Source organism: Crotalus tigris, unplaced genomic scaffold (assembly GCF_016545835.1).
Source record: "Crotalus tigris isolate CLP2741 ecotype Arizona unplaced genomic scaffold, ASM1654583v1 scf7180000018544.1747854, whole genome shotgun sequence".
Classification (NCBI taxonomy): Eukaryota; Metazoa; Chordata; class Lepidosauria; order Squamata; family Viperidae; genus Crotalus; species Crotalus tigris.
Genome location: NW_024097068.1, coordinates 1,440,293 through 1,573,540, shown reverse-complemented (window position 1 = coordinate 1,573,540; position 133,248 = coordinate 1,440,293). Strand labels below are relative to the sequence as shown.

General features: G+C 40.0%; 1 protein-coding gene, 1 long non-coding RNA gene and 1 pseudogene across 4 annotated transcripts; 1 reads left to right on the top strand and 2 right to left on the bottom strand.

Moving 5' to 3' along the window:
• Positions 1-4,047: 4,047 nt before the first annotated feature.
• On the top strand, positions 4,048-5,520 carry LOC120312815 (annotated as a pseudogene).
• A 6,186-nt stretch (positions 5,521-11,706) lies between these two features.
• LOC120312816 lies at positions 11,707-26,279 on the bottom strand. The gene is made up of 4 exons (XR_005557972.1): positions 26,075-26,279; positions 18,929-19,061; positions 13,057-13,134; positions 11,707-11,844 (listed from the first exon to the last, which is right to left on the bottom strand). It is a non-coding gene; the product is annotated as an uncharacterized LOC120312816 (long non-coding RNA).
• Positions 26,280-36,059: 9,780 nt separating this feature from the next.
• Positions 36,060-116,512, bottom strand: LOC120312811 (junction plakoglobin). Of its 3 annotated transcripts, none has more exons than XM_039354012.1 (15): positions 116,373-116,512; positions 60,310-60,533; positions 56,900-57,153; positions 55,655-55,893; positions 50,860-51,061; positions 50,368-50,512; positions 49,584-49,687; positions 48,902-49,240; positions 47,841-47,996; positions 47,256-47,375; positions 46,377-46,527; positions 45,335-45,456; positions 43,639-43,678; positions 43,149-43,327; positions 36,060-40,863 (listed from the first exon to the last, which is right to left on the bottom strand). In XM_039354012.1, exons 1-14 carry the CDS (start codon positions 116,492-116,494, stop codon positions 43,182-43,184), a joined length of 2,364 nt encoding a protein of 787 aa, XP_039209946.1. In that variant the 5' UTR covers positions 116,495-116,512; the 3' UTR covers positions 36,060-40,863; positions 43,149-43,181. The 3 variants fall into 3 exon arrangements, with proteins under 3 accessions (XP_039209946.1, XP_039209948.1, XP_039209947.1); XM_039354014.1 differs by lacking the exon at positions 36,060-40,863 and adding an exon at positions 41,123-42,129; XM_039354013.1 differs by lacking the exon at positions 36,060-40,863 and adding an exon at positions 41,123-42,126.
• Positions 116,513-133,248: the final 16,736 nt, after the last annotated feature.

Here is a 133,248-nt window from a genome sequence, read left to right as displayed (position 1 = left end):
GCCAATAGAATAGACTCTCTTTTAATTCTATTGGCTTTCAAAAGCCAATAGGAATTGTCCAGGCTGTCTCTGCCCTGCTGAGCCCGCCAAAAGTCCCATTCTGCAAACGGTGCTGCATCAGTTGAGTAGTCCTCGTCTTACGACCGGTTGAGTAGTCCTCGACTTACGACCGGTTGGGGGGTCGCGGCATTAAAAAGGTTGAGAACCACTGATCTAGAGGAACTTTTTTGTGAAAGAGAATGGTCCATGTTGACTTGTCATATAAATCTTATTAGAACTTAATTTTTGGAATACCTTTGGGTGAACTCCATGCCTTTAGACCAACTTGACCCCTCTTTTTTTTCAGAAAATTCTTTATTATTTGCCAGTGAGAGGCAGAAATGTGACAGACTGCTATAGATAGTAATAGATTGTAGATTACTGAGTTTCTCTATAGAGGGTGTACAATCTATGAAATTTATGCTTTAGGGGAGCTAGTTGAGATGTTAACAACTACTATGCCCACACAAAAACACAAACCACTTTGTAGGAGAATGAAATTATAAAGTTGCTAGGACACTGTGTAAGTTATCAGGAATCAACTCCTGTTTGTTGGCACCTAAGTAACAATGAAATAAAAAAGAATATTCAAGGAAAAGGAGATGATTTTGCATTTGACAGCCTTTTTTTTGGGTTGCCTGAGCCTAGCTATATTTATAGTAATAATAATAAAGAATTTTATAGCATCCTAAATACAACTTCATAAGCATAAGCTTTTACAGATTACAATTCATAAAAGCCCAGAGATTGTTGTCCAGAAAATTTTGCCAATAAATAATTGCCACAAGATTCTGTATGGCTTTAATTTATTTTCACCTACTAATTTACTGGTTAGTAAGCTGTAATTATTGCCTTCCATGCTTTTAGACTTCAAGTCAGATTGTATCCACAAAGAGAAGGTACTCAACCACGCACAGAAATGCCAGAAGTTTAATTTAGGATTCTTTGGTTTTTAGCAATCCCACAAGCATTGCCCAAACTTGTAAATTGGTTCCTCTTCCAAATGGACTAAACATTTCCTCTACTTACCCAACATGAGCAAAACAAATAGCAAGATTCTCATAAATTGTGTATTACCCTCAAGAAAATGTCTGTGCACTATGTAGCTATCCCTAAACTGTTCCTATTATATATTGCAGAACTAGCAGTGATTAATACATTTTGAAATTCCACCCATTATCTTTTCCCAAAGACCATTAAAAACCAATAGTGTGGATGAACCAAATTTACAGTGCATCAATTAATTAATTACTTTATTGATTAGCCCATGGGCCATATCAAAGTGCAGAGTTCCAAACACACTTTATTATTAAAATGTGATAAAAACAATTTAAAATGGAATTGGTTAAAATGCAATTTAAAATGAAAAAGGAATAAAATACAATTTAAAATGGAATAGGAATAAAATATAGTAACTTAATATGTAGATAAATAAAACATGATAAAATTATATTTCACTATCACCTCTACAATCTACCCCACTCAGTCTCACATATGCCAATCTCAACCAAACCTTTTTGCTCAGGTACTATGCTGTATTAAATGTGATTTTCAAATTCTGGCCACACATAAAATAAGTTATTTTGATAGGGAGATCCCAATGGATCATTCGTTTAGTGCAGCGGTTCTCAACCTGTGGGTCGCAACCCCATTTGGGGTCGAACGACCATTTCACGGGGGTCACCAAACAATGCAGTCCGCCATTTTTTCTCCCTTTTCCTTAGCTGTGCTACTCCCTTTTATTCTATTGGCTTTTGAAAGCCAATAGAATAGACTCTCTTGAATAGAGTCTATTCTATTGGCTTTCAAAAGCCAATAGGAATTGTCCAGGCTGTCTCTGCCCTGCTGAGCCCGCCAAAAGTCCCATTCTACAAACGGTGCTGCAAGTTGTCTGCAGCGAAGGTGAGCTGTCTGGAAGTTTCCACCCTCCCTGCTGAGCAACTACTAAAAATGTAAGTAAAAGAGGGCCAGGGGTGGGAGGTGAGAGGCCGGTGGGTGCAGGGAGGGTTGCTAGCGCGCATGGGGCCCGGTGGGTGCCTTACCTCCCTTGGGCTGGGCCAGCTGGTGGCCCAGCTGTTGGTCGGCCTGCTCTGTCTCTGCCGCTTGCCAGCTACACCTCGGCCGGTGCAGGGGGCGGCGCCATGCATGCGCGGTGCTCCCGGGCAGGGAAAGTCCTTGACTTACGACTGGTTGGGTAGTCCCCGACTTACGATTGGTTGGGTAGTCCTCGACTTACGACTGGTTGGGTAGTCCTCGACTTATGACCGGTTGGGGTTGCGGCATTAAAAAGGTTGAGAACCACTGGTTTAGTGTATAGGCCAAGGTACCTGTCTCTCACCCTCTCATACAGGAAGCAATCAAATAGGATGTGAGCCAGGTCTTCGATCTCTGCTGCTCCACAGTTGCAGTCGTCTTTTATAGCAGGGGTCCCCAACCCCTGGTCCATGGATTAGTACTGGGCCGCAGATGCCAGCAGTCGGTCCGCACAAACAAGCAAAGCCCCATCTGTGGGATGCAGGCAGCACACAAAACCATGCACCCTTCAGTCCGCGGAAAAACCTTTCTCCACGGAACCGGTTCCTGGTGCCCAAAAGATTTGGGACCTCTGTTTTATAGGGTATAGAGTGGGATCTCCCATATCTGTCAAGCTGTTCAAATCTCACCCGCGTAAATATCTCCCTAAGATGTTTTGGCAGGTGTTAACTTCAAATAGCTATCTGCTTGAAAAGTACATTTGTATTTGCTCAGACATTTCAAGTTGCCCACCTTACTAAGGATAGCTATGTCATTTTGTGCTTCTATATCCTTAATTTTTTGGGCAGCTCTTTTTTTAGATCGTTCCCCTGTTACGCAAGAGACAGGAAAGCCACAACTTCTTACAAAATTCATCAGATTAGTGAACCAGGAGGTTTGTGATTGTCATTTTACCTACAATCATTTATTTGAATATGACACATATTAAGTTTGAGTCCACGAGAAAAAGAATCTAGGCTAAAGATGGCAGAGAGTTAGACAGAAAAGTTCTATAGTATGTTATAAAACAATATACTATTTCATTTCCTTATTAGTAGTTAACTCAGTATCCTCAAAGAATGATGTAACATAAAAGCTAAATAAACTCTGAACCAGGAAATGCCTGATCAAGACTGCAGTTCTGACACAAACTTTATACAAATTATCCTTATCTCTGACCCTAATATTCAAGATAAATACAGCAGGTCTTGTCTGTCTTGATAAGTGTTAATATACATTGCTGAGGTACTAAAAGGAAATATATGTTTTAAAAGGACTTCTGCCATTGGTTTGGCACCAAATTGTTCTTCCTTCTTCCAAGCTCCCTCCCCCACCCTTTTTTTAACCTTTCAGCCGCTCAGGGATCCTTGGCTTATAAGCATGCTTCAAAATATAGCCTTGACCTCTAGTAATCCAGGGACTTTGGCAATTGGTGATGTAGGAGTAGCATAAATCAGCCAAATGTCTTATTTACAGTCAAAGATTCCGCAATAGAAATAACCACATAACATCAAAAAAATTGAATGAATTGAATGATTATGAAGTTACATTTGATGTTAATCATTGCTTATTTTAGCTGCTACAAAAATAACTGGCTACTATATACAATTATTCCTCAATTTATGACGACAATTGACCCCAAAATTTCTGCTCTAAGTGACACAGTTAAGTGAACTTTGCTTTGCTGTTAAGTGAGTCACTGCAGTTGTTAAGTCAGTAACACAGTTGTTAAGTGAATTTGGCTTCCCCACTGACTTTGCTTGCTAGAAGGTTGCAAAAGGGGATCACATGTCCCTCGGGAACATTGGCAACCATCATGAATACATGCCAGTTGCCAAATGTCTGAATTTTGATCAAGTGATCATGGGGATCCTGTAAGGCAGCGGTTCTCAACCTGTGGGTCGCGACCCCATTTGGGGTCAAACGACCATTTCACGGGGGTCGTCAAACAACGCAGTCCGCCATTTTTTCCCCTTTTCCTTAGCTGTGCTATTCCCTCTTATTGGCTTTCGAAAGTGCCACAGATGGCACGCAGAGCCATTCCTGCCTCCCTCCTCTTTGCACATGCGCAGCTTTTTTCTATATAAACTAAGGAAGTTTCGGAGCACGTGGCAGAAAGCGAGAGAGAACAAGCGGCAGAAAGCAAGAGAGGCCTCCTCCTCCATCACCACTTCTGTTTCTCCCGCTTGGCTCGGCTGACGGAGGGAAGGCGAGGTGGTCGAAGGATCAGCTGGATGCTAGAACCGCGCTTGCTGCTCAGAGATTGAGGCAGCAGCATCACCAGCTTTAGACGTCTTCCGGAGCTGCCCGAGGATGCCCCGGGGCTTTTTGGTGAAGAGGAGTAGCAGACCTACGCCCATCTCTTACCGGATGCGTTGCTCCTGCTACCCGGCCGCTGGGCTGGAAGGAGGCGATCTGGTGCAGCTCTTGATTCCTCCACCTTTTCCCGCCCCTCACTTCCTCAGTGCGGCTTCTGTCTCGGAATCCGCTGAAGCGGCGCTTCTGCCTGCGCCTGTGGTGCCACAGTTTGGGATGCCGGAGGGCCCCTCTTCGCCAGCGCTGCTGCACAGTCCAGCGTGAGAAGTGAGCGAGGAACGTAGCCTCCACCTGGCCTCGCCCGTCTCGGCCGAGTCCTTCCCGGTGCCGGAACCATTACTCTTGGGCCCTGGAGGAGACCTCAAGCTTTGGGCAGTTGCCACCGCCGCCATCGCTTCTGGCCCGCTGCTTGCCCCTCAGCGCAGCCATGGGTGGAGCACCGAAGCAATCTCAGGGCAGAAAGGCCAAGGCAGCCCGCAAGTTTCACTTTGAGGATGAGGTGAGTACGTCGCCAGTGCGCCAACCAAGGCCAAGCCTGTTCCGGAGGAGACTGCCAAGGGAGGGGGTGGCGGCGGCGGCAACAGTAGTAGCAGCAGCGAGCGGGATACGCCGAGTCCCGGGAATGGTGGGGACGGCAGCAGAGGAGAACCGGAGGCCGCCGGAGCCGAGGAATTCACCTGCCCACGTTGTGCCAAGCGCTTCCGATGCCAGAGCGCCCTGCGTAAGCACCTGCCGCTCCACCACAAGCCCCTTGACGGCTTGTCCCAGGCTCGCCCGCTTCCTGAGGCCTGTCTGGAAGAGGCAGCATCGGACGGCCACAGCCCACTGAGCTTGTCCGGGGAGTGCCACCTCTGCCCAGTGTGCGGGGAGACCTTCCCCAGTAAGAGCGGTCAGGAACGTCACCTGCGCGTGCTCCATGCCGCCCAGGCCTTCCCCTGCAAATACTGCCTGACGACATTTTACAGCTCGCCAGGCCTCACTTGCCACATCAACAAATGCCACCCCTCGGAGAACCGGCAGGTCATCTTGCTCCAGGTCCCCGTACGGGTGTGAGAGGGCAGCCAGCAATTCCGAGGTGCGCGGATCCTCCGCGCAGCTTCTGAGGCCCCGGATGTGCCACTGCTTGGCTCTCCGCCAGAGCCTCCCCCCCCTCCCCGGGCAATTGTGCGGAGGTGCTTGTGCGTCCTTGGCAGCGCCTCCCCCCTTCAATCTCTCTCTCTCTCTCCTTCCTTCCTTCCTTCCTTCCTTCCTTCCTTCCTTCCTTCCTTCCTTCCTTCCTTCCCCCTTCAATCTCCTTCCTTCTCCATCTCCTTCCTTCCCCCTTCAATCTCCTTCCTTCTCCATCTCCTTCCTTTCCCCTTCAATCTTCCTTCCTTCCTTCCATCTCCATCTCCATCCCTTCCCCTTCATTCTCTTTCTCCTTCCTTCCTTCCTTCCTTCCTTCCTTCCTTCCTTCCTTCCTTCCTTCCTTCCTTCCTTCCTTCCTTCCTTCCTTCCTTCCTTCCTTCCATCTCCATCCCTTCCCCTTCAATCTCTCTCTCCTTCCTTCCTTCTTTCCCCTTCAATCTCCTTCCTTCTCCATCTCCTTCCTTTCCCCTTCAATCTTCCTTCCTTCCTTCCTTCCTTCCTTCCTTCCTTCCTTCCTTCCTTCCATCTCCATCTCCATCCTTCCCCTTCAATCTCTCTCTCTCCTTCCTTCCTTCCTTCCTTCCCCCTTCAATCCTTCCTTTCCCCTTCAATCATCCTTCCTTCCTTCCTTCCTTCCTTCCTTCCATCTCCATCCCTTCCCCTTCAATCTCTCTCTCCTTCCTTCCTTCCTTCCTTCCCCCTTCAATCTCCTTCCTTCTCCATCTCCTTCCTTTCCCCTTCAATCTTCCTTCCTTTCTTCCTTCCTTCCATCTCCATCTCCATCCCTTCCCCTTCATAAACTGCTTATAAACTGCTTTGATTCTTCCATTTATTGTTTAAAGTGGTTTAATACTTCCATTTATTTCCTTTTATTCCCTTAAAACTAGTTTGAATCTTCCATTTGTTGCCATTTATTCTCTTAAAACTGATTTAATTGTTTTGTTTGTTTACGAAACCTATAACCTCCATGCCATTTCTCACTCTTCTTATTCCTTTCTGCTTTGCTTTTTATTCCCTCTCTTTCATATACTTTCTTTTATCTTCACTGAAAGAAAATCCCTCCAGGTCCCCACTATAATCTATAGTTCAAATGAAAGCAGCCTGTTCTTATTTATTATTTACTAACTTTCTGTAAATTTTGGTCCCACATTTAAAGGCAGGGTAAACATGCATTAAAATACATGCAGCGGTGGCATAGCATTAATGGTGGCCGGGGCTGTCTTTCTTGCCACGCCCACTTGGTGGCCACACCCACTCAGCCACGCCCCTGGCACCCGGCAATGTATAAGTGGCTGGGGGTCACCACAACATGGGAAACTGTATTATGGGGTCGCGGCATTAAAAAGGTTGAGAACCACTGCTGTAAGGGTTGCAAGTGTGAAAAACCATCATAAGTCAATTTTTTCAATGCCATTGTGTAACTATGAATGACCACTAAATCAATGGGTATAAGTTGAGGATATTACCTGTAGCAAAAGAAAACCTTTAAAACTTGGCTTGTGTCACTGGCTTCTAGGACGTTTTTCTTCTTCTACAGGCCAACTTGAGCTACATAAAATATTTTGTCCAGTGTTTTACCTTCAAAAACCCTTAATGCTGGAGAGGTAGTAGTTCACCTCTTTTGAAGTAAAAAAAAAAAAAAACCTTTTGATAGGCTGCCATTTGCTTCATCTATACATTATAAGATTTCTAGGATCATGAAAAATTACTTTTAAATATTTAAAGGGATGTACCTGTTCTGGTCAATTACTTATATTTGTTAATTTGGCTTTTTGCAAAAACCACACAATAAGTTTTCTGGCAATGTATTTCCAGCCTGTTTTGAATATGGTAATGTGTAATACAGATAGTCCTTGACTAATGATCCCAATTGAGCCCAAGCAAGGCAGTTGTTAAGCGAGCCATGCCCCCATTTTATGATTGTTTGCCATGGTTTTTAAGCACATTACTACAGTTGTTAAGTGAATCATGTGGTCATTAAGCAAATCTGGCTTTCCCCATTGTCTTTGCTTGTCAGAAGCTCCCTAGGAAAGTTGCAGATAACAATCCTAGGATGCTGCAACGATCATAAAGTCACGCCAATTGCAAGCACCCAAAGTCTGATTAAATCACTGTGGGGATGCTGCTATGGACATAAGTGTGAGGACTGGTCATAAGTTACTTTTTTCAGTGCTGTTGTAACTTTGAATGGTTACTAAACAAATGATTGTAAGTCAAGGATTATCTGTAGTTTCGTTGCACCTTTAAGGCCAAGAAGTATACAAGAAATAAATGCAGCATGGTCTGCATAAAACAATATGGGGACTTTGCAATCTTCAATGTTAGGCACATGAAAACCTGGGGTGACCAGGAGTTCAAGCATTGTTTCACAAAAGGGGAGTGAAGTGAGGGACAAAATGCACCCCTCTCACACACAATTCTTATTAACAGTATCCCCACCAGGTCACTGTCCTGTTTAGCTCCTGAAGGATGTTCTTTCACTCTCTGGATAATTGAATTTCATTTTCACTACTGAACTCTTATTAGCAAAAAAAAATGCTTCCTAATGTTCAGTTAGATTAGAATCTACCTTCTTGTGATTTGAAACCATCAACGAATTTGCTTCGTTCTGAACCGCCCCATTTTCTCACAGAGGGAGAATCCAGTTTCCCCAAAGTCGCCCTTTGAATAAGAAGTTTATTAGTGGCAGCGGCTTGAGTTTCTTGGCTCCATCTGAGTGGAGGAAAGCAGAGGCGCAGCAGCAGGATTGTTCTCAATAAGGCTGTTATGCCTCCACTTTCCTCCACTCAGGCAGAGCGGAGAAACCCAAGCTCCTGCTGCTGCTTGAGTGAAGAGGACAAGGAGGAGGAGAATGGGGGGGGGGGATTTGTCCAGCCGGCCAGCCAGGTGAGGACTAGGTCGGACTGACTGGCTGCAGAGGGGGATCATGGCCGTTCAGGTGGTTGCCATAGGTACCAGCTTGGATGCGGGTGCAAAATACCTGGCCCCGCAATGCCTCCCCACTCATTTGAAGGCTTTGTTCCTGCTCTCAAACTAAGTCCGGCGCATGTAAGTGAGCCACTCAGCCGGGCCATGGACAGTATTGGTTTCTGCACCCGGCCAACTCCAGTTCCACGCTTTGCCCCATAGACATGCAAATGAAGCAAACATTCCCCCCCCCCAGAGAATAGAAGCTTCTGGGGACTATGATCTCTTTTGCAAAAAATGGGTGTTTGAACTCGTGCAATATTATGGTACTCAGGAGTTTCCATTGTCAGCACGAAAAGCATTTGCAAGCTTTTCTCCTCTCCCTCAAAGGGAAAGAAACCGCGGTGGAGAGGAGACAGATTTTGCAAGGTAAGTGACTCTGGCATGGCAGGAAGGGAAAGGGAAGCAGTTGTGAGGAGTGGGGAGGGGAATAGGGTGAATACTACAGAGTCTCTGCGGTCGCTTGTAAGGGCGAATGACTGCCGTGGTGCTGCAACAGTCATAATTTTGGGACTTGCTCGTAAATACTAGGAGGTGCTGATCACATAACTTTGAACGAGTGTTAAGTGAAAGCTCGTAACTTGGGGACTACCTGTATAAAAAAGATGTTGAGACACTGGAAAGAGTGCAGAGAAGAGTAGCAAGAATGATTAGAGGGCTGGAGGCTAAACTTTATGAAGAACCGTTACAGGAATTGGGTGTGTCTAGTCTAGTTGAAAAGAAGGACTAGGGAAGACATGATAGCAATAGATTCCAATATTTGAGGAGCTACTGCAAAGATGAGGGGGATAATTTTTTTTCAAAGCACCAGAAGGCAAGACAAAAAATAATAGATGGAAACTAATCCATGGGAGAAGCAACTAAGCAACTAAAGAGACATCTCCTAATGATGAGAACAATGAACCAGTGGAATGCCTTGTCTTCAGAAGTCATGGGTACCCCATTGCTGAAGGTTTTTAAGAAGAAATTGGATAACCACTTGTTTGAAATGGTATAGGGCAGAAATCCTCAACCTTTTGGGCACCAGGGACCCAAAAGAATTAACCCTGCATGATTTTGTGTGCTGCCTGCATCCCACGGATGGGGCTTTGCTTGTTTGTGCAGCCCAGTTGCTGGCATGCTGCAGCCCGATGCTGATCCATGGACCTGGGGTTGGGGAACCCTGGTATAGGGTGTCCTGCTCCAACAAGAGGCTGGATCTCTAAGATCCCTTCCAACTAATATTGCTATCACCAGCAGTCTTCAGGCTAGTTGGGGCTCTTAGGAATTGTTCTGCAACATATGATGATACAGATTATTCATGTTTAGGGCACTTCTACATACCACAACTTGATACTGACCTTGCAGGGTTAATTCCCCAGTGCAGTGGTTCTCAACCTTCCTAATGCCGCAACCCTTTAATACAGTTCCTCATGTTATGGTGACCCCAACCCCCCCATCCAGCTGGCCGGGGGGTATCAAAAACTTGACCAAAAAAAAAAAAGGAAAAATGGGAAAGTATAGGTAGTCCTCAACTTACAACAATTCACTTAGTGACTGTTTGAAGTTACAATAGCACTGAAAAAGCGAATTATGATCATTTTTCACACTTATGATTGTTGCAGCATCCCCAGGGTCATGTGATTTACATTTGGATGCTTGACAACTGATTCATACTTATGACGTTCACAGTGTCCCAGGGTCACATGATCAATGGCCAGGGGGCATGGCCAGCTGATCACTCAGGTTGCAGAGTGCCTGTGGGAGGGAATCTGGGAGTCTCTGGGATGGGACTGTGTGCTGTCACTTGCTAAGTTAACAGAAGCCCCAGGATCAGTGCCGGGCTACAGCTGATTCGCACTTCTGCTAAATTAGCAAGCGGCATGTTTTCTAGCAAAGCTCGAGCAAGTTTGCTGGGCAGGAGCCAAGGAGAGCTGCTACAGCTGACCTGCTTCTTGGCTGCTCTGCAAAAGCGCGGATCAGCTATAGAGATTTGCCCCAATCCTGGACAAGAGGGAAGGAAGGAGGGACGGAAGGCACAAGGGGAAAGAGGGAGGGAAGAAGAGACAAAGAGGGAGGTGAAGGAAAGGAAGGAAGGGAGGGAGGGAGGGAGGGACAAGGGTAGAGAGGGAGGGAAGGAGGGGCAAAGAGGGAGGTGAAGGAAAGGAAGGAAGGAAGGAAGGGACAATGGGAGAGGGAGGGAAGGAGGAAGAGACCAAGAGGGAGGGAAGGAAAGGAAGTTCCAGTCAGCAGAGGCTTGGCAGCCCAGCTGCTGAGGAACAGAAGAGCGCAAAGCCAAGGAGAAGAAGGTGGCGGTTTCCTCCCAAAGGGGGCTCCTTTTCTCCACCCCTTCCCTGGGTTTGTGGGGAATTTCTTGTCACCAACGCTGACAGGTGCTCCTTCGAGCCCGCCGTGAGCTTTCTTGCCCCCTTTGCTTTTCCCTCCCCTGCTTTTGTGAGGATTGTGGTGCCCTTGGGAAACCAATCGTGCTTTGAAGCTTAGGAGAGGAGGAGGAGTCCCTTCCTCCTTCCCTCCCCCTCTCCCTGTCAAGCCCCGGCGGGCTCGACATGAACGGGCGGAGGAGACGAGGACAGGCCGGGTAGCAAAGGAGACCGGTGGCCGTCGCCAGACCTCCCGGCTGACAAGCGCAAGTTCAGGGGTCGCAGCTGACAGGTGCAGGAGTTGGGTGCTGCGGCGGCCTCCCCTTTGCTGACCTGCATGCATGAGAAGAAGTCAATCCGGTTGCTGCATAATGAGTCTCTGGGGAGGGCGGGGCCTTACTCTGTGCCTGCGCTCTTCATGCACCCCCTGCAGGGCACATTTGGTAGAATTCGTGCAGACTGCCGCCAAGCAGCATATTTTCCACAAACAAGTGAGGTGGAGCGGAGGGGGGAGGGAGAGAAGGCGGCTGACAAGCCCTGCCTAAGACCATCAGAAATATGTGTTTTCTGATGGTCTTAGGCGACCCCTGTGAAAAGCTCGTGTGACCCCCAAAAGGGTCGCGACCCACAGGTTGAGAATCACTGCCCTAGAGCTTTTTCTTGGGAAGAAGAATCTCGGAAATTCTTGGGAGTTTAATGAAAGTCACATTTGCTGGATTACAGCTCCCAGTGTTTCCTAAGAAGAAGAAATCACTACCAAACTCCATTGTCCTACGATGCAGACAGGTATTCATTATTCAGGAGATTAACTGAACTTAGTCTTCAGGTAGTAGAATAATACTCACCGGTGAGAGTGGAGGCATCATGCTGATTCTGGAACTGGCTGGAGGTTGAGTTAGATGTAGCTGGTTCTTTACTGAGAAGAAGTGGAGGACGGCTGCTATTAGAAAGGCCCCCGCCTTCTTCAGCCTCTTCTGACCCAGCTGCATCCAGTTTGGCAGGTGTCACACGGACAATGCAGCTATTGTGCAGAAAAATATAGCACTGCAATATCTTGAATGAAACAGGACTCAAAACTATCAGAAGGCAGAATAAGAACTGAAGAATTCTACTTTAAACAACAAAGCCTCGAAACTTAAAAGAGTTGAGTTCTGGTTGGTTCTCTGCTGCTCACCCTACTTCATAAGCAAAACCGGCCCTGCCACGAGCATTTCACACAGAATGAAGTAGCTGTCTGAGATCCCAGATCTTAAATGAAAAAGTAGTGAGGAATTATTTGATATTGGCACATTTTTCATGCTGGAGATGGAGAAAAAAAAACCTTGTGGGATTGTCTTTACAAATGCCAAGGTAACTCACTGGTTTTATTCAGGCAGTCCTCAACTTACAACCACAACTGAGCCCAAAATTTCTGTTGTTAAGCGAGATAGTTGTTACATGAAGTTTGCCCCATTTTACCATCTTTCTTGTCATAGTTGTTATGTGAATCATTGCACTTGTGAAGGGAATCTGGCTTCCCCATTGACTTTGCTTGCCAGAAGGTCACAAAAGGTGATCACATGGCCCCAAGACACTGCGACTGTCATAAATGCAAGTCACTTGGCATCTGAATTTTGATCAGATGACCATGGGGATACTTGAATGGTCACAAATGTGAAAAACTGTCATAAATCACTTTTTTCAGTGCTATTGTAACTTCAAACAGTTGCTAAATGACCAGTTGTAAACTGAAGATTACTTGTACTATATTCTTTCACATGGTATGAAATCATAAAGAGATTTTAATGAAAAATCATACTACTATTTTGCTTATATCCCAAGTTAGACAAAAAAAAAAAAATATCAGAAGAGTTCTTACAAAAGCAATTAAGGTTCATGACCACAGACTTTAATAGGACAAATTGGCTGATGCCTTCTGGGACAACAAATTCATTTAATAAATAGAAATAATAACAATAAATTTTGATGGGGGCTGGACAGAATTTGCTGTTCGGTGCCAGACAAACAAAATGTCTTGGGCAGGTAGTACCTCTCAAACCCCATTTCCTAATCCACAGCTGGATCCAGATGTTCTAAACATCAAATCCCTCTCTCACCTTTTATTTGGAGCTCATTCTCTCAACTCTCATGTCACTTATATCATTTGAAACATGAAACTGAAAGTGGAGACTTCTCACTATATTATCACATGCAATAAAGATTGATTCAATGTCTAAAACATCTACCAACTTACTTGCACCAGCTGGCCACGCAGAAAGTAGATGAACTTTGTTCCCTTGGTCACCAGGTTTCAAGGGTGTGGTGTCATAATCTGAATCAAAAGACAGAAAATGTTGTCTTTGAACCACTGCAGCCTTATTCAGCCTGGTACTCTCTATGAAAATGGCCTCCCCACGTTTGACTCCATCAGTTCTGTGCAAATGTTTGGTTGCACAGCTTACCTTAAGTGGTATCGGATCCATTCAGCAGATTTTTGAGCCAGCTGAATGCAGCTACCAAAGGAGAGCTGATTGGAATTAGGGATCAATAAGTGAGAAAAAAAGTTCTAACCCATTTCTCCCTGCCACAAATGGCCATTTTTCTCCCTCTCTTAAAACTTAGCAACTGCTGTTGCAATGCTGATGCCAATGTAAAACACCCTTCTGTGCCTTTCTAACAGTTGGTTATTGAAAGAGCTGGGAATCTAGTGTAAAACCAGAATGCCTATATCCCTTCAAGTATTTATTAGTTTCAGCAACATCTGATGGAAGCAGTAATCTCCAGCTAGTGAGTAAGCTTAAGCATGGTAGGGCTGTGGGTGTTTTGGTATGTTATATGTTCTAGCTGCCTCAACTTTTCAGGAACATTTTTTCCTATCTATGGTAAACCAGTGCCCTTCTTTTGGTCTTTTGAAGAGGTATCAGGGATGCCAACTCCTATGGCCAAACAATAGAATGTCTACTAAGAAAGTGGAATCCCTCCCTTGTGTAGTTTAGACAGTTCTTTCATCTTGCTTCTAAAGCACTTAGTGAAGAGTCCCTTAATCAAGGAATTTTGCAGAAGAAGCATGGCTAGTGCAGAACCATCAATTCCTGGCTTCTCTGGTTAAATCAAGCATGGACAACCTTTGAACCCCCCCCCCCATCCCACACTTTGTTTTGTCTTGCGACCCTTTCCCAGGAATGCCAATATCATCACCACATTCCCTTCTAGCCCTTGAAGACCAAATTTTGTTTTTAAAAGAAATGTGTTCTCCAGGATGCAGAAGACACTGGCTGATCCTGGGCTAAATAATCAGTAGAAGGAAATGGAGGGAACAAAGGGCTGGGTTTTGGAGAAGCCCTGCCAGTCAAAGCAGATGACACTTGGTTAAAGGGCAAATAACCCTAACCAGCTTGCCTTTATCCAAACCAAGTCAGAATTTATGCTTGCATTTCTAATGTGCTGCTGGTAATATCTGTTCTTCAGCTCAGTGTTAAGAGGCCAATCCACCCCCAAAATCCAAGGGATTCTTCACATACAAGTAGTCCTCAACTTATGACCACAATTGAGCCCAAAATTGTTAAGCAAGATAGTTGCTAAGTGAATTTTGCCCCATTTTTCAACCTTTCCTGCCACAATTGTTAAGTGAATCACCACAGCTGTTAATATGGTTTTTAAGTGAATCTGGCTCCCCCATTGACTTGGCTTGTCAGAAGTCGCAAAAGTTGATCACCTGAACCCAAAACACTGCAATTGTCATAAATGAGTCCATTGCCAAGCATCTGGATTTTGGTCATATGATCATGGGGATGCTGCAATGGTCGTAAGTGTGAAAAAGGTGATAAGTCACTTTTTTTCAGTGCTGTTATAACTTCAAGTGAACTGTAGTCTACCTCTACTGCTAAAGCAGGAGCATCTCTTGCATATTATGGTTACCAAAAAGAGTTTTGTGAAAGTGCTTTAGGCTTCAGGCATTAAGAAAAACCTAACATGGAATTCTGATGAAGTACTACATACCTGCCATCATCTTGTCTAAGGTTCCACAGTTGAGATCTTGAAATACCTCAATGCTCTATAAAAGGAGACCATCAGCCTGATCTTTGCTGCTGTGGGACTGCTATCTTTTTCTTTCACTTATATAATTATTATTCCCTTCATTCCCAATGTTCAGCCTTACAGAGCTCTGGATCTACAGATCCACTAGCCCGCTAACGACTTCTTTTTGGACCTAAAAAGCAAAAACCTCTACCAAAATGTATAATGGGTTCCTTTCTGAACTATGGTGTACTTCCTTCCATGCAGGTATGAGTTTATATCTGAAAAAGTGCAATAAAATTTTCTATTCATATCTTGGAAAGTGCAAATGGGTAACTCCCTGGCAGATACTTTCTATTTTGGCAGAAGCACATGATAGAGAAGTGTACACATATGAGGTATGCCATTTATTTATTTATGCAGCCCTGTTGCTTTCTCTGCAATTTATATTAACCTCCATCCTATTTTCCTGCTTCCTGACTCATTATGTATAGTATGTGGTATTATCTAAGCACGAAGGAGCACTATCTCCCACTTGAGTTTCTGGTGGTTTCCACATTCAGATAGTCGACTTACGACCAAAATTGAGCCCAAAATTTCTGTTGCTAAGTGAAGACATTTGTTAAGTGAGTTTTGCCCTATTTTACAACCTTGCCACAATTGTTAAGGGAATCACTGCAGTTGATAAGTTAGAAACTCAGTTGTTAAGTGAACCTGGCTTCCTCATTGACTTTTCTTGTCAGAAGTTCGCAAAAGGGGATCCCATAATCTTGAGGCGCAGCAACAGTCATAAATATGAAACAGTTATCAAGCATCTGAATTTTGATCATGTGACTGTGAAAAACAGTCATAAGTTGCATTTTTCAGGGCCATTGTAACTTTGAATGGTCACTAAGCGAACTGTTGTAGGTTTAGGAATACCTGTATTTTTTCTTTTTGCTCATCCTTGCAGAGTCTGACTTTCTGTTATGTAAATTACAGCATTTGGATGCTATTAAACCCACAGTTCCCAAAGGAGCTTCTAGGAGACAAGCTCTTAAGGTCATTTAATAATGGCTCTTCCCCTGCAAGTAGAATTGCAATTAAGTTCCCACACACTTTAGAAGGCATTGTGCTTTTTCTATACATAAACCTGCTTTGCTCCATCACACGTTAGCAGGTTTAATAGGAAAAATGTAATTTGTCTTTACAGCCACATAAAAATCCAAATCAATTATTTTTACTTTATTTTTAATTTATCTGTACCCTCACTTTATTATTTTTATAAATAAGTTAAAGTGATGAACATACTAATACTCTTTTCTCCGCCTGTCTTTCTACAACAAACCTGTGAAGTAAGTTGTGCTGAAGGAGGGGGTATCTGGCCCAAAATCACCCAGCTGGCTTTCCTATCTAAGACAAAACTAGAACTCACCAAATTAGAGCAAAATTTCTACCAAGGATCTAATTAAATTAATTAAAAATACATTATATTTACACTAATTTACACTATAGCACTTGTTTAAAAATATATTTCCCTCCCTCCCCCCCGCCTAATGTGTAATATTCATTTTGATTCAGAAGTATAGAAGGGTATAATTAAAACAAACATAAGCCTAGTAACTTAATTACTAAAATTGTAGGGACTAGAAAAGTTACTCAGCTTTTCTATTTATGTTTCAATCAACTATTGAATATTGTTTCATCTATAAGACCATCCAAGGTATACATTTATTCAGAAGTAAATCTCATTGGTTTCATAAGGACTTGCTTTACAGGTTAAATGGATGCCTTATAGAAATGAATCAACAAGTGGTTGCAATTCCACACCAAATGCCTAGTATGGATACAACTGTAATTGAGCCCCAAAGTTGTAAAGCGAATACAGTGGTGGTAAAGTGAATGCCATGGTCATTAAGTGAACACAACAGCCATTAAGTGAGTCTATTGTACACAGTGGGCAATTTTTGCTGGAAACTGGAAGTAAATACTGGTTTCAAGCAAAAAAAAAATGTTGCAAATCGGGGTCAGGTGCAATGGGATATAGCAAAGAGCCCTAAATGCAGGGTGGGATGCTGAGCACCCAAAATATGATCACATGACTGCAGGGGAGGGAAAGCCATTGGAACCCTGAACCTGGGTCATATGTAGCACTGGGGAGGTCCCTCATAATTTCAAATGGGGTTTAAGCCCTATGTAAATCAAGGACTATCTATGTACTTTTCTGTACTTCACTAAAGTCAGTAGAACAAATTTGCAAAGAAGCATGAAGACAAATAGCATGCATCAGAGATGGGGGGGGGAGAACAGAATTAAAATAATGCATGACAGTAGGTAGAGAGGTTTTCATATTCTCCACCTCAAAATGGCCATAACTATGCTGCTATTTCCAGAAATCATGCTAGAATTTGGTAGCATAGTCATTTGGAATTTTGAAGTCTTCAAAAGGGGATTGCCTGCTTTAAACCAATGTCTTAACCCATTTTTTTTTTAAGTCTTGGCAATTTTAAGGTATGTGGACTGGTTGGGGAATTCTCAGAGTTAAAGTTTACGTATCTTAAAATTGCCAAGATTGAGAAGCACAGTTTTAACCAAACGAACAAGCCACAGGCAAGTAGAATATTTGACAAGAGAAGGTAAATCTTATGTACTACACATTCATAACATTTGAGAACTAGACCAGAGAAGTAAAAGAAAGTGAATCGCCCATGCTGGTCCTTATTTTCCAATAACACTTTTTTTTTCCCCAAGCCAGACAGGTTTCTAAGGTTGGAATCCACCTAGAATAACGTGAAATGAAATTCGAATGAGATGACTTCTGCAAGAATCATCGCCGGGACCAGAGATCAAGTCTTCTGAGCTTTCAGACTCGTGCCGGGGCCCCCATCCTCAGGGAACCCCTCTCTCTCTCTAGCAGAGTGTTTCTGCTAGACTAGAGAGAGACATTCTGGTGAGAGAGAAGTTCTCTGAGGATGGGGGCCCCAACACGAGTCCGAAAGCTCGGAAGACTCAGTCTCTGGTCCTGGTGACTCACCCAGATTGGATCTTGCAACATTATCCTGAGACACTGTCATTCATGGGATGAATTCTGGAAAGTAAGAAGATTTTGCTCTTTAAGCTCTTCTCGCTGCCTTTCCAACAATTGGGACAGATGCCCAGATAAATCCAATACTCTTGTCATTTTCACATCATGGTTATGATTCAACCAAGAGGTTGCCCTTCAGCCATATTGCAGGACATCATGTAACAATGTCAATCGAGATTCTCAATCATCCAAGTCATGATTGTCCCAAAGATACTTTTTCCAAAAGACAACTGAACGTTATTTTTTTTTTCTTTGAAAAGAACCAAAGAAACTTCTTGGATGAGAAGCAAAATATTTTCAAAGGGAAAAAAAATCAAGAACGTTCAGTTGCTTTTGGAAAAAGCATCTTTGGGGCATCATGTAACCACATCAGCAATCCTCTCACTCCTCATTGCCATCATTAACCAAATTCCACCAGTCATTAACTGGATCCACCCTAATCCAACCTATTCTGATGTTGATCCCTTCCAGCCCTGAGTTTCAGCTCTGGGGGTGCAAGAAGCCCCGGAGTTGCAGTGCAACTTGAAGCTCTTCACATCACAAAGCCCAACCCCAGCATGGCCCAGCAGCACAGCACAAAACCACAGCTCTGCCAGGGAGCCACAGCTATCACAGTCTCAGCTGCAGTCACCCTTGCCAGCCTGCACTCTGAGACCTCTACTGCCTTGTATTCCACCATACCAGTGACCTTTCCCATCTCCTTATTTCTGCTGCTGATAAGAAAGGCCTGCCCTGGCCCTTTGTGAGGAGCCTTCTGGCCATGTGATGCCTCCTTCCCTAAATCTCATGAGGAAAAAAACACATGCTTGACCTCGTGAACCAGCAGCTGCCTCATGAAGGGCCAGGTAGGGCATGCTTGGTCAGTAACAAAACCAAGAAGTTGGCAAAGGTCAGCTAGGGTAGCAGGAGCATGGACAGCAGGAGGGACTAAATGCCAAAGGAGTGGAGTGGAGTGCCAAAGGGAATAAATGGGGGGAAGGAGTCAGGCGGCTGTGAGGAGTTGAAGCAATCCTGTGGTCATAAGTGTGGGCAGGTTGCCAAGTACCTGGATTCTGATCATGGGGGTGATACAAAGCCAGAACTTCAAGGACTGGTCATAAGGCCCTTCGATCAGTGTCGCTGTATCTTCCAATGGTCACTCAATGAATGGCTGTAAGTTGAGGATTACCTGTAACCTACTGAAACATGTAAGGAAAATAGAAACAAAAGCAAAATAAAAAATAGGCATTGCACAAATACATACAAACACACACACACACACATTGCAAACATGGGAAAACTGTATATGGAATGCTTTACCAGGCACACTGTCACTCCTTAGGAGTGCTGTATTTAACATCAAACTAGAATTGTTAATAGTATTGAAAGTGAAAGAAAAATGGATAAACAAAGGAGAATCATGGAAAATATGGAATAAACAAAAACATACAAAGTTCAGAAACTCTTGACCCAACTAAACACACATTCAAACCATTAAGGAGAAGTCCCAGCTCTGCATTGCAACTGCATACCCATACTTAGAGGGGAAGGCACAGAAAACACTTAAAATACCAATTTTCTATCAGATAACATCTTAACACTTCATCTAGCTCAAGAATGCTTCATTGCAAAGAACAATGTTCACTGTTACAAAAACATTACTATAATAAAAAAATTGTATAATGAATGATGACGACTAGCAATGCTTTTCATTTCTGAATTTCCTTTAAACTATTTAAAAGACTGACACAAAACCTGTGTGTGTGTTCTCACAATTGACTTGCCCATGGGACTGCACAAGGGATAGTAAGAAAAAACTGAAATGAGTGGAAATAGGTCTTTTAATCACCCCAGGATGGTATTTGGTAGATTTATTTGCAATAAATCACAATGACAGTGATGTGGGTGCTGCAAAGTAACAAAACATACCTCTGTGCAAGCCCAGACAGAAAGCTTATATACCAGTGATGGCGAAACTTTTAGAGATAGAGTATCCAAACTGCAACCCAAAACCAACATGCATCGTCGGGTACCGAGTGGGTGTTGGCCCATAGGCTGGGTATGGCCCATTGGGTGGACATGGCTGTGGTGGTAACGGCAGACTGGGTGGGACTAAAAAGTTCAATCAATTCCAACTTTGCAAGAACTTTTTTTTCTCGTGAGAAGTTGAAATTGACTGATTGAATCTTTTTTTTTTTTTTTGCACACGGCAGCGGAGGCCTAAAGCGAAAAGGTTTTATAAAACCCAACTGAAGGCCTAGGACTGGGGCGACGGTGCGCATGCCCACAGAGAGGGCTCTGAGTGCCACGTCTGGCACCATGCCATAGGTTCGCCACCACTGTTATATACAGATGCAGGCATTCTCTACCTCAGTGGTTCTCAACCTGTGGGTCGGGACCCCATTTGGGGTCGAACGACCATTTCATGGGGGTCGCCAAACAAAGCAGTCCACCATTTTTTCCTCCTTTTCCTTAGCTGTGCTACTCCCTTTTATTCTATTGGCTTTTGAAAGCCAATAGAATAGACTCTTTTGAATAGAGTCTAATTTTATTGGCTTTCAAAAGCCAATAGGAATTGTCCAGATTGTCTCTGCCCTGCTGAGCCCGCCAAAAGTCCCATTCTGCAAACGATGCTGCACCAGTTGAGTAGTCCTCGACTTACGACTGGTTGAGTAGTCCTCGACTTACGACCGGTTGGGGGTTATGGCATTAAAAAGGTTGGGAACCACTGCTCTACCTGCATATGACATGCTCATTGTTAGGCTGGGAAACACATGACTCTCCAACCCCTGTTGTCTCTAATCTGCTCTGGATGATGGAAGAGGAAACTCAGCAACATCGGCGAGACCACAAGGCCTCTGCTTCTGCAGCCTATGAGTGCACATACTCTAAGCTTCTATTTCAGTCCTTGAAAGAATATACCAGCCATAGCTTTCCAAGGGCTAGAAGCCTCCAAGAAGAGATTGGAAAGGTAATACAAGAAGCCAGCAATCCAGATGGATCTCCAAATCTATGCTGGCTGCTGGCAATTCATATCGTAATTCTTTGCCTGGATGGTAGTTATCTGCTAGTTTGGCTGCTATCCAAAACTGGAGGAGCAGTGGGCTTTCACTCTCCACACCTTGACTGCTTCTGTAATTCCTATACAGCCATCCCAATCCGTAGTAATTATTATTTGTTTCATATATTTATCACCATGCATCTCCAACCCCATTCCCTAATCACAGGAAGAGATATATCCTGTGGCTTCTTCCCAAGGAACTAGTAGCTTCAATAAGTTAATTCTCAAAGCTCAATGATTGGTGCTGTGTAGCTTCGCAGCTTTTCTTGATCTGGCCTCATGGCATAGTAGCTGTCTGGGAAAAGGGCCAACCCTATCATAAGCCCAGACAAGGCAAGGTAGCCAATATTTAGCAGGGTTAAGGCAAGTGAAAGCAGGAAAAAAAATCCATTAAGATCTACGTCTACTCTATAGCTTAGCTGGAAAGCCTTTTTTGTACAGATCTTACTGAAGTGGAGTCTTCTTTTACGGTTATTAACTATCACAACATTGCTTGTGCAAAACTTTCTACCCTTTATATATCCCTGTTATCTAGCAGGTGGTTTTAAAAGCCAAAAAAAAAAAAAAAAAAAGACCTTGGCCAGACCATTTTTCATTGATAGTGGAAACGGAGAATAGCTTCAACCAGCGATTATTATTTTTTTGAATAGTTCAAAAGAATTATCAGCTTCATCTCCATTATCTTGCTAGTACCTCAAAAAATAGAGAAAGAAAGAAAAAGAAATGCTATCAGAGCTTATTTCAACAGCCATTTGCTTTGAACAAATTTGTTAAAATTGATTATTTCAACCACCTTCTCTCCCAGCTTAGGAGTCACAATCTTGAGTGGTCCCACCATCACAGGGACCACTTTGGCCTTTAGTTTCCATATCCTCTCTAGCTCCTCCTTCAGACCCTGCTATTTCTTTAGCAGTTGCTCATACTCCTTCCTGATTTCCCTTGACACTTTCTATCACTACCACTGCCACTGTCTTGGTCTTTGATTGACCATTAACTGTCTGTTTATTTGGGTCTGATAATCCCATAGGATCCCAGCCCTGCTATTCCCCAGGACCTAGCTCTAGCTCATACACTGTGCAGATATTCCTGTATACATTACCAGCTATTTGGTTATGCCATTCACTGCATGCTATTCACACCTTGACACTGTGTTGGACTGTCTCTGAGGCTTCACTGCAAAATCTGCACCTCGGGTCCTGTCTAATGTGGTAGACCCCTGCTTCTGTGGATCTGGTGCTTAGTGCCTGTTCTTGTGATGCTATGTTTAGCGCCTCCGTGATGTTTTAGTCCAGCTCTTCCAACCACTGGTAGGATTTCCCAATGGATAGCCACCCCTGCTATCCATTGATGATACATCCCATTCAGGGTCCTGTCCTGCCATGGCACTTCTGCTTGATTTTCCTCCTCCCATGTTTGCTGCTGTCTCTCATATCTACCCACAAGTGCTTTTGCAAAAGACAACTGACTTTATTGCTTTTTCTTTGAAAACATTTTGCTTCTCATCCAAGAAGCTTCTTCAATGCTTCAGAAATGTTTTCAAAGACAAAAAACCCCAAGAAAGTCCAATTGCTTTTTGGAAAAGCACCTTTGGAACAAGCATGATCTGGATGATTTCACAGAATCTCCATAAACACATATCCACCCACCCTCTTTCCAACTGCTATACCAGGGGTGTCAAACTGCCGGCCAATGGGCTGAAATTGTACCCACCCCATTGCCGGCAATGAAAAAAAAGTCGTGATATGTCACAACACATCACATGACATTGTGAGTTTGATACACCGGTGCTATACTGTCTCTGGGTGTTGGACTTGGGATGGAAACCTCCATTTTGAGGAGCTTCTAGGTTTTCACATCAGCACCCTCTACATCAGCACCCTCTACATAATGGTATGTATTATATATGTTACATATATATGGACCTGTAGTTAGCTGACCAACTGTACTCAGCGAGTGGTCCTCAATGGAACCCCATTTACATGGAGGGAAGTGTGTAGTGGGGTGCCCCAGAGCTCTGATCTGGGCCCAGTACTCTTCAACATCTTCATCAACGATTTGGAGGAGGGGATAGATGGGGAACTCATCACATTTGCAGACGACACCAAACTGGCAGGAATAGGCAACACTCCAGAAGACAGGCTTAAGATACAGAAGGATCTGGACAGACTTGAACACTGGGCACTATTTAACAAAATGAAATTCAGTGGTGAAAAAAGCAAGGTATCTACGTTTAGGCAAGAAAAACTAAATGCACAGGTATAGTATAGGTGGCACCATGCTCAATAGTAGTAACTGTGAGAGGGACCTCGGAGTCCTAGTGGACAATCACCTAAATATGAGCCAGCAGTGTGCTGCAGCTGCCAAAAAGGCCAACACAGTGCTAGGCTGCATTAACAGAGGGATAGAATCAAGATCATGTGAAAATACCACTTTATAATGCCTTAGTAAGGCCACACTTGGAATACTGCATCCAGTTTTGGTCATGACAGTGTAAAAAAGATCTTGAGACTCTAGAAAGAGTGCAGAGAAAAGCAACAAAGATGATTAGGGGACTGGAGTCTAAAGCATATAAGGAACGGCTGCTGGAATTGGGTATGTTTAGTTTAATGAAGAGAAGGATGAGGGGAGATATGATAGCAGTGTTCCAATATCTCAGGGGCTGCCACAAAGAAGAGGGAGTCAAGCTATTTTCCAAAGCGTCTGAAAGCAGGTTAAGAAGCAACGGGTGGAAACTAATCAAGGAGAGAAGCAACCTAGAACTAAGGAGAAACTTCCTGACAGTGAACAATTAACCAGTGAAACAACCTGCCTCCAGAAGCGGTGAATGCTCCAACACTGGAAGTTTTTAAGAAGAGACTGTACAGCTATTTGTCCGAAATGGTATAGGGTTTCCTGCCTGAGCAGGGGATTGGACTAGATGACCTCCAAGGTCCCTTCCAAGTTTACCATTATTATTATTTTGGATCATTGCACAGTCAGCCAGATGTTCAGACTGGATTTGGCATTTTGTCTACCTATCGAGTCCTTACCCAGGATCTATTATTATTATTATTATTATACATGTTTCATGTCACATAACATTTAATACACATATTAGCAGACTTGGGGATCCAATGAAAATAGGAAGCCTGTCAAATGGCTGCTATATTCCATACAATAGCTTAAAGACACTCTTCTGTGGTTTTAATTACATTTATATATTTAACTATTTAATAGATCTTAAAGTTTTTTTCTCCATTCACTGGTCACTCTAAACACAAAAAGATAGCAGAATTGTGAAGGAATTTTTAACCAATCAGTACTCCATACTCTGAAGGAGATGCTAATATAAGATTTCAGACTATCATTCATTTGAACCAAGTGAAATAGCTGTTATGGCTTTTCAACTCTTGCAGACTTGCAGGCATATATTTTGGACTCCAATTTCTACAGTCCATTCCCATTAGCCATGAACACCTGGGACTGAAAGGAGTTGAGGATTCAACCCCATGGAGAAACCCAGATTGCTGACTTCTCTTCTACAATCAAAATGTAGCTTTTGCTGAAGAAGGTACTAAGCCCAAAGAGGCCTCAATAAGTGCCTGGCTTGTTGATCTTAACCAAATTTACAGTTTCTCAGTGCCAATTTCAGTAATCCATTGCTCATTAGCTGACCACAAATGTTTACAATATTTGATTTAATGCACATTGAAAACTGATTCCAGGTTGTGATTAATGCAATCCAAAATCCACCTAATGCAAGGATAGCACATGTGCAACTAACTAGCTGCACAGGTGCAGTTGAGATTTTAAATATTGCTAATCTTTCTGCTTGCAAAGTGGAGAACAGGAATATTTTATCAGAGGAGAACAATACATGCTTAAAAAAGACTTATTACATTAGAACAAAAAATTAATGTAATAGAATTATATGAACCTGGTCCAAGCCATGCTAAAACAGACTGGGAAGTTGGAATATTTGAATCTGTGGAATTTTTTTTTTACATTTTGCTTTTTATAACCACTTTCTTATTTTTGTTAATCATACTTTTACATTATAGCTTTTTTTATCCTTTAGTGTAAAAGTCTACTAAACTACATATAAAAACGTATGTTTAAAAATTTTCATTCCCTATTTCTGTTAAATTGGAAACAATTTTCCATTGAAATATCACTTTGAATATAGCAGTACAAATTCAAATTATATGACCATTTTGTGGCTTCATTAAATGCTACTCTATATATGTTTTTCCAGTCTCAGTGACTCAAATAGCACAGATTCAAGTAGTGGGAAACAGTTATGCCTGGCTATTGCAGAGAGACCATCAAAATCCTCCCAGTGTTAACTTACCCTTCTTGTACCACCATTGGAGAAACATCTTTTGGCATGTGAGCCTGCCTATATTTCTGAGGATTTGACTATGAATGTTACTAATGAACCATGAAAAGCTATTAACTATGCCCTGGCTAATTTAACTTTTAGCTAACCGTGAATGCAAAGCACGGCTAGTACTTACTTGAACTTCTTTCAAAAGTAGAATCAGACAAATGAAAACCAAAGCAGTATTTTAGTTTGTAGGGGGACCCATCCATTCTCGGGTTTTTTGGCGCCCATTTCTCCGTGGGACAAGAGGGAGAAGTACATAGGTTAATCCGAGGCGCTGGGAGACCGGGAAGAGAATAAATCTCATCTTTAGGCTTGGTAGCCAAACCACTGCTGAACCTTTCAAGTTTTATATATTCCGTTTCCCACCCAGCCTTCTCTTCTTCTGCGAGGAAAAATTGGTGAAGTTGAAGGAATATCCATTCCCGAGTCATAAAGCCACACTAATAAAAAGAAGCTGCCACACTTCCCCCCCCCCTCGAAAATAATTTCCCGTGTCTTTGGCAGCCCTAAAAGCAGAAATCTTATGGTTTGCGATGGAGTTCTAATAATAAAAAAAAAAGCTTACACCATTTCTGTCCCCCTTGCAAGTTCCCCAAGGGAGACAGTCATACTTAAAATGCAAAAAACGATATAAAAGGGACTCCACATGGCACGAATTCCACAAAATGTGCAATGGGCTCTCTTCCCCGCTTTTGAAAAGCATCCTTCCCCGACTCCCCCCGCCCCAGCAGAATTCTCAAGTTACTTGTTCTGCCATTTATACAACAGCAGCCAAATCTGTTTACCTGAACTTTTCTTGTTCTCAGTTTTTTTCGTCCTTCTAAGACCGACCGGCACATACAGCCCAGAAGGAACATTGAGAAACTTTTCCTCCTCTTTTCTTCCTTTTTATGTTTCCTTAGACAAAGCCTCTCCTCCAGCAGGTGCGAAGGCGGAGAGGGCTGGCCGCACTGCCAGCTGGGAACTGTAGTCCAATTTCCCTCCAGCTTTTTCGTTGGTATTTTCTCACCATTCCCCCCCCTCTCCCCCAAATCTCTTTTATGACTTTTCTGAATCAGGACAAATACATTTAGCCCTGCAAAGTTCCCGACGCTTTGTAACTCTTCTTTTGTAGTATTTTACTCTTACATTTTCTACTGTGCTTCCCCCCCCCCCCGCCCCAATTCCATTATAAGTCAGCATGCAGCTTTATTCATTATAGCATGAGTTCATCAGAAATTAGAAGGCAAAGTAAGCTATGCTAGATATTCTGGGCCTAGTTCAGCAAACTCAAAAGCTTAAATACCAAGTGGTATTAATCTTAATCTTGCATGGATTATTCTGAAATATTCTTCCATGTCTCTTTATTTAAATATGATTTCCACCATTCTGAACCAATATTGCCATTCCAAGCTATATCTTAACTGAAGAGTTTTCCCATTTAAGATTACATACACTGGTATTTTTTAGCAACGCTAGATTTATTGAAGATTAGCAAACTCTTAAAACATTTTCCAGATATTTGTCATAATAGTCAATGGTTGCAGATGGATTGAGAGATACACTTTTAGAAATCTTTATGATTCTTGCAGAGCATTCAGAAGCTAGGAGCTGGTGCAGAGTGCAGTAGTACGGGCAATTTTTGGGGCCCCAAGGATGGCCCATGTGACACCCCTGCCCTGGCAACCAGTTTGCTTCTAAATGCAATTCAAGGTGTTGGTAATCATCTTTAAAGTCCTTCGTGGCTTGGGTCCAAGCTATTTGAGAGACCATCTCATCCCACTGGGATTGGCCTGCCTGAGCTGTGCCAGCAGAGAAGGCATGCTAGTGGGGTCCAGGAGAAGAAATTCAGGCTAGTGGGGTCCAGGAGAAGTAATTTCTCTGCAGTTGTTGTGTCCTTTGGAACATCTTACCCCAAATGAAGCCAGAGCCAACCCTCCTTACTTTCCATAAGAGCTTAAAGACCTGGCTCAGCCAGTTGACTTGCAGATCCAGTGTAGAGGTTTTCAATTCGATCGTGGTTGATAGATTAACAGATCCCATTACCTCCCCTTCTCATCATACTCCCCCCTCCCCATCATTTTATCTAATTTGATTTTTTATAGTTCTGCATTTATATCATTAGATTTTGCCCAGTTTTATCTTTTAATATTGTAAGCCTCCCAAAGTTACAATGTGGTAAGATAGGCAGTTAATAAATATTATAAATAGATAAATAAAATTCTACTGCAAATGTCCAGGCAAATAGAAATGGTCTGGCTTTCCAAGTCAGGCTTTATCATATATTTGAAAACTGCATTGATTTATATGTGAAGGTATATGACTTTGATATTATACTATGTGTATCTGTTCAGCACACAATAATTACAAACAAGAAGGAGCAGAAAAAACAAATAAGTGAACATAAAATAGAAAGAGACTCAAAGATGGAACTTAACAAAGCAAGAAAACATAATTTAATCCTAGTGGGGAAAAATTTACAAGAAATGGAAAAAAACAACTCATCCCTTAAGACTACAAAATAAATCTGAGGACAAAAAAACAGATTGGATAAAATGGAATGAAGAGATGTTGAAAACAGTGAGAAAGGAAGTGATAAGAGAAGCAAAGAAGGAGAAAAAGATTTTCAAGAAACATGGAAAGGCAAACGTCTCACATAAAGACACTTTATTCAATTTACTTCTTATACTTACAACAACAGTCATAAATATATGGAAAAACGTTTTGATTCAGCAAAACACATTGATCAAGATACTGGACAAAGAAAAAAGATCAAAGTGAAAATTAAGAAAATAGATGATGGGATTTACCAGAGAGAATATTTAAAAAAGAAACATTTGTTTGAATATGGTTAAAGAAATAGAAAAGATTCTGAATACATAGGTCATTCTAAGAGAGAGGAACTTCTTAAATAATACTGTATGCTTCCCCCCCTTTTTTATTTTATTTCTTGATATAAGTAATATAATACTGCTGAAATGGCCTAGATGAAGGAAATGTTTTAGATAATTAAATGTGTCTGAATTTAGGGAAATTATAATGTATAAAAAAGAAAAAAATGTTTTGAATATGAGTTAAAGGATAGATGACTAGACACATTAAATGGAATATTTAAAGATTAAATATATTTTTAATCATGGTTAAAAAGAATAAGAAATTTTGGGAATGAATATATATTAGCTTAGGAGGAATATATATTTTAAGTAGTATTTTACTTTTTATGCTTCTTTACCTCTTGCTCTTTTTTCCTTTTCTTTACTGTTTTTACCTATTCTTTAAGAAATGTAAAAGTGTTAAGATGATTTATATGGAAAAATGGATTTAAATCTTTAAGTAATTATCTGTTGAGAAAATCTTAATCAGCAAGAATACTTTGAACTTTATGGGAGAAACAAATATAAATTAGGACTGTAACAGGATATAAGATGAGGCAACCAGAATGATTAGATAGAAAAGAAATATTATATTGATGTGATCATTATTTCTAGGAATATTGGGAAAATCATATATGTAACTATTATTTATCAAAATAATAAGAACTGTATTATTTCAAGGTTTACAAAGAAGACATTTTGGAGAAAAGGGAAAATCAACTAAATGTACTATGTGGATTATGGACTATAGAAACCATTTGTTAATGATTTTTCTTTACAAATGTAAACCCAGCAAACACACAGTTTAGCAACTATTAAGTGATTTATGTTTTTAAAAATCAATAAAATATATGGAGAAGAATAATTACAAACAAATTACGGTATAATATTGAGAAGAATCTCTTTTGTGTTTATAAGATTTATCAATCTTAGAAACTAATCCTGAAGGGTTTTGGCCAAAACGCACAGACAGTAACAAAGTGATATAAGACCAGTGGTGGGATTCAAATATGTGAACAACTGGTTCTCTGTGTGGATGCCGCTTCCGGAAGTCCATTCTGGGCCTATCAGTTCTGCCGAACTGGTGCAAATTGGATGAATCCCACCACTGTATAAGACATACAGTTATGATACAAAATAACCATGGAACCCTATCATTTTAGTGTTGATTATTGCATGTAGCAACCTCCAGAGAAACATTTTAAGAGACCCAGGTTTCACTTTTCTTTGAAAGGACTTAAAATAGGGCTACTTTTGTTTCTTGGTGGGAAACTGTTTCGAAGGAGAGGAATCTTCACAGAATGTATTCTCTGGTCACTCAACTTAGGCAGATAATGTTCCAAGCACCAAGTTATATAGGGCTTTATAGGTATTGACAAGCATCAAGTATTCCATCAAAAAACAAACAAACAAACAAAAAAATACCAGTAGCCAGCACACTTCTCATAGCAATCATCTAATGTTTATTTATTGCTTTTAAAATAACAAAAAGAAAAAAGTTATAATTATAATGAAGATACATAGATTCTGAAAAAAGATACTACATAAAAAGCACTTCTAAAAAGTGAAAAAGAAAAATACAAACAGAAAAAACAAAGTATATAATTGCAGTATAAGAGTTACAATTCTATTGATACTTATCTAATGTAAATACAGATGCACATATATTGATTTCCAATACATTTATATAACTATCATTCATCTTTAATCTATTCCATTTTGTAAAACTGAGTTCCATCTTTCATTATACTTGTCTATGCAAAGTTCTACATCTACAGACAAACTACTCATAGATGGCAAATTTAACCAGGTCTTCAATCCATTGAATAAATGGGATCGATTACATTTATCTTTCCAATGCTGCTATATCAGTGTTTTGGCCATAGGAAGAGCACAAAGAATACATTTATATTCTAATGTCCATGTTGTAGGCATGTAAAAGAATATCCTCTGAAAATTTAAGGAGGGATATAACATGATAGTGGTGAGACAGTCCATCAAACACATAGGCTGTTGCAGATTAAGTTTTAATGATGTTAAGTGCAGCTGAAATTTGAAAGAATCAGAACAATCCTATTGCAAAATAACAAAGGGGAATAATGGGGGCATAAAACAAGTCCAGTCAGTGACAATGCTGAATCAGCATAATTATTGTAGAAAAAGAGCCTTGTTGACTTCTAGAGCATTTTAATTTGGGTCTATATTGTTTTCTGTAATAAATGCCTTAGCCCCAGACATAAGGGGAAGTCTGAAATTAGATTCTACCTATTACTAAGTTTGGAATTTACTGGGTACTCAGATCTGCTTGTTTTTCTTTTCTAACTCTTCATTTCGGTTTTGAATCAGTAACAAATTTGGTTTTGTTCTGTTTTTAATTTGGTGTTTAAGTTTGCTAAGTAGTTCAAGCAGAAGCACAACCACTTCTGTGAATCACAGAATCACTTCTGTGAACCACATCAATATAATTTTGCTCCTTTAAGATTTTCTTTTTTTTCTCTTTTTCTTTCTTTTCTTTTTTTGCAAAACATTGACACAATATTTTGTATGTAAGAATTTCATGTGGCCCTCAATGAACATTGAATTTTTCTCAAGAAAAATGGGGAGGTCCTTTTATTTTTAAAAAAAGCAATAGATTTATCTCTTAGAAATATAGTCTATCTAAATTGCAATCCTTATCTCCTCTGAACAAACTGAATCTTGCCTCAAAAGGTAGAGACTTAAGCAGTCAATTTTTCTCCCCTAATTTTAGAAAAAGGAACCCTGAAGATTGAAAAAATTCATTAGCTATCATCACCAAAGGAGCTGGCTTCCCTAGTTTCCATACTCAAACCATTTTTTAACCAGCTGCCCTGAGAGAAGAATTCTAGATATCTGTTAAAGTAATGTTTATTGTACTTTTACTTACAATTACTCATATAGCTTTAAGTGACTTTGTGTAGGCCATTAACTTTGAAAGGTGGTACACAGCCTGCAATTAGTTAAAATTTAGAGAAGGTGAACAACCTTTAAGTGGCTGGCCACAACATTTGGTTTTCTGTGTGGTGAATGTTGCAGTGGGTAAGACCAATATAGGTGGGTTGAAAGAAAAAATAGCACAACCTATCCCAAACTGAGGGGGAACCCCAAAATAAATATTAAATCAAGAATTAGAACATTTAAAGAATGGTTTTATCACACTGCCAAGTTTTTGCAGCCAGTTCTGCAGAGTCAGTGTGGTTTCTTGGCACTCTTAGAAAAGGAAAAAAAAAACATTCAATCCTTTGAATATCTACAAAGAATTAAACCAAAATCAAACTGGCAATGGCATAATTGAAGCACAACCTCTTTTTTGCATGATTTGTATGTTGGGAATTATTTGTTTATAGCACAGGTTTATTTTAAATAATTCAAGGTGGTGAACAAAAAGTGATCAGGAATAGCTACAAGCTATAATGAAAAATGTCAAGATGGCAAGTCATGATGCAAACAGATCTCTTATTTTTATGTCCATCACATATATGAAATGGATAGAGCTTCAATTTCACCATTCTGGCTACCAGCTTACCCTTTTTTCAAATTATAACTTAACACTACTTGTGATACAGATGTAAGACGGTAGCTTATTGAATAAGTCTACAGACCATTTCAGATAGATTGTAGGTAATTAACAGCTGGCAGAAATGTGGATATTATTTCCCATTCCCCTAAATATGCAATTTGTATCACAGCAAGGCCATTTGAAGTTGAAGATTAAACAGATGGAAGAGAAGCCCTCTGGATCTAGTAATAGTCCTCCTGCCTCTATTCTCTTGACCCCAAGCTCAGATGTCCCCCCCCCTCAAATGAAATAGTAAAGCTAACATGGTAACGGGTTAAATTATATGATTAAAAAATATCAGTTTCAGGTGATTCAAAGAGGCTAGTCAGGTATCTACTTAGTAAAATCAGGAACATCTGGCTGACCCAGAGGGTGACCTTGAATTATATTCAGAAGCTATTCCTTTACAGGGAAGCAAGTGAGAATTAAACAGAAACATAAATATTGGCCTTTACTTGGTTTTATACTGTTTTTTATCCATCAGGGTTATTTTGGTAAAAATAAAAGCAAGGACAGTTGAAATGCATTTTCGTCACATAAAGCCATTAAGGTTGAGTTTCAATTTCTGTCAGCTGCAATCAAATTTCATATATACCATCTTCTGAGCAGGAATCATCAATTAAACTGCCAGGGCATTTGACATATTTACTTGTAGTTCAGCCACTTTACACATGACTGGGAAAAAGGAAAAAAGGAAAGTGCAAATTTGCAGGGAAAAATCAACCCACTTTAAATTTCTATATGCAAATTTACAATAATGATGCTTGTTGTCACTAGAAAATGATGTTCTGCATTGATAGGCAGGCCCAAAATCTCTGCCTTCTCTCTTCATTTTTTTTCATCTTTATAATTAGCTAGGCAGCTTTTAAGTAGACAATTATTAAGAAGGGCTCATGCATCCTATCTATCCTACCCTCCTATTCCTTTTTAAACTGGAAGAAAGTTTCATTGATAACAGAATTTGTTTGTCAATTTCTAAATGGAGACATTGATGCTATTTCAATTTGCCTTGATATTTGAATTAGATGCATTTTTTTGTGAAGGGTAATTAGAAATGCATTCTAAATATGGCAGCACTAATTATAATTGCTCATTTTTCAGAAGACCAAAAAAACAATAAACAGGAGCTCCATTTTTTGTTTAGAAAAACACAATGTCTATTCTTATAACATTCAGTGCCAAAATAATTCTAACTTTAGAAAATTCCATAGGAGCTAATATTTTAACACAGAACTAGATATAGAACATAGAATAATAGAGTTAAAAAGGACCTTGGAGTCTTCTAGTCAAACCTCCTGCTTCTTGACCATTCTAGACAAATTTCTGTCTAGCCTCTATCTGAAAACCTCCAGTGATGGAATACCCATGATATCTTGAGGTAACTGATTCCACTGATTAATTGTCCTCCTTAGTTCTAGATTGGATCTCTCTTTAATGATTTTCTGCCTTTTCCTGCTGTAGGTGCTTTGGAGAATAGGTTGAGCCCTTCATCTGGGTCAGCCCCACAAGTATTGGAAGACTAGTTTCATTTCATCTTAGTCCACTCTGTTAGACTACGCATACCTAGTTTCCTCAATCATTCATCATATGGTTTAGCCCAGGGCTAGGCAACCTTGGTTCTTTTATGACTCATGGACTTCCAACTCCCAGAATTCCTGAGTCAGCTATGCTGACTTAGGAATTCTGGGAGTTGAAGTCCATGAGTCATAAAAGAGCCGAGGTTGCCTAGCCCTGGTTTAGCCTCTAGATCATTTTTCTGTTTTTCTCTGCACTCTTTTTAGTTTCTCAACATCTTTTCATATCGTGGTGACCAGAATTGGATTCAGTGTTCCAAGTGTGGTCTTATCAGTGCAGTATAAAGTGCTGCTATCACTTCATATGATCCTGAAACTATTCCTCTATGCAACCTAGATTGCATTAGCTTTTGGGCAGCTACAACAGATTGCTGGCTCATACCTATTTAAGTTTCTGTCTAACTAGCACCCAAGTTAAAACATAAAGTGTTGCTGAATCAGAACCAGAATAGAAAATTAGTAAAGAAAGATAAGTATTGCTGAGTATTCAACTGAATCTCATGATTCCGTTTTAATAGGGATCAAATTTCAGACTTCTTGCTTATTGCTGTTCATAGTTAGTGTATTTATTATAAAAAACAATATAGGCCAAAATTAAAATGGGTTGGAAACCAATTTAGGGCCTTCTATTCATATATTTCTGCTAATCCAACACTTGTTACTGAACTGCTGCACTCTCACATTGTTCCCCCTTGGCATTTAAGGTTTCTTTTGGTTCAATAATAGCACAGCTTTTGGCACTGACAAGCCATATTTTTAAATCTGTGATGCTGCTGGATTCTGCAGTGATATGCACTATTTTTCCATCTTGCTTACCAGATCTTCCATGGAGTTCTTCAGTAGGTTTTATACGCAGCTTAGCAACAAATTCAATCTTATTCTTGTAGCAAATTTCACAATTTGTTAAGAAAGTGGCCTGATTTTCCTTGCTTCTATAAGCAGTCTATGCAAAATTTTGCTTCATCTCGTCTCCCGGCCTTTGGACTTAAACAAATCATTTTTCTCTCTGCGTCTTTCCAAGCACAAATAATGTTGGTGTGTTGAAGCTGTTGAAAAAGTTTCCAGTTGCAATGCTGCAGTGTCCTGCCATCATTGCTTTCAATGAGAATTTATTGTCAAGTGTGAAGTCTTGGTGGCCAGGGAGCTCATAAATTTGCAAAGTGAATGCCACATTTACCAGAAACAAAAAGAAAGTTATTTTTATCGGCAATAATTGTTTTCCAGAAGCTGCTAAGACATAGGCAGAGGGCAGTAACTGAATCCCAGTTTCTGTCTTCTCTAACAGCTGAATGAGTTTATGGTACTCTCTGCTTCTTCTTAACTTCCATAGCTCATCAGGAAAGACAACAATTGATTGATCATCATCACTGCTGATTTGAAAACCCTTTGGAGAGATTGGTTATGGGAAGACCTTTGTGTAGAAGGATTCTTACTCATAGATTACATTTTTTTGTGATTTAAGTCACTTAGATCCCAAATGGGTCCAAATAAGCTACGCTCCTATATATTATTCTCCAACTTAACTTACAATGGCTGAGTGGGCTGGAACTCAGTTGCTCAGCTGAGGTGATGCTGCTTAGATCCTTTTCAAAATCTTCTAAGCTCAGACTCCAGAATTTGATATATTTTACTGTTGTGTTTCAAACCAGCCACTATGTGGCAACAGCATACTATGACTGAACTAATATTTCAGAGAAAATGTGTCCTATTTTTTGCTTTTCTGGAAGAATTGGTCATGAGCATCCATTACAAGATTATATCTTGAAAACCAATTTACAGATAGTCCTCAACTTACAACCATAATTAGGATTGGAACTTCTGTTGCTAAGCCATGTTAAATGAGTCACAATCAATTTTACAACCTTTTTGCTGTGATAATTATGCAAATCTGACTGACTCTGCTTTTCAGAAGTCACAAAAGGTGATCACATGATCTTGGGACACTATATCTGTCCTAAGTGCATGTGGATTGCTAAGCACCCAAATCTGATCATGTGACCATGGGGATTCTGCAACAGATGTATGCAAGGACAATGTAGGTCACTTTTTTCATTGTAACTTCAAATTGTCATTAAATGGTTATAACTTGAGGACTGCCTGTATCTGTATACTATCAGTGTCAACTAGTGGTGAATCCAATATTAAGACTTCCCAAATAAAAATAACCCAAAACAATAATTTCACGTGTCAGGACTTACAGAAGCCTTCCCATCTTGGTACTCACCAGAGGGGTTGGACTGCAACTCCCATCATTCCCAAACACCAAGGATGGGGCTTGTGTTAATGATTATGAGATTTGAGATCCCACATATACCAAGGGCACCAGGTTGAGAAAGGCTCACCTACCAGATAGTAAAAATATCATCATACTTATTGGAACAAATCTCAGAGCAAATGAGTACATTGAATCAAATATCTACTCTGTTAGTAAAGCAAACGTAACTGCAAAAGAACATTATTAAAACAATAAACTGCAGCGTAAGTAAGAAGTTATCTGTATATCTATCAGAATTCAAACCATAATGAGATAAAATTCTGAAATAATGGAGCTGTTTCAACTGGCTCCTAATCCAGAGATGGAAATGGCGATTCAGGCTCCCTTCTTGAGGTGACTGTATTACCTACCACAAGTTTGAACAATGCTTTGAAAAATGATGGATAACTATGCATCACATGCCAAATTTTACGTAATAGCTGAATCTAGCTTAAATATACAGTGACCAATCCTGTTTTACAGACCAATCATTGTTAATAAAAATAGAAAAACTAAGGTAAAATGGAATATATATTTCAGTTTCACCTAAGGAGGAAAAATAATGCAAATAGTTAGGTTATAGGTAGCATTTGCAAACAGAGAGATTCATACATTGTAGGAGCAACACACCTGATTAAGTGGAAAATGAATACATAGTTCAAAGAGTTCTTCCAGCAATATTTAATTTCCAGTCTGTCCATAGGAACAGGAATAGAAATAGCAAGAAGGCTGAACCATATCCAGGAATGTTAGAACTGCCCTTTTCAACATATTTTGCCCAGAAGCTGAAAGCATCTTGATTTAGCCAAGGTAACATATTGCTGATGGCATCAAAAATAATTCTTTCTCTTGCTGCCACCTGATTAAATGGAACTGACAAGACCTGTTGCTCAGATGAGAACATGAAGTTAATAACTGGCAGGTCAAGTTAGAACAAGAAGCAGAGAAACATATTGATGCATATACAGGACAGTTCTGGATAAAGCTATAAATTACTGCTGTCAGAAGCAGTGGGAAAGTCAACAAATAGGTCTGTGCATTCTTGTTGATCTGTCATGTTTATGAAATACATTATGTCACAGGAATATTACAATTTGTAAAAAATATGTTATCTCTCATGCAGCTACTGATGAAATCAGGACTAACCTGAGGCTTATGGGGGAACTTGGCATAATACCCTCTTGCTCAACACAACCCCTTGGTTTCAGCTGGAGAAATCTCAAGAATCAAATTATAAACAGCCAATTAAAGCTATGCCACACTGGGGACTTCAGAGAATGGCGAAGAATTAATAGATGAGGCCTTATCTTCACCACGGGGACTAGGATGCACAGGGTAGGTTATCAGCTCCAATGAACGACAGTGGCAGTTTCTCAACCTTGGCCTCTCCATTGTAAGTGGACTTCGATTCCCAGAATTCAACAGTCAGCACACTGGCTGAGGAATTCCGGGAGTTGAAGTCCACATATTTTAAAGTGACCAAGGCTGAGAAACTCTTTAAAGTACTGGGAAACATGGTTTTCCCCAGAATAACTGATGAATGAGACAAACCTTTTTAACTTTAGCAAAATAGCTATAGCACGTTCCTTCACAAATTATAGTGCTAGCGCACAATTCATTTGCATTTGCACCTTCTTCAGTTGATGGCAATGATGCATGATTATGAATTTCATTCATAGATGCTTCATCAAGAGATGGTCACAATAAACAAAACTTTCCACACAATGCTGTTCAGTAGTCAGTTCACATATTCAACCTGGGTTATTGATCAAGATCATGCATGTAGGAACTGTTTTTGTCTGCATTTGTTCAACAAAACTGTACAGACAAAATATTTCCTTTAAAATGTAAGAAATCTCTTGATTTAATGAACAAAAGCTTTCACTTGTACTAGCTTTAATAACTTCTAGCCAGCTAACCCAAAGGCTTTGGGACAACTTATACCAGCTAGCCATATCTAAAATTTCTCATATTACCTCTTGTTATTGGTGTGGAAGAGGAAGATCTTTTTTGTTTTTTACGTGCAGATATTGGGATATAAAACATCAGTAATAACAAAACAGTTGCAGAAACAAAAGCACACCCTAACATAAGCTGAAATCTACATTGAAGATAATTTCAGGTGAATACAAACACTTTCAGGTCTTATCATTTGAAGCAATAAGGAGTTCACCTTGGCAGATAAAATTCTGCTAGCTAAAGAAAAAAGCCACTAAAAACAAACAAAACTCTAAACCCCTGCTACACTGAGAGAGCACCAACTTGTTGACATAGTCACAATTTTGAGATCTGTCACTTTTGACAGTGTTGGTTATAAGCAAGCAAATTGTAAATAAATGAAATTTCCCATCTGCCATCAAATATCTCAACGGTGGGTTTTCAGTAGTTAAGCTAGTCATAAGCCAGTTACAGCAAGCTAACTTGAATGTAAGAATACTGTCATATAATTGAGATTTAGAGTTAGTATTTTGTAACCCTCTCTGTGTATAATCACTGGGTGGATTTTATATATCCAAAGAGAAGCCAAGAATAACACAAAAGTATTTCCCTCCAAAATCTTATCTAATAATCTGACAATTTTATCATTCACACATTTATCTTTCCAAGCAGTCATAAAAGTAGAAGCCAACTGTTACCTCAAAACTAAAAGTGGTTTTAATAATTCTGTCAGCATGATTCTTGGTAGATAAAAGAACTGAGGAAAATATTATTGCTTTCAAGTCTACTATGTTGCTTCTTTTCTTGTTTTTGTTAAAATTTCAACTTGTGGAGCATGACAGATAGAAATTAAGAAAAGACCACAGTCAGCATTATGATTTCTTTTAAGCAGCTTTTCCGTAGTGGAAAGGAAAACCCTGAAGTTCTTCTAATCTTCCTTTTACTCTGTTATCCATCTTGCCATTCTCCTTCTACTCTTTGATTATACCATGTCTAATTCTGGAAAATCAAATTTAATTCATACCAGTAAGCTGGCAGGAGAGAGTAAATGGCTTGACATTGGATGGCAATGATTATACAGAAGCAACTTTGCTTCCTAGATCCCTTTGATCCTGACTCCTTTCATTTGTCATTCTAGAAAGATTAATGGCTTACGGGATGGTATTAAAAATACATTTTGCTCCAGTAGACCCAAAGGATGAATCTTAGGAGTGGGGGTGGGGAATAAAAACCTGGGGAAAAGCATAAAGGTCTACTTCCCTACACTTTATTGTAAGAGAACCAGGTCATTTAGAAGTATAGTATCAATACTGCAACTCTGCTTATGTTAATGTTTGATACTTTCTCTTCCTCAGGAAACAATTACAGACCCTTATGGCTGATGTAACACTGGCAGTTGAGCTAAATATAGAGAAAGGCAAAGAATCAGGAGGGGAAAAAAAGAGATTGCTATCCTATCCCATTGTATCAGAGAAAACTACAAATATCATTAGGTGAAAATAGCTGTTTCATCATAGTAATTTCTTAATTACTATGAAAAAAAATCAGAATTTTCAGCCACCATATTTGACAATGCAAGTTATAAATTTTAATCCAATATCTGGAAGGTACCATGTTGGAAAAGTTTGTTTTAAATAACCACATGTGCTGTAGGAAACTGATATTGCAGAGTGTTTCTGCAAATACAATTAACCCAGGAGAAAATTGTTCTTAAATACTGTGACTCCTATCCAAATCTTATTCACTGGGATTTTTAAGGTGCAAGTTTAGTACTTCCTTGTGCTTGCTAACATTTTTTCCACTCTCAATAATGTTTTCATTGTCATTGGGAGACAGACGTCTGCTCAACAGGGAATGTTTAGAATAACTTGCTTAGTGTCAGGAACCAAAGTAGAAGTCCTGATACAGATTTTAGGAGTATAGGGCATGACAGATTATTGTTTATGGAGAAGAGATAAATTGCAAAGAATGTTATAGAAAAGAACTTCATCCAAATAGTTTCATTTTCATCTTTGATAGATATTTTGTAGCATTCACAGGTAAGTGGCACAACACCTGAATCAATGCAGACTTCTAGGGTATAGGTAATATAGATTAAGTCACATGCTCCTGCAGCATAGAAGAGGCAGAAACCATTTGATAACCAGGGTGTCTCTTAAATTTGGGGGGGATGGCAATAAGAGTTACAAAATGGCTAGGCAGGGACTATGACATGACATTAGACTAGGCTTTGGGTTAAGTTGTATCTGTAATGTATCTCTCTTCTACTGCAGTTTCCATTTCCCACCTCAGAATAACAGGGAATTGTGCTGTTGGTTCTGAGCATTTATGATCAGGATGCTATGAGGACTGCAAAAAGAATACACGTGGCCTTGGAGCTATAGCTACCCTCCCACTACTTTACGATTAAGACAGTGGAAAATGTGGGGCACATCCCATATGAGTGCTCTGCAGTCATTTTGGACTATACACGTAGTCCTTGATTTATGACTGCAATTGGGACAGGATTTATAGTTATAACTCGTTATAGTCATAAGTCAAGGTACTTATGAGATCAGACCTGATTTTATGACATTTTTGCAGTGGTAGTGAAGTGAATCACTATGGTTGTTGAATCTGCAGCCATTACGCAAACAGTGCAATTTTAAGTGCAAACCCATTTTTCCCAAAGAGTATTTTTTGCCCATTGTAAAGGCGAATGAATTGCCAAGCACCTGAAATGCAGTCACATAACCCTGAGAGATGAAGGGAAGGAAGACATTTTATGATGGCCAGAAGTGCTTTACAAGCCATAAAACACCAGTTGTGGGCTTGTCCAAGTTCAAATAGTTAAGCAACCTGACAAAAGTCAAGGTTTGTCTTTTTCCATTGGTCATGCTCATGGTACTTATTGATGGGAATTGAAGTTGAAAGGATTGTGATAGTGTAAAGCTAGCCATCTCCTGCTATAGGATTAGCTAAGCACATGGCAGCTTTCACACCTGACTTCAAGGGCAAATATGTGATTTCATATGTTGGCAACACATCAGTATACCAGTTAATGTTCAACAAACATTAACTGCTACACAACATACAGCTGGGTATAGCCTTTCTATCATGCGGATGTATATCCGCATGAAGGAAGGATTTCAAGCTCCTGAACTTTGTCTTTAGTACAAAAGGTTCAGTCAAATACGTGCTGGAGGCTTTCAATGCATTGTTGAAAGCTGCTTAGTACCACAACTTCAATAAAAGCTGTTTTTGAAAGATCAAAGTATAGAATTCAAAGAAATCTGAATAGTGTGACATAGAAATGTATGCTTTCTTTTTTATTCTCTTCCTTCTCCCGTCTGCAGTCCACATCAGCCTTAGGAAATTGTGTACTCTCACTTTTCAGCCTCTGTAATTAAAATTGAACACACCAATTCAAACACTTAACACTTTGGTCTTAAACATCGCAAACACACACATTGTTCTCTCTCAAGGCCCACTACTTTCATGAAAACTGGGTCAAGGAAAAAAATTGCCCCTTTTCCCTCAGTTTAAATATGTATAACTTAATTTGAACATACATTTTTTATTTCATTCCCTCTACGCATTTCCTGTTCCCCCCCCTCATTCAATAGAATTTTACTACGTAAACACAAGAAAGTAGTTCATTTGCATTGCAAGTTTAGGTTTAAAATTTTATTTGTTTTTGTTGGGTTTTTTTAGCTTTGGTCTATACAAAAAAAATCCCTTAGAGAAATAATAATAAAATATTCTAAAGTACAATTGCAGCTACATTGATCCCTTTTCCAGTGGAAGCCTCAAGCCATCACATTGAGAGCTGCTTTTAAAAATGCATTAGAAGGAGCAAGGAAATAGGAGGAAGAGAACACACCAATCACCAGGAAGATTGAGAGAAAGGGAGGGACCAAAAGTAGGGATTGGATTAAAAATATGAAAAAAGTGGTCTGGTGAGCAGAAAGTTTACCTAATTTTTTTTAGTTATTCCGGTTTATACGGCAATTTAAAAAGCCGATTGGGTTGAGGTCCCAAATCTACAGATGTACCTGTTGGGCTAAAAAATGGAAGAAACTGGACAAACGGAAAGCTGTTTATTTCTTGGTGCATTTACACCCAGTGGCTCCTTCTGTTTTATTTTTAAAAGTTAAATATTTAAAAAGTGAGAGGAGTAGAATAGAAATATTTTCATTTTGTCTTCTTTTGATTTAATTCTCATTTATGTTAAAAATGCAAAGAGGCAAATAAAATCCTATCGAATGGAAAACTCTGCACCAAATACAAATCTATGTATGCATTTATGCTCTTATCAGTGTGTTAGTTTTAGTGTATAGATTTAAAAGTACTTTATTAGGATCCCATGGCAGTTTAAGGATAGTGCTCCAATTTGCAAGAAAAATATATACTGAATGTTAACAAAGAATATTGCGGGAAAGCGCAGAAAGAGTAGCTGACTGCTAATAGTACAATGTTGTTAGATGAAGCACAGATTATGGACTGGGAATCTTTCCCATAGGCCCACAGGAGGGAAACATGAAAATGAAACCGCCTCAAAGGGAAAAGAAGAATTTTGTCATCATCTTTCTCAGGCACTTCTGTCTCCTGAACGCCCAGAACTTGAGCACTGGGGCTGCCCTCTTCTGTGTTAAGGAAACATCTGCTGATTAAGAAAAACAAAGGAAGGGAAAATTAGATTTACACCATATACAGGAAAGCAAGATTTCCCTTTAGGATGGCGGAAGCTGCTCTGAATGCATCAGGTCAGGCCACTGTCCATCTAACAAGCTCTGTCTACTTTTATGGTCCCAATTTGGGGGGGGGGGCTGTCTGGTCCCTGCGAAGAAAACAGTCACTTTTGACTTCTCCAGTCTCAGATCCCCAAAATATGATGGGCCATATTTGTTATGTTGGCAGAGACTGATGAGAGTTTGTGATCATATATTATGTAAAAGACTGGCTGGCAATGCTCCAATCTTCACTTTTTCCTGTGAACAGAAATTATATATTTATTTTAGCATGAGCTTAATTAACAGTGCAGCCAGTCTGTGTGCTCAGTAATATACAGTACCCCCTATTCCTTTTTCTTAAGCGTTGGCTAGTTTCTACACTTTATGCATTGTTGTATAAGTTTTCTTTTCTCTTTCTACCCAAAAGTGGAAAACAGCCACAAGGACCTCACAGCTATTAGAAACAACTTATTAATAAAAAAAAAGAGAGAAGTAATATTTAGCTGAACACACAAGGGACATTTATAGCATTGAAAATTGAGGTTCCATTTCAAAATCTTTTTTTCATCAATTTTACCAGGTGGTTTCAAAACCATGGGCAATGTGATTGGAGACTGTCAGATGCAGAAAGCTGGAAAGGAGGCAAATTTGGCTTAACCAAACACAATAATCGAGTTCTGTCGGTGATAAACCTGCATGACTTTTATTTTGCTTGGTCTAAAGTTGCCCTTTATTTACTGAATAATCATTATCGACATTTAATTTTTTACTAAAGAAAGGCAAGACAGAAATCTATTTTCTTCTGGAATGGGAAGCATGGATATGTTCTACAGGTCAATGAAAATTGAAATATGTTTGGTTATAAAGAACAAAAACACCCATTTTATTTTCTTTTAGGTTTTATTTCCATTAACTGGTCAATTCCCAAATGTACTAAACTAGATGCTTTTACCTTGAGTCCTGCCCAACATGTCCAAGGGACATATTAGGCGAGCATGTGGTCTGGGTAAGGTGCTCGCACACCATCGCTGTATGTATCCATGGGGTAGTCTCCATCCATGTCCAAGTGCATGTCCATGGGATCCATAGGAATTTCCGCAGAGTACATGCCACGATATCCTGCATCCAATTCTATTGAAGCGTAAAAAGAAGAAAGGGATATATCATTCATATTTGGCAAGACAAGCAGTAAGCTGTAAAATAAAATGGTTTTCTAAAGCAGAATTTTCCAAAATGAGCCTTTTCAATGTGTTCAGACTTTTAATTTAACTATCATACATGTTCCCAGAAACAGCCTGTTTAACTATCATACATGTTTCCATGAGCAGCTTCCAAGAATAAACAATAGCTAAGCCAGTAAGAATAAGAAATTTTAGCAAAGCAGCCTGGTTATACATCATTATTCTCCCTCTCATCTGAAATGACAAGCCCTCTATACTCACCATCTGCATATGGTTCATGAATCGGTATCATACTCTGAGCCTGTGGAAAGAAACCCAACAGTTGTCAGAACAATGATAGAAACTTGCAATGGCTGCAAATTAAACCAAGCCTACCATAAGAGGTCACTACTGAAGGATGCTACCTATGCATCTGAGCTTTGGTTTCCCATGGCAATGTAATTATCTAATTAACTTTGATTGACTATAAGCAGGATAGCAAAAATTTCAGAACTCAGGCAAGCAATCCTAAATGTTTGACCCAGAGAGCTTAGAGACATCCAGTCTGCTAATTTCTGGAAGGATCCATCCATAGGGAATGATTAAACCTACCCTAAGAGCCAATAGTTTAGATACTAAGCTTACTTAGGCTGGGATACACAACAGAAGGCTTAAGTCTTCTTTTATGCATAATTAGTTTATCCCAATAGGCTACTCCTTTGCTGTCTTTCCCAGGAGTGATACTGGCACAGGAATGAATAAATGAGGGAAGGGCACTTTTTCTCAAGTTCTTTCTTAGTTATCCATTGATAAAATTTGTGTAGATGTTACAACATTTACCACTGCTACTAGCAGTAGTACTACATTTAATGTAAAACAGATGTTGGATTGTAATCTCCATATGATATGTATTTGTTTCCATACATGAAATAAAAGACCTATAATGGTTTTCCTCAGCACCTTACTAAAGAATCACTACTTTAATCAAAGTGGAATATCAATTAACAATGATTCAGGTGGACTTTAAGAAAAATTTGAAATCAGGTCCACAAATTCTGTTTCATTTTGGCAGATTTCCAGATGACTTCAAGTATACCAAGACTGCAATTTTCTCTCAGGAAATTATTTTAGACAGAATTCCAGATATCTGCAGCTCTCCTAATGACACACAAGTCCCCCTTCCAATTATGGCCAGTTCCCTTATAACAGTGGTTCTCAACCTGTGGGTCGGGACCCCATTTGGGGTCGAATGACCATTTCATGGGGGTCACCAAACCATGCTGTCCGCCATTTTTTTCCCTTTTCCCTAGCTGTCCTACTCCCTCTTATTGGTGGCCACACCCACTTGGGGGTCACCGCAACATGGGGAACTGTATTATGGGGTCACGGCATTAGAAAGGTTGAGAATCACTGCCTTATAATCAAGGAGTAAACTGCTTTGACAGAGGACTGAGGAACTGGGGAGAAAAATTTCAATAATTAGAAACATTCTTTCTACCTTTTTAGTAGCAAAAAGATCTAGACATGAGGATGGTAACAGACAAAATCAGAAAAGTACTATTCTCAGAACTGAAAAGAATTCTCCTAGGCATATTTGAAGTCATCTTGAAATGTCTGACTTCCTTAATATTTCCAAAGTTCTGCCTTTGAAGTGAAATGAATGGTGAAGGGAGCAAGGGGTTGGATTTCCAGGAGGGAGAGACTGCATTCCAGAGGAGTAAGAGGCAAGCTCAGCCCAGATATCATGTGGGAGAGAAAGAGGATGAAGACAGCCTCTCCCTAAAAATTCACAGAATATACTGTAGATGCAGATAGTAGAGTCCTCAGCCTGGCAGTCTATAGCTGTGAAAAAATAAAAAAACCTCAAGCTTGGAAGAATTGCCATGCTCGGTCTTGGTTTGGGGACGTACATGGTTAAATTCAGAGACTTAGAGCATGTCAACTAAACCCATACCATCTAAATAACAGAAAAACTCACAGCTTCCCAAGCAGCAGGGTCATGTTTAAAGAGTGAGTTGGTGAGTTCCACGGAGACGCGTTTCCGATAGTCTGGGTTCTTGTCTTCAGAGATGCGGAACAGCACAGCAGCTGCATATGTAGCTGGAGAAGTAAAAAGGGGATCATAAGCTGCTAGCTAAAAAAAGCTGCCCCTTGATCAGTTGTTGCATTGACTACTTTGAGAAGTACGTGAATGGCATTGATTCCCCAGTTTTCTTTCCCATACTGTAACAAAATCCACTAGTTTCTGATAATAAAGCTTTTCATTTTTGCAAGCATTTTAGGGACCAGTTTTACAATACAATTACTTTTGGTCTATATCACATTCTAGATTTTAAGAGAAGAGCTGCATGTTAGAATACTCTTGTATTGGAGGAGTTATCTGGTAATTGAAACTATCCAGAGCTTTAATATTATTATGATCATGAGCTTTTGGAGTCAATTCTTATATAATTAACTCCTTTGCTGTAATAAAAATCATTGTCTCTGGGCTCCAGTATTAACAAAAGAATATATAAAGGAGGACTACATTTGATTTCTAAATTAAAAAAGACTAAAACTAAGTTACAATCTTACTCCTAGATCAGACATGTCAAACTCGCGACGTCACGTGACGTTGCGCAATGTATCAGGACGGTTTTGCCATTGCCGGCAATGGGGTGGGCGCGGCTTCCAGATGACACGTCCGGCCTGCAGGCCGGCAGTTTGACACCCCTGTCCTAGATGGTGATATTCTGTTACTACCAAATGGTTCAACTACAATATACGCAATCTGTTTCCTTTAAATAGTAAGTTTAATAACCAGACACTATATTATTCCTCTACCTCACCTTTCACCTAATTTCACTCTTTCAACATTTGCTCCAAGACTTTTCTCAAACCTGAAAATGTATGAAAATATAAGAGGTTTCACTGGGGTACTGGTGGAAAAGTACATATTGTAAACCCAATGGTTAAATTAAGTTATGGTGATACTATGGTGATAAAACAGGTATACATGGACATGTATCTATAATCCTTACCTGTGCCCTCATTCCTAGAATGCAGAAGCTCCATCAATGGTGCTGAGGCACCTTCTGCATCAATGGCATCAGCTGCCTCTTTATCCTGAGCCAACTCACACAGTACACCAGCTGCCACACGCTGGATGTTTTCCACTGGAGAATATAGGAGCTGTTCCCCCAAATAAACAGGAAGAATAAGTATAAGCAAGGGATTAGTTCCCTCTTGGTAAATTACCTATGCTCAAGTCCACAAAAATTGCCTTCAATAGCAGTACCTGTCTCCTTCAGGAGGTCAGTATTAATCATAATATACCGAAATTATTAAGAACTAATGCAGATTGAGAGGAGGGTAAGCAATACCTTGATAATTTTAACAAAGCTATTTTAAGGAATAAGCTTGCCAATCATGATTACATTTATTACATGGGTATTGCAATTTTTCTATATTTTATCATCACATATGACAAATGTTGGGTCATTATGCAAGGAATATTTACTCACTGCATTATCATGGGTATCAACCTAAACCAGTATATCTGAATTCTCATCAAATAAGAAATCAAAAATGGGTAATTTTTTTCATGAACACAATATATATAGACATTAAGCCTTGGTACCTTAAACATTCAGAAAAGCAAATAAATGAAATTTACTCTTTGGGAATTATCCATCTACTTAGGTATTATAATTCTGAGACTCACATGGAACCCATGGGCTTCCCAACTCTGTCACAAGCCTTGGTTTACAAAAAATAATGATTGAATTCTCATGTTCTGCTTAGCACTGTTTATTCCTATTCATTATTTTATTTTTGCAGAAATCAAACTCTCTGTTCCTACCCACATTTAACCTTGAATGCTCTTCCCTTACAACTTCCATCTAATCAGAAATTCTGACCTGCACAAAGAGAGGAATGGTGTTTAGACGGAAGATTTCCATTCTGTTCATAGGGTCTCGGGCTAAAATGTGTAGTGCACCTGTGCAGCCTTCCACAATTTCTTCCATCTTTACCCCATCCTGAAGAAATAAGGCAACCATTAAAGAATGGAAAAACAGTACTGCTCATTCCTAGGCTAGCATACTATACCCAAGAAGGCATCATTCCTTTTTATAATGATTTTAATAAAAGAATTAAATATTAAAATAGATAATAAAACTAACATAATTTAAGAAAAATATAAAACATAACAAGGGGAAAAAAAGAAAAATATGAAAAAAAATAGAAAATAAAAATATAAAGAAAAAGGAGGAGATATATAAAAAATAGCTTTCCCCTTCATCAAGACAAATATAAACAATTTCGGTAACTTGTCATCTTTTCTAACATTTCAACCAAAGATCTCCTCTTCAGACAGAGAAGGCATCAAGTTCAAATTATAGTTGGGTACCTAACCCTCCAGAAATCCTAAATAACTTCCAAAGCCAATTAAGATCATAAATAGAAGTTGCTTTTATCCAGCTGACATGATCGAGCTCTCTTACCGTGTATGGTTGCTGTGTGCCTGCAGCTGCATGACGCTGAGCATCTTGGTGAGCCTTCACCAGTAGCTGAACAAGGCGAGGGATGACAGCGGCTTCTTGTAGGGGGGCATGATTGGCCGGACATAAAGCGAGGTTACGGATGAGGCCAATTGTAGCCTGTGAGCAGAAAAGAGAAGGCATGTCTTCAAAACAGATTGAAAAGCTAGACAAGCTTTCAGATAGTTTAATCAGTTATGGTGTGTGATTTTTGTCATTTGGGTCTACCAAGGAAAGACAGTGTTCAATTCAATCCAGGATATTTTACACTAAATTAATCCTAAAATACAAAAACATCACTGTAAAATTCCATCTCTGACTAGCACACATAATTATCCTCCCCTACCTTCCATCCAGGCTTATTCACACGCTGGCTTTGTCTTTTCCTCCACAAAAGAGGCTTGATTCTCAAACTTCTATCAGCCTCTTGGATACTATTCTCATTAATAGTATCTCCTAAACACTTATGGGGGAAAATGCAATTATATGCTTAGAGTACTTTATATAAATTATGTAAGCAATTTTTATTGCATGCATGCCATCGTGGCTGGTATTATCATAAAACCATATTAAAGATAAATGTCTGGGTGAAAGCAAAAGGAAGTTTGCTGAAGGCTACCTAATCTACACCTCTGAACTGTGATCTGAAATTGTAAACTGCAAGCTATTGTAGCTTGCAGTTTAAAGACTTAGTCACCATATCTCACAATTATTCAATCTGGTAAGAAGTTTTAGTACTAGTAAGATTCTTTTCTCATAGAGAAGTCTATGAGGAAAAAAATGACCATAATTGTTGTCCCATGATCTGGAGTTTTATCAGAGGAGTTTCACTATGATCATCACTTCCCCAATAAACATTCTGATAGGTATAGATTCCAAAATTATGATATACTTTCCTGAACATAGTGATCATCTCTGAAATGTGCTCAAGTCAGAAATATGAGCCTGTTGTGGTAAAAAAAAAAAAAATAGAAATGCTTATGTCTGCCCATAAATATTTAGCTATTATCTCCCTATGGCTGTACCTTGATCAGTGGCCATTGGTTGGGCTGATTAAGCAGCTTAACAATGGCAGGAATTCCATAGTTAAGCCTCACAGAGTTCTGTGCCATTTCAGCCTCTGGATGTCGACTGGTGAGGTGCCTTAGAGCACACACAGCTGGTTCGGTGATGTCTTCTTTGTCTCCAGCTCGGAGAATAGTGTGTATGAGGGCTTCAACTCCATTCGATTGAGTCACCAGGGTTTTGTTCTTGCTATTGTTGCAAGTCAAATTGGAGAGGGTTCCAGTGGCACAGGTCAGCACATTAATATCATCTGAACTTAACTGGTTGACCAGAATCTTCAGGACCCCGTCAAGACCCTCCTTTAAAGACAATAAATAGCATATAGAATTACTACCTCAAACAGAAGCTAGGTCAACATAAAGAAGTCATCAGACAGACCCTCTAAGATAGTACCACTACAGAGTTATTGGAGCAAACAATCCTTAATTTTAGTTCAATAATTTTAACACAGTCAGGGAAGGCTCAATAGCAGTATTTGCCAGAACATATTTGGTGAATAAATCCTTTTACAACCCTTCCTTAATTATGTCTCCAAGAAAAGAGTTATTGAATAGAAATCTTAAGTAACTAGATAAAAAAGGCTAGTTGAGGCTGAAGAATTATTTTAAATAAAGGAGACTGTGGGAAAAAAGCACTGTTCACCTGCTTTGTGGCCACATCTGAAAGGTTTCTTAGAGTCCACAAACAGTTCTGAACAAGTCTTGGACTGGAGCTAGTCAGGTGCTTTCCTAGAGCTTGCATACCACCTTTTGGAAAAGAGGACAAAAAGTTAACTATAGCTGAACAAAAACAAAAGAAAGAAAATGGGAAAGATGGAATTTAAATGGTATGAAAAATGTCTTCAGAGTATTATAACCTCTTTATAATAACCTACATGTAAGTTGTGTTTTTAAGGGCAAGGCAAAGTATGACTAGTGATATGTTCTGTAATCAGCAAGACTTATATGACTAATCATTGGTCTGCTTCTATAATAGCTAAAGAAGTAGAAAAACATTTATATATTTTTAAGAAACAACATAATGTAACAAATTATCTTTTTATTGTAATGAAAGTTAATCCTTTTTAAAAATGTACACTTTATGCATTTTTTTCTATTTATTTATTCAATGCTCAGTTTTATTGTGTGGCAGATTAATATATTTAAATAAATACATAACTAATGTAATGTTGGGGAACATATACTTTACATATATTACTGAAAGAATATTTAGCACCTAATATTGATAAATTATTGTACATGATACCTTAAAGCAGCAGAATTTTAATTTCCCCCTACCTAGTTATTTGCTAGACCTGAACTCCCAGAATTGTCATAAAGAACTCTATTGCTTAGGCAATTGGCCTACAGAAAATTACATAATAAGCTAGTCATACATGTCCTCATCAGATTGCATTTCCAATTCTGTCTCAACTGTCACCACTCACCGGCTTCCACAATGGCTGGCTTGTTGCTGGGGCAGACAGACAGGACTTTGAGGACACGGCTGGTAGTCCACAGAAGTTTCTCATAGGTGTAACTTCGCATAATTTGAACAAGAGCTTGGGGACCTCCATTGGCTAAAATTATAAGCTGCAGACACAAACACAGAGAATAGAATTCTTTCATTTCTCTGGGCAAAGGCAAGATAATTGCAATTCATTGTCTTAATTATGTACTTTCCCTTACTCCTGTCTTCAGCTGATGTCTCCCAAAATAAAGCTCTTCCTTGGGAGAACAAGGAAACTGACTCCTCAGAAATATGTACACACATGTGCCTAAACTAACACATAAGCTGTGATGTGTCTCACAGGGGTGATTGCCTATACTGGGATGGTTGCCTGTATTCTATGAACAAGGGCAAATTTAAGTTACTAAACTGGATTTGTCCCCACCCCCCAGCCCCAGAAGTATTTTGTGGATAGAATATAAGTCCATACTTTGCTTTCTTGGTTTCCATAGGCAAGCAGCTGCAAACAGTCAGTGGTGATAGCCAAGAATTTAGGATTATTTTTTGTCAGCAAGGGGACCATCTTCTGAAGACCATCAGCAAGGCGAACAGCCATCTTGGCACCTTCCTGGTACAGCAGTAGGTTGTGAAGAGTAGTGATGGCATAAAACAAGACTGACTCCACTGGAGAGCTATGGGTGAAGAGGCGGGAGGATAACAAAGAAGATTTTTATTATTAAAGACAGATAACAAATGGTATGCATGTATGTGTTGCAGCCAAAATGAGTTAGAAATGAAGTTAGCTGACATCATAGAGTTTAAGATAAAATTATTTTCGTTGCTTATGCACCCTAATGCAAATTACCCCTGGTAAAGAGGCTAAAGAAAATGGCATTTTGTACAGATAAAACAACAAGGAGAAGACGGATAGAATATGTTCAGAAGAAATATGGAACCACAAAATTTCATTTATTTTATGAGTAATGGATTTGTTTATAAAATTATGATGTTAAAGTTTGAAGAGAGTTAAGGGTTAGTATGATTTTGGTTATTGTATAATTAGTAAACTTAAGTAGATTATGTTTAATATGTTTGTATAACCCCGTACTTGGCTCTGGGAAGCTGGGAGAGGAGGGGGGAGGGGGGAGGATGGGTTGGAGGTTAAATAGGTCAGATAAGTAGAAATAGTTGTTGTTGTTTTGTATATAATATTGATGTTTTAACTTGGAGAGAGGAATTGCTCGGGAATTTCCCCTGGACCGCATCCGTGAGAAGATAAGAGGAAGGGGAGAAGTAAGTAGAAAGGTTGAGGAGAAGGAGGAGAGGGGGAGAGTGAGGAAGAAGAGGGAAAGAGGGAAGTGAGAGAAGAGGTTAGAGGGTAGATGTGGTTTGGGGGGAAATGGGTGAGCAATTCCGAAAGTTGTCTGTATAAATTTACTTTATTCTTTATCTGAAGCATTCTTTATGAATGTAATGAAAAATTGAAAATAAAAAATCTTAAAAAAACAACAACAAAAAAGAATAGTCCTCAACTTAAAAGGCGGTCACTTAAAAGCATTCAAAGTTACAGAAGACTCAATACAACTTGCCTACCATCAAAGTTATGACTCAATACTATCCCTGATATGATCATATTTTGGGTATGTAGCAATTGGCTTGCATTTGTAACCTGTGCAGGGTTCTGTGATCTCATAATTGTGTTTTACAATCTTTTTTGCCATCTTTTAGCAAAATAACGACCCATTGAATAAACTGGATTTGGGCTTACAACATTATTTGCTTAATAACCATGTAGTTTATTCAACAACTGCAGTGAATCACTGTAAAACTGTAATAAAATTGAGTCTGGTCACATGGCGATTCAACTTACAACTGCAATGACTTATGATCAAAATTCCAGGCTCAGTTGTGTTTGTAAACTGAGGACTACCTCTAATTCTTTTAATCTAATAATTACTATATCAGAAAGCAAAATGGTATGCCCACAAAAAAAGCCCAGCCAATATGTTTAAGGATTACGGAAATTATTTTCTAAAATTAATTATTCTAATTTATACTGAAATTAGGGACCCGATAATGCTTTTTTTTTTTTTGCCATCAATGAAATCTGGGACTTAGTATGTTTGGAAATGTTGTTTCATTAAATTGTGAAAAAGTTGTCTCCAAACTGAATGAAAATGTTGTTTCATTAAATTGTGAAAAAGTTGTCTCCAAACTGAGTGTTCGTACTGTAGAAGAGTATGGAGCTAACTGTTCTTGAATTCCTTCATCAAGATTAAGAGAAAGAAAATGAAAATTTAGTAATGGAAAAGGAGAAGGCATGAGAAAGAACCCAAAGTAACTGCACTTTGAATCTGTTTGGTATAAGAAGGGACAGAAAGATTCTCTAGTAGGCTTTCAAGATTTTATTATTATATTCTAAACGAGTCAAGTTCTGAAAACTTTGCTGTTTCTCTTCCATAATAATACTTCTCCTAAATTTCCCACAGAAATTTTTCTTGAGTCTGAAGCAGCATAGGAAGCCACTAAGCAAGAGATGAAATGAATAAAATTTTTTGCAATCAGAACACTTCTAGATATTTAATTATGAATTCCCTCACCTCTAATATATTTTCATTCTATTTGTCAAGGTAAACTGAGGCTGAAATCAAGTGATAGGGTACTATGAAAGTGTTAATCCAATTATGAGTCAACCACTAAGAATTTATTTTTATTTTCTGGGGGTTCCAATATGGTGGTGTCAGAAATACTACTATGGAATTTGTAAGACCTTTTCTACTGCAAGGAAAAAGCAAGAGTGAGTATGACTCAGCCATAGCTTGCTAAGACTTGTGTTTCCACAACAAAGCCAACTCCTCCATGTGAAAGCAGCTGCTCATCAGCTCCATTTTGTGCCAACTGGGTGTGGACTTGCAGCAAGATCTGCCTGGCAAAGGAACAGGAGAGACAGAAGAATTGTGGGAACAGCTGGCAGAAATATTGCACAGATTAATTTCCTGTTGGACCTGCGCTGAATAGCTAGTGTCAGCATATCTTAACCAACTGCCCTTTGTGTATATTAAATATTAAATTTGGCCAGTACTCCTAAAGAGATGTTCTTCACACATAATAGCAGTAAAGCAAGTTCTGAAATAGTTACCACTAGGTACACTTCAAAGTGTTGTTTTTGAATTCCTGAACCCTATTTAGTTTGCCACTTGCAATATTCTCTATATTAGGTATAACATAACCATCCAACTTGTAAAAAATGCTAAGTATTCCCTAGCCCTGTGATAATGAGTATGAGATATAAAGGAGAGTTAGAAACTGTCTCTTTCATTTTGGTACCAACTCTCTGGAAGAGATTTCCTCCAGAAAGCTGTATGGTACCCATCTTCTGATATTCAGTTGACGATGTTAAAATCATGGTCACTGGGATGTCATATTATAAGCATAACAGCAAGAATAAGGATTTTAATGATTTGAATAATTCTACTATCATCTTTTATTTATTATATTGTTTACTCAGTGCATTTGTGCTGTTTTTAGCTGCAAACTATGGGTTCTCCATAAATATGGCACTATAGAAATGTAACAAATAAATGCTAAAGTGCCACAGTTGAAATTATGTTAATTATTTTCCTCCGTTTTTTGGTCTCAAAGTTCCAAGATGAAAAGGCTTTGAAAAACCCTACATTAAACACAAAATAAACATATCAGATGATAGTTCTCAATGAAAGCTAGGAGAAAGGGTTAAATAAAATAGTAATAGAAGCAGTTACAGTGTTTCAGGAAAATCAGACAAGTGAATATAGCAAATCAAAGCGCAGTTTTAAAAAATTGATTTTAAGGGATACATTTTAAATATTGTAATCAATGAAGAAGTAGTGTGTTACTTATTATTCATAGTGTTCTGAATAGACTTTAAGATAGACAGCAGCTCTTTGTAGTGTTGAAACAAAGAATAGTTGTAGACGACTGAACATAATGCATTTTTAAAATAGGGATATTTTCTTTGTTATTTATTTCAAAGCAGTAGACACATGCAAAGACAAGCTTGGGACAATGCAAAACAATCTTAAGACTTTGGTACATCATCATCTAAAAAAGATGGAAGGGACCTTGGAGGTCATCTAGTCCAACCCTCTGCTCAGGCAGGAAACCTTATACCATTTCAGACAAATGGCTATCCAGTCTCTTCTTAAAAACTTCCACTGTTGGAGCATTCACAACTTCTGGAGGCAGGTTGTTCCCCTGATTAATTGTTCTAGCTGTCAGAAAATTTCTCCTTAGTTGCTTCTCTTTTTGGTTAGTTTCCATCCATTGCTTCTTGTCCTGCCTTCAGGTGCTTTGAAGAATAGCTTGACTCCCTCTTCTTTGTGGCAGCCCCTGAGGTATTGGAACACTGCTATCATGTCACCCCTGATCCTTCTCTTCATTAAACTAGACATACCCAATCCCAGAAACCATTCTTTATATGTTTTAGCCTCCAGCCCCCTGATCATTTTGTTGTTCTTTTCTGTACACTTTTTAGAGTCTCAACATCTTTTTTACATGGTGGTGACCAAAACTGGATGCAGCATTCCAAGTGTGGCCTTACCAAGGCATTGTAAAATGGTATTAACACTTCATGTAATCTTGATTCTATCCCTCTGTTAATGCAGCCTAGCACTGTGTTGGCTTTTTAGGCAGCTACAGCACACTGCTGGCTCATATTTAAGTGATTATTCACTAGGACTCCAAGATCTCTCTCACAGTTGCTACTATTTAGCAAGGTACCACCTATACTATACCTGTATATTTGGTTTTTCTTACTTAGTCCAAATCTCTAGGAAGGAGGGATGGAGCTTACGAAAATGGCAAAGCTGACCAGTTTGATCACAAAAAAAAATAATCCCTTTTTTAAAAAAAAACGAAAGACTTTTGTGGGTTTTTACTGAAAGAAGCAAAGAATGATGACTTATTGATTTAGGCATTAAAAAGGATCAAAGAGGAAGAGGAAAAATACTGAATAGAAAGAAGCACAGAAATAATTCTACATTTTCTGTTTTCTTTTATTCTTTTCTGTATTTTTCCTTTAATCTTCCATTAACTCTGTATGATTTTACTGTATTGAAAAATTCTAATAAACAGAGCTCAGAAAGATAAACCTAAAAGAGAAAGTCAAATTACACCAAGCCGCATATGAACTAGAATAAAATGGATAGGAGGAGTGCTTAGACAAAGCTATTGCAATACTTCCAGTGACAAAACAGTTCTTAAAAACCTTGTATCTTCTTTTCATGGCGCAACCTCCGGGACATTACCTAAGCATGCGCACGAGAGCTGGGATACCCCCAGATTTAAAGATGGACAGCAACCCTTCACGATGGTGAGACAGGTTGTGGAGAATGCTGGTAGTGCAGCGGGCTGTTTCCAGGTCACTGGTGTTTTGCATGGTGCGCACCACAGCAGCAACAATTTGAGCAGACTGCATAAGAGCCCGGCGTGAGGCTTCTTTCTTAGACAGCTGGTTCACAATCATGGCTGCTTTGCTGACTACCACCTGGAGGCAGAAGAATGGAAGTTGTAGAATGGAACAATTATTACAGCACTCTTCAGAGCACCAAGTTCTCCTGAACTCCAGATTCCACGTTTCAGTGCTATTTATATTAATTTACTACTTCAGAGCCAAGGAATTCTACTTGGTGTACAAGATGGTTAGTATTATTATCATAATAAAACAGTAACACATTTTTGATATCAATGATTCCACACTCTCTCTGAAACTTTCACAAAGAGCTGAGATTTTACTAGCCTTTGGAAGGTCACGAAAGTCACCTTTATCTTGGGGAGGAGGGAGATGTGCCAGAAAAAGAAAGCCTCTACAGGGATGGCAGCTGTCAAGCTCTTTCCCATCACATCTAACTTCAGAAGGCATTCCCTTTTGCAGCATGCAGAATCTCTCCAGAAAAGGTGTTCTGTTAGACACCCATGCCAGGAGCCATGTAGGATTTAATAGGGAAAGATCATCATTTTGAACTTGCGAATTCAAATGTACTATAACAAACTAATGCAGAAGCACTTTTGGGAGTATTCTGCATTAAAAAGCCCATGCTATTGTAGCAGCCAAATTCTGAGTCCTGAATGAAATGATAATTAATGTTCATGTATCAAGTCTCCTATTCTGAATAGTGGAACAGTTTTTGTGAGCTGGATAACATTTTTTGAGTCCTATGGAAGAAATTACAAGTTTCAAAAATATTCAAAATGACAATCTTACTCATTAGAAGCAAAAACTGTTTAAGCTCCTCCAAACCATACCTCTAAAAAATAACAACCAGAGCTTTCATTTGAGTGTACATGATAAATACGAAGATCAAAGTTGTTCTGGGCTGATAACAATGCATTCTGCAGCTTCTTTGCATTTTCAAGGAAAGTATCATTTAATGTATATTATAAGATTACTGAAACATTAGCAATGCTTAAAATCATAGCAAATCAAGCAATTAGCTCTATTAAGTCCCCCAGAAACCTTTTGAGATACCAAGGATCTAACTGCACTGCCATACCGGATCTTCATCATTCAGCAGTTTGGTGAGTTCAGGGATAGCACGAGTGGCTAGTTCAGCATCATCTTGGTAGTTGATGAGGTGCACAATGGCTGACTTGAGCATTTGAGAGGGCTCAGCCAATCGCTGTACATTTGTCTGCTGTCCCTCAACTTGGGTAGTCAGTAGAAGAGTGTGGTCTTCAGCTGTCTCTGGATACATGGCTGCCCGAATACGCTGGGCACGGGTCATTGCAAGCTGGGACTCCAATTCCGCTGCAAGAATGATTGACAAGATAGGATTGAAGATAAAGCTCTAATCAGAATTTTTGACAGTCATATTAGGAAGTTCCTGGAGCTGCTTCAATTCTATGAGGTATAGGTAACTTCACATCTGAGCAAAGAGATAAGGCTGGTGTTAATTAACCAGCATGATTAGGCAGCTGTAATACAAAGCTGCTTAATTAAAAACATGAAAGTGAGATGGGAAATGGGAACCAGAATGCATAAGGACCTGAAAAAAATTATGTGTGCAGGCATGCACACATAAAGACACTTACATACAAAGAAAGGGAAGGAGGGAGGGAGTGACTAGGGTGAAAAATCTTGTTTTTGCAGCAACCTAAATTTCTTTGCAGTTCTGAGAGACATTATAAAGAAGATGGTACCTGCGCTTGCCTATTCTTGGTGCGTGGATTTTTTTTTACTGTTTCTCATTAAATGTTTTCTCTGCTATATTCCCTAGCCTTTCAATATATAATATGAAATGTTTGTAAATTTTACTCATCTCTGTGCTATCTGCGGTCCTTGGCATTAGAGATTCCTTACAGTGAACCATTTTAATGATAACTCAGCTTTCGTCTATCTTCCAAAATATGGTTGCACATGACCATATCATTTTATTCAATCACAAAAACATAATCCTTTTTTTTTTCAACAGGCAAGATATTCTGCTTACACCTGAAGGTATTGATTCCCACGAAAGCAAGAAGCAGTAGTAAAAAAAAATCCTAAATTTCTCTGGATTACTTCTGTAATGCTTAGAAGACTTTTATGTTTCTATACTTTATTTTGAAATAATCTGTTTGTGTGGGCTTTTTTCACTTTACAGAGAGTGAGCTAAGTCTTAGGAAAAGTGTCATGACCACATTTGAACTTAAGTCCAGAATAGATCTCCCAGTTCATAAAATAGAGGATCATTTCTAAAAGTTGGCTGACATTGATAAATGACAAAAAGAGACAGATTCTAAGCTAATAGCTGTATTGTAACCACTCACATCAGTGGCTTCTAGCATATATGATGTGGTTCTAAGTCAGGAGTGTCAAACTGCCGGCCTGTGGGCCAGATGCATCATGGCGAAACTGCGCCCACTCCATTGCTAGCAATGGAAAAAAAGCCGCGATACGTCGCAAAATGTCACGTGACGTCACGAGTTTAACACTCCTGTTCTAAATCTTTTCCTTAAAATTAAAAACTGACCAAAGCAAACTGTTAACTTCAAAGGATGTGCTGGTAATTTCAAAGACACTGGTTTAACAAGCTCTACACAGCCAGGATTCAGGAATTATTAGGACAATTATCTTTACTCATCTGTCTAAAAATTACTATTACTTTATAGCCAACAGTTCAATAATGGGTCATAACAATTTAACATTGTAGTCAGAGTCTATGTTAAAAAAAAAGTAGTAGATATAAGCCTGTAAAACAAAAATAAGCAAAAGGTAGGCCTGCGTACCAGATCGCTTTCAGTCTATAATATTTGTTTTAATGCAGATTAAGTACTGTTTCTTACATTCACACTTGAATATAATGTAAAATTGTTATCTCACATAACTTTAAGTTAACAGAATTAAATATGAACTAAACTAAATGACACAGAATTTGCGGGTAGCAATATTACTATGGCCTACTGTGATTTGATCAAAGACTACATTACTTTAAGATGGATATTTTCCCAGACTAATAATTTTGCGATAGAGGAGTGCATGATCTAGGAAGCTGGGAATTCTGGACTTTCTATTTCCATTGCATTAGAACAGGGCTTTTCAACCGGTGGTACACGTACCGCTTGTGGTACATTAACAAGTGGCAGGTGGTACACAGCCATATACAGCACAGGCAAGGACTTAGAGAGAGACCTCTGGAACTGCAGAGTGGCTGGGGCAAGGCAAAGGCCCCAGGCTCACTTCTGGCTCACCCTCCCCCATGAGAAAGGAGGAGGAGGGGGTAGAGACAAGAGAGGCTATAAAAGGAGGCAGTTTGGGCAGGAGAGAGGAAAAAAAGCAGCCTTGGGAAGGAGGTGGAGTCAGCTCTAGCTGCATCGAAGGGGAAGGAGGAGGGTGGGGGGGGAGGAGAGATTAAGCAGGCCAAGCAGGCCGGCCATGAGCCGATCTACAACTTCTGTGGCAGCTACCTGTGCTGGCAGCAACAAACAGGCAAGAAATGGAGCAGGGGAGGGGTCACCCTCCAAGAGGGATGAAAAAAGGCAGCAATGGCTGGAGATGAGGCAAGGGGGAGGATTCTTTTGTGCTTTTGTGACTTTGAAATTCTGGGATTTGTGCAATGAGGGCTTTGTGTTCTTAAGGAGTGTTTGGCAATTTCTATTTGGCTGATGTCTCCTGCTAGCTTCTATTGCTCTGCTATTGTTAGCTGTAAGTTTTACTGCAAGGGATTTTGAAGTATTTTTGTTCTGAATGGATTTTGCTGGTAGCATTCCTTTACTTATGAATGGAGCCATTTGGGGAGGCTGCCTTAGCCGGCAGCCAATACTTACTACATTCTTTTTCTTAAGTGCTGGCAGCGCTCAGTAACTTTCCTTTCTAGCCAGTAGCTAATTTTTAAAGGAGAATGTGCCTTTTTAAGCTAGTTCACTTAGCAGCTTGTCTTTTCTGTCTCTGGAGGCTTTTCCTTGTATGATGAATATATGGAAGAGAGAAAATATGGGGGGTCAAATTCTTCCTTCAGAAGGAGGTGGGCATGAGAAAGAGAGAGGCAGGGAAGGAAGGAGGGAGGGAAGTCCCACCTTAGCATTTGGCCACCAGCAGTCCTGCCATTGACTTTGCTTGTCAAAAGGTTGCAAAAGGGGATCACATGACCCTGGGATACTGACCATCATAAATATGAATCAGTTGCCAAACATCCAAATACAAATCACATGACCCTGGGCATACTGCAATGGTCATAAGTGTAAAAAATGGTCATAAGTCATTTCAGTGCAATTGCAACTTAACAGGTTTTTTTTTTGGTCATCAAGTTTTTCACACCTTGCTAGATGTTACTCGAATATTGCCATATGCTAAAAATGGTACAGTCGGTGAAAAGGTTGAAAAGCCCTGCATTAGAAAATACAAGGTCAAGCATAGACATTGTTTTTAGTTTCTTTATGGAATAACGGCAAATTGTGTGCTTAATCAAATAAAAGCAAATATTACCTTGAGTCTGGGCCTGCCCTGAACCAGGTTGGCTGTAAGTAGTAGTTTTCTTAATGGTGTACTGCTTGCCATAGAGGTCATCTTCATCCATCAAGCCCTTGCTGCTCACTGATGGCACCTGGGTGTTCATTCCAGAATGGATTCCCGAGTCATAGGTGTATGTTTGCTGCCATTCTGTCACCTTGATAGGTTGATCTATTATGTTCATCACCTCCATGGCTATTCTGAAAAAACACCCATTGGATTAGACTCTCAAACATAATGCATGCCATTAAGAGTTAATCTTCCCCAATGTCCAATTCTCAATAAATTTGCATTTGCTCTAGGAAACTTTTCAAAATGCAGTTTGCTAATAAAGTCTGCTGCTTCCTACCATTTGCTTCTAATAGTTTGGACATCAAATTCCCTACATCAAAACTAAAGCTGTTCAGCTTATATGTTTTTCTTGTCTCACACACAGGGACTCTCACCAAGCTATAAGTTAATAGTCTTTATAAAGCACAAAGGCTGCTATTGCTCTACAGTTAAGACTGTTTCCTGATTTAGTCCAATGAAATGATTGTGGTACAACAGTTTCAGCTCCCAAAAGGTCCGAAAAATGTATGATCCTCACTCACACTGTTATCATCCTCATAATACACAGTGCCCCCAATAAACCAATAATGCTCCCTTCAGCTGACTAATAATTGAATGTAACATTCAGTATCCAATTTGCACCCAGCAAGAGAAAAAAAAACAACTTGGTCGCTTACTTAAAAGCATAATGGAATCAAAGCAAGACATTGTCCCACTTTGCATTCAGCACATTAAAACTGGATGTTAAGCTAAACCACACCAGAACTGCAACAGTGTGAGAACATGGTCATGAAACAACAGATGTTCTTCCTTCCCTGCTCCTCTTCCTTTTGCTACTTTTCCACTTATAGCCACACTTTGAGAGAACAGTCAGTGGCCCCAGCAGCAGAAGTTCACCACTGCACCTAATCCAAGCACGTATCTTTCCAAGGGTTGTGATTAGCTATGGCTGCTCATTGGAGATGCAGTAGTATTCTCTCACAAGTACAGATATGGGGAAGGGATAGCAAAGGTGAGAGGAACAGGGGAGGCAAAGGATTTGTGCTTCATTGGAGGTGGGATGTGGAGAAGACAGGCAGGTTGGGGAAGAATGAGGGAATGGTTGTCACTGATTTGTCTCAAGTTCTTCCTCCATGCATCATAGAACATTTACGGAGAGAGAAGGGCTTCTACCTTTGGAATGAATTATCTTTCTGCCAAACTGCTTCAGCAGCATGCTGGCCCTGATATAAAGACTCCAATACGAAGATATATCCTCAGTGATTGTTAGCAAGCTTCCTTATTACACAGTGGTTGAGTTCAGAGCCTTGGTCCGTCTTCTATTTTAAATCCCAGGATTTAAATGATATACTGTATACTCAAACATATTTTTCTCTTGTCAAATTTATTTCATATGTATATGGAAAACAGGTGTTTTTTTTCTTTTCTCTGTCAGGGGAGCAAGATAAATATATCTGCTTGTTTAGAACAGCTATTTTACAAAACAGGAAGAGAACAGCTACCAATACTGGAAAATAATCTTTAGTATCATTAAGGTAAAAAACAGTGGCAGCTAAGGAAGGAATTGCTAGTATTTAAAAGACAGGACAACAAATAATTTTTTTTAAAGGCTTAATTTTTCTAAGGCATTCTCAAGAAACCTAAAAGAAATGCTACCAGTTGTAGTCCCCAGCATGAAATGTGCTTTTAGTATTTTATTTGCTTTGGAAAGTGAATGAAGAGATAGAAGAAAGAAAGAGTGCCTACTGAGATGGCATCAATGGTTCCTAAATAAAGGGTAGAAATGGAAATCTAGCATAAGAGTTGCTTGGTAGCAGCCTTCTGTCCCAGATAAATTTGCTAGCTTGTTTTCCGATGGGTAGAGACTAATAACAGGCACCAATTAAGTGCTGCTCCTTCCCTAAAAACATGTTGCCCTTGTACTCTAAGCAATCCATTGCCTTCTATTAAATCTGCAGAGTATAACTTGGGAAGAAGAAAGTACGTCTGATACCATCAAGATAATCAACTTACAGGGTGTGTATGTGCACAGAAGGTAGGGAAAGCTTAACGGCAGCAGTTTCAACAGCTGCCATTAACTATATATGTTTGAAAAACAGTTTTTTCCAACTAGAATAAGTTGTTGAAAATGCTACTGTAGTCAAATTAGAGATTTATTCCTTCACCTCATCCCATCTGGGGACCTCACGGAATCCTTACTCATAAAACCTTGACCAGCTGTCTGCAGTCAAGCAGCTAAATAATGTGTAGCACTAAATAGCAGCTGACTAAACTAACATGTTGAAAAGCTATGCTTTATTCTATAAGCTATTTGATTATCTTTTTTGCAGTTGTTTCTACAGAACAACCTTCCCCCAACTTGACTTTCTCTAGATATTTTGTAGGTACTACTCCCAGATTTCTCAAAATTTACAGGTTTATGTGGTACAAATATTTATTTTTTATTTTTTAAAGCATTAGTAGCAAAGAGAGGAATATAGTTATTGGCACATCAGAATTCATTTTATTTTGGAATATTATAACAGGGGAAGAGAACTTAATTTACCACGTCTTCTCATAGAATAGAAGTAACCATATATCATCAATCCCAGTTTTTCCTGTCTAGTTTTTTTTTCTGACATTGAAACCAAATCAATTTTCATCACAACATTTGTGTGGCTGTCTTCCTTCAAGGCATTTAGTGCAATATATCCAGGCTTATCCTAGTTTATAATCACCACAACCTTGTGATTTTGACAAGGTAGCTTAAGTCATAGGTCAGGTATGCTTTAATTTAATTTTGTATGACTGCTTAAAGTCATACAAAATCTTCAAAACAACACTTTAAGATGGATAAAAGTCAGCTTATACAATTAGCAGAACACAGTGGAAAAGTTTTGATGGAAGTACATCTGGTTCTTATATTTTAGTTCTTACGTGAAGTTAAAAATAGTTTTCTTAAATATGATTTGTTATCAATAAATCACAAAAATGAGTTATTAGCATTTGTTAAGGTTAGCACAAAGTTAAAAGCCAAATCACAGAGAATAGAATAATCCTATTCAAATGAAGAAGAAAAGTCAGTTATGACTAGTTCTCATTCAGCATTACTAAGTTTGGAGGAGAATTCTAGGCAAATTATGAATATTATACATATTTAAATATTCTTCTACAAAAACTACTTTAACTTTTGAAAATTAGCATGCTTGCCCATATATTTTTATATTCAATGTTTTATATACTATTTGTTTTCTATATAGTATAATATAGAAAAATAACCGAAAAATGTATAATTTAAAAAGAAATCCTGAGTATATAAAGTGACTTAAATAAAAGTATATTATTAATTTATGGTATTGGAAGTTCCTGAGCCAAATGTATCATTACCCTGAAAAATCCTTATCGCCTTCTGCTTTATCCCCAAACACCTTGGATATTTCTAGTTTTGCAATGGTGTTATGAGCGTAAAAATCATAAACTACAACTTTTTTCTGTCTCATCTATCCAGATGCTACCTTTTCAACTTAGGTTGCAAACATAACTCATTGACTGAGAACTGTAATTTCTATAAACTAGATGGTATCACATTCAGAAAGATTGTACCTAGCTTCATAGTGTTGGCCTGTCCAGACAGTAGTGACTGAGAGATACACCCAGTCAAATACTAAGCAGATTACACTGGGAACACTGTAGGGCTGGTGTTAAAGCAAAGTGGTTCTCTAATGTCAGGAGAAGGGGAACTGGGCCAAGCACTAACAAAGGATGCATCAACTATGTTTGTGATTAGGAAGAGAATCCCTCAAGCAAAATAACTGCCACACCCAAGGCAGGAATGGCAGTTAAGTTGCTTCTCATTTCTATTTCCAAGGGAAGACAGTAAGACAGGTTCTTCTGCCAGATGGAAATGAATTGAAACTTGTGAAGGAAGATATATTCCTCCAGAAAATGGCTTCTTAGCTTGGCATTCCAACTGCTAGTATATCAGGCAAACCAATCCAAAGTAATTATCAATGTATTTGCTTTATATAAATAACTGGCCAGCATAGATTTAAATATTTGCTTGAACCAGATGGTCTCTTGCCATGTATTTCTGGACTGCTTCAAGAAATACTGCTGAACTTTTTAAATGAGTTTATAGCTATCACACTTTCCTCCTAATTCTACACATAAACAGTCTGAGAAATTGTACTTTGAAATATTCTATCAAATGTGGATGGAAGACGTAAGATTTCTAAATCCATTTAGAAGATAGGAGAAAATTAGGTTACCAATCTCCTCCAACAAAAAATATCTGGTAAGCTGAGTAAGAGAACATGGAAAAAAGAGAGAAAGGTAAGCATAAAGAAGTGCTGCTTTCTGAATGTCTGAGTGTTTAGAATATTTCAATCAATCCTAAAGTAGACTCTGATTTCCAGATGACAACGGCCACTGTGCTCAAAGTGGATACATATTACATCCTGAAAATCTAGAACAGCAAAATCTATAATGATTGTATTGTTGATTTGTTGATATTGTCAACTAGTTGGGTATCAGCACTTGGTTACTTTTGGGTGATCTCAAAAAGGTAAGCAAGGTCATACTTTAATACTGGAATGTGAAACCATCAAGGTTTGACTGGGAAAATGAAAATCATCCTGGAAGAAGGCAGTGATAACCCCAGTTCTGTACTACCACCCGCATATGTAAGAAGATGGACAGGAATGTGTCTATAAAATCACTAGGAATTGAATTTAGTTTATTTTTACATTAGAAACTAGTTTGAAAGTCCAGTGCCCCAACGTTTCCGTTCCCACTCAAAAACGGGAGGGACAAACCCTGTCTTTTTCTAAGAGATGAAATGATACTCATTAAAAGAGGGGGAGGGAAAACAATCTTTTTAATTCTCTTTCTTTTAGGGCTCCAAAGGACCATTCTGTGGCAGAGCTGTTGCTTCCAGAATGAATGTCCCAAAATATATTGTGAGTTGGAAGCATACATGAATTGCTGCACAGTGGCAGGGCAGGAAATTCATTTAATTCTTTTTCAATCAATTGTGCTGACACATTTAAAATCACTACATACACATAGGTCTTTCCTGTACTGTTAAGCATGATGGTTGCAGTAGTTAGCATAACACAAAAGTAACAAGAAAATTGAGCCAAATGCTGTTAATTAAGTCAGCCAAGCTCTCCGGTTTACAGTTTAATAAAACTAGAACTGCATAAAGAGTTATAGTCTCTTACTGCAGGTTAATTCTTTACTTGCTGTGCAATGAAACCATATGGCTCCTAGTTAACCAACTGGATCTCCTGCATAATAAGTGAACTTCAGCAAAGAAATCTGTAAAAATCATTCATTTTGGGTTTTCTTCAAAATGTATACTGAGTGTAAGAAGGTTTTCGGGTACTTCAATTTTCCATAAAAAATATTTTTAAAACCTGCATAGTTCACAAAGGAAAAGAAAGTAAAATTAACTATGGTTAAAGTCTTAAAAATCAATGGATCATATGAATTTCAAACCAACCTGTTTCAAGCAGCAGGGAAAGTTTAATGTTTTTTTTCTTTTAAAACATTTAGAGAATATTGCATGGAATTTGTATTTTTCTTCTAGCCTTGCCTTTCAAATAATGTTTCAGATATAACAATTTACTGTCTTAGGTTGACAGATTCTGATATTTCTACTCCTTTGTATCATATTTATATGTAATTATTTTCAATATTTTAAATTTTAACCAGTATATAAAACATAATATGAGAATCAAAAACACAGGACAAGCAATGCTGAAATACAGTGTAAAGTATTTTGAGAAGAGAAAAGCATTCAATAATTCCCATTTGGTTCTCTCCAGGGAGCATTTTTGAAGCACTCACATTTCAAATATTTTTATGGATCCCCATGCTACTTTAAATTTAAGTTTTTTATTAATTGCATTTTAAGTTTCAAATACTATATGTACTCTTATGAGATTCTTGAAAGTATTAAGTAGTCTTTTAATAAATTTACAAAAATAGCTTACAAATTACTTAAAGGCCTTGTCTTCCATCTATAGCTTCTCTGACCATTTGTGGGACATTACAGAACCATTTTCTTGTCTGTCAGATAGTTCAGAATAAATTCTAATTGGTCATTGGGCTATTAGTTATTGTGACTTTTTCCTGAGTATAGTTTAGAATATAAAAGCTATTATTTACTATTAGAAGCAAAGATGATCTTTCATAATCACATCAACAATTTAAAAAATTCCAAGGCAGCAAGTCCCAAATAGATTTTTAAAGAAGTTAATTAAATCAAGAATATCAAGGCAGAAATATTAGAATGGATTAATTTTGCTCTGATTCAAAAGAATGCAGTAGTCCTAACAATTAAATACTGAAAATGGGCACATAGTGGTACAGGATTGCCTGAAATATCTCTGAGTGATCTGCAGGATTACCAATTTTTAATTGTCTTAGCAATATGATCTTTGCAGATGCCTAATTTATGTGAAAATGAAGAAAGTATCTAAAAATATTCTGAATTCAGACTTGTTTGTCAAATTAAAAAAGAAAGAGGTGGAGATATCCAGAGATTCAACTTTAAATGTACAACTAGATTCACACATTTAGTTGAAGCTGAAAATATATATAAACCACAGCATCATTATTAATAAAAATGTCATCATTATTTTTGCACCTAAATTTAATTGGTGTGAATAAGACAATATATAAAACAAAAAGTAGATCTGGCCAACCCTGGCCTAGATCAGCTCAAGCAGAGCAGGAATGTGCTTTGAATTACATTAGGCTTCATTCTCCACTGTATTGCTGCATCAAGTAAGTACAAGTTTGCCTAAGTTTGCTGATTCTGCGATCTTCTTCAAGCAACTATAGCTGAGGGAAAAGGCTTGTTTCTAATCCAAGTCTGAGCTATAAAATAATGAGATTCCTTTTGGCGGTTAGGGTGGGTAGTGCAAGGAGATCACAGTTTCAGAAACCCCCCCCCCCAGGAATTTGCGTTCTGTCTCTCTGAATTCCACTGGGGGTCCTGATTAACCAGTTCAATGATGGGAGCTGGCATCTGTGAAAGGTGAGAAAAGGAAACTCCCACAACTGAATAAAGCCAGAGAGTTTCCTTTTATGGACACAGCGAGACAGCTGAACACATAATTTGCTCCTATTTAATAGAAAGAAGCACATTCCAGCTGCCTTCCTTCTTCCTCCTCCCACTCATTTCTAACAAAGGAGGCTAAATCAGAAATCCAAAACTTGCAGATAAAAAATATTAAGAGGTGACAATATTTACTTCCAGACAGATATGGATATCTTAAATCCTTACTCCCACAGATTACTAAACTAACTAGAATTTCTACAATAGCTAGGTTATGGATTCAAGGTTCATACCCAATATAATCCAATTTAAAGGACTACCAATGATTCTTAATCCTATTTCCTTAGTGAAGGGGAATTTACAAATCTAAATCTACTGCCAACCCGGCCCAATAATTATTTTCTTCCCCTCATAATTATGCTGCAAAAGTTAAAATGGCTACTCTTCTTCAAAATATAGTTGATTATAATGTAATTAATTTACAGTCCTCTATACAACATTTGACTTTTATTTAAAATGAGAGCAGATGTCTACCCTTATGATAAATTATGCAAAAATGCACCACACAACAAATAAAAAAATAGCAACATCAAGTACTTTGCAAAATGAGTTATTCAGAGTTATGTTCATTCTTTGTGAACATAAAACTAAAGTATGCCATATAAAACAGTGGAATTATTAATGAAAAAGTATAACAACTTACAAATAAAAAGCCAACTAAGCAATATGTAGATTTTATATAGGTACAGATAAAACTAATGTGCTCCATTTAGCTTGGTATTCAACTCGGATCAGTTTCAACCTGGGTGAACGATGGCAAGGGAATGTGATGGTGATGGGGAATAGTCCAAAGGAGAACACAAAATTGCCTACTTCTAATTTACAACATTATTAATATCAAGTTTTTTTCTGCTTCAGAGTTGTGAACTGAATGCAATTCTGCACATAAGCTCATCTAATAACTAGCCCATTTTTCTCCATTTGCATTTGCATTCCTTCTACTATATTATTACTGACTAAAATAGTCCAACCCTATTCCTAACATTTCAAGAACTGCTATTACCTATCTGTAATATTTGCTTCCTTTCAATCTATTGGCCTTAGTGAGGCCTGGAGTTTCCGCTGATAATTCTGAAATATGTACAGGGAGGTGTTTTTTTTTTAAAGCAGTAAATGGGGACATTTAAAAAAAAAATGGTACATGGGGAAAATCCTGGATACCTGATCAGACAGCCATAAGGTTAAATGTCTACATTAAAAATATATAGAACTTTCCCTTCCTTATTCATGCACAGAGATAATGATTAAAATACTAATGTTAATATTTACAGGAAGAAATTGAGTCCATATTAACAAGATGGCAAATAGGCTGATATATACATGTCAAAAGAAGGCAGCAGCTATAAGTATGTCAGTAAATATTTTTAAAAGGTTCAAGTTTTTTGACACCTAGTGCCTGCACAAATGCTGGCTAGACATGCAGGAGGAAGCATCTGCTGACAGTAGATACCGTAAATGCCGGCGTATAAGAAGACTTCCGCGAGCGCTGAAATCGGCGCCAAAGACGGGGGTCGTCTTATACGCCGAGTCGTCTTATACGCCGGAAATACTGGTAGTTTCCGGCGTATAAGACGACGTTCTAGGAATGCGGCCCGGCTATAAAGACGGGGGTCGTCTTATACGCCGGGTCGCCTAATACGGCGGCATATACGGTACTACCAAAGAAATTGAGGGAGGGTTTTATTTACATCTGACTGGAATAATTTATCCATTGAGTAAAGCAATCAGTTTAAAGAAAACAAAAAGATTATTGTAGAGAAGATCTGTAGAATAACTTCATTCTCCCAGACATTAAAAATGGATCAATAATACATCCTGTTAGCATTCTAAAATTAAAAATAAAGGTAATCTTTCCTTCCAATTGGTGATGACCGCATAGACACATCCATGCAAGTGACATATTGTTTTGAAACAATAAAGAAATAATTTTCCATTGACCTTATCCAAGATATTTTTACTTCCTAGTTTAGCCTACAGTTCCCAGTAATCCCCTGCCCAAATATTAAACAGTTCCAACCAGGTTCAGGTTTTAAAACCAGTGAAGATATATACAATGTAATATTTATGAATATTAGACAATATTTACAGAATATCTACAAATGGCTTGTGTAGACATATAATCTCAGATATAAAACATTTGTAACTAAAAAGTTTGTAGCTAAAAATTATGCATTATGAAGGAAGAAAGAATAACAATTAAAGTCTCTTTTGAGTTGAGTTTGATACATCCATGCAGTTTTCTTGGCCAACTCAAAGTCTAGTCTAGCAAGTGTTAGGTTTTCATATTCTACCTCTGGAAGAAACATTGCAAGTTGAAAGAACAATGACTTATTTGACTGGGAAAGGGCTGCATAGATCAGAACACTAATCCATTTTTCTATTATCTGTTTTTCACTTTAAGCATGTTTCATCTGCTGAGAAGTTATTCAATGAGACATCAGCTTACAATATGCAACAAAGCACCTACACTTATCCTATTTGTTAGAAAAGGTAAGGGCTAGAAATTGAAGGGAGTGGAGCAAAATATATAGTTTTGTATGAACAATAAAGTCATAGTAATAGCTAAAAAGAATTAAAAGCCTGCAGGGCTTCTTTATTCCCTTTTTTCAGGTACCATATTGAGATACGTATTAATATGTTGATTGAGAAGTGCAGGCTTCCAGTTCCAGATCGCGGCGCCTCTAGCTGTACGAAGAGACTTGTCTCCTCATCAGCTAGCTTCCCTCCACCGATAGACCCTTATGCAGGTCGAAAGTCGCCCTGGAGGGTGCGACTTCTGTCGAGAAGGCTTTGCTCGGCTGCGATTTATGGACAGTTATAAGGATTAAGATTCAGAGTTAGAAGTAAGAAAAAAGGTTGATTATTAGAACAGATGTTTTAATTAGATTAAGAATGTAATTTTTGGAATAATAGGTTTATGTTCATGAAATTTATTATGTATTGGAATGGAAAAATGCTGGCTTTTGGACTGTTTTAATAATTAATTGTTTTAAATTAGAAAGATGATGTTTCTGTATGATAATATAGATATGATTAGGCATGATAATCAATTGGATGAAATTTGAATTTTGTTTAATGAATTGAAATGAGTTAAGACTTATACTATTTTGTGATTTTAAAGAGATTGATCGATTGATGGATTATATATGTATAAGGTAGATTAATATTTTATCCTAATTAGGATATGTATTATGTAGTGGAAGAAGAAATAAATGAGACTTGTGATAAAATGAGGGATATAAGAGATTAAGAATTAGAATATAGCTGGAAGGGATACCTGAATTGATAACGTTGACTTAAAGTTAAATTTGATTATGGTAATTGTAAATTTACAAAGTTTTAAAACAGGTTTAGCAGTTACAGAAATTTAAATTAGAAATGGAATATTTTAAATGTATTATGCTAGTTGAGGGAAATAGAGAGGGGACATTGAATGTATTGAGTTGAGTTATTTATATATGGTTCTATTGTTGAATGTTTGATTACCCAAACACCACGGTGTGTCCTGAGCACCTTTTTTTAAAATTTAAAAAAAACAATAAAATGTGTTTCAAAAAAAAAAAGAAGTGCAAGTAAACTATTGTTCTTTCTCATGTATTGTACACACACACACACACACAAACACACATTCATGATAAATATTTCAAACCAAAGTAGCACAAAATGCAGCTCTGTGGAAACATATCAGCATTTCCATCATCTTTTTGACTAAAGCATAAACTGAGGGGATGCATATGCATAATCATAACACAAAACTTGGAATAACAGGGGGAAATACTTCTTCAGCAGAATTCCGCAAACTGCATTTCATATATAAGTGGAGACGTATTTAGCCCTCATATACTGTATTGTAGCAAATTACTTTGACTTGTCAACAATGAGTCAGGCTATTTACGTATTGATGGTATTGCCTTGGAGGATGTTCCCACTCACTGTACTGGGCTTTGTCTTATTTTTATCTTTTCTTTCTCCACGTCCTTTCTGGTTCTGGTTCACTATTTAATTCTTGCCAAACAAACATCTGATTGGCATCTATTCCTTTCCTAACTGCACATCTAGGTTTCCAATATTATTTTCCTAAATTGATTTGGATAAGGCATAAATTTCTTTTCAAATTCTCTACCATGAAAGGACTATCATATGATTCTTTTAATGATAGATTTAAATCTAATCTGTAGGTCTTAATTATAAAGGAACAAAGAGTCCTATGAAGCACAAAGATATATATTTAACAAAAATAGTCTCCTTTATTTGTTTGGATGTTTGTTTACGAAATTTATATGCTACCTTTCTCACTATCCCAAACAACTCTTTGTAGCTTTTGATCCAAATCCCGCAGTTCAGAGTTTAGGGGTTCTTGGTGCTCTTTAAGCTTGCTTATTTTCTTGCAGATGTTTCATTATCCAAACTAGGTAACATCATCAGTGCTAGTAAAATGTGCAATTTTCTGTCAGTTTATATTCTAATGGCTTGCCTGTCAGTGTTCAGTGGTCTTAGAGATTCTTTAGTTGGTTTGTTTGCTATTGGCTTGATTGGCAGTTTCTTGATTGGGGTGTTGTTTACTTGATTTTTGGTCTGATATTAACCTTGGTATTAATCTATGCTGATCTGGGTGCTGATTGCTGGTGGAGAAGTGCTTGGGTCTTTTTGTTCAATTTTGGGCTGGACGATAGTCCCTTTTGCATAGTCTAGATGTTAATGCCTACAAGTCTATGGATGGCTGATTTATCAGAGTGCCAGGCTTCTAGAAATTTCCTGGTGTTTTTTTGACTTGGCTTGGTCTAGGATGGTCACATTTTCCCAATTGAAACTATGGTTAAATTTGTCTATATGTTGTGAAATTAAAGAATTTTTATTATGTCTTCTGACTGCAAGTTGGTGTTCATGGACGCGTTCCGCCAGTCTTCTGCCTGCTTGTCTTACTATATATAGTGGTTGTTGCAGTTCTTACATTGTATGTTGTACATGACTCCTGTTTTTTCTTCTGGGGTTGCTGGGTCTTTTGCTATGCTTAGGATGTTCTGAAGGGCTTCAGTTGGCTTGTGTGCTATGCTAATGTTATCTAGTTTGGGTAATGAAATATCTGCAAGAAAACAAGCAAGCTCAGAGAACACCAAGGATCTCTCACATCAAACCTGAGCTACAAATATTCTATTTTATTAATTCAGACTCAGTTAAAAATCCATTTATTTGTTTTTAAATAAAATCCATTTATTTGTTTTTAAATAAAATTCAAATAGGTTAGTAGTTTATGTATGGTATTAATTTATCAGTTCAGATGGAAGATATGCAATTTCAACATCCCTGATAAATAAGTTCAAGAAATAGTGGTTCTCTACATGTCCGTCTTCAATGTACATTCTATTTCTTCTGTAGAAAATAGCTCTTTGAGTGAATCATAGAATCACAAGGCTGGAAGATACCTTGGAGATCTTCTAGTTCAGGCCCCTGCCCAAGGCAGGAGTCCTTATACCATCCCAGAAAAATTGTTGTCCAAAGTTTTATCAGAAACCTCCAGTGATGAAGTACCCACTACTCCAGGGAGCAAGCCATTCCCCTGATTAATCATTCTCACTATCAGGAAATTTCTCCTTATTTGCAGATTGGAAATCTGATGAGCTTCTGCCATTGTTTCTTTTCCTGCCTTCAGGTGCTATGGAGAATAAATGAATATCCTTTTTCCCTGTGACAGCCCTTCAAGTATTGGAAGGCCAATATCACAATGCACTTTTCCTCATTTGACAAATCCTGTCAAATTTAGAGCTAATAATCTGAAAAAGAGACAGCTCCTAACACAAAGTCTTGCAGGTCAAAAGGGATCATTTACAATTCTCAGGACAAAAAATGGGGACATACAAAAATAGTTTTTCAAAACACCAAGCCATGAATTATAAAATATAATAATATAATAATAATATAACCAGTTCCTATATACCACCTTATATCATTTTATAGAAAGAGCAGTTCAAAAGAAAAAAAATCAGGCTCTCAGAAAGGCAGTCTGAAGTTCACAAATGAACTATGTATACAGATCCATGTTCTTTATATACTGAAAAAAAAATGATAGGCTTTAAAAAGACCATTTCAATACAGAAATTGTGCTTAGAAATGAATTCCAAAATGAATATTTATAACTTATGTTCTTGATAACACAAACCCATTGTTAACAGTTTTATTTGCTCAATACATTTTTAAGAAAGCATTTACAATTTTGGGATGTATAAAAATATCATATTCCATCAGGTTGGTTGAGCTTCTCTACACTGCCAGGGTTATCTCCACTCTGTTGGAATCCCTCATTCAGTCTGTCCCTTTTCCATTAGATTAATCATATGTATGCATATTGACATTTATATTGGATTAAAATATTTTTCTTCTTTGTACAATGATCGTATTATTCACAGGATTCCATCCTCAAAGCTAGAGTTTTTCAAACTGCCTTGGGATGCAGAACCTATTAATTTGAAAAAATAACTTCCAGGACTTCTGATCGAAAGACAAAACTCCAGTGATAGAAAACTGAATAGTTTATCTGCTCTCCTCTTTCCTCCCAGTTTCTCACAGTTTGAAAAATCCTGCTCTAAGAAACACTGTTGACAAAGGCATGTGTCCATTGTAAAAACTGGACCTGAAAATGTCTGTCTAGTGCCATGAATGGGGTGTTGTCTTACCTGAACGCCTTTACTCAGCACGGAGATGGAGAATCCCCCAATGGGTTACCTCTGCCTTCCTGCCCATTAGACCAAGTCAGCCAAACTGGCCCCGCCCCGCCCTTGGGTAGCCACTCCCAGTCTTGATGAAGGCGAAGCAGTTGACAATAGCCCGACATGTTGGCTCCTGGCCCCCTAATATGGCCTAATTGCCTTTAAGGGTGGGAGTGGATTCTCCATCTCTGTGCTGAGAAAAGACATTCAGATAAGACAACGCCCTTTCTCCAGCACTGGAGATGGAGAATCCACCAATGGAACATACCAAAGCCTCACTATCCCAATGGGGGGGAAACAGAAGAACCTGCAGCTACGTCCCCAATAGCTACCTGTTGAAGGACCCTCCTTCCAAAGGAGGCATCCGCGGATGCAAAGCGGTCTATCTTGTAGTGTCTTACAAATGGGGAAGGCGAAGACCATGTCACCGCTCTGCAAATCTCGACAGAGGCCTGAGTGGCCCATGCCGCGAAGGTTGCAGCACTGCGAGTGGAATGTGCCATAACTTGCCCTGGTGCTGGCAAGGAAAGTGATTGGTACGCTTCTGCAATGCAATCCTTGATCCACCTGCCTATGGTTGAGGCAGACACCTTCTGTCCACTAGAGGCGTGGTGAAATGAGACGAAGAGGGCTTCCAACTTGTGGAAGGGTGCCGTTCGCTTGATATAGTAGTGTAACGCCCTGCGAACGTCCAGTGTATGCCACTGTCGTTCCAAGGCATGGGACGGATTGGGACAAAAGTCCGGTAAGACAATTTCTTGGGCCCTATGAAAAAGGGTGTTGACCTTAGGGATGAAGGTTGGGTCCAATCAGAGGACCACTCGGTTTTGGTGAAAGGTGCAGAGGTCCTCCCTGACTGACAGTGCCGCAAGTTCAGAAATGCGCCTGGCTGATGTAATAGTGACCAGGAAGGTGACCTTGAGGGACAAGGCCCTCAGAGTACAAAACCTGATAGGTTCAAACGGTGCTTTCGTAAGGGCCCATAGGACCCTTGGCAATTCCCAGGAAGGGTACCTATGTACCACAGGTGGTTTTGTATTGGTGGCACCCTTAAGAAAAGAGTGAATCCTGGGGTGCTGGGCCAAGGAAACGGAATTGATGTAGGTAAGTAGGGTGGATAGGGCCGCAACATGCCTGCGGATGGTACTGGGTGCTAGGCCTGTCGAGGCCTTCGAGCAAGTATTCTAGGATGTTTGGGATTGTCAAATCCAAAACATCAAGTAGCCGCCTCTCGCATCAATTGCAGAAATTCCTCCATGTGGAGTTATAGATACGATTTGTTGCTGGTCGGCGGGAGGCCTGAATCATGGAAATTACCCTTGCTGAGTATGATTCCCCACTCAAGATCCGGCATTCAAGTGCCAGGCGGCTAACTGTAGCCATTGGGGTTCTGGGTGTTGTAGAACTCTCTGACTGAGACACGTGACCCGGGGGGATTATCCATGGGGAAGATCTGGAGAGATTCACCAGGTCGGCGAACTATGGCCTTCGTGGCCAATACGGGGCAAGTATGACCTCCACCCGTTCCTGCAGCAACTTGCGAATGGTCGCTAGGATCAGGGGAAGGGGGGAACGCGTAAAGCAGGCCCTCCGGCCATGGGCAACGGAGGGCATCCACTCCCTCCACCCCCAGCGATGGGAACTGGGAGAAGAACCTTGAGAGTTGGGTGTTCGTCAGAGAAGCGAACAAGTCTACGACTGGTTATCCGAACCTCTGCACTATTTCCGCAAAGAGGTCCGGATGCAGTCGCTATTCAGAGTGATCCACGATTGATCTGCTTAGGAAGTCCGTTTGCCTGTTCGTCTCCCCCAAGATGTGTTCGGCTCTGATGGAGGCAAGGTTGGTCTTTGCCCAGGACCCCAAGGCCTGGGCCTTGGTCACGAGGGACCTGGATTGGGTACCCCCCTGCCGGTTCACGTGGGCCTTCACTGTCACGTTGTCGGTGAGGACTAGTATGTGTTGCCTCACCACCCTGTTGTGGAAGTGGCAGAGGGCCAAATGTATGGCTCTGAGCTCTAACCAATTGATATTGTGTTTCAGGTCCACCTGAGACTATTGTTCCTGGGCCCATTGAGACTGCAGGTGCGCTCCCCAGCCAAACAGACTGGTGTCCGTCGTAAGCGTGAGCCGGTCGGGTTCCTTGAAGTGTAACCCTCTGGCTACTGCTGGCGAGGACCACCATTTGAGAGACCATAAGGTTTGGGGGGGAACCCTCACCCGATTGTTGGAGGAACTGGTGCCCTGCCTCTGGAATGGGAGGAGGAACCATTAAAGGTCCCTGGAATGTAGTCTGGCCTAAGAGACTATTGTAATGCATGATACCATCTTCCCCAGGAGCTGGGAGAACAGAACCAGTGGAACTACTTGTTCCCTGCGAACCGTGAGGACAAGGGTCCGGATGCTGTCCCAACACTCCTGTGACAGGTAGACCTGACAACTGAGTGTGTCTATGATGGCGCCCAGGTGTAGGAGTCGGGTGGAGGGGATGGTCTCACTTTTCTTTTTTTTATACACATTTTATTGTTTTTTTTTATTTTTTACATCAAAATGCTCAGGAAAACACCGTGGTGAAAGGGTAATCAATCATAGTAAAACAAGTCATATGTACAGCTAAAATTAATACTTAAAAAATTTCCCCCTCTATTTCCCTCACATAATATAACAAATTTAGTTTAATTTAGGCCGTGACGGATGGTTTGGCGAACCCAGGAATCTGTGGTGGTGGCTTCTCACTGGCGAGCGAAGAGCGCCAGTCTGCCACCTATGGGGTGGGCAGCTCGAGGGTCACTTGGACCTTCTATAGGGACGACCCCCACCTCGAAAGGGCCATTTGCTCTGGAATTGATGCTTGTGTCTGGGGCCAGTCCTGGCTGGCTGGAGGTCCTGTCTAGCCATAAAGGGGTCAAAGGACTGAGGGAGACTCGTGCCCGTTCCTGAACTAAAGGACTGTCTGCAGATGTACGGATTTGGGCGCCTGTCAGCCCTTCTGCTGGAGTGGACCAACATCTTTCACTTATCCTTATTTTTGGTCAAGTAAGGAGTCAGGGCCTCTCTGAACAGCTGACCCCCCTGATAAGGGGTCGTAGTTAGACGCCACTTGGCCTTTGGGTTAGTTTGCCAGTGTCTGAGCCATAGCATCCTGTGTGCTGAGACTTTGGATGCTATGGCTTTAGATGAGAACCTGGCCGGATGTAGCGTGGCATCCAATATGTATTCTGATGGTGCAACAAGCTTGCTCAGGTCTTGTTGGGTATGTACCTCCTCCTGGGGAAGTCTGGCTTGTAGTTGGGGAAGCCAGAGTAAGGAGGTTCTGGCAAGAAAAGATGCACAGGTGGCAGCTCTTACCGCCCACGCTACCTGTTGAGTCCTGCGGCATGTAAGTTCCCATCTCCTGTCATCGGACTTTAACACCTCTGCCATATCCCCTGACACTGTAGATGAGGAGAAACCAAAGGGTTCATCCACCATTGGCACCTCGAGATCCTCTGCCTGGCCTGGCGCTGTGCTGAACAATTTCCTGTCCATTCCCCCTGGGGGGGAAGGTGCCCAGTGATGTCCATTGTTTCCTGATGGCATTCCGAAAGAGTGCCGGATAAGGGACATGGTGCTGAGTCACAACAGGCTCGAAGAACACCGGATTTGACTCTGAGCTGGGCGGTGGGTCTGTCTGTGGGATCTGAACCGGGCCTACTGTATGTTGGCCGTGGAACTGACTCTGCAGAGCAGAGGCAGGGAGAAGGCCGTGTTGAATAGCCCTCCAAATGGGGGAGAGTCTGGAGGAGGGTCTTCCTCCTCCCACCAGGAGAGGAGGCCCTGCTGTGAAAGGACCGGGACAGAGAGGAGGGGTCCTGGTACTCAGGTCCCCCAGCTGAAAGAAGGGTGGAGGTATGGAAGTCACTGATTCAGGTCTCGGCCCGTGGCAGCCATCGCCCTGTCAACCGCCTGAGCGATTGGGGTTTGGAGGCGATCCTCTGAAAGGAAGCTCTCAGGCTCAACCCCCGAGCCCTGCCGCTGTGGGAGTGAAGGTGGCCACTGGGATTGAGTGTGCGACCCACGGCGACAATGATGGTTGATGGATTGTTTGAGCTTGATCCATCTCAAGAACCTGGGGATTCCCCTCCAGGAACCATATCCTTGGGTAGAGGGTCCCAAGGGGAGATTGAAGGGCGCATCTTCTGTTTGCTCTGCCTTTGCCCTGGCCTGCTTTTGCGCTTTGGAGAATTCCTTCTCCAAAACCTGGTGCCTTCTGCTAGCCTGTTTCTCAGCCAACTTGAAAGGTTTCCTTCCAGAAATGGTCTTGGCCTTGGCTTTGATCCTGCCTGTCACCTCCTGCTTGGAGGATTTTTGTCTTTTGCAGTTGGTGGGAGGGAAGGCGGTGTTCTTGGGTTGAGACACTGTGGACTCCTCCATCCTGATGTGAGCTATCTCAGCGATACCGAAAGGGAACTCTGGCAAGGGATCAGTTGGTGAGCTAGGTTGAGCAGGTAAAGCAGGGAATTAGTCGTCCTGCTCTCCTGACCACCCGACCGGTAAAAGGAAAAGGGTCACTTGTCCTCCCCCTTCGGGGGTCCAGTATTGTCTACAGTCATGGCAAGCCTGCTCGCTCGTAGAACAGCTGATAATGCTTCAATATGGTCAAGGCAATGAATTGCACCAGATTCATTGAGCAGGCACTTCTAAGGATTGTGTAATAAATCTGTATAGTGAATTGAGTCAAATTTTAATGGATAAATTATTTATTTATTTATTCCTGAATTGTGTTGCGCATGGGCCAAAAGTTAGTGGCCAGTGCAATAGTTTTTCCAATGAATGGGAGGGAGGGAAGGGGGGCTGAGAAGAAACGCTGGCAATCGGCTTCGTCGCCGTACGGCTCTCCCCTACTTCAGGGGAAGACAGAGGGACCGATCCTTGTGTTTTCCTGCTTGGGAAGGCTCAAAAACTCCATCAGGAATTAGACGACTAATTAGCTGGATCGGCTGCCGCATTTGTTCCGGTAGCCAAAATGGTGACCGGAACAGTTCCTCATAAAGAAGTGGTGGTCACTTGCAGCGGGAAAACTGAAAATGGAAGAAGAAGGAGTTGCCTCCTGTAGCTGTGGCATGTTCCGGTGTCCCAAATGGTGGTCGGAACAAACAAGTGCGGTGACGAAGCGATCGCTCAGATTAGGCCAGCGATCGCTTGAAGGAGCACGCAAGAGCAGTAAACCTCTGTGCATCAACTAAGCACCCCCACCCAAGGAGATGAGGGGTGCAGCATCGGCTCGAAGCAGCAGAGGGAGACGCAAGAAAGGATCGAAGAAATCCGAAGAAATCATAGCTGCCGATCCGACGGATTTCCACGTGCAATGGTGAGCTGGAGGGAATTTCCCCCTCCCCCGAGGACCCGATGGGCTGGCTACCGTGCTGATCCCAGCACTGAAGAGTTGACCAGGGCTTTTCCCTTTGGAAGAGCTGGAGCCTCAGTAGAAGCTTCAGATCTGGAAGAGGGAGAACCCACCCCCTGACCTTCTGCAGCCTATTTCATCCAGCGCTGATCCCAGTGCTACTGAAGAGGCTTTGAGTGAGAAGAAACAGAATCCACCAATCTATTATTTTCTACTACTTGCCTTAGAACGGGAGCCAGATTTGTCATGTCAATCTGGGCTGAAGACCAAGTCAAGACTGGGAATGGCTACCCAAGGGTGGGGCGTGGCAAGTTTGGCTGACTTGGTCTAATGGGCAGGAAGGCAGAGCTAACCCATTGGTGGATTCTCCATCTCCGGTGCTGGAGAAATTATAATAATATTTCACATAATTACATAATTAAATAGCAGTGTTTCTCAACCTCAGCAACATTAAAATGTATGGACTTCATCTCCCAAAGAACTCCACCCAGCATGCTGAGGAATTCTAGGTGTTAAGGTTGAGAAGCTGATTTATAAGATTTTTTTTTATTTGAAACATGCAGAAAGACACAAAATCCAAACATGCACAATAAGAATTACTATTAAAAGGAGATATGTAAAATAAGAATCAAGATGTTTCAAGTTTGATAAATGAATAGATTAAGAGGTTGCAAACTGAAAAGATAATTAAAAGGATTTTTGAACAGCCCTTCCCTCAGTAATTAAATTATGTATCACTAGATTTTTTTTTAGAAAAGTTGATAATAGCATAATGACGTTTTAATCCATATCCTATTTTGAAATCCATCCAAACAAAAAGCAGGTAAAGTTTTTTACTTGTTTGCCTGATGTTTGATGTTATGTTACTGAAATAGTTCTAGCAAACAGGCTCTTAAATACTAGGAGATAAAAATATTTACTCAGTAGACCAGTGGTTCTCAACCTTTTTAATGCCGTGACCCCCAACCGGTCCTAAGTCGAGGACTAAACCCGTCATAAGTCAAGGACTAAACCCATCGTAAGTTGAGGACTACCCAACCGGTCGTAAGTCAAGGACTTTCCCTGCCCAGGAGCACCGTGCATGCGTGGTGCCGCCCCCTGTGCCAGCCGAGGCGTAGCTGGCAAGTGGCAGAGATGGAGCAGGCCGACCACTGGCTGGGCCACCAGCTGGCCCAGCCCAAGGGAGGTAAGGCACCCGATGGAAAAGGGGAAAAAAATGACGGACAGCCTTGCTTGGCGACCCCCGTGAAATGGTCGATCGACCCCAAATGGGGTCGCAACCCATAGGTTGAGAACCGCTGCAGTAGACTGAAGTGATTTTCAGACAAAAAGATTTAGATATACATATCAAATGAGTAGGGATAATGAATACAAAATAGATATCTACAATTAAATCCATTTATTTATGTTTTTGTCTTAAACCGGTAGGGCTTAATTATATTTGTTAAGAATAGTAATAACAATCAAACATATTTGGATATTACATTCTAAGCTGTAGTTCTGTCCTATCCCAAGATATATAGGTAAGATTCAGAGAAATGAATCTATGATCTTCATAAAAGCTTATTCTCTTACCAACTTCTGATATTTTAGGGTTGGTGTGGTCTTAGTAGGCCAGGTTAGAGGCAAGGCAAATAGCCCAAAAAAATCCAAGGAATTTCTTTGGCAAGTAAGAAAAGTAAATAAGTAACAAGCAGTAATGAAACAATGCAGTTTAAGGTTTCTAAGAGTACTGTATTACATACATATTTTAAATCAATATTTATATTCATCCCTTTAAAGATGAGCTGGTAATGCTATTATCCTTCTGTAGATGGGAGGACAGGTAAGGTTACAAAACAATAGCATGTCTAATGCTATTCTGCAAATCAATAGCAAAAATGGTTTAGAGTAATTTAAAAGCCACTGTAATGCAACTACTGCACAGTATTATGAAAGACTTGCAATGCGGGACTTGGGGTGAGATAAGTTAACCTAATGTCATGAAAGGGTGAGGTTCAGCCTTGAAATGATTCTGTTAATTTGATTTAAAATGAGTAATGGACCTATGAGATCCAGCCCCCATCTAGATCTAAAGCCATTCTACACCAGGGGTCCCCAACCCCCAGTCTGTGGACCAGCATTGGTCCACGGCATGCCAGAAACTGGTCCATGCAAACAAGCAAAGTACCATCCGCAGAATGCAGGCAGCACGCAAAACCACACACACACCCCCAGTCTGCAAAAAACCTCTCCTCACAGAACTGGTCCCTGGTATTCAAAAGGTTGGGGATCTCTGTTCTACGCCACTTATTCCATTGTTAAGTTACTATTATTGTACAAGCTGCTCTTGTTGTTTAATCAAAAATACATCCTTCTATGCAAGCAAAATGTTAAGCTCATTACATTTTTTTTCAACGTCTGAGATCAGAAGAAAAGCTTCCTAATGTCTGTCCCAACATAAGCCTTGATATAATCTCAAAAATTATTTAATTCTACATGGTGCCTAAATATTGTGAAATAATTATTATACAGTAAAGTAATTTTTTACTTTACTTTTACTTTATTATACAGTAATTTTTTACTTTTTTAGCAAGCAAGGAATTAAACTTATTAACGAGGTTCATTAGGTATCAAGACCTTTCAGAATTCACAGATAACCAAGTATATCCATAAAACTTATTGATATGCAAGACTAAAATCAGACCCGAAGACTAACTTTTCCAATCTATTAAAAACTTTGTCCCCTTTCCACCCAGAAGACATGACTCTTCTAACAGAAGTCTGCTTTGCTCAATTTACAGCTCTCTCAAGAGCGTATCAATGAAATTCTGAACACAAACAGAGTCTCTGCATTAACTTCATTAAGTATTTCCTCTATTCAGAGCTGGACTATTCTGGTTTACTGAATAATTTATTTTGTTCTTTTCACTGCCATTCTCCTTTCTACCACAGACATGCCAAAGTGCTTTCTTGAAGCTTTATCCTAAGAGTTATTATGCAGAAAACTTGGGGATGGGGCAAGACACAATTCAGAGTAGGGGGAAAAAGAAACGTGGAATTAGTTTGTATAGGATTTCAATCAAATCAATTCAGAATCAGAAATTTATAAAGCCCCAAACTTTCTTCCCACTCAAAAGCCAAGGAAGTCCTGTCAAGCCAGCATCTCTGATAGAAGAAAGAAACATGCCTTTTTTCCCTTACTAGGAAAACTCAAAAGTACTCTGTGTTAATTTCATAATTAACAACCATATTCTTTTAAAAAGTCAAAGAAAGTAAGCACTAACATCCAATTTTATAGATGTTCTTTATGTGCCAAGTGCTCACATAAGTTCAGTCTGTTTGATACTTCAGTCACCAGTGGCATAGGAATACCACCAGTGCCACTAACCATTTCTTCACTACTAATCGTTTAGAACAGTGGTTCTCAACCTTTTTAATGCCGCGACCCCCCAACCGGTCATAAGTCGAGGACTACCCAACCGGTCGTTAAGTCGAGGACTACCCAACCGATTGTAAGTCGAGGACTTTCCCTGCCCGGGAGCGTCGCGCATGCGTGGGTGCCACCCCCTGCGCCAGCCGAGGCGTAGCTGGCAAGCGGCAGAGACGGCGTAGGCTGACCACCGGCTGGGCCACCATCTGGCTCAGCCCAAGGGAGGTAAGGCACCCACCGGGGCCCACGCACGCCAGCAACCCTCCCTGTGCCTGCCGGCTTCCCACCTCCCACCCCTGGCCCTCTTTTATTTACATTTTTAGTAGTTGCTCAGCAGGGAGGGGTGGAAACTTCCAGACAGCTCGCCTTCGCTGCAGACAACTTGCAGCACCGTTTGCAGAATGGGACTTTTGGCAGGCTCAGCAGGGCAGAGACAGCCTGGACAATTCCTATTGGCTTTTGAAAGCCAATAGAATTAGACTCTATTCAAGAGAGTCTATTCTATTGGCTTTCAAAAGCCAATAGAATAAAAGGGAGTAGCACAGCTAAGGAAAAGGGAAAAAAATGGCGGACTGCGTTGTTTGGCTACCCCCATGAAATGGTCGTTCGACCCCAAATGGGGTTGCGACCCACAGATTGAGAACCGCTGGTTTAGAAAAACAAACCCATGGAAAATATTTGGCACTAAATAACAAGATGTTATTAAAAGAGGACACTTAATTTATTTCTATGATGTAATTAAATTACTAAGCATTTTAATAATGAAATAACACTGTTGAGTAATTATTGCACAGACTGGGACATGTTTTGCTGCTCATTTTTAAAAGGCAGTTGCCTACTTCTGTGGACATAAATGGCATTATTCTTTTCATCATTTCTGGATTGATGACAGTGGGTAGGTGCAATAGGATTCTTTCCTTATCATTGAATTCTATTACACTGAGCATCTGTGGCTTTTCAGCTTCCTACCTTTGCAAGACTTTCTAACTGTTCTCTGCAACTCAGAATTTCCCCTCCCCCTTGCTTCAGCTTTTTGGAATATATAGATTTTCAAGCAGTACAATGTACTAGCAAGAACTGGAAAGGTTCGTATTTTCCTCTTCTTTGCAGTCAGCAATGTCTAAAGCAGTGGTTCTCAACCTTTTTTAATGCCGTGACCCCAACCGGTCGTAAGTCGAGGACTACTCAACCAGTCGTAAGTCGAGGACTACTCAACTGGGGCAGCACCGTTTGCAGAATGGGACTTTTGGCGGGTTCAGCAGGGCAGAGACAGCCTGGACAATTCCTATTGGCTTTTGAAAGCCAATAGAATTAGACTCTATTCAAGAGAGTCTATTCTATTGGCTTTCAAAAGCCAATAGAATAAAAGGGAGTAGCACAGCTAAGGAAAAGGGGGGGAAAATGGCGGACTGCGTTGTTTGGCGACCCCCGTGAAATGGTCGTTCGACCCCAAATGGGGTCCCGACCCACAGGTTGAGAACCACTGGTCTAAAGAAATATATTAAAATTAAAAAGTAAAATGTTTATGGCACGACAGCACACTGTTCAGGTATGAAAGATGCATTATCATCTATAACTTTCCATTATTGTAAATGTTAAAAATACATTTCTATTCTGATGCTGATATTTTTTAAAGCCAGGTATAGAACCGGAGTAGGAAAAAGAAATGTTGGTGGATTTTCCTATTGTTTACAAAGATTTCCCTTTCCTCCTCCAATTTTATACATGACTCCAGATAATATCAGATAGAGTAAAAATACAAGAATAGAGAAAACTATTAAGAAAGTGTCCTGTTTCTTCAATAATAAAGGGACAAGCACTCAGGAAATACACTGCAGAGTAGTGCTTGTAGACAGCCATGAACTCCAACTTTCATTTCCATAAAGTGTCACAGGTTGTCTATTGTCTGCACTATTCTGATGCATCTGTGGAAGTAAAAATTGGATGCTGAAGAAGCAGGATAAGAAGAATATTAACATTTTAAAATTTTGGGCAGAGTACAGATTTACTGTCATGGAGACAATCTTTCTATGTAATTGTTAAGAATTGATACCAACTTGACGGCACATAATCAGTCAGGCAATCAATTAATCAAATAATTATTTTTTCCTTATTTCTCTATTATGTCACAAAATTTCCCAACACTACCTAAAGATCTCCATTATACATTCATAAACATATCTATCCAAAAATAGCAGAATACTGGAAAAGCTTCATCAGTTGAGTCTGCTATTGCACAGAATATTGTTTGTTACGTGAAATGCTTCCAAATATGTAACGGTAAGTAATAGCCTCTAATCTTTAATCCAATATCATTTTTGTAAACATTTTTTGGCAGGGATCTGAGGGATTGGGTATTTAGTAAATTCAGTTCAGATATAAAATTATGGAGGTAAATATGCCTAGAGCAGGGGTAGACAACCTTGACTCTTTTATGACTCGTGGACTTCAACTCCCAGAATTCCTGAGCCAGCATGGCTCAGCTTGGAAACCTCTCCATTTCTCCTCAGCATGGCTCAGGAATTCTGGGAGTTGAAGTCCATGAGTCATAAAAGAGCCAAGGTTGCCTACCCCTGGCCTAGAGTATCTGCCTAGCTTTTGATTTGGTTTCTTTTATTATAGAGTCAGAGTTTATGAGGAAAATAATAATAATGATGATGATGATGATGATGATGATAATAGTAGTAGTAGTAGTAATAATAATAATAATAATAATAATAATAATAATAATAATAATGTTGGAAGGGACCTTGGAGGTCATCGAGTCCAACCCCCTGCTCAGGCAAGAAACCCTATACCATTTCAGACAAATGGCTGTCTAGTCTCTTCTTAAAAACTTCCAGTGGTAGAGCATTCAAAACTTCTGTTCCATTGATTAATTGTTCTAACAGTCAGGAAATTTCTTTTTAGTTCTAGGTTGCTTCTCTCCTTGATCAGTTTCCATCCGTTGCTTCTTGTCCTGCCTTCAGGCGCTTTGGCAAACAGCTTGATTCCACATAAGTGGCTGTTACACTTACATAAGTGTAACAGCCACTTATGTAGCTATAACCTGGCAGGGGCCTCTTTGATATCCCTGTCCAGTTTGCTGAAAAGAATGTACACAGTTATCTTCCTCTCTTAAGGAAAACAATTGTGCATTTATCTAAATATAATCTGGAGAACTGGATTATATTTCAGGCAAAATGTTTATTACTATTATTTCCTGCACACCTTATTAGAGAATTAATAGGGATTTCTTGTGATATTGCACAATAATAGAGAATTGGGTTTTAGATTTTTGACTTGCTAGATACTCCTAACATAAGACTTACTTGTACCTCAAGCCAAAATCAGAAAATGAATTTCATTTGCAAAAACAAGACTAGCTCTGACAGGATGTACAATATTAAGAGAGCTTGCTGTGTGGAAAAAATAAAACAAAACCTACATGTTTTGGAAATGTGTGCATCATTTCCACACTTTCCTATCAGTATCCTGCTATTCATAAATGTTTGCAACAGTGGCAAATATCTTTAGCTCGAGTGTAGGATGTAGCAGGCTAGGTAACAAAACTTTCAAAAACCAATCCACAAGCTCGGAGAATGAACCCTCACTCTCATTCATAAATGTCTCAAAAACTGTAAAAAGATTACATTTTAAGCTTCAAAGTTGGAGCAAATATTTCAATACCTTTTGCATACTATCTACACACTCAAGTCTTCTGCAATGTTCTTCTGATGTGCCGTCTGCAGTACACCTACATTAGCACTCAACCCAGCCATTGGCCACTATCTCACAAGTCCCAGGTTGTCTTTTATATGGTCATCTTTTCCAATATTGAAGTTCACCCCAACTCACCTTTATTAACTTCTGAAACTGAGAAAACTATGTAGATTAAAACAGTTTAGTTCAAATTATATTCAAACTTAAGCTTTGAGAGACACCCTGACAAAGAATGGGCTCATTCTAGCATAGCATAGCAACCATACAACTTTCATTTATGTCAAACTATAGGGACGTATTAGAAATATTTTTTAAAGTGTACATTCAAGGCACAAAACACATATTTTTTACTGGACTAATTTTGCAAATGAAAGGAGATTTTATCTTATTACCCTGTAAAAAAAAGTCAGATATAACACAGAACTAATCAACCCTATTCTTTTTATACTAAGCCATGAGTGCCCAATCTTTTGGCTTGCCAGGGCTGCATTGAGTGAAGAGGAACTGTCTTAGGTTGCATATAAAATATATAATACAGTTAATGTGTGTAAATAACACATAATAGTGTTAAAGGTTTACAGTCATGTGGAGCCTTATTACTAGTTATCCGGGACCTCATACAGACCAGGACTGTGGATCAGACATACCAATATTAAGGTGTCCCCAATAATTAAACCACTACCTGTGAACAAGTTAGGAAAAGCATTTAAGGAGGTTGCTTTTTAATTAATTGTTTTAATTAATGGCATATCTTTCAAAAGCAGATGAAGCTCTTATTTTGACAAAGAATACCAAATCTTTTCAAAGAAAAAGAATTCCAGTTCTTTTGGAGCAAGATAGCATCACTTCCACAATAGAGCAGGATTTGCCATTTCCCTGCACCATTCTGTGGGTCTTGTAGAAATTAGCAATAACTGCTTTCAACTCCTGCATGATCATTTTTATGTAAATATACAAGCTATAGCATTTTACTCAATCTTGAAATTTAAGCCAAGAAACAGATACAGTCATGTGAAAAAATAAATATACCCTCTTTATATATTCTATGGTTTTATATATTAGGACATGGTAAAAATCATCTAATCCGTAGTAATTCTTAAAAGTAGGTAAATACCTTGGGTTTCTTTTTGAAATAAATGATTGCCTGGTATAATAAGTTAGGAGTTGTTGTTCATCTTGGATTGTATTTTTAAGAACTGCTACGGATCAGAAGATTTTTACTATGTCCTGATACATAAAACCATAGAACTCAAAAAGAGTATACTTTCTTTGTCACGACTGTATATGAGCAAAAGAAAAAAGTATTAGCATGCATGCATCTAGGCTGAGAAATCAGAAAAACATGACCCATTAAAATTTAAGAAGTAGGTTGCCCTATCCTATATCTTGTGCATGCTTATATAAATATCAGCCATATTACTGTTCTTTTGCTAATGTCAGATGGCTGCTTTGGCATATAAATCTATAGTGACATTCTTTTAACCTGTACTTCTTAGCTACTGAGTAGCTGCTTTACAAAGTTCCTGTTCTATATAATATTATTTGCCCAATTCCTAAAAGCTCATGCCAAATTTATTTTTAGTTTTCTCAAAGAACTCTAGACTCTCCATAAAATATTATTTGGTGATGTCTTGAAAGATATTATACACTCTGATGATGGATTCTGGCCACTTAAAATTCCTCCCCTAAAGATTTATGTTTAAATACATGAGATCAGTCTCCAAAATCATTAGTGGCTTTTGCTTCAATTACAAAACAGTTCATTTCAATCACTAGCTGGAGTACCATTTTGTGCCAGAAAGCCAATAGTTTCTTTACCCTTTTTTCAGCAGGAAATATTGAGGGAAAGCTGTTCCTTACCATGTAGACTTATGGTAAAATGAAATAACAAGAAAAAGAGAAAATAGATTTTAAAAACTGGCATAGGGGTAGAACTATGCAAATATAAACATATCAACTGTAATAGTTTATTTCAGCTACAAGCTTTTCTTGAAATATTTTTTCCCACAAGTGTATAAAATATTTTACAATTAACTGAAGCAGCATATTTTAAAAATTCAAGATTAGAATGTCAAGCACTCATTAAAATGTTCCAGGAGAAGAAAAATAGGGGTGGGGATGGACAGAAGAGAATGAAATAGAAAGGGATCTAGGTATCTCATTCAACTCAAAGCAATATTCTAAAGACAGGAGGTGGGGGGGGGCAATCTACTATCATTTGTAAAAAAAAAAAATAGATACTAATAGCTCCTATAAATCAGAGGTCCCCAACTTTTGAGGCACCAAGGACCAGTTCTATGGAAAGAGGTTTTGACACAGACCGGAGGGGGCGTGGTTTTGTGTGCTGCCTGCATCCTTTGAATGGGGCTTTCCTTGTTTGTGTGGACCAGTTGCTGCATGCTGCGGCCCAGTATTTGTCCATGGACCGGGGGTTGGGGATCCTGCTATAGATGATGGGGAAACAATAACAGAATCATGATGGGGAAACAATAACAGAATTATTTGCAGAAGGCAAGCAATGCATGTGTAACTACATGTCAAAGCTCCTACTGATAGTACCGATCAATTTATTTCAATCATTCAAAAATTAGCTCATGCAAAAATTATTAACAGCCAAAAGTAATTCAGCCTTGTTAGTCACTTTCCTGTTCAAGTAATCAGAAAGTTCAAATGACCTGAGAGAATTGTTTTCCTACCAGAATAATTTTTCAAAGATCCAATTTTTATATGGTTAGGGACAGTGCTTTTTTTGTTAAAAAAAATGTGCTGGAACTCACACATGTCATACAACCCGCCTTGCCTTCCCTACAAGGTTCCCTCCAAAAAAGGTGCCAGAACTCCATTCTGGGCATTCTATGACAAAAAAAGCCCTGGTTAGGGATATAAAATTGTATACCAGGATCACATATAGCTGTACTTTTATAAAATGGTAAATAGAAAGGAATGATTTTCATTGCCAGCTACATTCTCACTGCAATTCCTGTTTTAAAAAACATATTCACTTTCTTTCCTATATTTATGAGAACAAATAAGAAAAACAATCACATTATCGTAAGAATTAAGGGTTGGTAAGGTTTTGTATGTGTAAGCACAAGTTCAAGTAAGTGTTGGTTCTTGATAAGTCTCTATAATTTTCTTGGCAAGATTTTCAGAAGTGGTTTGCCATTGCCTTCTTCTCATGGTTGAGAAGAGTGACTAGCCGAAAAATTCACAGTGGAACTAGATAGAATTCACGATCTTCTGGTTTATAGCCTGATGCATTAACCACTACATCAAGTAAGAATTAAACGCTTCCCCTAAAGATTTCTGCTTTGAAAGCTTATTTTCCAAAATATAGCATCAAAATAATAGTTCTGTTACATGTGATTGTAGGTGATATAAGTTCTGCTTAAGAAGACTTTAGCATCGCATCACAGTCAAGGTGAGTCTATTTCAATATGACTGCACAATTAAATGGCAAACCATGAAATTCATTTCCTGCACCTCAAAGGGCTGGCAGACCCTGGGGATAATAGATTTGAGCAAGGCTGCTTCAGATACTTTCCTCATGGTTGTCTTACAGGGTGGGCTTGAGATGATATAAATAGGAAACAAATGTGCAGGCTTCATCAGCACAGGGAGTGAACATCCCAGCCCTGGAAATATGTCTTGAGAGTGTCAGTGCTTGGAAACAGCATTGCATCTCTTCAAGCAACTGCTATTTCAGGAATGCATGAGTGAATTCTGCATTCCCATACTATACAGCAAAGCATTATTTTCTAAAACTATAAAAGAAAAGCGACCTTCGGTCCTTATACACAACCTCACAGTAATCAGCAAGACATGTGGAACAGACTCTGATGATAAATTATTAACTTGCAGTGACAGGCCAGCTATTGATAGGTGTTGCTTTTAATTCCTTGTGAAGCACTTGAACTTTCCTGATGTAATTTGGCTGGAAGTATAAATTAAGTTAGGACACAAAGCCATGCAAATGAATCAGCTTGCATTCATTTCTCTTGCTTTCAATAGAAGCCCCATATTGAAAATGTTTAATTCCAAAAATGCAAATTTTCAAAATTTAAATATATGCATAAAGAATACATTTACTAAATAAATTATATTCTACCTCCAACTTTGTACAAGGAAATGCTGTAAGAGAAACAAAGGGAAAGGAAGGAGAGACAGACAAGCTGTAAAAGGTATTAAACTAGAGTTCTCCATTATGAGGTTAAGAGGAGAAATTTACACTACAATATTAAAATGTATTGCAAATATGCATTTTTACACTCTGAAGCACACAAAAGGGTTTTGCACACACTAATAACTATTCTTGCATGCTGCACAGATCAATATTATTGCCATTTTGTAGACAAGAAGGGAATTGAAAGATTTTACCTTGCTCAGTATCACCCCATGGGAAGATTATTCAAATATCACCTCTCCTGTGAACCTTAGTTATTACTATGGCAGCTGTTGCATATCTTAAGTCTTTTTTAAAAAAAATAGCATCACACAAACTTATCATCTCAGTAAACCTATAAAACATAGATGTAGCTGTTGTTAGTACTGTTCTCCATATCATTTAAAAATATATTGGAAGAAGAAAGAATATTATAGCAATCCTGGAATCCTTCACCAAAAATGGAAGCAGACCTGTAGAACCCGGGATTTACACAGAACCTATCAGAAGCAGAGATCCTGTTGATTCAGTTATAAAGACTAGACACCTATAATGTCTGGCTACAAGAAAAAGCTCTTTTAAAAATCAACTACATCCTGGTTGTCTATTTCCTGTTACATGGCTGAACCTTGGGCTTCCTGGATTATATTTCTTGCTCATACCCCAATGCTGCCGTTTATATTGTTGGCCTTTGTTGTTGAACTTTTGACTATCTTTATTGTTTATCCTTTAGACTGATTTGCAATTGTTCCTGTGAATTGACTTTAGTCTTCTGATGCATGGTTCTACTTTTGTGTTTTCTGACCTCAAGCATTGCAGAACAATAAAAAAAACATGATTATCAACTTTATAGTCTTGCAAGGAGAGAACAGTGTGGTGCAGCATACAAGTTTTGTGCTTTGAAGAGATTGTTTATTTAACAAAACTGTTCAGCTTAAATCCAGAAAAGAGTTTTGTGATGATGCAGTTATATTCTTAGCATAACATTGAGCTCTGCAATCCTTCTCTATTTACAAATGAAAAAGGAGAATTCTGCAATCTGCCTAATACCATTATCCAATATGCTTTGAATGGAACAATGTCCATTCAAAGGACATTTCCCCACTTCTATTGGTGCCATATATTGTATGTTATAATAGAACAATGAAGTCATTATCATCAGAATCCTCATTATTCAGGCAACTTGGCAACTGACAGAAAAACTAAATATATGAAAATTGCAAATGAATTGGATATCTCTTCTAATCATCTATAAGTATCATATAGACAAAATAAGCCATATCAGAATAAATTAAGAATTTGGGTGGTTGTATATCACACTGGTATTTTGCTATAGAGATGCTGATTCTACTGATTCAATTTAGCCTCTACAAAAATCTTAGTTGTTATACTCGAAAGACGTGCTTTCTCATCAAGAAAGCTTGGTGACTACCTCCTCACCAGCAATTTTTGAGAATTTAAAAAAATGGAGTTCCACAAAGATATGTAGACTGGGCCAATGGTGCTTAAATTATAACTGAGCTAAAAAATGTATTACATTTAATGGTCTCCAGTCCAATACTCTACATTCAATGGACTTGGGCACAGAGATGCAATTTTGGAGGGTTAAGGCTACATATGGTCTTTCAGTGCTATATTAAGAGCTCAAGCAAGAGGTGGTGCCAAGTTATTTCAAACATGTGTTCAATTAAACGGATCATCAGTTTTCTAGTTACAATATTAAAACGACTTCAGCATATTAAGGAAGAATGATTTCAACTATGAGATTAAAATTGGCCACCCAAAATCTATGGAATACTTAAAGCTGGATCCTAGTTGTTAGACTTTATTATTAGAAAACAAAATAAAAATGCAAAGAATGATTGCTTAATTTTATCTTGCATTCATAAGTGTGTGGGACACTCAGGCTATTTAATCTACTTAATTTGTGGGAGGGAGTAATGGTGAAGTCTATGAAGTCTACCTAGATCTCTAATATGTGTACAAAAAAAATGCAGTCTTAATTTAACAAAATTCTCAACCCAGGTTACTTAGATCTACCAGATCTATGGATGAGCAAAGATTTGTATTTGTGTATTTATCCCATCCCAGAAGAATACAGTGTATGGCCCTCTCTTCCTTCAGAACTACTAAGAGATATCCGAAATTTACCTTCTGCAAACCAGCTGAATTTGTCTGTCAACTGGTTTGGAGATTTCAGCTATTTCTCACTGCAAATATTTCAGACGCTAAAATTATACCAAAAAGATGTATTAGAACATATGTGAATATGCCAGGGAATATTTATGTCTTGAGGGGAAAAGAACCATCAGATAAAGAGAGAGAGCAGTTTATTTATAAAATGCTTTCACAAGAAACAAAACAACATGTTTTGAAGTTATGCTGAATGTCTACACATGACAAAATCTAATTCACAAGGGAGGGTGGGGGAGGAATTACTAGAACAACACACCCAAGTTAATTTCTAATATTACAAATGGTTGAACAAGTTATTCTTGAAATGATTAGCTTAGTAACATCCAAACAAAATACTAATCCAAATTAAAGGACTGGTTACATAGTAGGAGACAGTGGCTCTCCAATTCTAAGTGTTGACATTAAATAAAAAGCATTGCAGTTTAGTTTCAAAAAATATAATGTTTGAGTCAACATTAAGAATTTTTGAACACCTCTTAGAGCAGTGGTTCTCAACCTGTGGGTCAGGACGCCATTTGGGGTCGAACGACCATTTCACGGGGGTCGCCAAACAACGCAGTCCGCCATTTTTTTCCCCCTTTTCCTTAGCTGTGCTACTCTCTTTTATTCTATTGGCTTTTGAAAGCCAATAGAATAGACTCTCTTGAATAGAGTCTAATTCTATTGGCTTTCAAAAGCCAATAGGAATTGTCCAGGCTGTCTCTGCCCTGCTGAGCCCGCCAAAAGTCCCATTCTGCAAACGGTGCTGCACCAGTTGAGTAGTCCTCGACTTACGACCGGTTGAGTAGTCCTCGACTTACGACTGGTTGAGTAGTCCTTGGCTTACGACCGGTTGGGGGTCGCGGCATTAAAAAGGTTGAGAACCACTGTCTTAGAGAGAAGGACAAACATTACTTCTATATGCAAAGTTTTCCTTAATATCTTTTTCTGCCTGCAGAATTATTACACTGATAGGCTATCCCACTTTTCTTCAGACAACCATCTCTCTTTATATTTGGGAGGAAAAAAAAAGACATGACCAACAAAAGAAATTCTTTTCTGATAATGTTCCTGTGAACAAAAGGATGCATTAAAAGCCCAAGTTTAAAAATGAATTTATTTCTTTTGTGATATCTTAAATTTCTCATTAAAAGAAAAATATAAAACGTGAACTAAAAACAGCATGAATCTAAAATATTTTGTTCACCTCCCTGACCTGGGTAGGGATTTGATCCAATGATTATTAGCACCCCTTCCAACTGTGTGATTCTATAATCATGGCCAAGATTAATTCCTCTACTTAATTTGGACTTTTTCAAATTAAACTTGCCATGTCATAAATGAAGGTGGTCAAAGAGGTGATCTAGCTATTCAAATAAACACAGTCCTCAAGTCTCAAATATTTCTGCATTCTGTATGCTTTAAATGTTTCAACAAAGAGACAGCATGACAATTCACAAAATGCTACTTACCACATAAAGCCACTGAAGCAGCAGGGAGGACTGTTTAGAGGACTGATATGTATCATCTCAACCATGAATGTGAACTGAAGGGCTACAAAAGTATGTATTCCCTACTATAAGTTACAAACATCCTGTAGCTCAGTGCAGCACACATAGCAAGCAGCTCAGTCATAATGATCTTTCAAACAACTTACAGGACCGCCAGATCCTGATATTGCCTTCTAAATCTTTGTGAAATGGTTCATTTTAAACAACAACAAAATATAGATTTCAAATCCAGGGGTGATTCTGTGTTTAAATTCAAAGCATTAGGCAATTTTTTATATGAAACTTAAATGATTATTATTATATTAGATTTTTATAGGTTAGTAAATAGTTAAGAAAGTAATAGAAGAGAACCAAAATACCATAATTAAGGGACTTATCTCAAATAAGCTCATCTGAACAAGTACAAAGCTACTATAAACCTGTATCATATACACTGAATATGCCCTAAGCAAAATGCACTTAAATTTCAAACAACTATTTCACACACTCTGCTAAACCACAGTATGAGTTGTTTTGGCTTAACACAGGAATAAGCAATGGATCTTCAGCTCCTGTTTTATGGTCCTCAGACCATTCTCAAATTATCCCACTAAAATATTTTGTCATTTAAAATTCTTACATTTAAATCTCTCCACAACTTACAACGAGGAAAAAACTAGTAAAAATAATTGTCTCACCACATCATCAACAAACCACCTGTAATTTTTGAAGACTAAAATCATTTTAAAATATATATTGCTGCCTTGAGGCCAAAAAAGCTTGCTTACCACGCTGCCTACTGTGGTTAAAAACTCAATTTGGTGCTTTGTGTGAACATGGCCAAATCAAATGACAAGGAGGATGTCAACCAGTCTAGCCTTAGGGTACATCTAAATATGTCACCCACCCTCAATTAATGGCATATTGAGGAAATGCAGCAGTGCAAGGAGACAGCAAGCAAGGGTGTTATATGAAAGTTGGCTTCATAAATTAATCTTTAGCTGCTTCTCGTCACAAAATCAGTAAATAAAGAATAGAAAACATTCCAGTAAACTACAACATTAAGCAACCATGGCCAGCCTCATTAGTGGAGAAAGATGTTGAGAGCCTGAATTCATTGGCATCTGAAATATTATAGATTCTCCCTCCCTCCTGCTTTAAACAATTACTGAGTGGGGTTTTTTTTAGAATTATAAGGCTGTGCTTTTTAGAATTAATTAAATACAGAAGAAAAAGCAAAATAAGGTACTACATTCTGTTTTTAATTACATGTTTTTCCTTCTCATATATAATATAATACAAACTAGTTTGATGGAACCACTGATGTTTCCAAAACTAGTTATATAACAGGAAATAAATCCTACATTTAAAGAACTATAACACATATGGAAATAAAACTATGAGCACATGTATTTCTGGAGATAGCCCTGAGATTTCTGCTAGAGTACTTTTTTGGCTTTCCAAACCTTGCAGCTGATAATAGTATTTTGTACTGAGCATCATGAATAGCTAAAGATGGAAAGCCTTATAAGAAAAACAGAAAAAAAGGAGTCAAGAAAAAATGTGTTTGTTCTGTCCTATTCTCTGTAAGACAACTGGGAAAGAGTAAAATAATTCTTACAATAGATATTTTCTTTAGCAAAAACAACCTAAGCTCAATAAAGTGTGGTATATGAATATTGCATATATTTCAGACCCAAATTCTTTTTTCTTAAGGAATAATACAGAGAAAAACTTGTTTTAACTCATCCCTTATGGTTTCAAAACTTAAAAATATTACATCTAATTTTATGGCTAACTGCTGAGGGAACTATTTAGTCTCCACATTTAAAGTTGGAAATATCACTTGTTCCTTTACTTTTTTTTTATTAGTCAGACATGATCTATCTCTGAAATATGATCTATTCAATTATACAAGAACTGTCCAAATATTACAGTGAAATTGTAAAGGCAGGCAGAAAGAGTGTTATTTGGAAGAAATCTCCCAAAATGCACATAATCTAGCTCCAAGATCATGACAAACATTGTAGTTCACCCATTATGAACTAAAAGATATTTATAAGGATATCATTCTTCTATCAGATGAAAGCACAGAAACAATTTTTAAAATGGTCCAAAAATGTTATAAATTAAATTAAAAGACCCTACATATTTAACACATAACATAGTCCTGTCACAATACAGGCAATCATTGATTTACAGCCATTCATTTAGCGATCATTCAAAGTTATGATGACACTGAAAAAAATGACTTATAACCAGTACACTTACAACCATCATAGTATTCCCATGCCCCTATGATCATGATTTAGGTGCTTGGCAACTGAAATGTATTTATGAGGGTTGCAGCAACATGGCGTCATGTGTTTGCCATTTGTGACCTTTTTGGCTGGCTCCTGACAAACAAAGTCAATGAGGGACACCAGATTTCCTTAACAGTTGTGTGTTTCATTTAACAATTGTAGAAAAAAAGTCATAAAATCAGATGTGGTGATATGGTACTCACTTGACCACATCTTTACCTCCCAATTGTGGGACTACTTCTGGAATACCACTTGGACTAATAAGTAAAAAATCTGTAGAATGCTACTGGGACTACTTGGGTAAAAAAAAAACATTCTAAATAAACCCAAAGACCCAGCAACCCCAGCAGAAAAAACAGGAATCATCTACAACATACAATGTAAGAACTATAACAACCACTATGTAGGACAAACAGGCAGAAAATTGGTAGAACGCATCCATGAACACCAACTGGCAGTCAAATTGACATGACAAAAATTCTGTAATTTTACAATATCTAGACAGATTTAACCATAGTTTCTATTGTGAAAATGTGACAATCCTAGAGCAGGCCAAATCTAAAAATGCCAGGAAATTTCTAAAAGCCTGGCACTCTGATAAATCAGCCCTCAATAGACATATAGACATTAACAACATTTATAGATTACATAAGGGACAATCAACTAGCCCCAAAGAGGAAAAGACTCCAGCACCTCCCCACCAGTAATCAGCACTCAGATCAGCATAGATTAACTCCAAGGTCACCTTCAGACCAACAGTCAAGTAAGCAATACTCCAATCAAGAAACTGACAAAGAACTTTTAATAAAAGCCCAACCGAAGAATCCCTAAAACAACCCCCACCCACACAGATAGGCAAGACCCCAGAATATAAACTGACAGCAAACAGCACTGATGATATTACCTAGTTAGGGTAATGAAATTTCTGCAAAAAAAAAAAAAAAAACAAGCGAGCTCAGAGAGCACTAAGGACCCCTGAAAAAACAACAACAAACCTGTCCATTATTTATAATGTCTATCACAGTTTACAACAACCTAGTGTGTTCTCTAACTGTAAAATATACTCAATATATTTGGAAGGAATCAGTCTAATGAAAGTTAATCTAATGTATGGTTGTTTAGCTAAACCTACTGTAACAATGAGAAGGGGCATTGGTCTTACCTGAACGCCTTTTCTCAGTACGGAGATGGAGAATCCACCAATGGGTTTTCTCTGTCTGCCTGCTCTTGAGACCAAGTAGCCAAAATTTGACACGCCCCCTCTTGCCAGGGGATCCATTCTTAACGAGGGCGAAGTGGCTGAAGGTTGACGAGGTATTGGCTCTCAGTTCCCTAATAACAGCCTAACAGACCTTAGGGTGGGTGTGGATTCTCCATCCGTACTGAGAAAAGGCGTTCAGGTAAGACCAATGACCCTTCTCCAATACAAGAGATGGAGAATCCACCAATGGGACATACCAAAGCCTCACTGTCCCGATGGGTGGGAGACAGATAAGGCCGGAAGGGTGTCCTTGGAGACCACTTGCTGGAGGACCCTCCTACCAAAGGAGGCATCCGCCGAAGCGATCTTGTAGTGGCGTATGAACGGGGAAGGCGAGGACCATGTCGCGGCCTTACAAATTTCCTCAATGGATGCCTGAGTGGCCCATGCCGCCGAGGTTGAAACACTTCGAGTGGAATGGGCAGTGAGATGACTTGGAGGCAGCAGAGACGAGGTTTGGTACACTTCGGCGATACAGTTCTGGATCCACCTTCCAATGGTACCGGCGGAAACTTTCCATCCCAGAGTGTCCGGTCGGAAGGACACAAAGAGGGCCTCTGACTTGCGGAAAGGCTCTGTGCGTTTTATGTAACGCCGCAATGTCCTGGGGATGTCCAATGTATGCCACTGCCGCTCCCAGTCATGTGTCGGATTTGGACAAAAGTTTGGGAGAATAATTTCTTGTGTCCTGTGAAACAGAGAGTTCACCTTCGGGATGAAGGAAGGATCTAGCCTAAGGACAACCCTATCACTGTGGAAAATGCAGAAGTCATTCCTGACCGACAGTGCGGCCAGCTCAGAAATTCGCCTAGCCGATGTGATGGCGATAAGAAACGCCACCTTTTGTGACAGGTGTCATAAGGAAACGGTTGCAAGTGGTTCGAAGGCGATCCTATGAGAGCGCGGAGTACTTGCAGCAATTCCCAAGATGGATACCTGTGAACCACAGGGGACCTGGTGTTACACGCACCCTTGATAAAGGCGCGCACCCTGGGATGGTGAGCTAAGGGAACCGAATCCACACAAGTGAGAAGAGTGGACAGAGCCGCCACTTGCCTGTGGATAGTCGCCGGGGCGAGGCCTCTGTCCAGTCCATCCAAAAGATAATCTACTATTTGAGGAATGGTCAATTTGGAAATGTCAAACTGTCGCCTCCTACACCAAAGGCAAAAATTTTTCCAAGTGGAATCATATATGCGGTTGGTCGCTGGACAGCGTGCAGCCTGAATCATGGTAATGGCACGAGAGGAGAATAACTCCTGCGCCATTATGTGGCACTCAAGTGCCAGATGGTCAACTGCAACTATTGAGGCTCCAGATGACAGATGGTTCCTTGGTGTAGGGACACTCGGTGAGGGGGAATCTTCCACGGGGGTGATTGAGACAGGTTCATCAGGTCTGCGAACCACAGTCTCTGTGGCCAATATGGTGCCACGGAAATCACCTCCGCCTGCTCGTGTATCAATTTGCGGATGGCCGCCGGTATGAGCGGAAGTGGGGGAAATGCGTAAAGTAGGCCTTGTGGCCACTGAACTCTTAATGTGTCCATCCCCTCCGCCCCTGGATTGAAATAGCAGGAGTAAAATCTGGGGAGTTGAGCATTGTCTGCCGATGCGAACAGGTTGAGGGTCGGCTGACCGAACCTGTGGGAGATGTTTAAGAATAGGTTCGGGTGTAGCCCCCACTCCGAAAGGTCCACTGTGGCACGGCTCAGGAAGTCCGCTTGTTGCTTGTTGACCCCTGATATGTGTTCTGCCCTTAGCGACTCCAGGCTGGACTCTACCCAGGTGAACAGGAGCCATGCCTCTGTCATGAGGGCTTTGGACCTGGTGCCCCCGACGGTTGATATGTGCCTTGGCTGCCACATTGTCCGTAAGGACTAGGACATGATGGCCCTTGATTTTGTATCTGAAGTGTCGTAGGGCTAGATGGATCACCCTGAGCTCTAGCCAGTTGATGTTGTTTCTCAGTTCCGTGGTGGACCATTGTCCCTGCGCAAAGTGAGAGCGTAGATGGGCTCCCCAACCATACAGACTGGCGTCTGTCATGATGGTAACCCTGTCTGGTTCCTTGAAGGGTGACCCCTTGGTCACCGCCCGAGAGCACCACCAACGGAGCACACTGCAAATGTGCGCCGGAACCCTGACTAGGTGGTTGGATGCACTGGTATTCTGACGTTGGAATGGAAGAAGAAACCACTGTAGGTCCCGCAGATGAAGCCTGGTCCAGGGGGCTATGGCTATGCAAGAGACCATCTTGCCTAGTAATTGGGAGAGTGTTACCAAAGGAACTGTGTGTTGTTTGCATACCTGGCGAGCCAGTTCCTTGATGCTGACCACTCGCTCCTGGGAGAGATAGACCATGCAGTTGGATGTGTCTATGATGGCTCCCAGATGCAGTAGCCTGGGCAAGGGAACTGTCTCTTCTGGAAGTTTACTGAGAACCCATGCTGCTGAAGGACACGAATGACAGTCCTTATGTCCGCCTGAGCCACCTGCAGGGACGTTGCTTGGATCAAAATGTCGTCCAGGTAGCATTGGAAGCGTATTGGGATTTTTCTGAGTTTGGCAGCTACTACCGCCAGTATTTTTGTAAACACCCTGGGTGCTGAGGAGAGACTGAAAGGAAGGGCCCTGTACTGGAAGTGTTTGCCTCCATAACAGAAGTGTAGAAACCGACGGTGAGATGGATGAATGGGGATGAGAAGGTAGGCTTCCGTGAGATCTATCGATGCCAGGAAGTCGCCCTGTCTGATGCCTCCCAGAATGGACTGGAGAGATTGCATCTTGAATTTTTTGTATGTTATATATCGGTTGAGATTTTTGAGGTCCAGGATTGCCCTCCATCCTCCTGAGGTCTTGGGGACTATGAAGAGGATGGAATAAAACCCCCTGCCTCTGTATTCTGGTTGAACCGGTTCTATGGCCTGAATATCCAACAAGTGTTGGATGGCCTCCTGCATAAGTCTGCCTTTTATGGGGTCCCTGGAGACTGAGCAGATGGTGAGTCAGTCTGGAGGTGTAACTAGAAACTCCAGGGACAACCCGGACTGGATGGTATGCAGTACCCAGTTGTCCATGGAGGTTTGTTCCCACTGATGGAAAAAGTGGGCTAGTTCTCCTCCGATGGGAAGGTTGGGGTGAGGGTCATTTGTTCTTCTGGTACGGACGGCCCATTCCACAAAATGGCCGCTTTGTCTGATTCTGTTGCCTGGACCTGAAGCCTGGTCTGTCATAGGGACGGTCGTACAGTCTGTCCTGTCTGGGAGTATATGGTTTGGCGTTCTGATTGAGAGATACGGTTGTCATTTGGCGAAAGGGCTGCGTTCAAAAATAAGGCATGGGACGTCTATCAGATATTTTGTTTTAAGTGAGCCATGACCTTATTTGTCCTTATTCTCAATGAGACAAGGAGCCAGGGCCTCCCCAAATAAATTGCTGCCTAAATAGGGGGCGGTCGCTAGGCGCCACTTAACCTTGGTGTCGGCCTGCCAGTGTTTTAGCCATAGCATCCTTCTGGCGATTATATTGGATGCTATGGATCCAGAAGAGAAGATGGCCGATTGGAGTGTTGCATCCGTAGCATATTCCGTGGTTGCACCATCTTGGCCAGGTCCTAGTGAGTCTGCAAGTCTTCAGCCGGGACCCTGGCCTGTAGTTGTTGTAACCACAGAAGGGTGGTCCGAACAAAAAAGGAGGCCGAGGTGGCCGTTTTGATGACCCATGCCGCTGACTGGTGAGTTCTGCAGAAGGTTTGCTCCCACCTTTTGTCATCAGCTTTGAGAACCTCCATTAGGTCCCCCGCAATGGCTGTCTGGGAAACCAAGGGGGTCCAGGACTCATCCACCTTGGGAATCTCTAGTGCCTCATTGAGGTCTGTGGATGTACTATACATCCTCTTGTCCGTGCCACTCACCGAAGGGAGGGAAGAAGGGGAAGCCCATTGTTTCTTGATCCCTTGCAAAAAAATGGCGGGACAAGGCATGTGGTGTTCAGTTGTCACTTTGGCAAAAAATATCGGCCTGGACGTGGTGCCCGGTGCCACCTGCGGTTGAGGGAACTGTTCTGCCCCTATGTTCGCAGTGGACATAGCCTTGAGGAGGATCGTGAGAAATAGGTTGGGGTTAAATAGACCCCACCAAGGGGGATGGTTCAGGGGGGAGTTCCTCATCCTCTGACAAGGTAATTTCCGGTGGCTCCTCCTCTTGAGGAGAGGAGTAACCTCTCATGGAGGACTGGGCTGGAGATGCGGGCTCCTGAATAACCTGGATCTCTTTGGGGAGTTCAAGGGATGGTGTGGCCGAGGTGTGGGTTCCCTGATTGTGTTGGACAGAGCACTGCGATAGAGTGCGGTCCACCACTTTGGTTAATAAGGCCTCCAGCCGTCCGTCTGAGAAAATGCCCCCTATGTTGTGACCCGAGTGCAGTGGTCGAGGGCGACAAAGTGGACTCAGTGGTAGTACCCGCGACAGTGGCTGTTTGTTGGGCCGATGTGGGGGGCGAGCTTAGTGGTGGCGGTGTTCCCGGAATGGACCATACCATTGATGTCGATGGGCCCAATGGTAATTCCATCTCAGTGGTTGCCATTTGATCCAAATCCAATTGGGCCTGCCTCTGCGCCCTGGTGCCTACGGCTGGCTTGCTTTTCCGCCAACTTGGAGGACTTCTTAAGCGTATGCTTGGTCTTAGTTTTGCACTTGCTTGCTGCCTTCTGGCCAGAAGGCGCGTTGCAGCTGTAATTGGGAGGTGGAGAGGTCGTGCCCATGGACTGAGGCAATGAGGATCCCTCCATCCTGTTAGAGCAATCCCAGGAACAAGCGCTGAGAAAAAGCTCTGGCAGGCAAGTAGTTGGCGGAAGTGAGATTGGAGCAAATACCAAGACTGCTCCCCTGATCACCCGACCAATAAAAAATTCTCTCTGGGCTACGGTCACAGTAATTGAGGCAGATACCGAAGGCATGTTTGGAACCACTCTCTGGGCTCCTCCCGGAGGCCTTAGATGACCAGGCAGTGTGCACCAGTAAGGGGAAAAAAACCAAAAAATTGAGGCTACCTCAATGAGACTGGGGGCCTGAATAGATCAAAAAAATTAGTCAAAATGGCAACTACCAAGCAGAATGAATGTCCAGGGTTCCCCTCCCCTTGTTTCCTTGTCTGCTCTGCTGTAATATTCTGCGATGGGCCTTGCTGGGCTTCCCTGGGCCCACGTGGCCTTCTAGTGATCACGCGTCTTGCAAACAGGCCTCGTTAGGCACAACAGGCCTCGTTAGGCACAACAGGCCTCGTTAGTCCTAGAGGGCCTCATGAGGTATCTGGGCACTAAAGCGGCTGTGCCTGACCACATGAGATTGGGGTCAGCTACCCTGGGAAGGCTACCCCCCCAATCTGTAAACTTGGGAAATTGTCTTCCCGATAGCCGGCAGGGGCCCGGGGCTTGACTTGTGCTGCCCCGGTGATCATCACGGTCTTAAAATGGCGGCCGCAGCCCATTTTCCCTCTGAAAACAGGCTCCGTGGTGATCCGATGCCCAGGGGAATCATGTGGGCAGCGCTGTTAAGAGGGCTTTAATCTGATGGAATTTGAGAAAAAACGGAGTGTTTCTTTGCAGAAACACTCTATTTTGCTTTCCGGAGTTCCCAGTTGCAATAAAAGGGCATCCGCTGCCTAAAAGGCAACTAAAATGGCGCCCGCAATTGCCCTGGGCTGCGAGAAAGCTCCGACGATCTGGATTCAAATTTGAATCTGGGTCTGGAGCTTGCTATTTTCCCCCAAATTGGGGTGAAAAGCTGGGGAGGCTGGGGAAAAAAGCACAGCAAACAGTCTCTGCTAGTGCCTTCTTCCCCGCCCCCCAAGAGTCCTGGGACTGGAAAGGGAAGCTGGAAGGGATTCCCCCCCACACCACACCTTTTAAATAATTTGAGATCCTAAATGATCTTAGTAACTGTGTGGAATTTGGTAAGGGAGAGTAACTAAATTTAAAATAGCCAATTATTTAGAGAGAATCCACCAATGAATTGCTTTGTCTAACCTGAAACAGCTGAGAACCAAGCTAAAATGAGTCTTCAAGAGCTGAGACCAAGTTAAGAATGGATCCCCTGGCAAGAGGGGGCATGTCAAATTTTGGCTACTTGGTCTCAAGAGCAGGAAGACAGAGAAAACCCATTGGTGGATTCTCCATCTCCTGTACTGGAGAATGATCTTGAGGGGTAGGATAAGAGAGGCTGCCCAGGAAATGCAATGAGAAGATGTAGGGGTGGGAACCAGTAGTTAATGATCAGAAAGAGAAACTTAGGAAATATCCTCCCCTAATATATCAGGCAATTAAAAGTGATTGGGGGAAACTGATACTTTAAGACTTCAAGATTTGGTTACAATAGCTTTACAATAAAGTAGAATTAGCTTATCTGATCATGTAACCTGTCTGGTTTACCAGGGAAGATGACACCTACCTGGTTGTATCCAGGATTGGTCATAATCCCTTTTTCTAAACTTTAAATGAAAATTGCAAGATATAATATGTATTCCCATAAAAACTACTGATGGGCCAAAAATCTGTCAAAGTCTAGCTATGTATTCTGAAACCACTTTGTTATATTTCAGTGATAGCGAACCTTTTAGAGACCGAATGTCCAAACTGCAACCCAAAACCCACATGTATCGTTGGGTGCTGGGTGGGCATGGCTCATTGGCGGGGTGTGGCCAATTGGGTGGGCATGGCCCACTGAGTGGGCATGGCTGCAGTGGTAACGCCAGACTGGGTGGGACTAAAAAGTTCAACCAATCAATTCCAACTTTGCAAGATCTTTTTTTTCCCCGCGAGTTGAAATTGATTGATTGATTGAACCTTTTTTTTTTTTTGCACACGGCGGCGGAGGCCTAAAGTGAAAAGATTTTATAAAACCCAGTGAAGGCCTAGGACTGGGGCGACAGTGCGCGTGCCCACAGAGATTCACCATTACAGGCTTATAACTATAACTATGGACACATTCTTCATCGAAAGATAAACTATAAAAATTATTTAGAAATAGGTACTGTGCAACATTGGCACAAAATTTTAGGGCTTCCAAATATATTTGTGAGAATAGATAAAGCCTTTAATTGCCGTACTTAATAAACTCACATTTAAGTTTCCTACTTGAGAAATGAAAAATCTCAAGCAAGCAAACAACCAAGCTCAATTAGTATCCCAAATTCCACAATTCAACTACAAATGTTGCTACAAATGTTCTTTTACAGAAAGTTAACTTTTACTATAAAGTCACAATATTTTTAAATTCCTTGCTTGATAGCTATGTCTGCCATGTACATCCAACAAAGCAAACATTAGACTAAAAAGTGTTATTACATTACCTAGAAAAGCATCCAAGTTCATTTAAGCCAAATTTATAGGGAAATTGATTTTTCATGATATTGTCTGGAAGCTTTCCAAACTGAAGAATTTACAGGATCCACCTTTCCAGGGACAGCCTAATTGAGTCATTGGAGTTTTTATGACTAAAGAATAAGATTGGTTGAAAGCTTTCATTTCATTCAGTGTTAAATCTATCTATTTATATATACACATTAAAACATCAGAGATTGTCTTCATTTTGCTTTCCTGAACAGAATGTTGAGCCTCAAGGCTATAGCTCTATGTATCTCAGTTCAGGCAATGTGTTCAGGTTTGCTAAACAAATGGACTTCTGTGGTTATTTGGGGAAAGGGCTTAATTTTATTCACTATCCTCTATACCAGCAGTTTTCAACCTTCCTAATACAGTTCCTCATGTTGTGGTGATCCCCAACCATAAAATTATTTTCGTTGCTACTTCATAACTGTAATTTTGCTACTGTTATGAATCGTAATGTAAATGTCTGATATGCAGGGTGTATTTCCATTGTTACGAATTGAACATAATTAAAGCATAGTGATTAATCACAAAAACAATATAGCAATCCTACCTGGAGAAGCTTACTCTTCCTTGCTCAAAAATGTTGGGAGGGAGGGAAGGGGAAGGAAGGAAGGAAGATTGAAGGGGGAAGGAAGGAGATGGAGAAGGAAGGAGATTGAAGGGGGAAGGAAAGAAGGAAGGAAGGAGAGAGAGATTGAAGGGGAAGGGATGGAGATGGAAGGAAGGAAGGAAGGAAGAATGAAGGGGAAAGGAAGGAGATGGAGAAGGAAGGAGATTGAAAGAGGAAGGAAGGAAGGAAGGAAGGAAGGAAGGAAGGAAGGAAGGAAGGAAGGAAGGAAGGAAGGAAGGAAGATTGAAGGGGAAAGGAAGGAGATGGAGAAGAAAGGAGATTAAAGGGAGAAGGAAGGAGAGATTTAAGGAAGGAGAGACTGAAGGGCAAGGGATGGAGATGGAAGGAAGGAAGGAAGATTGAAGGGGAAAGGAAGGAGATGGAGAAGGAAGGAGATTGAAGGGGGAAGAAAAGAAGGAAGGAAGGAGAGAGAGATTGAAGGGGAAGAGATGGAGATGGAAGGAAGATTGAAGGGGAAAGGAAGGAGATGGAAAAGGAAGGAGATTGAAGGAGGAAGGAAGGAAGGAAGGAAGGAAGGAAGGAAGGAAGGAAGGAAGGAAGGAAGGAAGGAAGGAAGGAAGGAGAGAGATTGAAGGGGAAGGGATGGAGATGGAAGGAAGGAAGATTGAAGGGGAAAGGAAGGAGAGGGAGAAGGAAGGAGATTGAAGGGGAGAGGCGCTGCCAAGGACGTTCAAGCAGCTCCGCACAATTGCCTGGGGAGGGCTCTGGTGGAGAGCCTGGTGGAGAGCCAAGCAATGGCATCTCCGGGGCCTTGGAAGTCACGCAGAGGATCCGCATGCCTCGGAGCCGCCAGCCACCCTCTCACACCCGCCAACCTGGAGCCCTCCATCCTCATCCTGGCACCTCTTGCCCTCTCCCAGCCGCCCCTCCGGACCTGCCCGCCCCTTCAGCCATCGTAGCGGTGGGATCGCGGGAGCCCCTTTCCACATCATGCAGCCCATCGCACGCGAGAGGGGTGCGGCTGGAGCGCCACCTCCCACTCGGAAGGCGCCGCTTCTCCCCTCCCGGCCCGGCTGGCTGGCCTCTGACGCACATGCGGGCATCGCCGCTGCCTCACCCTCTTCCCCGCCCCCTGGCCGCTTCCAAGGCCCAGAGCCCGGCAAGCTGGGAAGGGGCTGCTCCTGCCTGGCAGCCCCACAGCCACATCGGGCGCCAGAGGGCCGAGGCGGCCTTTGACGGCGAGGGAGGCAGACTGGGAGGTGCGGGGAGACTCCCGAGTGGTGCGGAGGGCGGTCGGGGCGGAGCGCGGCCAAGCAACCACGAGGCATTGAGACCGGCAGCGGTGGCAGTGGTTTTCTCGCCCTTCTCCTCTCCTTCCTCCTGCTGCCCCCAAAGCAGCTCGGGTGGGAGCCAGGAGGAAGAGGGGTGCCTGGGGGGAGCAGCCAGGCTGGCAGAGGGGCTGGCAGGCCACACGGCACCAGCCCCTACCACGGCTCCATTGATGGATGGAAAACCAGGCTGGGCAGCGCAGAGGCAGCGGGGATGGCGGCAGTAGCGGCCGCTGCTGCAGCATTGGGGATCCCCGCTGCCCCTGCACTGCCCGGCCTGGTCCTCTGTCCATCAATGGAGCCACGATGGGGGCTGGTGCCATGCGGCCCACCAGCCTGGCTGCTCCCCCCAGGCACCCCTCTTCCTCCCGGCGCCAGCCCGAGCTGCCTTGGGGGCAGCAGGAGGAAGGAGAAGGGCAAGAAAACTGCTGCCGCCGTCCCCACTGTCCCCCCATTTCCTGGCCTCGCCCTCCATCCATCCGATAGAGCCACGGTGGGGACTGGTGCCATGCGGCATGCCACCCCCTCATCCAGCCTGGCTGCTCCCCCCCAGGCACCCCTCTTGCCCCAGCACCTGCCCGACTGCCTTGGGGGCAGTAGGAGGAAGAAGGGGAGGAGTAAGAGGATGGCAAGGAAGCCGCCGCCAGCGCTGGGCCCCAGGAGGTGGCTCTCCTCTCTTACCTTTGCTGAATCTCCTTCTTCCTTCCTGGCAGCCTAGACTCTGGCGCGCCTTCCTGGCCAGCAGGTCCAATGGTCGGGCTGGCTGGGGATCGCAGGGGCTGGTCTCCCTTGGGCTGCGGCTTGCGGGAGGGCTGGCCCACTCAGCGGAGCCTCCAGCAGGCCGCTCCCAACAGGGATCCCAGGGCTTCCCCGGGCGGCTCCAAGGCCACAAAACCCTGGCCACACTTCTCCCAGGGGGTGGGGCACCCGGGCACAGGACCAATCAGGAGCCCTGCAGGAGGTAAGTCCGCCTGAGAGAGAGAGAAGGGAAGCGAAAGTGCCTCTCTCTCTCTCTCTCTCTCTCTCTCTGCAAATGGCGAAGGAGGCCATGTGGAGACGGATGCGGAGTGGTGTCTTGGTCCCTAAGACCATCAGAAATATGTGTTTTCCGATGGTCTTAGGCGACCCCTGTGAAATGGTCGTTTGACCCCCCAAAAGGGTCGCGACCCACAGGTTGAGAATCACTGCTCTATACAGATACCAGTAGTAATTAAATACATGAGAAAAATTAAATACATGAGATTAACAACAGGTTTAACTTTTATAACTGAATATCAAAGAGATGTTTTTGTCTTTCACTATCTTGAATATTGCTCAGGCAGCTTTTGTTGCCAAATGTCATTAATGATAATACCTGTAATGGAGAGGCCTAGTTCCTGTCATACAGCTTTTGCCTTTTTGCCCCACAGCTGCTTTTTAACCTACCTACTGAAATCCAGTGAAACAGGAAAACTTGGGATCTTTTGTCTAAGACAAGTACATATTTGAATCTTCTTGAGGGAACTTGCTACTCAGGGACATTAAAAAAAGAACACACAAAAGACAGAGGTAGGGACACGTTTTAATATTAAACAATAGAAGAATTGGAAATTACCACAATACTAGCCCTTCAGAAAGTTACATGCAAAATTGAGGGAAGAAAATCCAATAGGCTATTAATTTAGAAACTATTATCAAGTTTGGCCTTATATAATTGAACCCAATTTATTGTTTTGCTATATTTTTCAAGAATTTGCTGACAAATCTATATATTCATATTGAAAATTCTGTCTAATTTTAACCCATTCAGATAAGTTCAAGATATTTCCTAGTGCCGATCATCTTCTTGATTAAACCAATAATATATGCCTGATGTTAGGCTTAAAATTTTTGTGTATTTGCCTCACAGCTGCTTTTTAACCTACCTACAGAAATCCAGTGAAATAGGAAAACTTGGAACCTTTTGTCTAAAACAAGTACATATTTGAATCTTCTTGAGGAAATTTAGACTGAATACTAATGTATGTCACTAAAACTTCAGGCAACAAATTTTAATGATATGATTCCAGCAGATAACATAAATGGGCAAATCAGCTAATGCCAGACCTTTTAATAGTATCAATGTTCATCCCACGCATTGAATGTTGAGGCATTACTTCAAACTACCAACATCTTTCTTGCCACAATAAACCTATCCCATCCACATGGGGCAGCTATACTATATTTCAGTCCCAAGCGTAACTAACATGAACTTGGAGAAATGCATTCTAAATAATGTTTACTCTAATATAGGATACCCCATTTCACCTTGATTTCTAGAATTACTTCAGGTGTATAACTTGCTATCTACCAATCAAAATTGTCCAAATTAGGTGTCTCCCCATGTGGGGATTTCAATTCTCATAATAATAACAATGCCTATGCTGGCTGGAAAATTCTGATAATCAAACTCCAGATGTCTGAATACCATACACAGGGGAAGGCTATTATAGACTATTCCTTCAGAATTAATTCAATATATTTCCACAACTTAAAATAAGAATTTCTTCCATCATTATAGATTAGACACACAAGTTAAGATAGGCAAAAAAAATGGTACGTGAGCACCTGTCCAGCCTAGACGAGTTCAAATCACCAGGACCAGATGGATTACACCCCAAGGTTCTCAAGAAACTGGCAGATGTGATTTCAGAACCACTGAACTATATTTTTCAAAGATCCTGGAGCACTGGGGGACTACCAGAGGACTGGAAAAGAGCTAATGTAGTTCCCATCTTCAAAAAAGAAAAAAAATGGATCCAGGAAACTTTCTGACAATTAGAACAATTAACCAGTGGAAAAACCTGCCTCCAGAAGCGGTGAATGCTCCAACACTGGAAGTTTTTAAGAAGAGACTGGACAGCCATTTGTCTGAAATGGTATAGGGCAGCGGTTCTCAACCTATGGGTCGCGACCCCATTTGGGGTCGATCGACCATTTTTCGGGGGTCGCCAAAGGCGGCGATCCGCCATTTTCTCCCCTCCGGGGGCAGCGCCGCGCATGCGTGCCACGCATGGGGCGGCGGCACGCCTCCAGGGGAGGCGCCGCGCATGCGCGCCACGTATGGGGGCGCCGCCGCGCATGCGCGCCACGCATGGGGGCAGCCCGCATGCGCGCCGCACCATGCATGCGCATAACGTTTGTGTGACGGGGGTCGCCGTCACACAAACGTTGAGAACCGCTGGTATAGGGTTTCCTGCCTGAACAAGGGATTGGACTAGATGATCTCTAAGGTCCCTTCCAAGTTGTTGTTGTTGTTGATGATGATGATGATGATGATTATTATTATTAGAGAAATACAGGAGTAATGTGCATTATGAATTCCACAACTTGGAAAACAAAGCTTTTATAGTTATACCTACAGATCTTCATGTTCTCTATTTCATTAGAGCCAATAATCGAATTTATTTTAAGAACTAATCTAGTTCTATTTCAAAGACTTCCCAAGAAAACTAAAAATAAGCCCAGAAGCAATAGATTTAACTTATTTTAAGTGTACTTTCCTATATACACTCACAGATGACTGATTTGAGAATTTCTGTTATGAATGGAATCAATAGGAATTAAGCGAAATTAAAGCTTTCTTGTGTACATAAACATAATTTAGCAAGGGTAATCATACCACCTCTAACTTCTGATAGCTTTTTGTTATAGCAAAAAAAAAACCCTTAATTGAGTTTAAGAATTGAATCATTCCTAAATCGAGGAAAAGTGTATTTAAACAAACCTGTCAGAATTATGTAATCTCTGTAATCTTTCTCTGCAAAAAATTATATTGAAATAGAGACAAATACATGAGAATTCTAGAATTTAATTTATAAAATACTCACAAGTTACAAAAACTCTCCATGACCAAAACCAAAGCTTGGTTCATTGATTTGTCTTAGAAACATAGCAAATATGCATATCCAGCCTTGATACTAAGCATTTTACCACAATTTTTTCACCTTTATCTTAGGGCACTGAGTGCTGAAGGACAGCCTTCAAATTGATATTAAAAGGTGGTGGATATGGATAACAAAAATGGGAGAAAGATCTTAGCAATACTCAGGCACACAATCTAATTAGTGATACTAAATGGAACATTCAAGGAAAAAGGAAAGGAACAGTAAGAAGACCCACCCAAGTTTCTTTCCAATTCTGAACTAAATTTAATTATAGCATTTAGTTAAATATAAGCAAATATTTTTATATAGTGGCTGGGCCTGATGTTGAAGTCACATTTAAAATATACAGTACTTTCTAGAAGAGACAATGTAATGCTTGCATATACATGTCCACACACATTATATTATACTGAATTTACAGCAGAACTGGATCTCTCACTTATTTTTTTTTTCCAGTATTTTATTAGAAGCAGCTTCTCCTTTCCCAAGCCAACTCCCCACACTTATCCTTTCATCTATGCTGCAAGGCTGATTAATTAAGCAAATCATTTGGCTAATGTAACTAGAACACCCTTTGCCTCACCCTCTGCTAAGATTAAAAGGCAACTGAAAAAGAATAGAATCTTCAGTTCAAATTCATCAGCTTCTGCCAAGCAATGAATGGCTAAACATGCATATCAAATTCAAACATAATATCTTTCAAGAAAATATGTGGGAGAAGCTACTTTATTTTTTTATGAAATAAGTTCTTATTTTTTTAAAAAAACAGCTATGATAGATGAGCAAACTAAAAAAGCAAACTTTAAGTTGACTTATATACCTATAAGTATACCTATGCACTCACATAGAAATCAGAATCTTTACAGATTTTTCCACTCAAGTTCTTAGAACAGGAATTCAGACAGTGTAGTCTACCAACTCTTTTTGCAGTCTCCAGAATGGAGAAAACAATTTGCAGTCCCTCAGAAAGATGGAGCTTTTCAGTTGCATGTAATGAAAACCTTCCTGCATAAAATCAGGACATCAGACACATAAATATAGATCTTAACTTTTGAATATCTGTTCCATACAATTTGATGTCACTATAGTACATGAGGGCAAACAGCAAAAAAAGTAAAACAGAAAAAATTTATTGATTGCAGTTACTGGGTAAAGGTGAGGCCAATTTCCATATTTTTCAGTTCAACATTCTTAGTTTCAGATTCCCAACCTTGATTTTCACAAGGATAAATGGAAATAAAAATTCATACAGAAAAAAGAAATCTAACTGCTGATTGACATACTTTTTTAAAAATAATTCATTTTCCACCCATAAAATATAATTTCTCTTGCAAGTTTAGCTGTTATTGAACATTTATAAGCTAAAAGTAATAATCCTCGCTCCTTTCAGAACGTCTGCTGCAGAACCAACAAGAGAAAATTTTAGCTTCAAGTGTTCCACTTCCTTTTTTCTAAGCATAAAGTTGTGCTTCCTATTTCCACAGAAACCCTACTCTTCATTTAAAAAAAAAAAAATTGCTATTACACTGGAAATAGCTGGGAAGCAGGGAGATGGAAGAGACATGACAAAATGCATGCATGAGAATCAGTTTTCCTTCCTACTACCCCCCCTCTTGTGAAACTCACCAAGGTTCCCATATGACTCACTCAGTACACAGACAAAGCAGTAAAATGTCTGGCATTCTGGTTCATTTATGAAGTAATAATAGAGCTGCTTCAGAAGCCAAACATGAGTTTAAGTATGAGCAATGAACACAAAGTTGAATGTCCAATGATCCACAATTCCATGTACAAAATCCTTTTTAACTATCTGTAAATGGGTTATTATGGGAAGAAATTAGTTCATATTCTTACGTATGTATCACCTCCTATAACATCATATAGTTATTGAATAGCTACATAAAAGCAACATAAACAATCAAATCTAGTCTCAAGAAACTGAAAAACAATCAAGAACTAATTACACTTCTCTTGTAGTGATTGAGTGTAAATCAAGTTGCAATCACTAATACAGTACTGTTCTTTGTAACTTCCCTTGTGTTTTAATCAATGAGAAAAGAGCTGGAAGGGACCTTGGAGATCTTCTAGTCCAGCCTGCTACTCAAGCAGGAGTCCCTATATCATTTCAGATGTGGTTGTCCAGTCTCTTCTTAAAAATCTCAAGTGATGAAACACTCACGATTTCTGAAGGCAAGCTGTTCCACTGGTTAATTGTCCTCACTGTTAGGAGGGTTCTCCTTAATTGCTTCTCTCCTTGATTAGTTTCCACCCATTATCTTGCCTTCTAGTGCTTTGAAAAATAAATTGATCACCTCCTTCTTGTGGCAGCCTCTCAAACACTAGAATGGCTATCATGTCCCCCCTACTCCTTTTCTCTAGACTGGCCATTCCCAAATCCTGCAACTGTTCTTCATATGTTTTAGTCTCCAAGCCTTTAATAATCCTAGTTGCTCTTCTTTGCACTTTTTCCAAAGTCTTAACATCTTTTTTTGTAATGTGGTGACCAAAACTGGATGCAGTATTCCAGATGTGGCCCTACTAAGGTTTTATAAAGTGGTACTAATAGTTCACGTGATTTTGATTCTATGCCTGTGTTTATACAACCAAGGATTGTATTGGCTTTTTTGGCTGCTGCTGCACACTGCTGACTCATGTTTAAGTGATTGTCCACTAGGACTCCAAGGTCCCTCTCAGTTACTGTTTTTGAGCCAGGTTTCGCCTAATCTATACTTGTGCCTTTGGTTTTTCCTGCCCAGGCGTAAAACTTTCTCCACATTAAAATATCATTTTGTTAAATAGGGCCCATTCTTCAAATCTGTCAAGATCTTTTTGGATTCTGAGCTTCTCTTCTGGGTGTTGGCTATTTTAATTAGCAATACAGATTTCCACAGTAATCTTTGCCCTCCTCTCCCCAGCCCATTAGGGCCCTCTTCAGGTTTGTTCAAAGTCATATAACCCAGTTAATTTTTAGAGAGTCTATATATTGACTACTGAATTATCACAAATATGCATATTGAATGAAAAAATAGTACTCTGTAATTAACTATTCTAACAAACAATGTGTATTATCATAATCAGCAATGCACTTCTAAGCAATCCCGTTAGTCAATTAAAAGCTTTTACACAGAGGCCAGCAAAGATTTGTTTTTAATCACATTTTATTTCTGATGAACTGATTAGAGAGTCTTTAAAAGGCAACTTTTAAAGGAATAAAGGCTTGTTACACATCTAAGCACATTAGCCAAGATTATGAATTATATCAGTTTTTTATTTATTTCATTTATAAGAACTAAATTAGCAACAATAATCAAAATAGCTAAACATCTAAGAATGTACCTGCAGATTAAAAATAAATTCTGTCCATACAAATATAATTGAAATCCCATATGCCATTATCTTCATTCCACTTATTATAGTATTTATACTTCAGGACATTACAATCTTTTTAAATACAGTAGACAACTATTAAAATGGCTGAAGGATAAAGAACAATTCGTTTTGGGACAACATAGATTGAAGGGTGTGTCTGGGAGAGACAAACTGGATTATGAGACTTCTAAATGCAATAGCTCAAGCTGAGCAAACAAGAGCCAAATTTAATTAGCACACTTCAGAAAGCAAAGTATAGAATCAAGGAGTATGCACCCTTTGTTAACAAATCAGTCACATAAATGAGCACACAGCACACTTTTCTATGAACTAGCATTCATGCACAATTCTTTTTCCTATCAATGCTATTCACCCATAATTAACACATGTTAATTATTAACAATTAACCATTTTATCTATTTTTAATATGTACACAAATATTTTATTGAATTGCAAATTCATTCTTGCAAATTCAAAACTAAGCAAAAAGCAGGCATATTTTGTCCCTCAAGAGTAGACATATATCTATTATGGTTAGAAAAACTGAATCCATAAACTAGTAAGCCAATGGGATTTCAATCCCTAAACTGATAACTGATATTATTCTTGGGCCAAAACATATGGTATCTTTTAAAACACTGTCCTTGAAACAGAAGCAGAACAACTGACAACTAGAAATCTTTTGAGATCAGTGCCAAATTTCCAAGTATTTTTCTACCTCTATTAATCAGAATGGTCTCTTTTACTGTCTTCCTTTCTCCATTTCCTTATTCTATAATGTTTTGCCCTGCCCAACTTCACTCAACAATTCCTGGAATGTATATCACCATCACGATTCACTGAAAAAAAAACCTCATCTTGAAGGTTTTCTCTGCAGAGCTAGAATCAATGCCCCACTCAACCTTATCTCACACCTACCACTTCAAAATGGTCTTTGTGCTACTATTTCCATGACGCTATTACAGCTCATTTCCAGTACCTTCTCCTATTCCCTTGCGCCAAAGTCTTGTTTCTTTCAGCCTCGATAAGCACATATGAAAACTACCTAAATTGGCATGAGCTTCCCATTCCACTCACCACCATTTCAAAACCATCTTGGGCCCAAGAACAGCTCCCAAAATCTTGAAAGCACAAACCACCAATCAGCGAGTTCTTCAAACGATTCGCAGTCCTATCCTAACAAGTTACCCTCCGTTTATCCACAGGCCTCCGTACCACAAGTTCCCGCATTCCCCTTCAGACTCCAGAGAAAACCCCACCGAATTTCATTCAGGCCCTGGCGTATTTTTTTACCCACGCCCCCAGGGCCGCTTCCTTTTTACCCACCCTCTGTTTCTTCCAAACCACCTCACGGAGCTCCACGTTCCCCCAAGACACCCCCCCCTCCCGAGAACAGGGAAACATCACCCCCTCGACATATGGTAGAAAGCGGGGAGATAAGTTTGGAATGCGGAGCTCAACTCGCCTCTTATTCCCTTTCCCCGCACGAATTCCCCCCTGCATGCCACTTCACCGCTGTGGGGCCGCGCCCAAAGCTTCCTTCAGCCGGAGGGGTCTTCCCTCGCCATTCCCGTTAAGCGTACTTCTTTACTTGGGACTGTCCTCCCAGCCCACTTCCCCAGAGAAAACGCATCCCTTGCTGCCCCGCACTCCCCCCCTTCCAAAACGACCTCTCAGAGCCTGCCCGGGGGTCCCTTCCTTGGCCCTTCTCCCCCCCTGCAGACCCACCTGCCGGACCCGTCGCCACCGCCTTGCTTGCCTCTCTCCACTCCGCCCAGCTCCGAGTGACTAGTTCCAGCGAACAATGGGGGTGAACAGCGAGCTTGGCAGAGCCCATCCCTGGTCCCCATGGACACAGACCCCGCCTCCAGATCTCTGAATGGCCTACACCGTCTTGAGGAGGCGCGGTCACCTCTCCGCTGCCACGCCCAGTTTCGCCCTGCCCTGGAATGGTGTTTACCGACCAAGTCTCCTGATTAGACGCGAAGAGCAGGTGGTCACAGGAGGCCGGAAAGGAACTTTCGCGCAAATTAGAAGGGCGAGTCGACGGGCAGGTGTGGGAGGGGCCGGATACAAGGTGGGTGGGTTAATGACCGCGCTCGGGAGAGGGAAGCTGGTTTTGAAGAGAAGCAATACATGTGCTCAACGGACGGAAAGTCCCAAATTCAGTCTTAGGTAGCAAGCAAGGTAGAAAACCTGCTGGAAATCCTGTGGGACACTGTAAGCGACATTAGGACCTCATGAATGATAGTAGATTGAGTGGGAGGAAAAAATTGTGAGCTCCTTTCTTTACGAATTTCTTTTTAATAAACAACGCTTTCAATAACTAGTCTCCTAAATTCTGTTGGGATCTTAATCCAGCTCCATAATATTGCCCTTTGCTAATTCTTCTAGAAACTTGCTGGATCAGACAAAAGCAAATCCAATTCAGAATGTTATTCCTACAGTGGTCAGCCAAGTGTTTCTGAAAATGCCTGGACAGAAATGAAAGCAATCCCACCTCCTCTTTCTGTTTCTCAATTATCTGTGTTCAGGATCTGTTAACTTTTGTGACTTACTCATTATTTTTATGTTCCATTCTTCTTTGAATAACTCTTGCTGACTCCAGCTCATTGGTTTTCATCTTATTTCCCTTTTTTCTTATACATAAACCTTTCCCCCCCCCATTTTGTTTCCCATTTTTCTTTCATGTGAATTCAACTCTAAAACTATTGTCTTCATCCTTCAGTTTGTTGACTCCTATAACTGCTTGAACAAGTCCCTGCAATTTTCTTGGCAATATTTTGGAAATGGTTTACCAACACCTTTCTGAGTCAGAACAATCTGCCCAAGCTTACCCAGTTGGCTTTGTATATACAGCAGGACTAGAATTCATGATTGCCCAATTTCTAGTCTAACGTTATATCAAATTGGCTCTTCATTGTTCAGTACATTTCACAGTCTATCCTCCATCACCTCCTAGCTTTTGTCATTTAAATATTTATATCCTGATTTATTTCCAGAAAGAACTCAAAAGAACAAACTGATCATTTAATATATAACAATACAGACAGGTGTAAGTCATAAAAGCACCATTTTAATGTAATAAAAAGGAACATTCCCAAATTCCTCCCCCTTGAAATTATGTCTACAATTTACTCCCCAAATCCTCTAATGATATTATCTCACTAGGTTTTTTTCTTGTAAAATTCCTCATCCATTTCTTTCTCAATTTTATTTTGTTCTATCTCCTCCTCCCCATAAAAGCTCTCCTTGATGCTTCCCCTCTTTAAAGTAGGTGGTTATTCTTTCCATTAAGGAAAACCAAACATGTTTTCCAATAGAAAGTGAATAGAATCCTTGCAACTATCAACACATATAATACCAGTTCATTGCATTTTGAGAAAACATATGGATTAGTAAAATTTGATAAGAATATCTCAGGATTTGTTGCATAAAGACTGAAACTGCCTTGGTTAATAACCAGCACTTAAATTGGAAAAGAATGAAACTTCAATTATTTCACAAAACACACAGTGGTAGTTGAAGTTTATTTACTATAACACCTGGACCACTTTGGAGGATTAAAGCTGGATGACATGATACCATATTGTGTTATTCAGATCCAGTGTGGAAGATAAGCTCTGTAAGGTTAAAATAGAAAGCTAGTGTTTGATTAATATCTTTCCTGCTGTCCATAATATTTACAACTTCATTTAAAGGCTGCTACTCTATTTCATTAGCAATCTCATATTTCTCAGATCTGGGATCTGCCTGGAGCCCAAATATATCTTTAGAGAGTCACTTTTTAAAAAACTTTATACCATATATATGTCTTCTGGGACAAGATGCTGATAAAGTGTAGCTCCTGAAAGCTTACATCTTAGTAATATGTGTTAATCTGAAAGTGTGCTATCAGAGTCCTTTTGAACTTTAGCTTCTTCAGAAAAATCAGATAGACTGTTTGGGAGTCTCCCTTTACCCTGAATGTCACAATGACAACAGTAGCTAAGACTGCTGTTATGTTACTAAGAGAGGGGCTTTAAGCATAGCCTCTTCTGCAGATGGTGGACTTGGCCACGTTTTACAAATTAATGTACTGTAACAATAGGGCTGTCTTTAAAAATCTTTGGAAACTGCATCTGGTATAAAATGTTGCCAAAATAGCATCAGAAGTCAATAATATGAAACATATTACTGCTCTCCTTATACAGTTGCTATTGTGAAATTAACAGTTTGATTACTGTAGAATACCCAAAGTGATAATTTTTTTTAATATGATGCCTCCTTTTGAGAACTTTGTTCTCTAAGTTTCTCCCTCTTCCAATTTCTCATACAACAGCCCTGTGAGTTAGGTTGAGCTAAGACAAAGTGACTGACATAAAATCTGATTTGCACATTTCAGTCTGCCACATCATTTGTTCAACTTGGCACACCTGTGTTGTGCGTATCTAACCATTATGATTTTTTCTACAAATCATGGTTTAAACAAACCACAGTTTAGCATAATGTGCAAATCCAGCTGCAGAATGCCTCTGAAAAAGTAAATGAGAAGATTTATGTTCCAGCTGGTAAAGTCAGTGCACTACAGTAACCATCTGGGGAGGTTATGAACACTTATTAACCCTAGAAGAGTTAATACATGCCTTTGGTATTATGCCTGCCCCTTTGCTCTTAATCATAACAGTCAACCAAACACAACAGTAATTAGAACTAGTCCAAAACTACTATTTTGTTTGATCACAAGTATGCCTTAAAAACAACTATCTGTATTAGAAGTGTAACGTATCCTAAGCCTTTTACTGACTTTCACTTACTATTACAGAACATGAACTGAGAGAACAAAGTATACAATGATGACTGACAAAAACAAAATTGAAAACAAGATTGGCTTTTTTCACTTCAGATTCAAAAGCAACAACAGAGAAATGGACAAAGGCAGTTCTTCCAAACCAGGCACAATGATAAAAGATTTCCCATTTAATGGCAATGAAATAAAATGAAACCTCCCTGAAGGAAGAAAGGATTGCAAGCTGGAATAAACACCTTGAAGTGCTAGAACCTGCAGCCACCTTCTTGGAGAAACTGGTTATATAATCAAGATTGCTATATTGGAGCCTTAATGAGGACAAATATTATCTCTTTCCATCTGAGGTCTTTTCCTTGGACACAATTTATCTGACTGTCTTCTCTTAAGATTCTGTAAATTTCAGATGTCCATGATACAGGGGGATGTGATATACTTGCTTTATAAAGTCAGATTCGAAATAGAACAATAGGTTTTCTGAGTCATGAAAAAAAATCCTCAGGATTAGTCACAGAACAAGAAAAAAAATTCAGATACAGTGGGCAGCATAACATTGTAAGAAATGCACAGTTTGCTAATATGTTGCAATTAGAACTTCCTTTGTTAACATTCTTATTGTTATAAAGCAGGTCCTTTCTCTTACAGTAAGTAGATTAATCCAATATTTAATTCCAACTGCATCTGCATTATAGAATTATCATGTTCCTTTTTGTTCTATGGTCATAATGCTATGTGCTGAGTTTATAGTGAAAATCCAGTCTAATAATACAAAAAAGGTGGAGCAGCATAATCCAGTATACTACACTTCCATCAAGTTTCAAGAAAAAAACAGAGATTTATCTGCTCACCAGAAAATCATTTCTGAGGTTTGGGTAATTATTTAAAATAGTGGTCTCCAACCTTTTGGGCACCAGGGACCGGTTCCGTGGAGAGAAGTTTTTCCATGGACCGGAGGGGGCGTGGTTTCATGTACTGCTTGCATCCCAGAGATGGGGCTTTGCTTGTATGTGTGGACCAGTTTCTGGCATTCTGCAGCCCGGTGCCAGTCCACAGACCAGGGGTTGGGGACCCAATTTAAAGGATGGAGTTCAAGCAAGGCTTTATTATTGTTCTTCTTGAAGATACCCTTTCTATTTATAGAACATCTGTTTAAATAAGTATAGAGTTTTAATACCCAGCGATTTTCCTTGATGGTTCATCCATCATAGTATTTTCTGGATAGGTATTCAAGCTACAGAGGCATCTGGCTTCTTTTTGCTTCCAAATCAATAAAAAGTGCTGATTACTAGCTTACATTAAATAGTTTTGGCTCCCATTCTTATAGGTTCCCCTTCCCTCAATAGCTTAACAGAGAAACAAGGTCCACATTTTCAAAAGAGAATCATTACAATGCAGCAATGTTGGTATTTGTTCTCGACACCTGGGATCTATTTCACTGTCAGCTATGGAAACTCACCAGAAAATCTTAACCCAACTTCCAGGTTTGTTGTGGGGAAAAATAAAAGGGAGAACTAAGTATGCTATCTTGACCTCTTAATGAAAGGTGAGGTATAAATCAAATAAGTAAAAGAGAGTGCCTTCTTTTTGCTGATATTTTGACTTTGCATGATAATTTTGCTTTCTTTTTAGTACAGCACCAAATCAAAACGATCCTTTTAAAAAAAGCTCATATGCATTGCTAAAATATGATCTACGTGACTTGTTTATTTTTTTGTTGAATTGTTGTGTCTTTTATTTTGAAATAATAATAATAATACCCCAGTGAGGCACTACCTTGATGTAGTTGTGTGGCTTGTGTGCTCCGAGGAAGACCAGAGTTATGCCAGAGGTTCAACTATACTGGACAGGACTCAACAGAGGAGTCAGACAAAGAGTGTCTCTCCCATAAAAAAATGTGGAAATGTAAATTTCAGAAAGCCATACCGGCTCAGATGTCGCCTGGATTAACAAGATCTGCACTAGATGTTGGAGTTCCTGGATATCTGATGAAAAATGGGCTACAGGACTCAGGACTGTTGGCTGAGCAATCAGGGCCAGCAATTGCAGAGCTACTGGAAGAAAAGGTGTTTATCCGTCACAAATATACAGAGATTGAAAACAAAAAAATAATCTGTTATTACAGATCAAGTCCACCTAGAAGAGGATATCGGAAATGAATGCACCAGTTCTGAAAAGAACAACATCCAGAATCAGAAATAACAAAACAGAGACTAGCAGATCAACGTTGATTTATAATATGAAATAAAATATTCACAAAAACAGAATTGGACAAACTGCAAACGTTATTCATGGCAAAGAAATCAAAGCCTTGCCAGATGTAACTCAAAATGTAGAGGCAAACTAAGGGGAGTTGGCAGTAGAGGAATCCAGCAGAGATATACAACTGTTTTCATTTGGAAACCAGGCACCTCTTCCTCAGGAAGAACAAAGCTCTTTAACTAAAGAAATAAAAGAATTGAAACAAAGAATAACTGAGCATCTAGAACAACACAAAAACAAGAGAATAAGGCTGCCTGCATTGAAGCTTGTTACAAAGAAATAGCTAGCACAAACATTAAAAGATGCAAATACTGCAATATCAAGCATAAGCACCAATTCATTGCAAGAAACAAACCAACTAATGTACAGCACAGCTGCAGTTATAACTGAATACTTGGGATGCAAAATCAACAAAGAAGAAAAAAAATCAAACAGCGCGCCACAAAAATGGAAGGTTAGACTGGAAAATAAGATCAGCAAGTTAAGATCAGATGCAAGCAAGCTAAAACAGATTAAAGAAAAGAAGCTGAAGAACAAAAAAAAAAACAAAGAATACCTAATAAGAAATACCACTTAGAAACAAGGAAGATCAAGGAAGCACAGAAAATAATAAAGCAGCAAATAACAGCTATAGCCAGGAAGATCAGAGATACAAAGCTTGAAACCTCCAATTTCAATCCAATCAGAAACGTTTCTACCATCAATGGAGAAACTGCAATGAATCAATCAGTCACCATCATCATCATCATCATCATAATCATAATCATCATATAAAAAAGTTGGAAGGGATCTTGGAGGTCATCTAGTCCAACCCGTCAGGCAGAAAACCCTATACCATTTTGGACAAATGGCTGTACAGTCTCTTCTTAAAAACGTCCAGTGTTGGAACATTCACCGCTTCTGGAGGCAGGTTGTTCCATTGGTTAATTGTTTTAATTGTCAGGAAATTTCTCCTTAGTTCTAGGTTGCTTCTCTCTTTGATTAGTTTCCATCCATTGCTTCTTATCCTGCCTTCAAGTGCTTTGGAGAATAGCTTGACTCCCTCTTCTTTGTGGCAACCCGTAAGATATTGGAACACTGCTATCATGTCACCCCTAGTCTTTCTCTTCATTAAATTAGACATACCCAATTCCAACAACCGTTCCTTATATGTTTTAGCCTCCAGTCCCCTAATAATCTTTGTTGCTTTTCTTTGCATTCTTTCTAGAGTCTAAAGATCTTTTTTACATGATGGTGACCAAAACTGGACGCAGTATTCCAAGTGTGGCCTTATCAAGGCATTATAAAGTGGTATTAATCCTTCATATGATCTTGATTCTATCCCTCCGTTAATGCAGCCTAGCACTGTATTGGCTTTTTTGGCAGCTGCAGCACACTGCTGGCTCATATTTAAGTGATTGTCCACTAGGACTCCGAGATCCCTCTCACAGTTACTACTATTGAGCAAGGTACCCCCTGTACTGTACCTCTGCATTCAGTTTTTCTTGCCTAAATGTAGAACCTTACTTTTTTCATCACTGAATTTCATTTTGTTAAATAATGCCCAGTGTTCAAGTCTGTCCAGATCCTCCTGTATCTTAAGCCTATCTTCTGGAGTGTTGGCTATTCCTGCCTGCTTGGTGTTGTCTGCAAATCTGATGAGTTCCCCATCTATCCTTCATCCAAAACACTGCTGAAATTGTTGAAGAGCACTGGGCCCAGAACAGAGTCCTGGGATGCTCCACTACACACTTCCCTCCACGTAGATGCATTCCATTGAGGACCACATGCCGAGTATGGCCAGCTACAAATCCATCTGGTGATGATGCTGTCTAACCCATATTTTTCTATCTTATCAAGTAGTAGGTTGTGGTCTACTTCATCAAATGCCTTACTGAAGTCTAAGTAAATTATATCCACATCATTCCTCTGGTCCACTAATTTTGTCACCTAGTCAAAGAATGCAATAAGATTTGTCTGGCATGATCTATTTTTGACAAACCCATGTTGGCTTTTGGTAATGACTTTGTTTGTCTCTAGGTGTTCGCTGATTCGTTGCTTGATTATCTTTTCCAGAATCTTCCCAGGTATTGAGATCAGGCGGATAGGTCTGTAATTTCTTGGATCCATTTTTTTCCTTTTTTGAAGATGGGAACAACATCAGCTCTTTTCCAGTCCTCTGGTAGTTCCCCAGTGCTCCAGGATCTTTGAAAAATATAGTTCAGTGGTTCTGAGACTACACTGCCAGTTTCTTAAGAACTTTGGGGTGTAATCCATCTGGTCCTGGTGATTTGAACTTGTCTTGGGTGGATAGGTGCTCATTTACCATGTTCTTGCCTATCTTAACATGTGTTTCTAATCTGTTTTTTATGATACTGTTTTTGATAGGTTGGACTGTTTTTTCCCTTTATGTTGTGCTGTGTTGTTTTGGGACTATTTGATTTCATTGATGTTCCATAACGTCAATTGCCCTGGGATCCTTTGGAGCTGAAAAGTAGTCCATATATTTGAGAAACAAAATTGTTAGAAATAAAAATAAATAAATTCAGCGTTGAGTGGTTGCTTTTTAGGCAGGATACATGGGCATACAATTATAGAATTATATAACTTACATTGTTCCTGTTATTAAAAAAAACAGTTTTTTAATTTTTAGCTTTAAGTTGTGTTCTCTTGCAGAAATATTCTTTTGTACTTATTGGTTGCTGCTCTGTAGCATTGCTATTTTTAAAGGGCTCAGCACTTGAAACATTCCTGTTGTGTCATATCTCCTTCCACCCCCGCTTTCTGCAAACAAGTCTAATCGGACCATTCTTCTTTGTCCAGTAGAAACATTAGCTCATTGCAATGGACTTTTATTTTAAGCAAAAGAAGTGTTTTTTATTTATTTCAACTCAAAGTTATGTTGGAAAGAAATTATATACAGTAAGAGGACTCCAGGCTCTATCTGTTTCTCCACCAGCAGAACAATTCTTCAAAAACAGAATACCTGGCCAAAGAAAGATCATGTTTGAATAGGCCTTGATCTGGCTACAGAGAAATCACTTTCCCTAAATGCTACTTTGAGGGAAAGGCAGGTGGGCGGTGATTTAGAATGTTGCCACTGACTCCAGAACTTACTGTCCTGAAACTCGATTTAAATCCCATTAATAAAAACTGAGCTACAGACTACCCAAAATAACCACACAGTAAGATATGTACAGTTTAAACAAAATATTTGTTTATTATTTAGTGTTTTACATACTAAATGTTTTCTTTATAATGCCTAAAAAGTATAACAGTGTTCAGAATTAGGAAAGTTAAAAAATGATTTTCCTATTATATGCAATAGGAATATTATGTCAAAAAAAAGTTTGGTTGGCAATAATAGTTCAGGCATTTTATGGCTCTGAGCAATAAACTACAATTCTTGAATTACGGATTCAAATGTTAATTTCTAAAATGGCATACATGCAAAAATAGCTTCATGTTTTACTAATATTAGATGTAATTTAGATTCAGTTGCTAATTAAGGAAATGTGCTATATGCCTTGCTTAACTAATTATTGTACCATAACTCAACAGCAAAAATATTATTTCCTTTTTGTTGGCTTAAAATGAATTTTGCCCATGGGTTTCAATTTCTTCATACCTCTAAGATATTGTAAGCTGGTCTGATTGTGCTAAAATTAACATGACATAATTATATTTTCTTGAAAAATTATAATAGATGGCTTCTGACATTTCCGGAGACACACATTTTTTTCTTTGAAATATTCCCGTGACATCTTAAGACCTTTGTCTTTAAATATATGCATGCCTCTATATTAAACAAGCTAGATATTACATGTTTATATGTTTCAGCTTAATTATGGGACTCTATAAAAAAATCTCTTGTATTCTTTGGAAAAAAAATGTAAAGAGTTTAATGATAATGTTCTGAAAAATCCTTGAAAATCTGGCTGCTCTCCCAGGCCTTGGGGCAGGATAGTTATTGAGCCCCTGGAAATTGTATTTGGATATTATTTATAGTTATAACGTCTGAAGATGCATTTCTCAATTTTGGGTTTTTCTTACTTTTAAATTGTAAGCTACTTAGAGACATTTGGAATTTGGTGGCTTCTAAAGGCCCCTTTATGGATTACTGCCTTGTCGTGGCGAAGGGGCTTGCGTAACTCAATGAAGCTATAAGCTATGCAGTGCAGGGCCACCCAAGACGGACAGGTTATAGCAGAGAGTTCTGACAAAATGTGATCCACTGGAGAAGGAAATGGCAAACCACTCCAGTATCTTTGCCATGAAAACCCATGGACAGTACTAAAAGGAAAAAGTAAATCCTACAAGCTAGACTCCAGCAGTATGTGGATCGAGAACTACCAGAAGTACAGGCAGGATTTCGAAGAGGCAGAGGAACTAGAGATCAAATTGCCAACATACGCTGGATCATGGAGAAAGCTAGGGAGTTCCAGAAAAACATCTACTTCTGCTTCATTGACTATGCTAAAGCCTTTGATTGTGTGGATCACAACAAATTGTGGCAAGTTCTTAAAGAGATGGGAGTACCAGACCATCTCATTTGTCTCCTGAGAAACCTATATGCGGGTCAAGAAGCAACAGTGAGAACCGAACACGGAACCACTGATTGGTTCAAAATTGGAAAAGGAGTCCGGCAAGGCTGTATACTGTCGCCCTGCCTATTTAACTTATATGCAGAGCACATCATGAGAAAGGCAGGGCTAGATGAATCAAAAGTTGGAATTAAGATTGCCGGGAGAAATATCAACAACCTAAGATATGCAGATGATACCACTCTAATGGCAGAAAGTGAAGAGGAACTAAAGAGCCTCTTGATGCGGGTGAAGAAGGAGAGTGCAAAAGTTGGCTTGAAACTCAACATTAAGAAAACCAAAATCATGGCATCCGGCCCTCTCAATTCCTGGCAAATAGATGGGGAAGAAATGGAGGTAGTGACAGATTTTATTTTTCTGGGCTCCAAGATCACCTCAGATGGGGACTGCAGCCAAGAAATTAAAAGACGCTTGCTCCTGGGGAGGAAAGCTATGGCAAATCTAGACAGCATACTAAAAAGCAGAGACATCACCCTGCCAACAAAAGTGCGTATAGTCCAGGCCATGGTTTTCCCAGTTGCAATGTATGGCTGTGAAAGTTGGACCATAAGAAAGGCTGAGCGCCAAAGAATTGAGGCCTTTGAACTATGGTGCTGGAGAAGACTCCTGCGAGTCCCTTGGACTGCAAGGCGTTCAAACCGGTCAGTCCTAGAAGAGATCAACCCCGACTGCTCTTTAGAAGGCCAGATCCTGAAGTTGAAACTCAAATACTTTGGCCACCTAATGAGAAGGAAGGACTCACTGGAGAAGAGCCTAATGCTGGGAAAGATTGAGGGCAATAGAAGAAGGGGACGACAGAGAATGAGATGGCTGGATGGAGTCAGTGAAGCAGTAGGTGTGAATTTAAATGGACTCCAGAAGATGGTAGAGGACAGGAAGACCTGGAGGAACATTGTCCATGGGGTCGCGATGGGTCGGACACGACTTCACAATTAACAACAACAAAGTTGATAAAAGTGTGAGCGTTTGTTCCCCTGGGTATAATTCTTGAATTATTATTCAGTGTCAGGACAATGCCAGGGAGATGTGTAGCAAAAATAAAGGAAACCACTCTTGTTCATGAGTATAGTATGAAGCATGGTCAACCACTACCCACCTGCAGTGCAACAAAACAGAAGTTAAGATTCTCAAGGAGGTACAACTTCTCAAATTTCTTATTTTGAAATTTAAAAAGTCAAAATCTCATTCGAGTCAGGCTCAATTCCTGGTGATTATTGGACATAATGATGCAACTTTGTTGCCAGCAATTAAGAAAAGTTTTGTCATTGCTTTTTTCATGATCTGTTTTTGACATCTGGATCTAGACTAGAACTGCCATTTCTTGGTGGTCACCTATCCATCTGTTGGTCAGACACCTATCCATCTGTTGGTCAGACTCAATCCTGTTTTACTTTTCAAAATCCATGCAAGTAAGGTCAGGTTATATAGTATAAGTGGTCTTGTTTAAACATTAAACATTTTTGCTTCCATTGTTCCAGTCTAAGTCTTGCATTTAGAACAATTTTGTTAAGTGGGACTAAATCATTTGGAAGCTTAATAGTTAGCTATGCTGTACTGCACAATTGACATTTATTGAATCAATTATATGAAAAGAGTTATTGTTTTTCTAATGTTTATTTCTCTTAATGAGAAATCAAAGAGATAGCAGCTGATAACCAAGATCTAATATTTCTCTTTGTCTGGCTTTTAGTGTATAGTAACATGCTCTGCCGTGGGTTGGTGGAGTAGGCAATAATTATCTTCTTCAAACACCTTCTATATTAAGGCATTGGCCAAATAATGACAATATCTGCTAGTGCACTTAGCTGCTAGTGTCTAGACAGCTTTTGGGACTGAGCTCTAATTATAACTGCATTTCCTAGCAGGTTTTAGTTCATATCCCCATTAAAAAAATATCAATGCCCAGAAGCATTTGCACAATGCAAGCTCTGTCTGCTCTTCCCCCTGTGGAATTCAATGGAAATGGCTAAGCCCATTGGAGAACAAACTCTAGCTTTCCTATATCTGAGCCCTTTGAAGATGCAGCTTCAAGCAATATGCATTTTATCAGCTATCAAGGGCTTAGATGGGGTCAGGTCATCTCTGTGGAATGTCTTATGAATTAGAAGGTTTTATCAAATGGTTTTTGATGTCACTGAATGGGTCCATTTTGCTATCACTAACTGGATATAAATGATAGCCAAATATATGGTCAAGAAGCAGTGCTTTTTCCTATCCCAAAGTATCTTAAGGTTCCAAATAGTGGCACATTTCTATTGCATTCTTGTTTTGAAGTCCAGGAGCATGGTTCCAGACTGTGTTCCAGCAGATTTTAATTATATTGGCACATAGAGTAGATAATGTTTATGGGCCTTGGTACTTTGAATATATCTTGTTTTAAATGTATGTGTAAAGTATTTGAAGTTGATTCTTATTATGCCTCTATGCCTGCAGTGTAAAGTAAGAGTTAAACTTCCTTTCAACAAAAATAACTCAAAAACAAAAATGTCTTGAAATAGCGGCATAATGAGGAATATCAAACTTCCAAATAAATTAGAATTTGAAGCAATATCTCCTGAAAAGCCACAGAAATGTCTCAGTTGGGAGTCATATCTAAAGAGCTGAGTTTTTTTCTCTGTGTTCTGTTAGGAAGCCTATAGAAACACAAAAGCCATCATGAATTCTTATTTGCCGAGAGCATATTAAAAAAAATTTCTTCATTTGTTGATGACTAGCATGTTGTTATATTTCATCTAATATATGTTCCATTGTTATGCTTGTTGGTTTTATTTTACTGATTTGTTTAACAGATTTATCTACAGTAATTTTCCCCAACCTGACTGCCTCCAACATACTGGCACTGTAACTCTGGCTTGTACCATAAAATAGGCTAGAGTCAGTCTTTCCAATCTACCTTTCTTTGAATTCCCATGCTGGTGGATATTTATGAGAGTTAGAGTCCAGGTGTGCTCTGAAATAAGGAATATGTTTCTGACTCCACATCCTAAAAAAGGATTCATTTCTAAAGAACACATCCCTTTTACTTATTTGCTTGTTTGATTTTTGTTCTAGTGTGTAACGGTGCCAGAAAACTTAGAATTATAGAATCTAAAGGCACAGTCCCAACAGCATTTGATTGACAGTATTTAATTATTTGATGAATTTAATAATTTTAATTAGGTGAAAAATGATTAACACTGTGTTGAATTGTATTTCTTTTTCTTATTGCATGAATATGTTGCTAAACAGTAAAGTTTCCATTTGATTATTTCTGTAGGCTCTCTGGATGATTCTTTCATTTTTTCCAAAGCTTCTGCTTTCTATCTTCCAGTAGAGCAGAGGTATTAAACTCAATTTCATTGAGGGCTGCATCAGCATTGTGATTGCCCTCAGGGGAGGATGGGTGTGTGTGTTGCCCAGGTAGGTGTGGCCTACTGGGTGGGTGTGGGTGGAGTGGGTGTGGCTTATTGGGTGGGCAGGGCCAGTTCTACATCGTTTGCGTCAAGGCTGCCCGTGGGAGCCTGGGCAGGAGTGGGACAGATCTGAGGGTCTCTGGCAGAAGGGGGTGGGACTGGGGCAAGTGCCAAGGCTGAAACCCCTCACCGGAGCCCATCAAACCGGATATGTGAAGTACGTGAGGGCCATTTGCTGGCCACTTCCAGGCAATGGTGCATTTCTTCATTCCTTACAAAGCAGGGGGTGACATGGCAGGGGGTGGTTCCTTGCTGTTTCCAGATGGCCTTGTGGAGCTAAGACTGAATGTGTTTCAGCATAGATGCCACCACAAAATTGTATATTGGCTCCTGGCCGGCCAGGGCCAAGGCAGTGGGGACCGTTCCGTCACTGTTTCCAGGATGGCTTCACGGGCCCATGAAACCACTTTGTGGGCCGCATCTGGCCCCTGGGCCTTGTGTTTGACATGTCTGCAGTAGAGGGATCACTAACACGTTGACAAAAATAGTACATCTGAAGACCCTGTGGTAATGTATGTATGCATTCATGCATATATAAACACAGAGAAATATAAACATAATCACTATGATAACAAAGCATCTCTTCATGAAAGAGGAAAACATTGAATTAATTTTTAATGGTAATCTTCATAGCTTCTTTCATTTTTAGAATCTTAAAGTTTAAACTGAATTCTGAACAAAAGGAGTTTTGAAGCACAGGATTGTCACCTTTATATGTGAGCATCTGTCAGCCACCTAAGCTCAAGTAGGAATCAATTGTTCATGAACAAGAGACAAATTAATCTTCTTTAAAGATCCAATCACATCAATGTCATACTCATACATAATGAAGCAATATCTCAAATGGACAGATGAACATGTTGGAACAGGCAAGTTGAGCTCAGTCGGCTCCATAATAAGGTGGCAAAAGTCAGAGAAGCCAAAAGAGATGGTCCATTAATCAAAATTAAATATAGAATCAAAGATAACTCTATGAGGAATAATTCTATCAGGAAGAATCCATTCAAAAAGCATTAAGATGTCCTCTAACCATAGTCAAGAAGGTGGGATCTCTGCTTAAGGTACAAGATCTTAGAATCTAGAAAAGGATATTAGAAAAAGTTACTAGAAAGGGTATTTCCTTCTAGTAAAGGATAATTCCAATTACATGGTAAAGAAATCCCAGGTGAGACTCAAAGGGTCAGCCTGGGAGGAGCTGAAGTAATAAATCAGTTGGACAAGAAATCCTTCAAAGTCCTATTCTGTTCTGTTCTGTTTTGTTCTGTTCCGTTCCGTTCTGTTCCACTCCACTCAACTCCACTCCATTCCATTCCATTCCATTCCACTCCACTCCACTCCACTAATAGGTGCTGCTCACCCCCTCATTTTCATGCTGCTCTGCTATGGAACTTCTAATCAGAATCCTTCTCACACTCTCTCTCTTTCTCTTCCCAACCATCATCCCTGACGTGATTCTGAAAGACCTAGTGAAGCTCTGGATCCTCAGTTTTCCATGCAGTTTCAGAACAGGCTTACTTTGTATCCCCACCTCCTGTCCCAGCTCCCCATTTTCTCCATTAGAGATTTTTTTCCCATTAAAAATGTAATTGTATATTTTACATGCCTTCTTACCCATACTCTACCATGCTCAAATGTTTTCATATTTTAGTGCTATTGCCAAAATTATTTGAAAAAAAATATTTATTTGCCTAATTTAATTCTAATTGAATACACGTTAAATAAAGTAAAACATGTCTTTAGCTTGCATGGTTGTGCATCCAGCCTATGTCACAAGAATCCCCCACTACATGCCATAGTTATATGCATTTGTTGCTGTTGTTAATTGCGAAGTCGTGTCCGACCCATCGCGACCCCATGAACAACGTTCCTCCAGGTCTTCCTGTCCTCTACCATCTTCTGGAGTCCATTTAAGTTCACACCTACTGCTTCAGTGACTCCATCCAGCCATCTCATTCTCTGTCGTCCTCTTCTTTTATTGCCCTCAATCTTTCCCAACATTAGGCCCTTCTCCAGTGAGTCCTTCCTTCTCATTAGGTGGCCAAAGTATTTGAGTTTCAACTTCAGGATCTGGCCTTCTAAAGAGCAGTCGGGGTTGATCTCTTCTAGGACTGACTGGTTTGAACGCCTTGCGGTCCAAGGGACTCGCAGGAGTCTTCTCCAGCACCATAGTTCAAAGGCCTCAATTCTTTGGTGCTCAGCCTTTCTTATGGTTCAACTTTCACAGCCATACATTGCAACTGGGAAAACCATGGCCTGGACTATACGCCCATTTTTTTGGCAGGGTGATGTCTCTGCTTTTTAGTATGCTGTCTAGATTTGCCATAGCTTTCCTCCCCAGGAGCAAGCGTCTTTTAATTTCTTGGCTGCAGTCCCCATCTGAGGTGATCTTAGAGCCCAGAAAAATAAAATCTGTCACTACCTCCATTTCTTCCCCATCTATTTGCCAGGAATTGAGAGGGCCGAATGCCATGATTTTGGTTTTCTTAATGTTGAGTTTCAAGCCAACTTTTGCACTCTCCTTCTTCACCCGCATCAAGAGGCTCTTTAGTTCCTCTTCACTTTCTGTCATTAGAGTGGTATCATCTGCATATTTTAGGTTGTTGATATTTCTCCCGGCAATCTTAATTCCAGCTTTTGATTCATTTAGCTCTGCCTTTCTCATGATGTGCTCTGCATATAAGTTAAATAGGCAGGGTGACAGTATACAGCCTTGCCGGACTCCTTTTGCAATTTTGAACCAATCAGTGGTTCCGTGTCCAGTTCTCACTGTTGCTTCTTGACCTGCATATAGGTTTCTCAAGAGACAAATGAGATGGTCTGGTACTCCCATCTCTTTAAGAACTTGCCACAATTTGTTGTGATCCACACAATCAAAGGCTTTTGCATAGTCAATGAAGCAGAAGTAGATGTTTTTCTGGAACTCCCTAATTTTCTCCATGATCCAGCATATGTTGGCAATTTGATCTCTAGTTCGTTATATGCATAGTTAAACTCAATACAGATAAAATATCCCTCTTCTTTTTCCCATAGCCATTGCTTAGTTTTGTAACGTGCAGAGGGATGAGTGATATTCCTGCAAACTGTTTTGTCTGCCTGACAAAAAGATTGCCCTCTTCCATTGTTAACACTGCCTTTTCTTGCTGTTGCAATACAATGGACAATGCAGGCAGCATGATCATGAGACTGCCAGCACAGCAACCTGCAGGGAAGAGAAGTGCCAATGGCCATCCCCCTCCACTCTCCACTAAAAGCTTCGATTGTTTGGTTGCATTAGCAAGAAGAGGCAAACCACAAAGCCCATTAGCATCAAGTCCTCAATCATTAATGGAAAGAAATACTCTGAGATGTCAAATCCCAATGGCACCCTTAAGTCATTGGGCATGTTATTCTGTGAAGATGTTCCATGGATACCACCATTACTTCCTAAAGCCCCAATATTTTCTCACCAACCTTGCTTTCCTATGTGTAATACTATGTAGTAAAGACCTTGGGAAATGGGGCAGTTTTTATGTCAGTCTTACCAG

Excerpts from the sequence above, each read along its gene's own strand:
- LOC120312811 (XM_039354012.1), bottom strand. The coding sequence starts at position 116,494 with ATGGGGACCAGGGATGGGCTCTGCCAAGCTCGCTGTTCACCCCCATTG. Across the intron at positions 60,534-116,372 it reads GGTGGCGACGGGTCCGGCAG|AATAGCCATGGAGGTGATGA; the intron begins GTGGGTCTGCAG and ends GTGTTTTTTCAG. Across the intron at positions 45,457-46,376 it reads TTCTAGGAATGAGGGCACAG|CTACATATGCAGCTGCTGTG; the intron begins GTAAGGATTATA and ends TTACTTCTCCAG.